We start from the raw sequence: 122563 nt of genomic DNA, 5'->3' as shown, positions 1-122563 counted from the left end.
ATAGTACTTAACCATATAAAAAGATGAAATCTTGCCATTACAACAACATGGATGAACCTTGAGGGTATTATGCTAAGTGAAGTAAGTCAGATGGAGAAAGACAAGTGCACTATGATTTCACTCATGTGTGGAATAAATAAATAAATAAACAAAACATACACAAACACATAGATACAGAGAACAGATTGGTAGTTACCAGAGGGGAAAGGAGGTGGGGGACGGTGAAATGGGTAAAGGGGGGTCAATGGTGTGGTGACAGAAGGTAACTAGACTTTTGGTGGTGAGCACACTGTAGTATATACAGAAGTTGAATTAAAATGCTGTACACGTGAAACATATAGTGTTATAAACCAATGTTACATAAATTAAAAAAAAAGAAAATATTCCGTATGATGCCATAATGAAGGATATATGTCATTATACATTTGTTCAAACCCACAGAATATAAAACACCAAGAGTGAACTATCATGTAAACTATGGTCTTTGGGTCTATGGTGAGTCAATATAGATTCATCAGTTTTAACATATGTACCACTTGGGTGGCAGACAATAGTAGGTTGATATGGGGGAAGCTATTCATATACGGAGGCAAGGAGTATAAGGGAAATCTCTGTATTTCCCCCTCAATTTTGCTATGACCCTTAAACTGCTCTGAAAAAGTCTAAATTTAAAAATAATATAGTAGAATAAATAGGATAAATAGACATGAAGGTACACGTCCAAGAAAAAACTCTAAGCAGGATACACTTAAAGAGATCCACACTGGGACATTATAGTCAAACTGCTGAAAACAAAAACAAAGGGAATCTTGAAAACAGCGGAAGCAACTCATCATGTACAAGAGATCCTCAATAATTTTAATAGCTGATTTTTCATTAGAAATCATGAAGGCCAGAAGGAAGGATGATAACATATCTAAAGTGCTGAAGGAAAAAAACTGTCAACCCAAAACTCTGTGTCCAGCAAAGCTATTCTTCAAATGAAATAGAAATTATGACAATCTCAGAAAAAGAAAAAACCCAAGGGAATTCATCACCAGAAGACCCGCCCTACAAGAAATGCTAAAAGGAATCCTCCAGGTTGAAATGGAAGTTTGGTAGGTTACAGAGTGGTGTATGATCTTTCTTTTTAAATTGACGTATAGTTGATTTACAATATTGTGTTTGTTTCAGGTGTACAGCAAAGTGATTCAGTTATATGTATATATTTTTTTCAGATTATTTTCCATTATAGGTTATTACAAAATACTGAATATAGTTCCCTGTGCTATACAATAAATCCTTGTTGCTTAATATTTTATGTATAGTTTGTATCTGTTGATCCCATTCTCCTAATTTATCCCTCCCCCTTCCCTTTCCCCTTTGGTAACCATAAGTTTGTTTTCTATGTCAGTGAGTCTATTTCTGTTTTGTATATAGATTCATTTGTATTCCTTTTCATTTATTTATTTTTTTGGCCACGCCTCGTGGCTTGCGGGATCTTAGTTTCCCGACCAGGGACTGAACCCAGGCACTGGCAGTGAAAGCGCTGAGTCCTAACCACTGGACAGCCAGGGAATTCCCTTATATTACTTTTTAGATTCCACATATAAGTGATATCATATGATATTTGTCTTTCTCTGTCTGATTTACTTCACTTAGTATGATATTCTCTAGGGCCATCCATGGTGCTGCAAATGAAGAGATCAGTGCAAAGTTAACCAACCCAGCAACACTCATTCATTCATTCAACACATATTTTTGAGCACTTTATAGATGCTAGCTAGGCACAGTTCCAGGCACCAAGGATACACTGAGAAACCAAATAAGTTCCGTCCTCATGGATCTTCCATTTATGTGAAGATAATAGACACACTATCATTTACGAGTGGCCCAAGTTCTGTCTCTCTCACTGAGAATCCTCTCTTCACTGTGAACCCACTGTAAATAAAGCCCTTGAAAAGACTAAGGGGTAAATATGTAAAAGAAATTTCATTTGTTTCATTTTATTCTTTTTATCTCCTGTCTTGACAGCTTTTGGGTTTTTTTTTTTTTTTTTTTTTTCCCAAAGAAAATCATGCAGCTGAGAGTGGAACCCTAAGTAATTACTGCCTGGAGGAAATCTGACAGGTGCTCTTTGTGGAGGTCTGAGGATACACTTCCAGTGACTTCCAAGGGGTTGGGGTTTGCTGGTGAAGATTCCACAAAGAAAGGATGGGAGTTATCCCTCTCCGCATCGGCTTTTGCGTACTTCCTTGGGGTGCTGCCTCTGCTCTTTGAGTCATTGCCCACCAATTATCTCACAATTAGAAATTCTGTTTCCATCTTCTTGCAACTTCTAAGAAGCCTGAAGGGATTTTTCTCCAAGGCCATGGAACATGCACAGAAAGATAATTTATGGAAACACTAAATTGCACATGAAGTCTTCCTATATTTTCTTCCTGCTCTACCTCATTTCAAGAAGCGGAGCTCTGTGAGGCAGATGCTGCCCAAAGGGCATGGCTCTCAGGGCCTGTTGGCTAAGCCTCAGCTCACTGAGTAATGATCACAGCCAGTGAACTGGAGGCTGAGGGGAAGGTGGGGCAGGGGGAGAGGAGAGCCATAGACATGGGGAGGGGCTGGCCCCACTTCTGGCCAGTGCCCTGGAGTAGGACTCAGCACCTTGGAGGGAAATGGCAGCACCTAGTGGGGCAAACCCCACCTTGGGGCTCCCAACCCTGCCAGAGTGCTCATGCTCAAGCTGGGAATGGAAGCCCCACAGCAGTGCTTCTAGAAACACCACACAGGCTGGGACTATGGCTGTGCTGAGGCTCTTCTCCAAAGCTCTGCCCCTTATTAGAGCCAGGGAATCATCACACAACTCTGGGAGGACGTATCCTAAGAAATATTAAGGTTAACTTTTAAATTAATTTTAATTAATTTTTAAATTTTTTATTAAAGAAATATCATAAATAAGATGGTTTTATGAACATGTGCTTATGCACAAATTCACACTGACATACACAGTACATATCATTCCTTCATCCATTCAGTCAGCATAGATTGACTGGATAGTGGCTACATATCAGACCCTCTGACAGATGCTCTTGATTCAGAAATGACTGGGAAAAGGTTCCTCACTGTCTGGCAAGAGAAACAGCCAAGTTGACAGGTGTATCAGTTGTCTACTGCTGGGTAACAAGTGACCCCAAAATGTAGTGGCTTAAAACAACAACCGTTTAATTAGTTCATGATTCTGCAGGTTGGCAACTGGGGTTCTCATGGTCTGGGCTGGCTCAGCTACCCTCAGCTGGACTTGCTCATGTGTCTGCAATCAGCTGCCAGATCAGCGGCGGGCCAGCTGCTCTAAAAGCAACACAGCAGCACCAGCAGGATCCACCTCTACAAGGTGGCTCATCATCCAGCAGGCTGGCCTGGGCTCCTTCCCATGGGTTCTCAAGATGTGAAGGGGGTCAAGAGGACATGCTCAATGTGGAAGGCCATGTCAGGTCTCTGTTTGCAACAGGTTTGCTACGGTCCCAGTGACCAGCCCTTATGCAAGGAATGGAGAAAGAATCCTGCTCTTGAAAGTACAAAGTCAGTCATCAAAGAGGGAAGTGGATACAGAGAGAGGAAGACTGTGTGGGCATTTTCACAATCAATTACAAGAAAGGCAATCAGGTGTGTTCTAAGCTAGAGCAAAGCCCTCCTTGAATACAATGGGGTACCCAACAGGGGTGCGAAATTATACCTGGGGTTGGTCAGGGAAGGATGCAACCAGGAAGTGATACTTGAACCAAATTTGGAAATACGAGGGGGTGAGGAAGTGGGAGATGTCCTGGTACATTCAGGAACATCCCTGCTTCAACCGCTGCCATGCTTTCTTGTTGCCATGCTGAGGGTCCAACGGGGCGCTCGGAACTGAGCTATGTCAGCGATGGCATCACACAGGGCTTACTGGAAGCCTGTGAGCCCACTCAGATCCCAACTGCTCCCAGAGAGGTTGGGGCTCCCAGATCTCCCTGTGGGACAGCGCCTGTAGCTGCCGAGTCACAGAAACCCAGGATTCAATCACACTCCCCAGTCTGAGAGAGGGTGAGACGCCACCTAAGAGCGGGACGAGGGAGAGAAGTCCTTCTGGAGACCACGTTTTAGGTCACCTTCGCCCCGACAGGATGAACGAGCGGCAATGGGAGGAAGAGGCTTTCTCTAAGAGTCCAGGTAAGCAGGGGGGAAGATGGTCTGATGGATGATGGAGCTTGGCAGCCAGGGGTCTGCTTTCCCTGGACAGGGGGCCAGGAGAGTGAAGGTGAAGGATTTGGTGTGAGGGGTGAGGCTCACTGAGGTTTTCACTGAGAAAGAACCATCCTTTAGGAGACAATTCACTCAGTGTGTAACGTGAATGAAATCATGTGAAAGCAAGAGCTCTGCTGGCTCTGACTTTTGTACATCCTTGAGTGTGCCTTCATTCAATGGTTCAAATCTTTGAACCCAACTTTAAAGATAGATTTATCCCTCATTTTTTTAATGTGAAATTTAAAACTATATATCTGTGATGTTTTTAACTTAGAAAAGTCTTACCTCCTTATTATATCACATATACCTACATTTTATAAAAATAGAGTATAAATAGATGTCCTCTTACATGTAAATTTCACCTCCTCCCTGAAGGTGTTTAGTATGGAAAAACACACATATATATCTTTGCTCAGACACTGCCATTTTCTTAATATTTGTCTCCCTAAAATTCGCTTGTAGAGTAATAACACCCAATATGATGATATTAGAAGGTGAGCCTTTCAGAAGTGATTCGGTCCTGAGGGTGCTGCCCTCATAAATGGGATTAGTGGTCTTATAAAGAGATCCCACCAAGTTCCCTAGCTCCTCCACCATATGAGAATACAAGTATGACCCAGTTAGGGCTCTCACTGTCCAGCTGGTACCCTTATCTTGGACTTCCAGCCTCCAGAATTGTGAGAAATAAATTTCTATTGTTTGTAAGCCACCTAGGTTGTGGTATTTTGTTGTAGCAGCCCCAACTGGACTAAGAGAGACACATATATACAGGGACACTGGCAGATCAGTTTCCTTGCCTTTTTAGAAACTGGATCACATTCTACTCACATTGTTCTCCATTTTTCGCTTGACAATCTCTGATGGGTTCCTGTTAGTCAGTAGATACAGCTAACACAAGCTTTTTGATTCTTTTCTTGACTTATATTTACACACAAATGAATTTAAATAATTGCTTAGTGTACATTAGATACATTTACATATACAAGTCTACAGAATGGAAATATGTTACATTCATGTTATTTTCTTTAAACACTGTCCTTCCCACATGTTCTAACTCTCCACCCCATGTTGTCCCACCATTGAGTTAAGAAAATTCTAACAACCTAACAAGTAGCCTATCTTATCCTTGCTTAAGGAAACAATCTGCTCAATAATGCACATATATATATATATATATATATATATATATATAAGTATTTGAATATATTTAGATATTTGCCACTGTTTTACCAAAATGGGTTCATGTCATGCATATTAATTAACCTCTTTTCTCCCTCCCTGTGTGGAAAATACAATCTATGCCTCCATCAGCAAAGGGCCTCAAGGACAAAGTTTAACAAAAAAGCAAAGCAGAAGCAACTTACATGTCCATCAACAGAGGAATGGATTAAGAAGAGGTGGTACATATGCACAATGGAATATTACTCAGCCATAAAAAGGAATGAAACTGTGCCATTTGCAGAGACGTGGATGGACCTAGAGAGTGTCGTACAGAGTGAAGAAAGTCAGAAAGAGAAAAACAAATATCGTATATTAACGCATATATGTGGAATCTAGAAAAATGGTACAGATTAACTTATTTGCAAAACAGAAATAGAGGCACAGATGTAGAGAACAAACATATGGACACCAAGGGGGGGAAGGGGGTGGTGGGATGAACTGGGAGACTGGGACTGACATATATACACTACTATGTATAAAATAGATAACTAATGAGAACCTGCTGTATAGCACAGGGAACTCTACTCAGTGCTCTGTGGTGACCTAAATGGGAGGGAAATCCCAAAAAAAGGGGATATGTGTATACTTATACCAGATTCACTTTGCTGTACAGCAGAAACTAACACAACATTGTAAAGCAACTATACTCCAATAAAAAAAAATTTTTTTTAATTTAAAAAATTTTTTTAAAAAAAGCAAAGCATTTCCTACCAGCTCCTTACCTGAGAGGGTCTTTGTGAGGATCTCATCACACATGTGTAAAAGGACACAGTAACTGCTGTCTTCCTTACCTCTTCCCTCCTCAGGAAGCAGGAGTGGATGCTAACAGGTCAGGGCTCATGTCTCCATACTCCTTTCCTGGTTCCATTTCTCACTTGTGTAATAAAACAGGGAATCAAGCTATCAGCTGTGAGAAGATGAACCCAGGAAGTATTTCTAGGCCGGGGCACCTTTGAGGTCCAATAATCCAAGTTGAGGTCAGCTGATGAGCTTGAGACTAAAATAACGGGTTCTTTACCAGCAGGAAGAACAGGTGGTGTTAGGCAAGGCCTCCTTGAACCATCAGGCACACCAAGAGGCGCTGGAGGTTTATATCATAAGTCAAAGGCACTTCCAATCCAGTTGAAAAGGTTCAGGGCAAAAGACTTTCTCCTTTGAAAGCAGAAAAGGGCCCAGGACCCACAAGTTTAGCGTGCTTCATCTGGGGCCAGCTTTGCGAGTTTGGGTCTCTGTCCCTGGCTGCCTTCAGAATCAGGCCTTTCTAACTGTTCACCTCTCTCCTTCCCAGTGTTTCTGTGGCCTCTGCCAGTCTTAAAGTTGTAGTTTACACAGCTGTTTGCCCAACCTCAGAGGTGGCATATTTTCCGGGTGCTAGGCACAAACAGAAGTGCCCTTAGGTCCTTTAACAGAAAAGCTGCTAAAAGGGACACAAGGACCAGAATAATCCTGAGACCCCTGATGAGAAGAAATCAGGGAGGAGGGCTGTCTTTGACTATGGGAGGTTCTCAGGGCACAGGGGCTCAAGGTCACTGGGGTCATGCCCATTGCTGGGAATTCTTAATAGCTCTGCAGCTTGGTGTGTTGAGTGTCAAGTACAGAGGCCCAGGGAGCCCAGGAGGACCTCGGACAAATGCCTGACCCAGCAGTGGGGGAGATCTTCGCTAGGTGACAGTAATATTCCTGGGATCTTTATTCCAAGCATTTTAGTTTGTACACTCTTGAGCGTTAGGAGATAAGAAAGCTGGGACCAGGGAGGTTGCCTAAAGGAAGAGGCTCATTTCTCGCCCATTGGGATTTTATTCAGGGCCCTTTTTCTTTTTGTTTTGTTTGCTTTAGCAAATAAAACTTTAAGCAGGATTTGTTGCTACTGTTGAATTTTCTGAGTTCTTTTCTTACCCAGAAGTGAGATCTGGAGAGTCTGTTTTAAGCTTATTCAGACAGTTCTTTGGTCTAGGAATAGGACAGTCTGTTCACAGCCAGTGATAACCGTGGGGAAAACTGAAAGACCAGGCAGGCTTTGCTGCAGATTCCTTGTTGTTTAGTGCCATCTCCTTCCCAAGTCTTCCATCTAAACCATGCAGGACAGTGGAGCTCGTGGGAAATCAGAGGCCAGTCTCACAAGGGACCCTATAAAATGCAAAGCTCCCACTTTATCAGCATCGGAATTACCTGAAGATATTGCAAGAAATGCAGACCCTCAGGCCTCCCACCCCAAGGTCCTGGGCAGCTGTTAGCACATGCACCACTTTCTAGCATCTTCCATGGGATTCCTACAGGCTGGGCATCCAGCGCCTCAGAATCACGTGAAGGTGGGGACAAAGGAGAACTGATGGATTCTCCCAAGGGAATTAAGTGGGGAGGGGTTGGGAAGTGGGGCAGGGGGGAAGAATAAAGAAATAGAGCTGAAACAAGATCTAGGAAAGTACATCATTGGAAAGGATCCATAAATTCTAACCATGGATCATGTGCTGGGCACAGCTGCAGCAGACAGGCCCAGGGCCAAGCGGCAGGGCGGTGTTCAGTCATAGACCTGCTCTCCCTGCAGTGTCTGCTCCCAGAAGCCAAAACCCACCGAAAAAGAGCCTCAAAAACACCAGGATGTCCACAGGGGACAACATACAGCCAGACCTGCTGCAAGGGAGGTGGCCAGACCCAGCCCTACGACCCCTGGCCCTGGGCACGCAGCAATTCTGGGAGGCTCCAGAAGAGCACAGTGTGGTCTCAGGCCCCCCAACTAGGGATGAGTGCCCTGGGAGGACCCTCCAGGGGCAGAGCCTCCAACCTGGAAGAGTGTGACTGTCCTGACTGTCCTCCTCCTGGTTTTCGACCCCAGGCCCCTCGCCTGGGCGGAGGCAGGCACATGTGTGACCGTCACAGTCCAGAAGCATGATGGCTGACAACCCTCCGCCACCCACTTGTGGCACAAGCACTGCCAGGGGCGGCTGCTACCTGGATCTCCCGGGGTCTGGGTTCCCGGCCTCGCCCTCCTCAGCCGCCAGCTTCCCCTCCTGTGGTTCGTCCTGGCAAAGCCCAGCGGCCCAGGGATATTGGGCAGGCTGGGCTGGGCTGGGCTGGTCGCTGGCGGCACGAGATGCTGGCTCCCAACCTGCCTTCCGCAGGGTTTGCAACGGAGTGGGTGGTGACCCCGAGCTGCCGCCAGGTGCCCTTGGCTCATGCCCCCTACCCCAGCCCCCAAGGCCCTCCCCAGTGTTCATTCCAGTAATGCGTACCCTTCTGATGGGCAGAGCAAGGTGGGTAGAGTATGACCCAATTTCCACTAAAAAAAGAAAATACTAAACTCAAAAAAAAATCAGCGTGTGTGCCTGTGACTGTATACAGATATATCCAAGCAAGGAAAATGCAAGGAAGGATACACAAGTATTTTTGAAAATTGGACACCTTAAGACAGGAAGTATAATTTACATATGAGGAGGTGGTTACAACTATAACTACTTCTTTTTTAAAAATCTGTATTTAAACGTGCTATAGAAACGTTAAGACCTTTATAAGTTGAAAAACAATATATTTTTTTAAAGTTCAACAGACATACGCTTTGAATGTGTCATTTTAAAAGAGAATGACGTTCAGTTAACATCTTAAAGATATAAATAAACTTATTTTGTCTTAAAGAAAAAAAAACTTAGTTGAATCTATTTAAATACGTTAAAAAGTCTTGTAGTTGGATTCAAAGATTTCAATCAAAGGATGAAAGCACACATAGACTATACAAAAGTCAGACCCAGCAGAATTCTATCTTGGTATTCAGAGACAATGACCTCTTTCTGTTCTTTATACCTCAAAATGACCAGAGTATTCTGTGAGGATTAAAACATCATTCTTCAACATCTACCGAGTGTACATGTCTAGTGGTGAAGAAGAAGGCTGGACACCACAGGCAATTCAAAATAACGTGTGAGGGACTTCCCTGGCAGTCCAGTGGTTAAGACTCTGCGCTTCCAATGCAAGGGGTGCAGGTTCAATCCCCGGTCGGGGAACTAAGATCCCACATACAGCATGGCACGGCCAAGAAAATATAAAAATAAAAAAATTTTTTTAATTAAAAAAATAATAACATGTGAACCACCAAAGATTCTTTACTCTGATAGGCACCAATCCCAACTTCCTGCCCCAAAAGGCCCTACTAGAAAACCTATCATGGTGCATTCTAGGCCTTTTTTGGACTGTACATAGAGGAAGTTAACTAGGAGTATGCAGTTTGGGGGGAAAAATTTTTTTTCAGCCAAAAGGTTTTTTGGACAGTGGGAAAATTCCAGCCAGCCTCTGCTCATCCTGGAAATGCCAGACCATTCCCAATTGGTACCTCTGAGAATCACAAGCTTTCCTTTTTCATCATCAGAACCATGCAGAATGGATCCTGCCTCAAAGCCCCGGCTTCCCTCCACTACAGACCCTGTCACTCTCAGAATCCCTCTCCATCCCTCTGAGAAGTACAAACAGGACAGCCTACGGATGGATGTGCCAGGCCTGGAGCCCCTGCCCACACATCCTGGGCCCTAAAGGTTCCCTATGTCACTCCTCTCCTCTCCCAGGGACATGGACACACCTCTGGCACCGCCAGGGCTTCCCAAGCCCTAGGAATTGATGCTGTGGCTGTGACTTTGGTATTTCTGCCCAAGATGGAAGCTGGGCCTGAACATGCCCCTTCCCATCCTCACCTGGATCATCTGGGCCATCGCTATAATTCCAGGGTTGAGGGGCCTCACCCTCTCTTTTGCTGCTTGATTCTCAGCCAGGTGTTTCTTCCAATTTTCTGGTCTCAAGATAGGTCCTACCTTGATACCACAGGACAAAGAAAGAATAAGTGCCATGGATGTGTTCATCAGCAGAGGGTAAAACCTGCTCTAAAGGGATGAACTAGTTTCTAAGCTGCTTCCATTGCACCTGAGAGGCTCCCTTGTAGAACTGTCCAGAACTGGATCTACTGTTCTGAGAAGAACACAGCATCAAGCCCAGCTGCCACCTCTACTCCCCCCAGAAAGGAAACAGACATCCCTCCAACCCCAATTCTCCCAGGGAGGCCAGAGGACTTGGATGGTGAGCTGACCTTCTCTTAGAGGCCCTGCCCTCCTCCTGCAGGGCCTCCTTCCTGCCTCTCCCTGGAAGTGACTGGGAAGGGATCCTGCTGTCTTGGCTGAGGGCTTGTTCCCATGGCTCTAGGGCAGGCTGGTTCCTTCACATCCTGGAGTCCTTCTGCGCTCTCCCCCAAGGAATCAGCTACACCCCCTTCATAGCCTCTCCTCTTTAGAGCTGAGGTCCCCTCCCAGTCCCCAGAGTCCCCTGAAATCCCCTTTTCTTTCCCAACTTACGCTGTGGCCATCTTCAGGGTCTCCATGGGACTCATCCTCTAGGTGAGGCCTCCAATCTGTCCTGGCGGGCTAGCCTCTGCCCTGACTTGGTATCCAGAGTCGGCTGTCCCAAAGCCCCGGGTCCCTCCAGGTATTCCTCCTAGGCACGTGGAGGGCGAGAGCGGACCCCGGAAGCAGCGGGTGCAGGGGCTCCCGGGGGGGATGAGGAGCCGGCCCCGAAGGCTGTCGGGACAGACCCAGACCTCCCAGCCCTGCTCGCCATCCGGTGTCTGAGCGCAGCCCTTCCAGCGCGCGCACCCGCCTCTGCCGGGCCTCCTCCGGCAGCGGCCTCAGGGCCCGGCTCCGCGCCCGCAGCCTGGCCTCCGGGCGCCGACAGCTTTCCTCCTGGGCCTGCACCTCCCGGGCCTCGGCCGCCCGCAGGCGCCGCTGGGCGCGCAGGTGGCAGCGTCGGGGCCGGCGTGGCAGCATCTGGGGCGGCTGGAGCTCCAGTAGCTCCTCGGAGAAGACGCGGCAGCCAGGAAGCCCTCCTAATCCCGCGCTCGGCGTGCGCCCCCGCGGGGCGGGGCCCCAGGAACACGCGACAGCAGGCCTTCCGGCGGAAGCCCGTCTCGCCAGCCACTCGGGGGTGGTCGGGTGCCTCTGGGACGGCGGGCTGCGGCCGGCGGGCTCCAGGCTCCGGAGCGCCGGGCAGGGACTCGGGGTCCGCGGGGCTGGGCAGGGAGCACAGGGTGCCTCCTGCGAAAACGCGGGGAGGCTGGTCCTCGGGGGCGCCGGCGTTCCGGGGTTGCCAGGCCACGGCCACCCCCTGCACCGTGCGCACTCGGGTGTCATGGGCACAGCGCACCCGCCGCCTCTCAAATCGCGCCCAGTAGCTGGACGAGTGGGAGGTCCGCTCCGTGGAAGCCGAGGACCGAGACCTTTCTGCTAGTCATGTGGTCTTCCTGGGCCCGGGCGCTCGGGCTTCTTGATTTGGACGTTGCAGGCTTCGTGGCCTTGTCCTCCGGGGTTGAGGCTTCTGAGAACAGAGTGTGAGTTACATGAGATCTGGGGCCTGGGGCCTGGTGTCTGTGCTCAGGCTCTGGTCTCAGGGGTCCCTGGGGCCTCTCCATCCCTACGCTCCTCCACCTCTGGAAATCTCATCACATCTTGCAAGGTGCTGGGAACACTGCTGGGGGAGATGGAGTCTCATGAGCACAGTGGTACCTTATACCAAAAGTCACTGGGGAGACACTGTAAGACAGGTTGGGAGCTGATGTTCGTAACTGGAGGATCTTCAACTTAATTTTTTTTCAATATCTGTTTAATGCCAATGAATTTTGTCCTTTGGCACGTGGAAATCAGCTGTTTCCCCGGAACCTTCATATCATTATGTTATTTCTGTGAGAGATGTTGTCTGTGAAGTGATTTTCTAGTACATTTAGGGTGTTAGCATACAACAGGTGAAATGCCTCTTTCCAACCTCTCTTAAAGAGAGCACTTACAGAAGGATTGTACTTCAAGACATAATAATGTGTATACTTTGTTAAGGTTATTGCATGTACACTTCTTCCCCGTGCCCTTTTTAAACCAAGAATCAGTAGCAGGTGAAAAACCTTCTCCAAACAAGCTCCTTGAAGGTGTCCCTGTGAGATGAACTCCATCAGTATGGAGGCCTCTGGGGGCACTGATCCCTGCCTCCATGGCCAGTAGGTAACAACCTCATGGAGTGCATCTGCGTGGGTCAGACGTGCCAGCTTCAGGGTCTGTGCGTGTTTCTGATAGGAGGGTAGTTTGGAAAGCTCAGGATGCTGAGAGAGGTGGAGTTGTGTGTATCTGCGGGTAGAGAGAAGTGAAAGGTCCAGGGAGAGACAGCAGAGGGCGAGGAGGAGCCTAGGAAGGTGTTGGAGTCCAGGCCAAGAAGGGAAGGGGACTCAGGACTGCGCCAGTGGGGGCAGGACAGGGAAAGGGGAGAGAAGATGGAGGACGTTGTCCAGATGGCAAACCGGCTGTGAAAGTGGGATCTGTGGCAGAAGCACCGGTTAAGTGGGAATTGACCTTGTGACTCTGATGTGACCCCATGTGTGCGCTGCTGAGGTCCTCGGAAGAAGTGGGTAGAGGCCATACAGGGAGGTCCGTGGAGCTGTGGGAGGGAGTCTGCCCAGACCTTTCTTTCCCTCCACTGGGGACAGCTGCAGGCCCACCGGGGCAGGGACCCTGCGGCAGCATGGGGTACCGTGCTTCCTCATGCCACCCACTCTCATAGCCTCCTGGTCAATTGTACTTCTTAAAGCCGCACATGATATCTTAACTCATTGTCAGTAGAAAACGTGATGACTTGAAGGACAAGACCCCAAACCACTTCCTCCCCAGCCCCACACCCACTGCCCCACTTGCCCACTTGCTTCCTTTCCAAGGACACAAAGCAGGAAGGTCTCAGGCTTGAAGAGCCAAGTTCCTAGTCTCAGCCCATCCAAGAAAGGCCCTCAGGCTCCCAAGAGGAAATTCTTAGGTTCAGTCACTCATTCCTTCATTTCTTCACTCACGTTACACACTGAGTGAATTGTCTCCTAAAGGATGGTTCTTTCTCAGTGAAAACCTCAGTAAACCTCACCCCTCACGCCAAATCCTTCACCTTCACTCTCCTGGCCCCCTGTCCAGGGAAAGCAGACCCCTGGCTGCCAGGCTCCATCATCCATCAGACCATCTTCCCCCCTGCTTACCTGGACTCTTAGAGAAAGCCTCTTCCTCCCATTGCCGCTCGTTCATCCTGTCGGGGCGAAGGTGACCTAAAACGTGGTCTCCAGAAGGACTTCTCTCCCTCCTCCCGCTCTTAGGTGGCGTCTCACCCTCTCTCAGACTGGGGAGTGTGATTGAGTCCTGGGTTTCCGTGACTCGGCAGCTACAGGCGCTGTCCCACAGGGAGATCTGGGAGCCCCAACCTCTCTGGGAGCAGTTGGGATCTGAGTGGGCTCGCAGGCTTCCAGTAAGCCCTGTGTGATGCCATCGCTGACGTAGCTCAGTTCCGAGGGCCCCGTTGGACCCTCAACATGGCAACGAGAAAGCGTGGCAGCGGTTGAAGCAGGGATGGGGTGGGCATTGAGAAACGATTGTATGATGATTACAGAATGAAAAGACTTGGAACTTTTCCCTGCCCTCAGGGAGGTTCCTCTCCATTTGGAGAGAGCATGGAGTTGCAGGGAATGGTACAGACTGCGATGGGCTAGTGCTTTCTCCCAGACTTCTCATCTGACTCTTTGAAGCCTGTCTCTCCAGCCTGGTCACACGATGTCCACTAGGAACCCCACTCATGTCTCCTATGCCTCTGAGCGTTCTCACAGGCTGTTCCCCTTGACTAGAAGACTGTCTCTCCCCTCCCTCCTGGACCCACCTTATTATGGTGGGACACAGGGGAACAGAAAGCTGACACTGGCCATGCTCCTGGGTTGGATCCCTTCTCCACCATCGATGGCACTGAGATCTTTTTTTTTAAGAGTTTTGTTTTTTTTTTTTTGATGTGTACCATTTTTAAAGTCTTTATTGAATTTGTTACAATATTGTTTCTGTTTTATGTTTTGGTTTTTTGGCCGTGAGGCATGTGGGATCTTAACTCCTCAACCAGGGATCGAACCCGCACCCCCTGCATTGGAAGGCGAAGTCTTAACCACTGGACCACCAGGGAAGTTCTTGGCCCAGTAAGTCCACCTCTCCCTGCCTCACTTCCTGATCTGTACAATGGAGAGGACTCTATCCACCTGAGAGCATCATTCAGAGGTTGAGAAGGTCAACCATGTGAGCATTTAGAGCAGTGATGGCTACAGAATAAGACCAGGCTAGTGGTCTGTACTGCTAATCTGCAGGGACAGCTTGCTGAGGGTACCCAGACTGGCTGACATCCCTGCTGTGTGGGTTCAGAGCTCACCATCATCCCCCATCACTACACTCCTCTAGGTTACAGGATAGGCTCATTTGCATATCTTTACATGGACTGTAAGGGATGTGGAGGCAGAGACAGGATCTGCCCTATGTCTATCGTCTCATAAAGTAGGACAGGGCCTGACACACAGCAGGTACCCAATGCACATTTGTTGAATGAATGAATGAATGAATGATAACTCCCACAAAAGACCTTTCATCATAGGCATCCCATGCAGACCAAGCCTGTTTGTGTTCGATCTGGAGGCACCATTGCTCACAGGTGGACATCTGGCCACTGTTCCTTGACATCCCCAGTCCCAAGCCTCAAGAAGTGTCCCTATGAAGCTCCTTAGCTTCCCCTTGGGGCCAGTGGGAAAGGCGTAGGATATAGCCTCCCAGAAAGGCACAGATACTCAGGACCTCTGATGGTCTGGTAGGTTTAGGAGAGCACTTGGGGAAAGCCCACTGTCCACTGCTTGGGTTGGATTCTGTTTTTGTTCTGGAGGCCACTGAGAACAGGAACCAGCAAATTGTGGAAACCTTTGAAAGAGAGTGTGAGAAAGTTGAAGTGGTGAGCAGAGAACAGCCTGACAACTCAGAGGAAATTGAAGGCTCTCTGATACAAAGAAAAGAGGCTTGTTTTGTGTGATTCCAGAAGGCAGGACAGGACAGGACAAGTTGTTGGAAACAAAACAGAAAAAAAAAAAAAATGTGTGCTTGTTCAGAAATATAGTAGAAATGTCCCATTGTTCTCATCTCTCTCTTCAGACTTTTCTCCCTCCATGCCACCCTCCCCTGCACTGGCCCACAGGAGACCACCTGGAGGTTCCTGAATGTACCAGGACATTCCCCACCTCCTCACCCCCTCATATTTCCAAAATTGATTCAAGTGTCACCTCCTGGTTGCATCCTTCCCTGACCAACCCCTAGTAGAATTTCCCACCCCTGTTGGGTACCCCATTGTATTCAAGGAGGGCTTTGCTCTAGCTTAGAACACACCTGATTGCCTTTCTTGTAATTGATTGTGAAAATGCCCACACAGTCTTCCTCTCTCCACTTCCCTCTTTGATGACTGACTTTGTACCTTCAAGAGCAGGATTCTTTCTCCATCCTTTGCATAAGGGCTGGTCACTGGGACCGTAGCAAACCTGTTGCAAACAGAGACCTGACATGGCCTTCCACATTGGGCATGTCCTCTTGACCCCCTTCACATCCTGAGAACCCGTGGGAAGGAGCCCAGGCCAGCCTGCTGGATGATGAGCCACCTTGTAGAGGTGGATCCTGCTGGTGCTGCTGTGTTGCTTTTAGAGCAGCTGGTCCCCCACTGATCTGGCAGCTGATTGCAGACACATGAGCAAGTCCAGCTGAGGGTAGCTGAGCCAGCCCAGACCACGAGAGCCCCAATTGCCAACCTGCAGAATCATGAACTAATTAAACGGTTGTTATTTTAAGCCACTACATTTTGGGGTCACTTGTTACCCAGCAGTAGACAACTGATACACCTGTCAACTTGGCTGTTTCTCTTGCCAGACAGTGAGGAACCTTTTCCCAGTCATTTCTGAATCAAGAGCATTTGTCAGAGGGTCTGATATGTAGCCACTATCCAGTCAATCTATGCTGACTGAATGGATGAAGGAATGATACATACTGTGTATGTCAGTGTGAATTTGTGCATAAGCACATGTTCATAAAACCATCTTATTTATGATAGCTTATTTATGTTTCTTAGGGTACGTCCTTCCAGAGTTGTGTGGTGATTCCCAGGGTCTAATGAAGGAGCAAAGCTTTGGAGAAGAGCCTCAGCATAGCCATAGTCCTAGCATAGCCATAGTCCCAGCCTGTGTGGTGTTTCTAGAAGCACTGCTGTGGGGCTTCCATTCCCAGCTTGAACATGAGCACCCTGGCAGGGTTGGGAGCCCCAAGGTGAGGTTTCCCCGCTAGGTGCTGCCATTTCCCTCCAAGGTGCTGAGTCCTACTCCAGGGCACTGGCCAGAAGCAGGGCCAGCCCCTCCCCATGTCTACGGCTCTCCTCTCCCCCTGCCCCACCTTCCCCTCAGCCTCCAGTTCACTGGCTGTAATCATTGCTCAGTGAGCTGAGGCTTAGCCAACAGGCCCTGAGAGCCATGCCCTTTGGGCAGCATCTGCCTCACAGAGCCCAGCTTCTTGAAATGAGGTAGAACAGGAAGAAAATATAAGACTTCATGTGCAATTTAATGTTTCCATAAATTATCTTTCTGTGCATGTTCCATGGCCCTGGAGAAAAATCCCTTCAGGCCTCATACAGGTTGCAAGAAGATGGAAACAGAATTTTGGTGTCAGTATCTGTAGGAAGAATGCTAAGTGTAGTGGTGGCTCCAGGTGAAATTTCTGGAATAGCCCCATCCATCTCTCCTAACATCTTCACCAGCACAGCCCCAATCCCTGGAAGTCATTCAAGTATTAGTCAGTCCTTCACACCTCTCCAAAGAGCATCTTCTTGATCCCTCCCAAGCAGTAATTGCTTTGTGTCCTCTGTCAGTTACATTATTGGGAGAAAGGAAGGAAGAAGGAGGGAAGGAAGGAAGAAGGAAGAAAGGGAGGGAGGGAGGGGAAAAGAAAGGAAGGAAGGAAGGAAGGAAGAAAGGAAGAAAGGAGGGTGGGTGGAAGGGAGAAATCAAGAAATCTGACAGGGCAGCAGGTTAAACCAATAAAATTAAACTTAAATCTCTTTTTCCTGTATTTGGGTTCACAGAGTCCTTTTTGGAATAGTTTACATTGCTCTAGTTCACAGTGAAGAGAGGATACCTCTAAAATAATAGAACTCCTTCTGCTGTTACGTTGTGTGTGTGTTGTGTTGCTTGGGTATCATCCACCTCCTCCACATCAATGAAAAGTTGGTGAGGAGGGGAACTTGAGTCGCTTTGTTACATTTTATCTACCATTTCCATGTAGCTGTAATAGGAGGGACTTCTCCATGTAAGTTCAGCCTGACATGTGACCAAATCCTGCTTTCCAAATTCTCTGTGAAGAATATATATTCATTTTAAAGTCAGCAAGAAGTTATTTACTTTACTTTACGAATAATCCCTTTCATAATCCTTAGGATGAAGGCTCAAGAACTATTTTTTTTTCATAAGAATTGGGGAAGGACTGTAGTCCACCTGCATTATGTGTAAGTAATATGTGTTAATTGCTGTGTGCCCAGCACATGGCAACTCACATGCATTTAAGTACTTATCTTCCCAACAGCCCCACAAGATATACACTGTTATGAAATGCATTTTACAGCTGAGGAAACTGAGGTGAAACAATTATTAGTGACAGAACCGGAGTTCAGATTAGGCTATCTGATTTCAGAGCCCACACTCTTGAGTGCAAACCCACCCCCACACACTAAAAGTGCAGTGCTGGTCTGAAAGAAGACTCTTCCAATTACAATAAGATCCTTTTGAGCCTCACTGAATTAAAAATAAAGAGGGATTGTGAGTACTTGACAGCATTCGTTCGTAAGATATTCTGTATGCACCCCCCAAAATCTACACTTATGAAATTCATTTCACAAGTGTAGGCAAGGATGTGGAAGAACTGAAACTCTCATATACAGCTGATGGAAATGTAAAATGGTCCGACCATCTTCAACAGATGAATGGATAAACACATTTTGATACATTCATGCTGACTGTTACTCAGCAATAAAAAGGAAAAAGCTATTGATACACTCGATAACATGGTTGCGTCTCAAAATAAATACACTGGCGAAAGAAGCCAGGCATTGACAGTACATATTGGGTAATTCCCCTAAAAAAAATTCTGGAAAATGCAAACCAATCTATAGCGTCAGAAAAGCAGCTCAGAGGTTGCCTAGGGATGGTGGGATGGAGGGGCTGAGGGTACTTGAGAAGGGATGAATCCAAGGGGTACAATGAAACTTTGGGAGTTCATGTAAAAATTCATTATCTTGATTGTGCTTATGGTTTCATGTATGTATATGTGTCAAAAATCATCTAATGGTACACTTTAAAATGTGCAATTGATTGTGTCAGTTATACTTCAACAAAGCTTTAAAATTTTTAATTCAATAAGAATAAATGCTGAGTGTCTGCATTTGACAGCATTAATTGGTCAGGTAGTCCATGAGTACCAAGAAACCACACATTTATGAAAATCACTAACATGCCTTCTTAGCTTCTGATTACTTTAATCTGAAATATATCTGTCACCCCTATGTTTATCTGATGTCTATACTACTAGCTTAATCATGCAAATGGTACACTCTTAAAATGATCTAAAATAGCATCATTGATTTTGATGAACAAAGGCTACTTCTGATAAAAATTTCTCACCATATGTTTCATGGATCTTTTCTTTTGCCTTCAAAGATAACATAAACCTTCCCAAATATGGGTATTTTCCTCACACAGAAGTAAATCCTCTTTTCTCTCCTGCTTGGTTCTCTAGGCAGCTTCCAAACAACATTCTATCCTGGTTGTTGTAACTGCAACAAGTAAACAAATAGAGACAAATATGCACGGCTTAATGAAATTATAAATACATAATGACGCCCTTCTGTTTTAGTTTTGTGCTTGCAATGAGCTTTTCGTTTCCAAGAAAATATCCATGTGAGTGTAATCTTTGATTTCATTGCAACTTGAGTAAGTTCCACATCTCTGTGCCTGTTGCTAAGCTGGGTTTTCATTGTGATGTAGTTTGCACACGGCTAAAGTCTTTCTTTTTGAAATGAAAGTATAAAAAGTCAGTGTATATAATCTAGTGGGAAGCAGCAGCATAGCACAGGGAGATCAGCTCGGTGCTTTGTGACCATCTAGAGGGGTGGGATAGGGAGGGAGGGAGGGAGACGCAAGAGGGAGGGGATATGGGGACATATGTATACATATAGCTGATTCATTTTGTTATACAGCAGAAACTAACACACCATTGTAAAGCAATTATACTCCAATAAAGATGTTAAAAAAAAAAGTCAGTGTATAAGCTTCAAAAGGTACATCAAGCAGCATCTGTATAATGAATGGAGAGATAAAGCCCACGTATGAGTTCCCTGTTCACTAAAGCCTAAGTAGCTTAATTAGATGATAAAGACACACTTGTAATGGATGAAATGCACTTTGTTGAGCACTGCTGCCTTTGAAAGGTGAGTTCTGGTTGGAAAAACAGTAAGGAGTTTGAAAACCAGAAGGAAACTTCTAGTCCAATGGTTCCCAAATTCAGCCTTTGGGTTGATGTTGATCCTTGAAGATACGTTTACTAACACATACAGAGAAAGAAGCAAAAACGACAATGCAGTAATTTTTCATAAAAATAGAGTCAAACTAAAATCTAGAGGTCAAAGCAAACAAATAAATAAACCAAAGAATCAAGCACGAACCACACAAAACTATTTTCCTTGAAAAATAGAAGCACACACACTAACGTATCTCTCCGTCACTGCGCAGACAGATTTCTAAAATGGTCCCTCACAGCCCCCACCTCCTGGTGTTCATACCCTATGTAATCCCCTACCCTCCATCCCCCAGTATGGGTTACAGAGAGTGACTTACTTTTAATGAATAGAGTGAGGCAAAAGTGATCGATGTCACCTCCCAGATTTGGGTATAAAAGTTCGCGACTTTCCCCTTGGCCGACACCATCTCTGGCCCTTCTTGCTTACTTGCTCTGGTGAAGCCAGCAGCCAGGTGGCGAGCTCCTCTATGGAGAGGCCCACAGGGCAAGGAACAGCCAAAAAGCTGAGCGCTGCCGACAGCCACACGCGCTGGGAGCAGACCTCCCCCAGTCTAGCCGGGAGACCACCAGAGCCCCAGCTCACGGGTAGATTGCAGCCTTGGGAGAGACCCGGAAGCAGAGCATCCAGCTAAGCCACACCCAGAATTCTGTCCCACAGAAGCTGCGACATAGTGACTGTTGTTGTTTTCAGCCAGAGTTTTGATGTAATTTGTTGTAAAGCAGTAATGAAGGGGTTCAGAACAAGCGTCCCCCAAATGCGCCACTTTTGCATATGGATTATTTGGAGCTATAGGCCAGTGAGACTCAGCAGGCTCAGAGAAACTTCTGCCCCTCCCTTAATGGTAGTTAGGGTATAGAAGGTATAGGAGTATTTAAATTGGGGGGGGGGTCTTCCCCAGAATGAGAATTATTACCAAAGATAAGTTTTGATTTGAGCGACGCATCTGTACATCAGGGTAGACACCTAAGTACCAAACATCTGTTCTTCTTCTTCTTCTTGTCCTGTGAATGACCCTCTTGTCCTTGGAGGTCCCAGGCCCCATTCCTTAGCTCAGGATGACATACGTACCTCATTTTACCTTTCTGTCGTTGAACATCTGTATGTACAAAATTAAATCTGGTTTCTCTCCTATTAATGTCTCATGTCGATTTGATTATTAGACCAGCTGAAAGAACCTCTGAAGGGTAGAGGGAAATTCTTCCTACCCAATACGTAGTAGGTAGCTAGAACAGTTACTGTTGTTCCCAGTACAGTACACACATAATCATGGGGAGACTTTTGCAAACAAGACAATAAGTTAAAAGAGAAAAGATAAATGTATTTGCTTGAAAAATAATGCTGTTTTAATTTTACATGGCAGAAGATATCAAATTCAAAGTAACTAACTTCTATTTCACTGAGGAAACTGAATATCATGAATTCAAAAGATACATGTTAGGCTGGGAAAAAATATTCAACACAGATGGCGGATAAGGCATTGTTATCTATAATGCACAAATTAACTTTTTAAAGGAAAAAGAATAGGAGATTCACAGGAAAGCATAGCCAACTGGCCAATAAGCCTACGAAAAGATACTCAAAACCCTTTGAAGTCTGAAAAATCACAGAATAAATAATGCGTTATCATCTTAAGCCCATCAGGCTGACAAAACTAAAATGAATTGTAAACTCTCCCTCTGGTAAGCTTTCAGGGAAAAGAAGATTCTGACACACCACTGATAGAAATGGGAATTTGTTTTAGACCACTAGAAAAGAGTCTGGCAGTAAGTTTTAAAATTAAAAACATACTCTGAAACTATATTCTCTCTCCTGGGATTCTACCCATAAGAAAAAGAAGCACCAAAACATAAAACTTCATATATCAGTACAAGGATGTTTACTGCAGCATATTTGTAATGGCCAAACCCAGAGACAATGCGAACCAGCATCAGTAAAGGAGACGTTGATATAAGGGAGCTGCATAACATCCTGGTGTCCCGAGCAGTTAAAATGAGGCTGTGTGTCACTCCTTCTTGAACAACAAGCATGCGTGATGCAATCTCACTCCTGCAAAACAATGATCCCCCAAGCTTATTTTACTCACACATGAGAGAGAGAGAGGCAGATAGGTAGATAGACAAACAGACACAGACATAGTCAGGAAGGAGACAGGGAAATAGGAAAATACCCATTAGGTTCTTAACATGTGTTGGAATTGGGGTAGAGACAGAGCCAGGGGAGAGACAGAAAGGAAGAAGGGCCGGGCAGGCAAAACAAAATGAGAATTTAAATTTAAAATGATGTCCTGAGTAAATACAGCACAACCTCATTTGTGTAAATGTTGTGTGTGTGTGCCTGTGTGTAAGGATATGTACAAAAGGATAATGACAGAAAGGTAATGATGACTCTCTCAGGAGGTCTGATTTCAGGGGCTTTCATTTTTTCCTTTATACTGTTTTGTACTGTTTTCCTCCCCAACAAACATGTGTTATTTATATAATCAGGGTGAAAAAAACCCTCAAAAATCTATTTTCACCGTGGAAATGAAGGAACCCATTTATCATTTTTATCAGTTTATATATTGTACTAGTTCTACAGAAGGTTTTATTTGAAAAAAGAGTTCTGCAAAACACTGCTCTGGGCAATAGAGCCTTTCTCCCTGGCCCCCAAGCCCACTGGAATTCCAGAAGAATAGATTGATATCTCTGTTTGCCAGCAAAAAAAAGTGAGCTTTAACGGATGACAACTAGACTTGTGGTGGTGACCGCTCTCTGGTGTAATCAGAGGTTGAATTATAATGCTGTACACCTGCAACTTTTATAATAAAAAATTTTTAACCTAGAAAAAAATTAAATTTGCAAAAATGAAAAATAAGCAAATCACTGTTGAATTAAAACACATTGCAAATTATAGTTTACAAGACAGGTTTAAAGTGGCAGCCACAGGCTGCATCCAGCTCAGGGATGATTTTATGAGGCTCACGGTGTGTTTTTAAAAAATGAATTAAATAATGGGACTTCCCTGGCGGTCCATAGGTTGACTCCATGCTTCCACTGTAGGGGGAGTGGGTTCGATCCCTGATCAGGGAACCAAGATCTCACATGTCCCCTTTAGTTGGGACTCACTCCCTCTACCTCCCATACTTCCCCCTGAGCCCTTCCTCATGTCACCTGCCTGACATCTGCCATCATTCTAGGTGTCGACCCTGATTTACCGCGATACAAGGGACAGCACGGGCCAGAAAGTGACTCTGGGGCTCACTTTGATTGCTCAGGCAATGAGCTCCCTAGGACCAGGATAGGAAGCTTCAACTTCCCACAGGACCTAAGATTTCCAGGTTGTTGCAGCCACATTCTCAGACAATGGCTCCAGCAGCTGCACCCAGATTCACACTGCTGGTCTCTGTGGTTTGCGTGTCCTTCGCCAGTAAGGCTTCTGTCTGCCAGCACGGTCCTGTGGAACACACATCCACAGCAGGGCCAGGGAGCAGGGCAAACCCCCAACCTCATCTCTCCATGAACCTACCTTTGTAAGTTCCTCCTTCCCTAAATAAAGCCTGTGCATGAACCTATACCAGGTGATGTGGAATTCACTCAAGGCCCTGCTGCCAGACGATCGCAGTATTGGTCTCCCAATCCCTCCTCCTTTGGGAATTCATCTCCTCTCAGTCAGGGAAAGTCAGGCAACAGCTACGTTCTGGTTGCACCCTGGCCCTGACTTAGTTCATCACCCTTCTCCTGTATTCTTCTTCTTGCACCTGCTTCCCTGATGTGTGTTGGCAACATCAGAACTGACAATCTGGTTCCAGAACATTCTCAGTGTTTAGGTCGACACATGCCCCAGGCATGATCCCAAGAGCAGAAGCTCTCAGCCTTCACTGTGAGGTTCCCCAACTGAATTGCTCTTGATCTTAGCTCTCCATGACTCAGCACAAAGGGGCCACGCTTTGTTCTTAGCAGCACTGTGTCTGCTGCTGTGGCCCGGGTGGGGATGGGGTTCTCCTCTCTGATTTATAGAAGGAAAAAGAGTGTATTCGGGGCTGAGTTCTTTCTGGAAGAATCCATGTGATTACTCAGACAGCCTTTCTCTTCTGGTTGTTTCTTATTCTTCCCTTAAAAATATGCCCCGAGTTTGCATGGGGGCATCTTGCCAAGCTGTAAGCATTTGAGCCACCATCTAAAGGCTACTCTAAGGCCATCAGGCATCTCAGGGGTTATGGTTGGTAATATCTGCACGGCGGGGAAAGGGAAAACAAGAATGCCTCTCTGTTAAGTTGCTGTGGCAATCTATGTATGTCTAGAACGGTTGTTTGGGAAAAGAGCTGGAAAGAGAGGTGTGGACCTTGGAGAGAGAGACTTCCCCTACTGGGGTGTTCACAGAGTTCTCAGGAAAAGGTCTTCTGGGGCCTGGGCTGGTGGATTTATTTGCAGAGGTCTGAAATGGGTATCAGACCAAGAGGTAGAAACCCAACTGAAGACTAGGGAGAGATTTGTCTAGAGCCTGGGAATAAGGACAAATCCTGAGGGCTGAGCACCTAGAAACACCACAAGAAAAGATGGGGTTCAGAGATGGCATCAAGGAACAGGTGGGCAGAGGGTCTGCTTTCCAGGACCAGAGATCCACTGAGCACCTGTGTAATGGATTTTTATAACATGGGACATACTGACGATTCTGTTGTTTAGCCCATAACTTTTCAACCAACTCAGAGAATGGCCAGCAAAATAATTAATGATCTTCTTGGACTTGGTAGACTGTAATATCCTTCTTGTCATTTGAGCCTTACAGAAGCTATTTGTTTTGAAGTAAAGATATTAAATTCATGCTTGAGAGGATTAAGGAAGGAAGACAAATGGCCTCAAATGAAATAAACTGCTTCTAATGGAAAATGTCTCTTGAATTGCTCTAGCATTGTTGCCCTCCAAATCCCTTTTTTTCTCTTTTGCCTGGGCCTTGGGGAGTTGGACACTGTCTACTTTGGGTCAGTCACTTCTCATGCCCAGGCCTGATCCTTCGTCTGTGAAATGAAAGGGATGAAACAACATCTCAATCCCTGACCTTTAGGGATCCTGTGATTTTCCATTCAGACAGTTTCTAAGCCTTAGGTTTGTATATGTATGATTGCTCACAGAATTAGAAATTGAAGTATAAGCTTTAGGAGGTATGCGTTTTTATAGATACAACTGGAGTGAGCCATACAGGTTCATTTAAAGAAGGGGATGCATTTGCTCAAGAGAATGCATCCAAGTTCTTCCTTTTACTTGAGTAAAAGATAAATGTCATGGCCTGAGTTCTTTTAAATTAGGTTTATTAAGCTTCAGACCACGCTCTGAGTGCACATTAATGTGCTGTCGAGCTTTCAGCTTTATTTAATATCACTAGGAATAAATGTGATGAAATCACACTTTATATTTCCTTTGATGGCACAGGAACTGAGATTAGGCAACCTTTCTGGAAATTAAAAACTAAATAGCTGTCCATGAATCACTCTTACGCAGGCACAAATCATTTCTTTTCCATTTTCCATTTTCTAGCTCAATCACTTTTCAGATATTACTCTCTGATTTTGAAATGACTGATCTCAAAGACTGGATGGCTATAAAGCCCAAATCATCTCACTACCTTGACCCATCATCACCTGTATGTCTATTGAGTCTGCCTTTCTTGGTCACGGAAATAGTCTCCAAAGAATGGCTTGGAGCAGTGCACCCTCTGGGGACACAGCCAGGTGTGTCCCTGTCTGGAAACCCCTGTGCCTCTCTCTGGAAGGGCCCAGGTCCCACTGCCCTGGTGAATGTATGAGGTTCACAGTGTGACAATGCTAAATAGCTTCTACGTCTGGCCTGATTTTGTACTCCACTCATACATGGATTCATTGGCAATACCAGGGCCCTGCCCTCTGCTGGCCTCTCTGTGCTGGCCACCAAGAGCTCCAAAGAGGAGCAATAGTCCCTGCCCTGGAGGGCTCCTTCCTGCAGGGAAGTCTTCCCTTCCCTTCCCATCTGTCCCCGCCTAGGTTCTTTGTTCTCATGGCTGCAGGAGAGCTTAGAGAGCCTTTACTTTCCCTTCCCCATTCCCCTCAGATGGGTGAAGCAGCTCACCTGCTTTCGCGCATACATTCTCAATAGCCAGGCTAGAGTCTGACAAATAGTAAATCCTTCAGATTGAATGAATTTACCATACTTTCCCAAGGTTCCTCCCCAATAGTGCTGTGCACATATAAGAGCCTCAATAAATATTTGCTCATTCTTTATGAGATAGAAGACCCCAGTTAGTAGATACCACGGTCATTATATTGATAGCAAGGGCACTGTATGGAGTCAGATAATACAGAGTGTGCTGAAAAAAGAGAGTCACTGAACTGCAGGCATAATGGTTGACTTATAAAGACAGAAAGAAAAATTCTCCATTGAAGCAGCAAGAGCAAATACATATTACATACAGTGTTTATAGGGGCCAGCTCCAGTAATACGAAGCAGAGTAATGAAGGATGTACTGGGAGTTGAGAGGAAACCAGCTGATAACTGGTACCTGGGGCGGGGCAGGGGAGAAGTCATTTAAACTGAGAGGTACAATCAACAAGAAAAAATGGAACAGCCATGAACCATACACAAAATGGAACATAAAAATATATAAAGCAAACTTATTCAATATACAAAGAGGAGCTAAAATCTTGCACATTGCCTAAAGCATAGTGGGTGCTCCATAACTATTTCTTGAATGGTTTTTAAATGATTTGCCAGGATCACAGTTGCAATCGGCTTCAAAGTATCCATTTCGAATGGATTTGGCAGTAGACTCTGATAGAAGAAGGTCCTGAGGGACTTACCTTAAAGCTGTATGTGCACAGCAAGGCAGAATTGGGTTTTGTTTGTTTGTTTTTTAGATTGTATGTTTCTTTGGAATGATTTTAGAAGTTGCTGGCTGATAGAGAACATGCATAAATAAAAGCCCTGACAAAGTCATTTGGCATTACCTTTGGTACTGGGTGATTTTAGCACAACACTATCAATGCATTACAGATAAAACAGACCAAACTTGAAATTTGAGAGACTGAATACTTACTGAATCAATGGCACTGTATGTATGTATGTATATATATATATATACACATATATACACAGTGTATATATGTATGTGTATATATATATATATATATATATATATATATATATATATACACTGTGTATATATGTATATATGTGCCCTGTGTATATATATGTATATATGTGTGTACATACAAATATACATATCAAACTTTGACCTGTAAATGATAACATACCATATTTTCAAGTTACAATTAATCATTTACAAAAATTGATCTTAAATTTTAAGATCCAAAAAGTAGGAATTGCAGGAGCCAAATTTAACACTCAAGAAGCAATAAAACTACAAAACATAAAACAAAAAATCCAACTGGATATTAAGAAACACTCCGCCAAATTCTACCAGATAAAGGAGGGGGAAGTGACACTGTGTTAATATAATTGAGTATCATCAGTCATTACAAATTACATTTCAAATGTTTTTGACATCTGTCAAAATGTTCAAGATACAACCGTGAGTGAAATAATTGTAAACATTCTTTACAGACAGCATGATCTCAAACAGAACCAGATATGAGCAATCTGGGTATGGATAGGCACAAATAAAGATACAATAGACCCTTGGTTTGGTTGATGGATAGGTTCTGGTATCTTCAACACCTTCTATCTTTGCTGATAACATTTAATAACTGCATAAAAATACAATAAAACATTACAACATCTTTTCCTCACTTATATCATCAATGTAGCAGTTGGCTTGCGGCATGGTGTAATCGGGGGGGGGGGGACTGCAATTCCCAAGAAGTGATGTATTTGTTACTTCAGAGCAATTAACAGCCTAGACAAAATGAGTAAAGAGCCGCGATGCCAATAAGTTACAGATGCTGGACCAGTGCCAGGCTCTCTTACCAGTTAAAACATTTGGTTCCACACAAAAGACTCACAGTACATGTACTAGTCAGGGCTCTTGAGGTTGCAAGTGACAGAAACTTAACTAAAACTGAATTAAGAGGGGAAAGTGGGAAGTAGAATATATTGACTCTTGGGACTACCCTGGTGGTCCAGCAGTTAAGACTCCGTGCTCCCAATGCAGGGGGCCCGGGTTCGATCTCTCATCAGGGAAATAGATCCCACAAGCTGCAACTAAGACCCAGTGCAGCCAAATAAATAAATAAATATTTTTTTAAAAATGAAGAATATATTGACTCTTATAACTGAAAAGTCCAGGGATTTCCAGCTTTAGGCATGGCTGTATCCAGGTGCACAAACAAGGTGATCTGTCCCCATCCATCTCTTGCACTGCTTCCCTCTCAGATGCCTTAATTGTATGTGTAGTTAGCTATAGTCACTAGCAGAGGCAGAATTCTATTCTATGGGCCACCCCAATGGAAAGGGCACATCTCTTTTCCAGCCACTGTAGAAGTCCAGGAGCTGACTGCAATTGCACCGGCTTGGGTGGCATGCTCACTGGTGATTGGAGGATGGGATCTGCCAGTTGGCCAGGCCTGGATGACTGTGCATCTCTGAGCCCACTTGGACTCAGCGCTACCAGAGTCACGTGGGCTAAGACGGTGGTGAGCCGTTTGACATTTTTTCTTTAAGTTGCTTCCTCTAGCACATGTGACTGGATACATACCTAAACGAGGACGTGGACGACCCATCCATGTCATGAGCCTTCAAGATCACTCAGATATATTCAGACCATGAGGGCCTAGCGTACAGAAAATACATAGCAGTGTCCAGCAGAAATATAATGAGCCACACACATAATTTAAAATTTTCTAGCAGCCAAATTCAAAAAGTAAAAAGAAACAACTCAAGTTAATGTAATAATATAATTTAACCCAATATATCAAAATTAACATTATTTCGACATGTAATCCATATAAATAATTATTAATGGACTATTTACATTTTACCTTTTTTTTTTCATGCTAAGTCTTCAAACTCTAGTGTATTTAAATGCTTACAGCCCATCTCAATTTGGACCAGCATACTTTCGAGTGCTTAATAGCCATGTGTGGGTTACTCTCTCAGACAGCACAGATACACATTATAACGAAACATTAACATTATACAACGTTAACAGTGTTGTTTCTGGAGAGGTGTCATTTTCTACTGCATATTTTCCTGTATCTTGTAAATTCTCTATAAGGAGCATATATTTCTTTCTAAATAATCGTAAAGTAATAAGAAGTGTGTCAAGGCCGTTCCTGTAACGTGTTCATTAATGGGATAAGGCCAGCTGAAGGGAAATATCTCGTAATCTTCCCCAAGGGTCTGGACCTGGCATCATTCCCCCATTTTTTTAGTGAGCGGAATAAGAACAGATGCTTCTGACTATTCGATTTGCCATTAATGTGATGCTGAAAGCCTTAGAGGCTTCTGCAAGTGCCAGAAGCAAAAGGCAAAATAATCTCAACAAGCTGGAATGATGGCATGAATCTAATGAAACAAAATGTACACATGAAACAATGCATCCTTGATTGGGTTCAAAAAGCTAAGTGTCCATGTACAGAAATATGGATGTTATGGCTAAGGGAGGTCATTTACCAAAGGAATTAAGAGGTTAGGTTGACACTCTAAACTCAACATCAGTCAGTCGTTGAGGAGGCTACTAATAACGGGTGCGGAGGCTGTATTAATAGAAGCAGAGTGTCCTGAACAAGGGAGCAGACGGTCTTGGTCTCTACTCAGCCATCAACCACTGAAAGTATCTCATTGTTTTGGGTGCCAGGATTTGAGAGGGATGAATTCAATCAGATTTTCCCAGAAGAAAACAAGGAGAGGGAACAAGAAAAAGAACTGAAGAGCTAGCGCCCCAAGTTTAGAAAACTGGAGGAAATATAAGGCGCGCTAAAAGATAGGAAAAAATGCCCACCCTCACCCATGATAAGAGGAATACAAAATAAGGCAACACTGAGGTGCCTTTATCCAGTGTTCAGCTTGGCAGACATCGACAGTGTAATGACATTATCCACTGATAAGATTACTGGGGTCCCCCTTCTACATTGCTGGAGGAGGAGTAGATAACAGGCGTATTTTGACACCCAGAGCAGATCATATTTTAATACCTCTTCCTTTGTATTTATTAACTATTTTCAGTAAAAAGGAGGTCAAACAAAAAGTTATTGTTATGGCCAGAAGAGAGGTGCAGTTATTTTGTTTTCTTTCTTGAACTTCACATCTCTAATGAATCATACCATTAAAAAAGATAAAAAGGTACAAAAATAATCATTACAGTACCAAAAATATATGGCTCAATGCTTTTTAATTTTGTTAACAAAAATTTTTAAATGTGTACATATTTGTCTCTCATAGTAATAAGTAATAACATTGCAGTTTCTAAGACTAATTTTTGTAAATTTTTAAAGTTTTCAATGCAAGTAGAAGCTTTAAGTGATCGCACAGAAGGATAGAATTGAAGTAACCTGAATTCTGTTTCTTCATCTTTATGGTCACTGCATAATCCTAGTTTATCTTTAATCTACTGGTTAAGCCCAGGCACGTGGAGGACTATGGGGGCTTGAGACAGGATTGCACCAGAAGCAGGTCCCCATGGACATGCACACCCCGATTCTGGAAACATTTGCCTCTCATCCTGCACCAATCGCTGACTCTGAATGGGGCCAACAGTATAACAATGAGTCCTCCAGATTAACTTTCATGTAGATAGAATGCAGTGATTGCATGTAGATTATTAAAACCCAATAGCGACGGCAGCAATTATTTAGAATTTAGATCAATCAAAGATCCGGGGAGGGAAGAAGTCTTTTATCACAGACTGTTGAATTTCCAGTTCATGGGGTCAAAAAGAAAGCACACCAGTTTTCAGTTGGTTTTATTATTGGCTTTTAAGTTTCCTACAGACAATGCATCCCTTGTTGCCTCTACCAGGGGCCGAATTTCCCCACTTCCCTGCCATCCGTACACTACTGGGAGGCAGCAGAAATTGGTACAACACTGCCTATGGAGGAGAATGTGGCACTATGAATCCAAGTTATAAGTGCTTTCACTGTTTCACCCAGCAATTCCACCTCTGGGAATTATACCACAGACACTCTAGCACTGGTACAAAATAACATATTTTTTATTCACTGTAGTTTTAAGTTTAAAAGACTGGAAATGACCCAAATGTCCATCAAAAAAAACTGGTTAAAAAAAAAATTGAAAATAGTGTATTGTATCCATAGGATGGAATAGCCTGCCACTGGATGGGGGACGGTGGGGTAGGAATAAATCTCTCTTCTGCTGAATCAGAGAGTCAAAAACAACAAAGCGCAGAACAGTATGAATAATATGCTATCTTTTGTATACAGGAGGGAGAATGTGAATTTAAATTTACGTTTGGGTCTACACTCTGGAGAGATATATCAGTAATTAATGACAGTCGAGGTGTGGGTGAGGAGATAAAGAAATGAATGGATGGGTGGATGGATGGATGGATAGATGGATGGATGTATGGGGAGAGAGAGAGATTCAAAAAGAAAGAAGTCTCAGTGGAGACATACTAGGTCTCTTCATATCTGTGCTTGGCCATCCACTTCATGCTTGTTACATGTGTCTCCAAAGGGCAAAAGTAGGACCCCTAGGCTGAGGTTACAACCAGTGCTCTGTTTAGCTCAATGTCTGAAACAGATGAGCAGGGGAAGGAGGGTAGGAGGGGGGGAGAGAGAGAATGAGAATGAATTCAACTCAGCATTTGGTCTATTGTTTTGATGCTCTAGGGATTTGACTCAAACTTGGAGCTTTCTAGAAGCAGTTCACTAGTCTTTCCCTTGAGACATTAGCACACAGGTCTTCCTGACATAAGTCACTTAGACAGCTTACACTCCAGGCGTTCTCTTTGCAAAACATTACAAATTCTACCAAATCAAAGCAGTGGCCTGTATGTGAGTGATTTAACAACTTTCAGCACAGGTTTATGTTGCCACACTGACTATATGGCACAGACAAATGTAGCCGAGGATTTTTATCTGTTGAGTGTATATTTTTAATGAAGAACCCATTCAGCTTGTCTTTCTGATGAATGAATTTAACGTCCTTTTCATAAACTTGGAAATGTCTCCAGTGACTTCCCATAAATCAGTTCTAATGAGCTCGGCACAAAAGTTGAAAGTACAGGGGAAACTTTAGGAAAACTCACGTTCACTCCCTACCTCATTTGACATCAGAAATTGCTTCTCACGGTATGGTAGAATCAGTAGCCTCTCCAGATGAGTGTGAGTGTGACATGTAATCATCAATTATTAATTCATTGCATTCTACAGAAAATGTTTCATTGTTGTCCCTCAGCTACCCCAGCAGGCAGAGGCTCATGACGTCTTACCCGCACATCTGTATAAGCAGGATGGGCGTTGACACAGACTTCAGATGTTGCCAAAAAGAGAAGTAAGGCTAATGAGGGCAGAAAACAGTGGAGAGGCTCAGATCATGTAAATTCAGGTGCCTGGCTATGTTCACACGTGACTGAGAGTAACTCTAACATTGGTCACAGTTGCATCTCTGCTTGAAGGACAGAGACAGTCCTTTGGAGAGGAAGATTCTGAAGATTGCAAATGTATTATTAGAATCTTGGAAAGTAGCCACCATTAGGACATGCACTGAAAGCAGAGGAAATTGGTCTCCTGGATGAAAATAAGCAACAATTTCAGAGAGGAGCCATGATTTGTTTTGTTGTAACAGCCCAGTTATCAGGGAAATAAACATTTCATTGGAATGAAAAGCCCTGTAGCTCTTACTTCTGTATTTTCTTCAAATAGTATTTAATATGTGGGGACACAAACATCCAGACCATAGCATAAGGCAACTGTAGTCCTGACTTGCCAGTAAATAAATGTGCAATTTGTTTCTGTCTCTGTGAAGATTTCAATACTTTAGCTTCTTTCAAAAGTGTAGTTTGCATATTGGTCTGTTTATTTGAATTTGTCTCTCTGTTAAAGTAGAGGCATGTTTGACTACAACATAATGATTTTTTAAGAGAAATAGTAGAGGAATAATAGAAGAAAGGATCTCATAACAGATGAAGTAGACTAGGAAACACAAATCAAATAGGCATTATAAGAACAAATAAACAACGTTCTTATTTATTTTAGCATATAAGTATTTTATCCACCTGGAATTAATTTTGGTATATATATCTGAGGTTCTAGCTTTCTTTTTTTCTTTTGTTAAAAAATCTCCTCATTTGTTTTAGACCTTTCCAAAGTATCTCGCATTAATACTTCCAAGTTTAATATATGTTTGTGTTTTTTGCATTAAGGGGGAAAAGTTTGGGCCAGGCATGAGTCCTAAGATTGAAAATGGAAACAAACCAATTTAAATCAGTATTTCACTGAGCAGCATTTAAGGCCCAAATCCATTTTCATTCCTTCCTTACTTTAGCATGTATTTACTGAGCATCTACTTTGTGCTGGGTATTTCTTGTGCACCTATTTGGCACAAAAGAGTTGTCAGAGGCCAGGACATAACTTTAAGGGGCTGAAGCCAGAGCCCAAGGCCTGTCCAGAGTGGTCACAACCAAGAGGGTGCCATTTGGCAGCCATACTGGGATCCCCTTGCCGAGGTCCCTGTGGCCCCTGACTTGCTTCCTTTGCATATAACTCCCCTTTGGTGGTTTCCCCAGTTCCAGAGTCTTGGTTGCAACTCTTTATTTTTTATTTTTCCTTTTTACCCTCTGACCCCCTTCACCCATTTCTCCCTGCCCCCCAAGCCCCTGCCTCTGGCAACCACCAATCTGTTCTCTGATTCTATGAGCTTGGCTTTTTATTTTGTGTTGTGTTTTAGATTCCACATATAAGAGAGATCATGCAGTATTTGTCTTTCTCCGTTTGATTTATTTCACTTAGCATAACGCCCTCAAGCTTCATCCATGTGGTCGAAATGGCAAGATTTCATTCTCTTATGGCTGAATAATATTCCATTGTATATATGTACCACATCTTCCTTATCCATTCATCCATTGGTGGACACTTAGGTTGTTTCCATATCTTGGCTATTGTAAATAACGCTGCAATGACCATGGGAGTGCATATATCTTTTTGAGTTAGTGATTTCATTTTCTTTGGATAAATACGCAGAAGTGGAATTGCTGGATCGTATGGTAGTTCTATTTTTAATCTTTGGAGGAACCGCCATACTGTTTTCCGTAGTGGCTGCACCAATTTACATTCCCACCAACAGTGAGATCTTTCAATTTTAAAAAATTAATATTATTTTGACCACTGCTATGAAATGTCATCTTTATCATGTACTAATTTCCTTAAAATATTTAGTTTCTTGCTGTTTATCTGCCTATTTCTGAACTATAACCAAACTGGTTTAATTATCACGGCTTTCAGCCAATGCTCATAGCAAAAGCACTGACATCATTGTTTTTAATTCCTCAAAAATTTCTTGGCTCTTCGTGAGCATCTATTCCTTCTGATGAACTTAAATCTATTTGACAAGTTCAAAAATGATCTTCCTGTTTTTTCATTAGAATCACATTTGATTTATAAATTGGTTTTGAGAGAATTAATATCTTGGAATAACTATTCCATTGCCTAGGCATCTCTCTTCAATTATTCAAGTTTGTTTTTATGTCCCTCAGTAAAAAACAAAACATTGCTAAAAATAAAGACCCCGCCAACTTCATAGTAAGTTTACTCTTTTAACATTTTATAAATTATGTTGCTGCTTGCTCATGGAGTCTGTGATATTTCCTATTTAATTATTGCTAGAACAATTATGGATTTTTTGAATACTTATTTTGCAGCCAGCCACTTTATATTACTTCTTCCAGTTTTTCGATTTCTTCTCTCAGTTTTCTAAGTAGGCAATTGTGTTACCTGTAAACAAGTTATGGTAATTTTTCCTTCTCCTTCCTCACGATCAAGCTTCTTTCCCTTTCTTGGTTGAATGACAGAGAACTTTCAAGAACAGGGGTATACTGAGAGTGGTGTGTAACATCATTTTCATTTTGTTCCTGGTTTTGAGGGGAAAGCCATCACACACTGGCCATTGTCTTGGGAGTTGCTCCCCGTCATGGCAGAATCAGGTTAACCCAGGTGTGTCCACCCCTGGCCCTGCTCGCAGAGCTTTCCTGCGAAGGAGGCTCTGAAGACAACGTGCCCAGGCCAGGCTCCACCCACTGTGCTTCCTGCATCTCCTTCCAAGCATCTGTGGTCACTGGGTTTGGCTGATCTCGGAGGGATGTGACTGGACAGCACTGCTTCTCACTGGAGGTCTGCAGGTCAACGAGGAGGCTCTGCTCCATGTCCCTCGTCCCCTCCCTGGGACCAGCACCAGCAGATGAGCAAGGGCCTCTCTTCCCCTGGTGGTGGTCGAGGGGCAAGAGGGGAAGCAGAAAAGGGGAAGGACTTTTGAAGTCCAAACTCCGAACTGATATTTTTGCATTTCAGCCATGACAAGCCACGTGGCCAAGGCCAAACTCAAGAGAAGACGTGCACTCCATCCTAGATGAGCCACAGCACAGGTGTGAACTCAGGGAGCGCCATGCTGCAGTGCACTACAAACTCCGCTCCCTCAAAAAGGAACAGAAAGACTGCAGGAACAGCAGAGGCAAGTGATACAAGACATGACATGTTAAACCTACAAAATGTGTAGTTAAGTTTAAAGAACTCTCATTAGCATGAACATTAACTTAATGCAAATATTATATACATCCTCAAAAAAGTTGTAGAAAAAAAAAGAGGCTGTTAATAATAACCTGGATCTAAAACACTAGATTATTCCATCAAAATATTGTGTTAAATGCGGGGGGGGGGATAATGAGAGATTTAAAAGCTTATTAAATTTCTTATTTTTCTTAGAGTCATTTTTCACTGGAGTAAAGAAAGACAGGTTCAAGTATGTTTTTCCTTAAAGGTAATAACTAGTATAGTAAAATGAGATATATAGCTTCTAATCCACATGAGGAAAAAAAGCAGCATGAAAAAATATTAGCACCATAACAAAGAATAATTGGAAAAAATAGGAAAGCAGAAAAGCAGAAGGACAAAATAAGAGAGTCATAGCAAACATATACTGTGGGCCAGGTCCGGCTCTACGGGCTCCACGTGCGTTAACTGGTCAACTTCTATCACAATCCCGTGAGGTGGGTCCTGTTATGACCCGCACTCTGTGGAGGAGGAAACTAAGGTGTTGAAGTAATTTGTATGCAATTAATTAATTAATTATGCAGCTAATAAGAGGCAGAGGTGGGATTTGAACCTGAGGAGTCAGAGCCTAGAAGTCCAAGCTCTTAAAATTGCTCTCTTCTCATTGCAGGCTTGCTGATCATCAATCACATTAACTTACCCTCTACTGCATCAGCTCACCTGTTATCACATCAAGTCTGAACTGCTTCTCCACCCCTATTCAAAGACAGACTCCCAGAGCAGGTCATAAGCAACCACAAACAACAACAAATCCAACTCTGGTCTTAACAAAAGACATAGCTAAAACAGAATGACCCTCCCAAATTCAACATAAAGCAAGGACCAAAACAAACTGTGGAAATAGACATGAAAATATACCATGTAAATGGAAAGGAGGCAAAAGGAGGGGTTGAACATAAACAGTGGTAGAAGGGATGACCAGGAAGAAGCAGGCCCGAGACAAAGGCAGTGAGGGAAGGAGGCCAGACCGCACATCGTGAGGCCAAGGCTGAGAAAAGGGAAGACTTAGCAATGACGCTGGGTAAGTAGCATCATGGCCAAGTTAACCAACCCAAGAAGAAAAGCAGTTCTAAGGAAGAGATGCCAGCTCCATCCACTCAGTTATTCACTGAAGAACCATCACACCATTCCCAGGCAGTGGAGGGGCATGGTGAGTAAACTCATCCACAGACCCTGCTCTGTAATCAAACAACTGCTTAAATAAATGTAAAATTGAAATGTTGGTATGTTTTAATAAGTTAGGGGACTGGGGACTATGCTACGAGAGCTTATCACTGGGGGAGGGTGTTGACCTGATCAGGGGAGCCAACAAAAGCTTCCTGGAAGAGGTACTATTTGAGCTGAGACCTGATGGATGACGCAGCACCTGGAGACGAGCATCCCTAACGACTCAACATAAACAGTTAAATCCCCAGCCCCTCATTCTTTTCCCCCTTCCCCTTGCCAAGTTTATTTTTATATCACGTGTCACTTCCTGAATATGTGTTATTATGGATTTGCCCATTGCCAGCCCTCCATCCCCCAATCAACTCTAAGTTCCAAGAAAGTAGGACTATGATTGTTTTTGTTCACCGTTGTATCCCCCAGACCCTAAAATGGAGCTTGGCACACACCAGGCACCAGATACACATTTGCTGGCTCCGTGGATGAATGTACGTGGGGCTGGACTCGGGGAGGGGAAGAACTTTTCTGACTGCGGATTCAGCCGCCACACGCCACACGTAAACATCTGCTCCCTGGGCCGTCGAACCTTCTCAGTCGTTATCTGTGAAACTCATGCTGTCCCTCCAAGCACACTCACATGCTGTCACCCTCGGGGTAACAGCATCACAGCTTGATGCCAGCAGTAGCCGTGCGGTGGAGAGAGCAAATGCGTATGCAGGAGAGGAAGACTTGCTGCTGGCACAAAGTCCGAGAGGTGGGTGAGCTCTGGGGCAGAAGTGGAGGGGTTGGACGTAGAACCAAGGACAGTCAACCCTTTGTATAGGACAGGAAACTAGAGTGTATGGGTACAAATGCAGGCGAGCCGCCAGGTTGGTGGTTGAAAGGGCATGATCACACACAGGGATGGTAAGTGTGACCTTTAGAATAATATTTTGGACTCAACATGGGCAAATGACCCAAGGACTAGGGTCCCACCGGTTAGAGGAGTAAAGTCGGGGGTAACTCATGCATTTTTTAAAAATTTTTATTGGAGTATAATTAATTTACAATGTTGTGTTAGTTTCAGGTGTACAGCAAAGTGAACACATATACATACATACATATATATATCCACTCTTTTTTAGATATACATATACATATATAACATATATATGCATATATATGTTATATATGTGATACATATATAACATATATATACATATATATGTTATATATGTGATACATATATAACATATGTGTGATACATATACATATATTACATATATACATATATATGTATAGATAAGTTATACATATACATATATTCACATTTTTAGATTCTTTTCCCATATAGGCCATTATAGAGTATTGAGCAGAGTTCCCTGTGCTATACAGAGGTCTTTGTTAGTTACCTATTTTATAATAATAGTGTGTATGTGTCAATCCCAACCTTCCAATTTATCCCTCCCCCCCTTCCCCCCGCTCCCCGGTAAACATAAGTTGATTTTCTACATCTGTAACTCTATTTCTGTTTTGTAGTTAAGTTCATTTGCAGCCTTTTTTTAGATTCCACATATAAGTGGTATCATATGATATTTGTCTTTCTGACTTACTTCATTCAGTATGTGAATACATTCTTACTGAACAAGTTCATAAGGACTTGAGCTAATCTGCAGGAATCTGTAAAATGTTGGTGGGAAAGTGTGTAGGAGGAGTTAGGACCCCTGCGTGTGACTCCCCTTGTTGCCCCTGATCCAGCATCACGTGACCCTTGGACAAGCCCCTCCAATGATGAGTTAAAACAAGATCATGTCTTTTACCAAATTCCCTTCTCTCACTTCCCAAGAAGAGAGATTGCCTGGTCCCTGTTTGCACGTCAAGGGTGAGTGTGCACGGACCAAGGGCTCCCACCCAGCCTGGGCTGCTACCTGCACGTGGAAACTCGGAAACTTCCTTGGCCTTTAAACAACTCCTGGGCTGCTGCAACCACAGGAAGTGAAACAGCACGACTGGCCAATGACAAGTGGTATCATTTGGCTGAAACTTAAAACAACAGGGCCCATATGGGGAGGAAATTATTTTTAAATGACTGAAATGTCTAATTTGCATAACTTATAGTTCTTGTTCATATTTGCACCCAGTGGGTGTTATATGAATATTTGAATACTTGATGCCTGATTAATATCATTTGGTAGGACCTCTCGTTGTTGAGAAGGGTTTAGACCAATTGCTTTTTTTAAAGGCTGCCAGTATCTGGAAAAAGTGAAAAAGCGTCAGAATGGATTTAGGAAAATTATAGTATGCCTTAAATGTTTACATTGAATGAAACAACACTTTAAACATACACACAAAAACACAAGGCATCTGTATACAAACCTCATTTGGCAAGAAGGTGCAAAGTCAAATTTGAGAACCTTGGTGGCCCTGATCCCATACGCACCCCTACACATGCTCCACCCCCATCCCCACCCCATATTAGGTCCTGTAATTGACATCATACACTGTTCATTTGGTGGGCTCACCCTTCAATTGCTAAACATCCTCCAGATAAACAACCTACTGGACTGGCAATCAGAAGACCAAGAATCACCCCGGCCCCTCTCTCCCAGTCACTTTGGGCAGCACCTTCCCAAGACATGGAAAAAGAAAGGACAGCCAGGTAGCCTGCAGGGCCCTTTGAAGCCCTGACAACATGACTAGGTTCACTTTGGATTCCTGATGGTTTTTTGCAACAAGACTTTTAATTCATGGCACTCCACAGAGCTGGTGCTATTAAGATCAAACTAAACTTTCAGGCCGATGGTCGCTCCCTCTCACCCACATAAATGGCCTTACTGGACCTCGTTCTCTCTCTGCGTCCATGGCAAGTCCATCGTGGGTGACAGCAGCTCTCTACAGACATTGATTTCTGGCGGAGAAGGGGACACCCTTCCTGAGTGACAGAGGGGCGTCCAGGCCTCCTGGGCCAGAGGCTGGTGGGGAGGCCAGACGCAGTGCCGTCATAATCACGATCAAGAAATGCCAAGTCCTTGGACTTCCTTGGTGGCGCAGTGGTTAAGAATCAGGCTGTAACACAGGTTCGAGCCCTGTTCCTGGAAGATCCCACATGCCGTGGAGCACCTAAGCCCGTGCACCACAACGTAGCCAAAAAACAAATAAATAAATTAAAAAAAAAAAAAAAGAAATGCCAAGTCCTGCTGGATTGATCATGATGGGCCCAGGATGCTGGCTTTCAGGAGACCTAGCCTCAGGGGATTTGAAAAAAGAAATCACAAAGATGAACAATTCCAGAACACCATGGGCACTGGCTTGCCAGGCTGGCCTTGACAGCGTCCTTCCCCTTCTCTGGGTTAAGAGGACCACCCTCATGCCTGCCTGCTCAAAACACCCCAACTCTTTTTTTTTTTTTTTGGCCGCACTGTGGGGCATGCAGGATCTTAGTTCCCCGACCAGGGATTGAACCTGGGCCCTCGGCAGTGAGCGCTCCAAGTCTTAACCACTGGACCTCCAGGGAAGTCCCCACCCCACCTATTATATGACCATATTTTCTTTTGTTCTTCCTTCCTTGCCTTCCTCCTCTCCCTCTCTCTCTCTCCCCACCATAAAGCCTCAAATTTGTCTATTTGCATGTCTCCTAAACAGGAGGAAAAAATAATTCCAGAGGTGCCCACAGCAAATGTGTACCTCACAGTAGGTAAAAATCACTGAAAACCCACAAAAGATAAGATGAACTCAAAAATGACAATATAAGTGTACATGTTTGAATATGCATTGGGGTCACTCAGATGTGCAAAGAAAAGGCAGCTTGTTTATGCTGTTTCTGATGTAATCTTCCTCATGAACCCCGCCCAGCTGGGTGATGTCAACGGTTGACACAATGCCCCTTTGCCTTGAGAAAAAGGCCCTGGGGGCTGAATTCTCCACCTTCCAAGCTGTCTCTTTGCCCTTCTCCTGCCCAGCAGGGGAGGTGCGGGTCTTTCAGCCTCACAGAGTGAGCTGCGGATTGGGTCAGAATAAGAGTCATGTTTTGTCCCCCTTTTCCCCATCCCCAGCCTGGTCACAGGCTGATGCCGAGTGAGGCAGGAATCCCTCACCCTGGGGTCCGGGCCACCCGGACCTGTGCTCACGTTCTGGGTGCTGCTGGGGCTTCTGCAGAAGGATGCTGAAGCAGAGTTTGGTGTGTACAATATTCATCAGGGATCCCACCTGAGAAAGCAAGGGGGAAGCAGGACCAGGCAGGGGGAAAGCCAACCTGGGCTGCAGGCCCAGCAAAGTCCCAGCCACCCGAGCTGTTCTCTCTGGGGCAAGAAGGGGCCCGCAGAGAGGGCTGGGCCTTTACACCCCTGCCGGGCGCAGACCCCGGGACACCCAGGACCTTGGTGAGGCAGGTCTCAGAGGCTGAGGCGGTGCCCACGGGGGCAGCAGGCCCTTCCCTGAGGGGGGTCTGAGGTGACGGAGAGCGGGAGGTACCTGGGGCAGGCCTGGCTGCGCTTTACTTCAGGCTCCTGCCAGACCTCGGCCTGGAAGACAGGCAGTAGCCGCCCAGCCTCCAGCGCCTCCTCCCCTCGACCTCCAGGATTTGGGCCTGGACAGAGCAAGCCGCGGCCCACACTCCAGCCACATGTCTCCCTGCTCCGTCCACAGCACCCCCTACCCAATACCGCAGCTTCCTCCCTCGCCAGGAACAAAGGGAGAGCTCCCCAGAGCTCGAAGAATCTTCCAAAAACATGTGCCTTGTCTCACACACCTTCACTGAGAGCAAAGCTGACTCCTTGATGGCCAAGCTTGTCCCTCAGGCCACATGGGGCTCAGCTGCCCTGACAATTCGATGAAGAGGCGTCCGGAGGATGGTGCCTCAGAAACCCCTCCAGCCCATGCAGCCCAAAAAAGGATATTCTGAAGGAGACTGGGTGGCTCAGGACATCTGTGGGATAGCTGACTCTCACCCTCACCTCCACCCCTGCCCGCCAGGCTTCAGGAAGGGCAGAACCAGGGCAGTGTCAGAGACCTCGGCGCCAGAGGTCCGAGATCCCTCTCAAGGCCACTGCCGCCTGTGTCTCTCTGTGTCTGAGACCCAGACAGAGACTCAGATGCCCCAGCTGGGGTCAGTAGTGACCACAGACCAATCAGCCTGTAGCCAGGAGCTGGGTCCTGTGGACCAACACACCACTGGGATCCTTTCAAGGAAGAAGGGCCATGACCAGCCCACCACCCAGGTGGTGTTGACAGCAAAGGCAGCTGGGGAGTAATCCGCCTTCTGTGGGACCCTGAGCACTGAGAGGGGTGAGTCATTTTTCAGTGCCTGGGAAGCCTTTTCAGCTTGGCACACGACAGATGGTGCTAAGGTCAAGACCAGGAAGTTATTCAGTTCACTGAACACAGATGCCATGTGAAACTCAGCCCAGCTTCTTGCAAATAGATATCCTTGATCACTAAAAAGACGGCCCCCACCTCCTCCCATTCCAAGCCCACTCCACACATCCTGGCCAAGTGCATCCTGGCACAACCCTACCCATGCCACCCACATACTCAGGATGGTCCAAGGTCTCCCCGCAGACACCCCCCAACTCCTCTGTGACTTGGTGGCCCCCCACCCAACACTGCCAGCCACACTGTCCCACTCACTGTTTCTTTTCTTTCTTTTGTTTTTGTTTTGCCGCGCCACATGACATGCGGGATCTTAGTTCCCCAACCAGGAATCAAACTTGTGTCTCCTGCAGTGGAAGCACGGAGTCTTACCCACTGGACCGCCAGAGCCAGAGAAGTCTCTCACTGTTTCTTCTTATACATATAACTTTGAGGTGTAATCCACATACCACAACAATCACCCTTTTTAAAGTATATAATTCAGTGGGTTTTAGTATGTTCAAAGTTGTGCAACCATCACTACTATTTAATTTCAGTATATTTTCATTATCCCCTAAAGAAACCCCATACCCATTAGCAGTCACTCCTGATTTCCCCATTCCCCCAACTCCTGGAAACTACTAATCTAGTTTCTGTCTGTACAGATTTGCCTGTTTTGGACATTTCAGAAAAATGGAATCATACACTATGAGGCCATCTGCCACTGGCTTCTTTAACACAGCATAATGTTTTCAATGTTCATCCATGTTGTGGCATGTATCAGTAATTTATTCCTTTTCGTGGCTGAATAATATTCCATTGCGTGGATATACCACAGTTTGTCTATCCATTCATCAGTTGATGGACATTTGGGTTGATTACATTTTTCTGATTAGTACTAATGACACTGCTTTGAATATCTTTTTACAGATCGTCCTCAACTTAGCAAACCTGAGGTTACATCCTGATAAACCCATTGTAAATTAAAAATATCGTAACTTCAAAATACATTTAATACACCTAACTTATAGAACACCATAGCTTAGCCTAGCCTGCCGTAAACATGCTCAGAGCACTAACATTAACCTACAGTTGGGCAAAATCATCAAACACAAAGCCTATTTTATAATAAAGTTTGAATATCTCATGTAATTTGTTGAGTACTGTACTGAAAGTAAAAAACAGAATGGTTGTCTGGGTCCAGAATGGTTGTAAGTATATCAGTTGTTTACCCTCGTGGTTTTGGGGCTGGCTGGGAGCTCTGGCTTGTTGCCCGTACCCAGCATCACGAGAGTATCTACTGAATATTGCTAGCCTAGGAAAAAATCAAAATTCTTTTCTTAAAAAAATATTTATTTATTTATTTACTTGGCTGTGCTGGGTCTTAGTTGTGGCATGCGGAATTTTAGTTCACTGACCAGGGATCGAATCCCGGTCCCCTGCACCGGGATTACAGAGCCTTAACCACTGAGCCACCAGGGCAGTCCCCAAATTCTAAGTACAGTGTCTACTGAATACATATCACTTTCTCACCATCGTCAAGTCAGAAAATCCTAAATCAAACCTCTTAACTCAGGGACCGTCTGTACAAGTTTTTGCATGGACATGTTTTCAATTCTCTCTGGTATATACCTGGGAGTGGAATTTCTCAGCACTTGTTAACACTTATGTTTAACATTTTGAGGAACTGCCAAATTGTTTATCAAAGTGAATGTACCATTTTGTATTCCCAAAAACAGTACATGAGAGTTCCTATTTCTCCACATCTTTGCCAAAACTCTTTATTGCTTATCTTGTTTATTTTAGCCATCCTAGTGGGTGTGTAATCGTATCTCATTGTGGTTTTAGTTTGGATTTCCCTAATGACTAATGATGCTAAGCATCTTTTCATGTGCTTCTTGTCCCTCTTGAACAGATACATGATGATGATGATGAAGATAGATAGATAGATAGTTAGATAGATATTCTATCTTGTATACATCTTTGCAGGAAAGTCTATTCAGATCATTGCCCATTTTTAATTGGGTTCTTTGTCCTTTTATTGTGGAGTTGCAGGAGTTTTTTAATATGTTCTGGATACAAGTTCCTCATCTGGCATAAGATTTGTATCAAATTTCGTTATTGAACTTTATGGCAAGATATGTGTATACCTTCTTGGAAAAGATATATTTCACATATTACAGCAAATAGAACAGGCAATGTTTACAAAATCTTTTTGTGTAGAAATCATGCTGGCTTTCTGTTTACTGTCAACCCTGGAACAAAACCCTTCCCACTGAACCACCTCATATGAAGTATGGGAGGTATCATTAAACCTCACCTTGGATAAGCAATCATTTTGGCCTCAGGGGAGATAATAAAGGAGTTAAATCAACTCCTAGCTTTGGGGCAATTTCAGGCAAAACCTTCCAAGAGTGACCATCCCCCCTCAAAAAGAAAGAAGTGTCCAGAAATGCTCAAGATATAAACAAAACTCCCTTCACCCTCAGAAGGTAGAAACCAAGATGGGTAACATCTGAATGGTGTTTGGTCTTGCTTTGGGTGGAGGGTGAAGGGGTGGCAGAAAAACACCTTTCTCTAGTCTCGTGTCTTCCCACCTTGAAATTCCCTCCTTATTTCTACACTATAAATAAGTTGAAATCTCCTCTGGGACAAAGAAAGAACTCATTTTGGATTTCAGTAAGGTCCTAAAATACCTCTATGATAATAGATTTTGCTTTACTCCAATGGCAATTGGAGCCACTTAAAGGTTTCAAGCAAGAGAGTGACATGATTTGATTTGAGTTATTAAAGATCGTTTCAACTACATGATGAAGAATGGGAAGGGCCAACCTGAAAATAAGAAAAGTTCGAAGGTTGCTGCAATAATCTGGAAGAGAGATGATGGTGGGTGAGGACAACAGGGATGGAGAGAAGTGGACAAATACAGGGGCTTGGTTGTTAAGAGTGTGGAGTACGGTGAGGTCGATCTCACGAATGACTCCTGCGTCTCGGATTTGAGAAGTTGGGTGGGCATGGTGCCACTGACAAAGATAAAACACATGAGAAGAGGGGCAGGGGTAGGGAAGAAAAAGATCGGTTGGGTCTTAGACACGTGGAGATAGAGCAGCCTTAAGTGCAGCTGATGGTGATTGGAGGTGTGGGCTTAAAGGTCAGGAGAGACAGGGCGGCTTGGTTGGAGGTCTGGGAGCTGTCAGCACAGAGATGGTCATTGGAGCCTTGAGAGTGAGCAGCATGTCTAAGTAATGGTGCACGGACTGAGGCAAGAAGAGGGCCCAGGACAGAGCCTTGGGGAGGTTCGAGCCCTAAGAAGGACATGCCAACTGGGCAGCCTAAGACAGATATCAGAGAGGACAGAGGAAAGCCACAGGAGTTGGACAACATGGAATGAAGGGAAGAAGGAGGATGCTATGAACTGAACGTTTGTGTTCCCCCAAATTCATATGTGGAAGCCCTAACCCCCTACGTGATGGTATTTGGAAGTGAGGCCTTTGGAAGATAATTAGGTTTAGATGAGGTCATGAGAGTACAGGCCCCAAGAAGGGATTAGTACCCTTATAAGAAGATGAAGAGACACCAGAGCTTCCTCTCTCCACCAAGGAAGGACACAGGAAGAAGATGGTGTCTGCCAGCCCGGAAGAAGTCTGTCACCAGAAATAGAACTTGCCAGCACCTTGACCTTGGACTTTCCAGTCCCCAGAACTGTGAGAAAGAAATGCATGTTGTTTAAGCCACCCAGTCTATGGCATTTTGTTATAGCAACCCAAGCAGACTAAGACCGAGGGCATGGAAACTGAGCTAAATGTTGACAGAAGTAAAGAAAGAAAAGGAAGGAAGACGGGAAGGAAAAAAAGTAGGGCTGTTGGATTTAGTCATTTAAAGTCATTGACACCCTTGGTGACATAAGCCAGATCTTAGTAAACTGAGCAGTGAGGGGAAGGTGTAGACAGTAAGTGCAGAGAACACACTCGAGAACAGCAGCAGAGTGATGAGGAGGTGCCTGGAAGACCCAGCTAGAGGGTTGGTAATATAATGGCTTGTGCTCTGCCTTCTTGGTCATCCAGAATTTAATGCTTTGCAGTTGAACTTTACTTGATGATGTGTCTGCATCTCCAACTGGTCCGTAAACACCTTAATTCCAGAGGCAGTCTTATTCCTGTCTATGGCCCCAGTGGTGCCTAATATATAAGAGCTGCTCAATAAAAGCAGCTCTTATATATTATTTTTAATTTATATTTTTCTGTGTGACAGGTGATGTCTGGGTTAGAGGACCCTGGGCCCACTCTCCAGGGCAGAATACACGTTGTGTCACTTGTTTCCACAGCATTTGGAAGGAGGCAACTGTGTTCCTCCACTTGAAGGAAAAGCATATTGAGCTGGCTCAGCCACATAGGGAATTCATTGTTCTTTCCACCATATGGCCTGGTGCTGACAACAACCGGGGGTAGTCACTGCCAGCTCCCACGAGCCCCAGGATGTGCAAGAAGTGAGGCAAAGCGAGGGTAATAACACAGCAAGAGCTGGAAGGGGCCTAACATCTTGCTAAGTCCAGGCCCTAAAGATCTAATCATGCTGCTATGGCAACAATTGTTTGTACAACATTCTCTCAAGAATGCATTTGCCTCCGCGATAGTCAGGGTGATGGGACCAGAGGTCCTGCTCCACTGACCCAGAAGCTCTGCAGAAATGGCACTCAGGTCCCCTTGCAACCATTATCTTCCACCTTCACCACTTGGAGGGCAGCTGGAGACTGGGACACACCCCCATGTTATTGTCTTGGGAGGTCTGGTCGAGAGAGAGAGAGAGAGAGAGAGAGAGAGGGAGAGAGAGAGAAAGAGAGAGAGAGAGAGAGGAAAATGCATGGTCTGGGAGTGAGACAGACCTGAGTCGACTCCCCACTCTGAGTTCAAATCACACCCAACAGAATTGTCAATGGAAGATTGGTTCTCAATGGATTCTTTAACTGAGGTTCGTGGAGGGATGCAGGATCCATGGCGTCTGTATTAGTACCTCACTACCCTTCCTCATTCCCTGTTACAGCCCTGTTGGACTAGAGGCCCAGACACACCCCTTTGTGAAATGCACGCTCGCCGGCACTAGGCAATGCTGTCAGGACACTAGAAAGAGGAGTGACCTCTTCTAACTTTTGAATCTTGTACCATGTGACTATTTACCTATTAAAAATACGACTCAGGGACTTCCCTGGTGGTCCAGTGGTTAAGACTTCGCCTTCCAATGCAGGGGGTGGGGGTTCAATCCCTGGTCAGGGAGCTAAGATCCCACATGCCTCCCGGCCAAAAAAGCAAAACGTAAAACAGAAGCAATATTGTAACAAATTCAATAAAGACTTTAAAAATGATCCACATCAAAAAAAAAAATATGAATCAGAAGAAAAGCAAATAAGTTGTGAGGGAAAGAATTCCAGTATACTTCTTGAATTTTTTTTTAAAAAGAAAAATTAAGACAATTAATATACATTCAGAGTGGCTGGCACCCGGTATCTGTTATAATAAGCTCTGTACTTGCCTATGATTTTTTTAAATATTCTTTTTCTTTTCTTTTTTAGCCACGCAGCATGCGGAATCTTAGTTCCCTGACCAGGGATTGAACCTGCACCCCCTGCAGTGGAAGCACAGAGTCTTAACCACTGGACCACCAAAGAAGTCCCTAAAAATATTCTGACATAGTGGAGAAAGAAGCAGATGCAGAATTGGCAGTGGATGGAGAGAAGGAAGCGGTGATATTAAGAGGCATAAGCCAACGACCCTCGGTGACTGATTGCAAGCAGGAGGTCAGGCAGGCATGACTGCGGCTGACTTTGCAGTGTAGACCTTAGAAACCTGGGTTGGGCGGTCATACGCAGGATTGAGATGAGGAACTCAGGAGAAGTGATCTGAAAGGAGAAGGTGATGTGTGTAGTTTAAGCATGCCGAGTTTTGGTGCCTGAGGGCCATGGACAGGAGTCCGTTCTTTCTTTTTTGATTGAATTATAATTGACTTACAATATTATATTAGTTTCAGGTGTACAACATAGTGATTCAATGTTTTTATATGTTACAAAATGATCACCATGATAAGTCTAGTTACCATCTGTCACCATATAGAGTTATTACAATACTATTGACTATATTCCCCATGCTGTACATTACATCCCCGTGACTTATTTATTTTACGGCCGGATGTTTGTACCTCTTAGTCCCCCCCAGCTAGTTTGCCTGTCCCCCTCACTCTCCCCGCCTCTGGCAACCACCAGTTTGTTCTCTGTATCTCTGAGTCTGTGTCTGTTTTGTTTTGTGTATTCATTTGTTTTGTTTCTTAGATTCCACATATATGTGAAACCATATGGTATTTGTCTTTGTCTGACTTATTTCACTGAGCATAATACCTTCTAGGTCCATAAAACTCCTAGAAGAAAACACAGGCAGTTAGCTCTTTGACATTAGTCTTAGCAATATTTTTTGGATATGTCTCCTCAGGCAAGGGCGACAAAAGCAAAAATAAACAAATGGAACGGCATCAAATTACAAAGCTTTTGCACAGCTTTGTAACAAAGCTGAAATGAAATCAAATTTATATTTTAAGGCAGGACAAGAAAATTTAAACATAAAATTCTCTCTCTGTGTCCCTTTGGGTCTCCTCCCTCCCTAATGTGCAGGTGCACCTGCATTACACATTAACCAGACCTCCTCAAAGATGGGAACGCCTGCTCAACCTTGAAGATCAATTTTTTTCCTTCCTCCTGATGCTAACAATATAACTTCTTAAAAGAACAACATTCTTTCCCAGCTCTGCAGGGGGTCATGGTGACTTGCTACTTGCTTTGTACATGCCTACCTGGACCATTTGTCTTCGGTGAACTTTATGTAAATATCAATATATCATCCTCATGAATGATCCTTTATCTCGAAAATGTGTATAACTGTGCTTTTGACTTTTTTTTTTCTTTTATCTTTGGCTGCATTGGATCTTCGTTGCTGCACGCGGGCTTTCTCTAGTTGTGGCGAGCGGGGGCTACTCTTCGTTGCGTTGCGCGGGCTTCTCATTGTGGTGGCTTCTCTTGTTGCAGAACACGGGCTTTAGGCGGGCGGGCTTCAGTAGTTGTGGCTCACAAGCTTCAGTAGTTGTGGCTCGCAGACTCTAGAGCGCAGGCTCAGTAGTTGGGGCGCACGGGCTTAGTTGCTCTGCGGCATGTGGGATCTTCCCAGACCAGGGCTCGAATCTGTGTTCCCTGCATTGGCAGGCGGATTCTTAACCACCGCGCCTCCAGGGAAGTCTGACTATGTCTTCTTTATTCACTGAATCTACAGTGGGAACCCAGTAGATACTTGTTAAATGAATGAGTGTGTGTGTGTGTGAGAGAGAGAGATAGAGAGACAGAGAGGAAGGGGGAGAGGAGAGGCATGTATGTGTGTGGATAGGGAGGGAGAGAGAGAATGAGAGAAATACTTGTCATCCTTTTGTAGGCTTGTGGGGAATATGAGATTAGCAGGCACAGGATAAGAGCATAGCAGACACACACACTCGGGGTCCCCTCCTCCTTCCGTAGCTAGAAATGACAGGTTACTGTCCTGTAATCTGAGCAGCCAGGCTCTCCTGAGGCAGGTCATCCGAGGGTCATCAGTGGTGGCCATGGCCATGGCAATTACTGTAAAGGGTACCCGGGACTCTCACCTCGCTACTGCCTGGCTGACCCTTTTCAATGACAAATGCATCAACCTCAGGGAAGAAGACAAGAACTGATCACAGACAGAGACTGAGTGGCCTGAGATTTCATTTCACACTCTCTCCTTTCCTACCCTAAGCTCAGAGCTTTTTAAAAGTCTTCTTCTCTCTCAGCTTTTCCTCTCTTCCATCAGCTCTTCCCTTCATGGGGGCACAGCTTACTTGAATTAGAAGTGCATCCCATCTGCTAGAGAATGCTGAGGTTTGGAGTCTGGAGTTAGATAGAGGATTTGGGGAGATGCCAGCAGTGCCTGGAGCTGTACCTCATACGCAGCCCTGAAGGGGAAGAGGAGGCACAGGGAGTGAAGAGGCAAATGGTCTTTTTGGAGTGGGGCTTCCTTATGGCTCCTCAGGGGACTGTGGGCTTTTGAGCAGGCAGTGCTTCCTGGGAAGCGTCCATCCAGACCCTCTCACTTGTAGGAGAGTCAGGAACCACAGACCTAGGATCAGGACGGTGATGAGAACTCTGTGAGTCCCGGAAACTCTGCACTCCGCCCGCCCCCGGCCATTTGCTACTGCCTTCTGCTTGCCCAGAGAAGAAGCCCCTTAAAGCAACAGTGCGTGCCTGTCTCTGGAAGTAAAGCAGGAGGGAAGCTGGGGCTCAGCCCCACTCCAAGAGAAAGCCCAGAGACAAGGGTCGGATGAGGAGGCCAAGTTCTCAGAGGACAAGTAACTCTAGACTCCAGCAAGGATGGAAAAGAGGGTCCACAGTAAACAGGGACTCTGCAGCACCAGGGCTCCCATGGGGCATCACCAACTCGAACCTAATCTTCCTGGGAGCAGGTACAAATCTGCACACCACCTCTCAACACACACACACACATACATATACACACACATACATACACACACGTACATACACACATACACAAACATACACACACACATACACACACATATACATATACATACACACACACACATGGTCACCCGTTCTGGGCTGAAGGAGGAGACGAGGGGCCCAAAGATCTCTGTACTGAATGATGCAGATCCCAGAGAGGTCAGACTCTTCCGGGCTGATCTTTCAAACTCGATGGTTCTCGAATCACCAGGGATCATGCTTGAACAAAGATGGCTAGGCGCTTCCGCCCAGAGACTCTGATTCAGATCTGGGATAGGGCCCACGAGTTTGCACAGCTAACAAAAATGAGAATTCCCAGGTGATGCTGATGCTGGGGTCCTGGGGCCACCCTTTGGGTTCTCAGGGGCTGCTATGGTCAGGCTGCAGGCAGATCCGTTTAGGAGTGTTGACAGATTGGAATGGCCTTGGGAAAGCCTGGAAAAGAGGAGGAGTCATGGAAATTGGTGCATGACATCCTGGCAGGTGCCAGGACAAAGGTTGTGACAGCAGAAATAAATGGGAAAGGGTCAGATGGAGAGCAATTTCTTTTGCCTGGAAAATTCTACAGCCCTAAAGTCTCCACCAGTCACAGGATTTTTTATGCTCCCTGTGAACCTGCTGGCATTCCTCAAAAAGTTAAACACAGAAAATTACTATATGACTCAGCAATTCCCCTCCTGGGAATATACCCAAGAGACCTGAAAACACCTGCCCGCACAGAAACTTGTATAGGAATGTTCATAGTGGCATAACAGTCAAACAGTGGGAAACAACCCCAAAGTCCATCAACCGGTGACTAGATAAACAAAATGGAATATTATTCAGCCATAAAAAGGAATGGAGTATTGATCCATGCTACAACACGGATGAACCTGAAAACATGCTAAGTGAAAGAAGCCAGTCACAATGGGCTCATATTTTGTCATCCTAGTCCTATAAAATGTCTACAATAAGCAACTCTATGGAAACAGAATGCAGATTAGTGGTTACCAGGGTCTAGGGGGTGAGGAGAAGAGGAACTGTTTTATGGGTGTGGGGTTTCTTTTTGGAGTGATGAAAATGTTCTGGAATTAGACAGTGGGATGGTTGCACAACATTATAAATATACTAAAAACCACTGACTAGTTTTAATAGTTTTAAAACACTTCAGATTGATATGTACACATTGCTATATTTAAAATGGACCTACTGTATAGCACAGGGAGCTCTGCTCAATATTAGGTAACAACCCAAATGGGAAAAGAATTTGAAAAAGAATAGATACATGTATATATATAACTGAATCACTTTGCTGTCCACCTGAAACTATCACAACATTGTTAATTAACTATACTCCAATATAAAATAAAAAGTTAAAACAAAAACAAAAAAATTAAAAAATAAAATACTCCAAATGGTGGGTTTTATGTTATGTGCATTTTACTTCAATGAAAAAAAAATTTTTTAATAACCTGCTTACATTTTTCTTTCTCTCTAGATCCCCTTCAGGAGGGCAAGACTTGAATCCAGGACTTAGAAAAGAGTGTTCACATAGGGAAGAGCAGACTTTGAGGGAAACAGCTCAGAGTGAGTGCCCTGCCTTCATTTACCACGGCTCGGTAACGCCTGTAACTATGTGGCATGGAGAACAATTGCTTCCATCCCATACACACAGCTCCTGTTACACAGCAGGAGAATGCCAACCTTCTCTCGGGCATCTTACATTAGAAGCCAACATGCCTTACCAACAACAGCCTTGCTCCTGGTGGCAAAAATCAGTCCAGGGGACCAGTGCTGCCTGGCTTTATTATGGAGTCAGCGGGAGGGGTGGGCAGCTGGCCGCAGGCATCAGTGGGGCTGCAACCCAGCACAGACTTGATACAGACAACGCAGCCTTCCCCCACCAAGGCACTGAGTCACTGGGCTTAACACAGGGGCCCTGAAAAGGACCATGCCCTTCCCTCATTCACTCGTTTGTTCATTCAGCATTGACTGAGCAACTGCTACCTGTCAGCTGCTGTACTGGGTGCTGGCCCAGCGATAAACGAGTCAGGTGTAACCGAGCTGCTTCTCCTCTGCCTCTGTGGACACAGGGAGACTCAGGTGAGGCACCTGCCTGCCTGCTTCCATCTCAAGAAAGCACTTCTGCACACACTGCTGTAGCAAGCAGAGGTATGGATAAGGTATGGGCTGGTTTATGCTGTGCAAAATTTAACCAACAGATCTAGTGGCTGAATGCTATGAAATCTATTTCTTGCTCAAGTTGTCCATGACCAGCAGGGGTCAGTAGGGAGCTCTGCTCTACGCAGTCCTTCAAGGACCCTGACTGATGGAAATTCTACCATATTGTGGCTGTACTGTTTGGAATCCATGGCTTTCTCCATCACCTGGCAGGAGAAGCAGGTGCTGAGAAGCCTTTGCATTGGCTGTTAGAGGCTTCATCCTGGAGGGGACACACTCATGTCCGCTCACAATCCATTAACCAGAAAGAGTCAAATATAACCCTCCCATGTGCCCAGAAGGAGAGAATCACTGTGGATTAGCACTAGAAGCCTCCATGATAGTCACCTCCAGGGGAGAGCACTCATTTCTTCCTATGGACTTGGTGGACACAGATATCATAACACTATAAGTAGTAAAAAATGCAAAGGAAGATATTCAGAATCCCATCACCCTAACAAATCAACCATTTTGGGTTTTCATTTTTTTTCTCTTCCTTTCACTATTCATCTGAATAAATAATTGTACATTGTTTCGTGTTTTTCATCATGTTTTGCTCATTATCATATGGCAAACATTTTCCCACAATCTTCATTAGCATTACTCTAATAACTGGCAACCACTTCAATTGATGTGTCCATCTTTAATGATTCTTAACTATTCTCTCGCCCTTGGCGTACTCATTATACACCAGGCTCCGCACTCACGTTTCACCTGTGTAACCTGGCTCAGTCCTCACAACACCCCTAAAATGCAGACACCCGTTTATCCTCCTGTCCAGGGAAGGAACCCGGGACATGAAGATGGTGAGTAAAAAGCCCAAACCCTCTCAGTGAACAAGTAGCAAAGCCAGAATTTGAACCCACATTTGTCTGGCTCCAAAAGTTCACCCGTGGTCACAGCCAGCTGGTCTCTATTGTGGATCTTGCTTCCAGAAACCCTTCGAGTGTCTCATGGCACCAGAGCTTTTGCTGTTGCCCTGCACCCCACAGAACACCCCCCCTTCCCTGGCACATTAAGACCTTCCCCAAAGTGGGTTCCCAAAGAATTCCAGGTAATGGGATCTTTACTAAGGATTTTCTCCAGGAGACAAGAGAAGGTTACATTGTAAACCATTCAGCAAGACTTTCTGAAAGTTTGTTCTAAACGTGTCTTTCTCAGAATGTGTATATATATATATATATATATAATGTATAACTGAATCACTTTGCCGTATAGTAGAAATTAACACAACATTGTAAACAATTATACTTCAATAAAATAAAATTTTTTAAAAAACATGTCTTTCTCTCTTCGCAAAATATCAGCCCCTCTGGCAGCTGTTTAATAATCCCTCCTCCACCCCCTTCCTGCCTCTGCCCTGCTGCCTGTCTCCAGAATCCTCCCCCTTATTCCGCTCGAGCTGCAGCTCCAGAACCTCCCGAAAACTTGTCCTCTGCTTCGCAATCCTCTCCCAGATAGTTTCCTCTCGCTGCATCTCTTTCTGGGCCGGGATCTCGCACCCTCTCCCAGCTCTCCAGTTCTCTCCACCTCCCAGTCCCTCCCCTTCAGCAAGAGGCGATCGTGGATGCCCATCCAAGATGCAGGCCAGCTACGAGTCCTTCCCCCTTTAAGAGGTGGCAGGAGGGTGTTATGCATGACTAAGGTAGTCAGGGGTCTTCCATGCCTTCCCCTTCCCCTCATACTTCAGTGTATTTCCTGAGGGCGCGTGGGTACCGCTTGGAAACAGGCTACAGAAGACCAGCACCTCTATACCTCCTCCTATGGTACGAGGGACCATAGGCTGGGCTGACACCTCCCTCCTGCACCTCCTCCAACGGGGCTTCGCTCCCTTGTCTGCATCTCCAGCCCCGAGGAACACTGAGCATCGACACCCGTGAGTCTAAATGCCCTGAGCCCTGGGCTTGGCAGAACCTAGGGAGGCAATAGACCAGGAGATCTGGTGTCACTTGGCCACACAGTAACAATTTCAACTTCAAGAGTGAAAACGTGACGATGGCAGGTGAGGCGGTTGGACATGGCAGAAACTGCTTCAGCCAGAGACTCAGGAGACGGGTTCTAGTTCTGGGATTTTGGACTGAAGTCTCAGGACTTTGGACCAGCTACTTAATCTCTCTGTACTCTCCGTTTCCTCATCTGCAAAACAGATATCGTTCCCTGCCCCCTCCGCCCTGCCTGTACAGATGATGTATGAGAAAGGGCCCTGCACACTCTGAGCTGGTCCAGCTGGCAGGCGCCACCTTGTTCCCTGGGGCCTCTTCATTTAGGATTGGGTCATCCATCAGTCCTTTGCAAAACGCAAAGAGGAGGGACGGGCCATCACCAAAACCTGCTGCCCGCCGCCCTTCTAGTTCACTGAGAGCATGAGCCAGCCTGAAGGTTCTGGCCCCGAAATGCAGGGTGATGGGAGACGGAGGGGGAGCTGACCCCACAGCTCTGCCTTGTCGTCAGCAGCGGCAGGGAGCCCAGAGCAGAGGCAGAAATGGTACTACAATGCAAACAACAGCCAACAGCTGCGGATTTTCCAAAGCTTTCCCTCAAAAGCCACTTCTTCCACCCATCCTGGGATGGTATGCCAGAGCTGATGGGAAGCTCAGGGTGCTCCAGTCCAGTGGAGAAAAGGTGACCAGAGAGAGCAAAGTGTTGGTCCAAAGTCACGTGCAGAATCCTGCCCACTGTGCCCTTTCCAAGCTGCCTCCTGAGGTGGCCCCTGAGGTCTTTCCTGAGGGTCTTTGGGTCTCCTCTTCCCAGGTCTCGGAGGCAAGCAGCCCTCCTCTGGGCTAGGATATGGCCAGACAGGGAGAAGCCCACAGCTGAGCTTTCACAGGCAGACCCTGCCCCAGTGCCTGACACCCAGCACGGGAGGCAGGAGCTCTCCCATCCCCACCAGGCAGCAGCCTCGCCTCCCGCACCAGGTACCCCACCTGGGCATCCATGTCCTCAACTCGGGCCCATCGCTAAAGACACAGAACCTAAGAAAACAGTGACCCGCCCTCGTGAACATGCACTCCAATGAAGAGAGACAGACCACACCCAACTATACAAGTAAATACAGTGGGGATAAATGCTACAAATAAACAAAGCAAGGTAAGTGAGACACAGTGGAAGGGTCAGAGTTTCTATTGTGTATAGAATGATCATGGAAGTTATCTGACATTTCAGCACAGGAGAAAGGGAGGGTGCTGTCCTTGTTGATCTCTGAGGGAAGAACGGTCCTGGTAGAAGGAGCAGGAAGTGCAAAGGCCCAGGGGCAGGATGAACTGGGGATGCAGAAGAGCCTGTTGACTCTCACGCTGAAGAAGCATGAGTGCGGGTGGAAGGGGCAGGAGAGGAGGGTGGAGAAAGACCAGGGTGATCTCCTAGGGACTGTAAGTCATTGAAAGACTTTGGATTTCACTTTGAAATGGAAAACCAGTGGAGATTTCTGCAAAGCAGTGGTAGGTGTTTTTTTTTTTTTTCACTATTATTAGTGAAACATTGCTTTACAATGTTGTGTTAGTTTCTGCTGTGCAGCAAAGTGAGTCAGCTATATGTATACATATATCCCCTCTTTTTTGGATTTCCTTCCCATTTAGGTCACCACAGAGCACTGAGTAGAGTTCCCTGTGCTATACGGCAGCTTCTCATTAGTTATCTATTTTGTACATAGTAGTGTATATATGTCAGTCCCAATCTCCCAGTTCATCCCACCCCCCCCTTCCCGCCTTGGTAACCATAAGTTTTTTCTCTACATCTGTGACTCTATTTCTCCTTTGCAAATAAGTTCATCTGTACCATTCTTCTAGATTCCACATGTAAGTGATATTATACGATATTTGTTTTTCTCTTTCTGACTTACTTCACTCTGTATGACAGTCTCTAGGTCCTCCACATCTAAAGCAGTGGTAGGTTTTAAAGAGGGTAGCTGTGGCCACTGTTTGGAGGAGTGGTCAAATTCTGAATGTATTCTGTAGATAGGACCAACTTAATTAACTAGTAAGTGGAGAGTAAGAAAATGCATCAAAAGTGACAGGAGGAGTTGAGGCTGAGTGGAATCTGCTGCCTGCGTCTCCTTACCTACGGCAGAGCCAGTTTCCCAGGCTGTGCCCCCACTGTGGGCTTCAAGAGAAGACCACAGTTGTCTGGAACCACGAAGCTGCCAGCCACAGACAGCAAGCTGCGTCGCCCAGGCCCAGAGCAATCGGAACCTTGGGCTGGGAAGGAGCCTTGGAGACAGGCCAGTATGACTCTCCCCCGCCCCAGCCCGTGTCAGAGCTCAAATCCCTCGGCAGCCCTCCAGGCAGTGGCCACCCACCGGTGCTGTGCTGAGAATGTTACAGGTGATTTCAAGCCACCAATGGCTTACAAACTGGCTTGAAATTTTCCAAAAATTTAAAACTGGCTCTTGCCAGCTAGTACAGGCTTATACTAGCACCTAGGGCACCACTTCCCTCCACTCTCTTGTTGAGCATCTCCTCAGACGGAAAACCTACTGCGTTCGTAATTCATCCCATGCTGGGTTACAGCCAGAAGCTTTGGAAATATTTTCCCCCCAACTGCCTCCTTGTGAATCCGGCCATTGAAGTAAAAGAACCCCTGGGCCACCAGCAGGAATTGGGAACCAGGAAGCTATATGCCTGCTTCACGAGGAGGTCATAGATGCATGTCACCTGCTGCAGAGAAGGCATTGGTACCTATAAATGTGCTAGGGACCCACGGGCACAGATTCTGGGGCCTTCGATGGCATCACTGGGGTACAAGCTGATGCCAATGATGATCGCCAAGCAGGGAAGAGCAAGCAGACTCCACAGGGTAAGGTTGGTGCCACCCTACCTGTAGTCTCTCCCACAAAGAGGGCAGCCTTCCACAGAAGCTGACTCCAGTGCTCAAATATCCACCAAAATCAGGTGCAAATGAGTGACACTTTAATCCTGTTGAAAGCGACCTCTGAGTTAAAAACTCAGTAGACACAGGACATCCCTTTATGAAGGATGCCACTGATTTGTTCCCGGTGGATGCCGAGTAGGAGCAGGTGGGCAAATTTCTCTTTTTAAAGGTCAACAATAGGGCTGAGCCAACCCAGCGACACTCTGCTAAGTGGTTTACATTTGATGTTGCATTTGATCTCTGCAACAATCCTGCAGAATTGTTATCTCCATTTAATGATCGAGAAGATGCCCTGACTTGGCCATGGTTATATGTCTAATGAGTTGCAGAGCTGTCTGACTTCAAGTCCAGCATTCTTTCCAGTGCACCCCAACTTCCCCCAGGGACCATTGAGCCCATTTCCAGCATCACAGTCTCAAGTTAATGACCACTGTGGTCAAGAGTGATATAATTGTCTGCTTAATGTTCCCACCCCCTTTTCTCTGGATGGAGACATGTCAGAACACGGCATCACTGTTCCATCCAATGATTGTGGTGATTAATGTCGTATTCTATTATGGCCCCATCCCCTTGGCCACAGTTTACTGGCTATGGGAGGCTGTATTGTTGCTCTGGGTGACCCTGGCTTCACTGACGTTAGGCTTGGCCAAGTGATTTGCTGTGGCAGCAGCTTTAAGACCTGTGTCCACTCTTTCCCTCTGCCATCAGGCCAAAAATATTCCATATAGAAACTTGTTCTTCAGCCTGGGTTCCCAAGTGGGGTTCCCAATATGGTACCAAGCCACAGCCCACCCACAATGGACACGCAGCATGATTGAGGGGTAAACTCTACTGTAGTGAGATGCTGAGATTTAGGGTTGGTTTGTGACTATGACATAACCTCGTCTATCTTAACCGATGCCCCAGCTAGCGGGAATTTGTCCCAAGCTGGGTTAATGAAGCCATGACTTGGAAATTTAAAAACTAAGAACCAAGAAAATTCATCAGTTTGGGTGACTAAAGCTGTTACATAAAACTCAGGAGGCTGCCGTGTTTTCATGGGTTGAGGAGGAATGGAACCAAGGGTCAGATTAAAGAGAAGAAGCAGACATGGTGAGGAGAGAGAGAAGCCTTGAAATCTGTGCTTCTCCAGCAGCCCTTTAAGCTAATTGGCATCTCGGTCCTTACTCTGCCTTGATTGTCTTACTCTCCTTGGATTCTCTAATCCTTCCAGGAAGTATGCCTTATTTTTAAGCTAGTTTAAGTTGATTTCTGTCCCTTGCAACCAGAACCCTACCTGATCCATCTCATTTCACAGATGAGACCCTGAGGATCAGAAAATGGATAGGACTGACCCAAGTTCTCAGGGTCCTCTGTGGCAGTACCAAGACTTCACCCAATTTGGTCCAGTGCACTGTCCTCATTCAGCTAGAGGGCAGGTGGAAGGTGCGCAGGGGACGCTTGGGATTAATCTGGGGCTAAGAATTCTCAGCCAAGGAACTGAGTTCTCAGAATTTGAAGAGAGAGACGAGATTGGGAAAACCCTAGAATATCAGGATGCTGAAGGACTGAAACATAGAGTGGGAACTTTCCCCCAAGATTTTTTTTCTGAATGTTTAAATAATATATGTTCATAATTTTTAAAACCTATGTCATTTAGAAAAGTATAAAAAAGAAAGTAAAAAAGTCATCTGAAATTCCATCATTCAGAAAGAAAACCTATTGAACTATTAGTTGATTACTCATCCGATATCTCTCTAAGCCTATATATATAATATATATATAGCCATATATAAATAGATTCAATTTTACATAAATGGGATTACATTATGTATGTGTGTCTCAGTTCGTTCAGGCTGATATAACAAAATACCATGAACTGGGTGTCTTACATGCAGCAGAAATTACTTCTCACAGTTCTGGAGGCCGGAAGTCCAAGATCAAGGCGCCAGCTGACTTAGTGTCTGGTGAGAGCCAGCTTCCTGGTTCACAGACATGTTTCCTTCCTGCTGTGTCTTCTCATGGTGGACGCAAGTAGGGAACTCTCTGGGGTCTCTGTTACTAGGGCATAATCCCACTAAGGAGGGCTCCACACTTATGACCTGGTCACTTCCCAAAGCCCCTGCTTCCTATACCCTCACAGGGATTAGGTTGCAAAATATGAATTGTTCAGGGACATATTTAGTCTATAGCAATGTGGTTTTGCAAACTTCCTTTTACAGTTAACATTATGTCGTGAACATTTTTTCTGCCAATAAGTACAGAGTCACATTGTTATCATTAATGGCTACAAAATTCTCCATCCTATGGAGGAAATCATCCTGGCATGTCCTCTGTGAGATTCCATTAAGTACACAACATAGCACAAGAGCTGAGAGCTGGTGTCCGGAGTTAAACTGCCTCAGTTTAAATCCCAGTCCCCCATTTTCCAGCTGTGGGAACTTGGGGAAGTTGCTTCACTTCTCTGTCCTGTCTCCCCTTCTGTAAAATGGAGATGCTAACACTATCTTTCTATTCAGCTGGAGTTAGTAGGGGGGTGTGGAGAGATTTGTTTTGTTTTGCTTTGTTTTTGAGAATTAAGCAAGTTTATACACAGGAAGCACCTAGAACAGTGCCTGCATCACAGTAAAGTCTCAATATATGTCATTATTACTTAATTAACCCGTCCCCTAGCTATAGACATTTAGGTTGTTTCCAATTTTTCACTCTTATAAATTCTTTATGCAAAGCAGTAAACATCCACTGTATGCATTTGATTCACTTGTCAAATTATCTCTTTAGATAAATTCTTGAAAATGGATTTGCTTGGTTTATGGCTATGTGCATAAAGTATTCAATTTTGTTCTTAAACTGCTTTCTGGAAATAATACTAATTTACATTCTCAGCAACAGTGAGAAGAGAATGCCTGTTTTTCCAAGCCCCACGCCAACATTGAGTTTTGTCAATATTTTAAAATTTGCCAATCAAGAAAGTAAAAAGCACAACCTCCCAAACTTCTTATTTGTATTTATTTCATTGCAAGAGAGGATGGCTATTTTGTCCTATTTACCGGATACTGTGAATTGCCTGCTGGTCTCTTTAATTCTCTGTTCTATTAGGGTGATCATCTTTTTTGGTAATGACTGTAAAAGTTCTTCATAAATTACGTACATTAAAATGTTGCTGTAATATTAGGTCTACCAGATAAAAGACAGGACATCCAGTTAAATTTGACTATCAGATAAACAATTAATGGCACATACTCATACTAAAAAATTATATGTTGTCTACCTGAAATTCAAATTTAACTGAGTGTTTGTATTTCTATTAGTCAAATGTAGCAATCTCATATCATATATATACATATATATAGTAAGTATCTTTCCATTTTGTCATTTACTTTTTTTTTTTTAAACATCTTTATTGAAGTATAATTGCTTCACAATGGTGTGTTAGTTTCTGCTTTATAACAAAGTGAATCAGCTACACATATACACACGTTCCCATATCTCCTCCCTCCCGCATCTCCCTCCCTCCCACCCTCCCCATCCCACCCCCCCCAGGCGGTCACAAAGCACTGAGCTGATCTCCCTGTGCTATGTGGCTGCTTCCCACTAGCTATCTATTTTACATTTGGTAGTGTATATATGTCCATGTCATTTACTTTTTAACTTATTTTATGGTGTCTTTTTTTATTTTAAATTTATTTATTTATTTATTTATTTATTTTTGTCTGCATTGGGTCTTCGTTGCCGCACGCGGACTTTCTCTAGTTGCGGCGAGTGGTGGCTTCTCTTGTTGCAGAGCATGGGCTCTAGGCGCATGGGCTTCAGTAGGTGTGGCACACGGGCTCAGTAGTTGTGGCTTGTGGGCTCCAGAGCGCAAGCTCAGTAGTTGTGGCGTACGGGCTTAGCTGCTCGGCGGCACGTGGGATCTTCCCAGACCAGGGATCAAACCCATGTCCCCTGCTTTGGCAGGCAGATTCTTAACCACTGTGCCACCAGGGAAGTCCCTTATGGTGTCTTTTTTAACAAAGAAATTTATTTGGATTTTTAATAAATCATACCTATCAGTCTTTTCCTTTATGGTTTCATGATATACTTAGAATTTCACAATCCCAGGTTTACAACAAATATTCACCTATATATTCATCTAATTATTTTTTGGCTTCACTTTTTTACCTTCAGTATTGGATGGATTTGGAATTTATTTTTGGCCTAGGAAACTATGTAGAAAATCAGCTTCCACTAGTCCAGTATCATTTTTTGAAAAATTCCTCTATTCTATCAACTTGAAGTGCCACATTTTAACACCACAATTTCTCATGTACTTCTAAATTTGAGCTCTTCGTCCTGCTCCATTAAACAGTCATCTCTGGGGCAGTAACATGCTGTTTTAATTACTGTGGCTTTGTGATAAAGGCGGTGTAGCGTGAGGGAGGTTTAAGCACAGGTGCAGAGGTTATGGAGGCAGAATGCCTGCATCACATCCCTAATCCCCTACTCCTAGCTGTGTGATTTGGTGTGTGATATTTATTCTACAGGGCCTGCATTTTCTTATCTGAAAGTGACAGCAATATTAGTATCTGCATCACAGGTTTGTTGTGAGGATCAAAATGCATTAATACACGTAAAGCACTTCCTTAAATAGTGAGCCCTGGGTCAATGTTGCATTTTATTTACTCCTTCATGCATGTATGCATTCTTTCATTTTAATATCCAACAGGCCTAGTTTCTCTTATACAGAACCAGGCCTAGTTTCTCTTCTTTATCAACATTGTGTTGACTGTTCTCTCTTTATGCTTCCACATGAGACCTACAATCATTATGTCAAGTGAAAAAAAAAAGATTCTACTTGGAATTTGATGAAGACTCTATTGAATTTACAGGTAAAGAGGATGTCACAAGGTTACAGTGTTGGCGTATTTTTGTCCCAGAATAAGGATTGTGTCTTAATAGATTCCAGTCTTCTTTGGTGCCTCAGTAGACAGTAGAAGTTTTTAACAAAGTAGAATATATTCCCTGGTAAATTTATATTCCTAGCTTTTTATGGTTTTGCTAGTAGTAAGAATGATATTTTTTTCCACTGGCATTTCTAACTGGTTAGTAAATGCACAGGAACGCTGTTAATTTGGGATGTTTATTTTGTAACCTGCCAGTTCCTTGGAAAAGCCTACTATTTCACTCAATCTTCAGTTTGGATTTTCCATCTAAACAATCACATCTGCTGCATATAGTCATTGTTTTTCTTCTACTTCCCAATTTTTAAAAACCGCCCCCCCAATTTTTTGTTTGTTTTACAAAGGCACAACTTCAGCGTTTTTACACCTTTTTCCTTTTCTTGTCTAATTGCATCAACCAGACTTTCCAAACCAGCCTCTTGGTCTTGCTCCTAACTTTGATGGAAACGTTTGTCTCGCTATGAAGCATAATGCAGACAGATGCTCTGAGAGAGGTATCTGCTTTCCCATGAAGGAGATATCTGGTGGCAACGCTTGTGAACAGCATATCAGAGAAGCCCAGACTGGTCTGTGCACCTGCAAGGGGCTCTTGGGCCCCCTCCGCGCTATCCACGCCCTGGTCTGGGGGCTGAAGTTTCTCCCTGCGTTTCCGCTTGAACAGCATCCAGCTGCCTCGCCTTTAAAATACCAGGGCGGCCGCGGCTCCGCTCAGAGCCCCCCTCTCGGCGGCTGGCCCGCGCTCGCCGGCGCCGCCGGGGCTCTGACTCAGCCGCAGCCCGGCCGCTGCCCGCCGAGCCGGGCCTGGGCAGCTCCCTCCGCGCCCCGCGCCCCTGGCCGGCACGCGCCGCAGCGAGCGCTCGGGACGGCCTCGCCAGGTAAGCATTGCAGGAACATCCCGGGACCCGCCGCCGCGGCGCCTGCGGGGCTGGGGCGCAGCGCGGTCGGCGGTGCCGGGGCGTCGCGCGGGTGGGTCCCCGGCCGCGGAGCCAGCCCGCCGGCCACAGGCGGAGGATCTGCTCGCTGGGGTCCCGCCGGGCCCCGCCGCCCCCTCCGCGAGGGGACCCGCCTGGCCAGCCGGGACCGGGACGCCCCTCCTGGTGGCACGGCGCCCGGGGCGCGCCGCGGTGGGCACGGGAGGGCTGGCAGGTGGCGGCAGCCTTGGGCCGCCCGGGTGGGAGCCGAGCCGGGCTCCGCGTTGCAGCAGCCCCAGTTCTGCTTCGGGGCTCGGGGCTCTAAAGCCTGGAAGAGTGGCGTGCTGTGTTCAAGGCGTCGTCACTCTCCTGAGCCGTCCCCTCTCCCTTTGGGGGTCCTCGACCCCTCTCCACTGGGGGGTTTAAGGAGTCTGAGTTGAAACTGAATCAAAGTTAGAAATTTCTTCTCGTTAAGTTCAGTGCCTAAAATTCAGTCCCTTCTTGTGGCTGACAGTGTACCTGGAACAGATTTTTCTCAGTGGAGCTGATGAAGGTCACATTTGAGGTAACTTCTGGGGAAAGTTCTGTTGGTGGCAGCCTTTCTAAAACGTCAGGCCCCGTTGGATTTTGTCCGGATCTGCAGCGAAAAGCCTCATACAACCTTTCAAATATTTTTTCCCTTGTCAGTGTAGAAGCAGAGAATGACTGGGTGATTTTGGGGGAATGCATTATGGAACTGACTTTTATAATAGTCTCCATTGCCCATAAGGAAAGTTCTGAAAGGGAAAACCTGTCAGGAAAGACCAAGGTGATACACCTTCTCACTAGATGCTCAGTAAGGTCACAGTGTGGCTTTGGACCCAGAAATAAAGTCCCAGGCAGGAAGGAAGTCCCTTCCCTGGGAGAGATTCCGTTCTAGTCCACTTCTGCATCAGCTTGAAGGATCTTCTTAATCACTGTGTGGGTTTAGCTGAACCTCCCCAGATTCCAACCAGAAAATCAGAGTATCTATGATGCAATCTTACTCCTTTACATAAAATATGTACCCAGTAAATTAGGGGGTTGATGCCTAGGTTCCAGGTAACTTGGGTCTCCTGTACTTTCCCTCCGTCTCTTTAAGCCACCACTTGAGATGAACTGTAATAACCTGACTTGTGGTCTTTGCAAACCTACGAAGTGGGTTTAGGACATCAGAAAGCCAAACATCCAAGGCCTTAGATGTGATTTACGAATTGGATTTGGATTAAGCCTGTATTTTCAGGGATGGCTCAGCCTAAGACATGTAGCAGCTTTGAGGAGAAGGAAAATTGTCAAGCAAAAACTTACCCTGGAAAACTGTTCTGGAACCAATGACTTCACATTTATCCAAAAGAGATATTGTGGGTAAGCTGTTAGTTGATTCTATATGATCTTTAATATAGTCTTATTCCAAATGATTAATTTCCCAGTCACTTCTTTTTTCAGTTGTGTTTAATATCTCTGAACAACGTTCAAGTAATGAATGCCTGAAGTATAATGTGTCTCTGAACTCAAATATGTTTGGAAATTTACAGCAAATTTCTGGCCATTAGATAGTTAAGATGTAAATTTAAAATAGACAAGGTTATGGTAAAATAAAGGGCTTTTAAAATAGTAGGAACCTGAATTAGCCTGAACAGAAATAGTTCTATTAACCGCTTGTAAGTTGTGATTCAGAGGACTGCATTTCTCTCCAGTTTATTTACTTACAGGGTTAATGAAAAAGGTAGCCACTCTGAATATACTGCCCTGCTAGTTAATTTTTCTCCAACAAATACTTACACTGCCAGGCCACCCGATCACAGCACAGACTCAAAATCTGCAGTCCTAGGGTGGTTTGTGTGCAGTATCATTCAAATTCGACAACATTTCCAAGATTTAAATGGACAATGAAATGGTATCAAGGAAAATGTCCTTAAATTATCCTGTCCGGCCACAATAGAAAGAACAGTGTTTCTAAAATTGACAAAGTTCCAAGACTCTGAGGCTATTGCTCTAGTAAGTCCTGACGTGTAGGAAGACCATAATGGCTCTGAATTTTGGCATCGAAGGCTCTGGAACTGGTCCATGTCAGTGAATTTTTTAGATAACTGAAGTTCACATTAAAACATTAAAAGTGGCAACATTTTCAAATATTTGATTTGTTTGGGAAGGAAATATTCCTCAAGTGCACTCCGTGCTTCCCTACAATCAGACAGCTGGCTAATGGGAATGTTTGCATTTCCTGATGCCTGGGGACCAGCCCTGTGAAAATCAGTTATCTTGTGTCCATAGGGGAGAAGGAGCCCTGACGTTTGCATCCAACAGATCAGCATTTAGTCCTGGCTCTGCCTGTGGTCAGATGACCTTGACTTAATCGAGATGCCTTTCTGAGCTTCTGTTCCCTCATTTGTAAAACCCTAGGAGAACCGATACCTAAAAGTCAGTTCCATTTGTTAAGTACTTACTGTATGCTAAGCATTTTATACATGCTGTCATTTAATTCCCAGAGAAACAATTATCATTCCCATTTTCCTGATGAGGAAACTTATGATCAGAGAAGCAACTTGAATTACCCAAGGTTAATTCAGGGTAGGAAAGCTGCTCTTCCAGACTGGGATCATCTGATTTTGAAACCTATATTCTTCTGACCTATCATATGAAGTTGCTAAAAGGAAAACATTCCTGATGTAGAGTCAGCACTCAAAAAAAAAAAAAAGGTAGCTGCCCTTAACTATGATGACCAGTTCCACTTTGTGAGGGTGAAGTTAAATGAGGTCATTCACGTTTGAGCCTGGGGAGTGGTCCCTCTGTAACTGGTCTCTATACAATCAGTTATTACATGGAAGCTCCTAACTCCTTCTGAGACTCGGTTTCCCTGTTTTAAACTTAGGAAACCATTGCCTTCTTTGCTGGGTGGTTGTGGAAATCATAGTTGGTGATGTATATGAAAGAGCCTAGCACATAGTAACGAAGTCCTTGTGGACCTCCCCTTCCGGTGTCTGCCCCTGTCTTTACCATGGACGTCGGTGCTCCGTAGATTTCCTCTGTGTGTTCTTGAACACAGGACCCTATGCTGGCCATTCCTGAAGACGGTCCCCCCAGGGACAATGATGCTTCAAGCCCTTCAGATGGAGCCCCCTTGGAAAACTTATTTCAAGGGAAATATAGAAGGCCAACATCCTTGATGGGAAGAGGTGAGGTTGGGATCCCTCATGCCAGAATCTCATAAGAGACCCCTGTAGCACAGCATCCTTCAGCGTGCCTGTCCCCTTTAGTCATGTCTTGTCCTCTTGCTGACCCAATGACAAAAGAGTGAACGTGCCCCTGGGTCTCAGTAAATGACTGGCCTCAAGGCACACAGTTCACGTTCAGTATATAGTTTACACTCTGTTCTTATGGGAATTTTTAAAAATGTTTAATTCTTTTGATATTTTTTAATGTTTACATTATTTTTAAGTATTTTATTCTACTCCAGAATACAACTTCGTGTTAATATAAAGCAAGGCAGCCCACTACCAACACCACTCTGGGAAGGAGTGCCCTTCTATCCTGGGCCACACTCCTGCACCCTCCATGGTGTGCATACCCCAGGTGGGGAGGCCAGGCCCTAGAAGGGTTTGGATCCTTCCTCTAAAAGATCTGACTCCTAATGCCTTGGCACATAGAACCCCACAGACTCCACAATGGCATTTCATCCTTGCCCTTGGGATGGCGTGACAGAAAGGAACCCTGAGTTTCCCCTACAGATTGAGCAGGGTTAGAGAAGCAGCCACTCCTGCAACCCACGCCCGTGGCAGACATTGGGGTTGAAGTATGATGTTGTCTGAGACCTCTCTCCTTGGCTTGCAGACAGCCGCCTTCTCCCTGTGTCTTCACATCGGCTTCCCTCTGTGTGTCTGTGTCCTAATCTCTTCTTCTAAGGACCCCACTCATATTGAATTAGGACTCACCCGTATGACTTCCTTTTACCTTCATTACCTCTTTAAAGGCCCCCATCTCCAAATACAGTCACATTCTGAGGTTCTGGGAGTTAGATCTTGAACATATGACTTGAGGGGAGCCGGGGACACAATTAAGTCCATAACAACATCTGAGGGAATGATGCTTGAACTTGGCCTGTTTGAGAGGGTGCGGTCCAGGCTGGCACAGTAACGAGACCCCATACAGAGGAACAGCCACAAGTACCAGGTCTCTGGAGGGCGCGGATGGACCTGCATCCAAACCTCCATCATTAGGGCAGTTGTTCAGCTTCCAAGATGGCCCTCCTCTTGGAAATAGTCTGCTCTCCTCTCTTATTAACTGATGTTTGGGAAGGGTGCTCTTGTCCAGTGGGCCAATGGACTGGCCAAACGGATGTTCTGGATTTGACTCCCAGGAGGTGACCTGGGCTCCATCAGTATCGACCGTCAGGCGGAATTGTCCAGTATGATCAGAGCATATGTCCCCCTTCCCTGTGCCCCAGTTAAAACACTAAGATAGTCGTTCTCAGTGTCTACAGAGGAAGGGAGAAACGTTGCCACCATTAGCAAACCACGCTTTGAAACTCCTGCGCCTCCCCAGTGGCCGCATCTCCAAGCGAGCAAGGACAATATTGTTCATCAATATACATGCCCAGTCGACTGTAACGCTCCTAAAAATCTCTCTTCTTGTTCAGCCATTTCTCTGATTTCTGAGAATGCTCCTTAGAAAGATAATGAGCATCTATGTGAGTGTGGGGAGGTTGGGTTTGCAGTATTTCTATCAAGAATTGATTTCCGGGACTTCCCTGGTAGCCCAGTGGTTAAGAGTCCATGTTTCCGGGGTTTCCCTGGTGGCGCAGTGGTTGAGAATCTGCCTGCCAATGCAGGGGACACGGGTTCGAGCCCTGGTCTGGGAGGATCCCACATGCCGCGGAGCAACTGGGTCCGTGAGCCACGATTACTGAGCCTGCGCCTCTGGAGCCTGTGCTCCTCAACAAGAGAGGCCGCGATAGTGAGAGGCCCGCGCACCGCAATGAAGAGTGGCCCCCGCTCGCCGCAGAGAAAGCCCTCGCACAGAAACGAAGACCCAACACAGCCATAAATAAATAAATAAAATAAAATTTTAAAAATCTGTTAAAAGAGTCCATGTTTCCAACACAGAGGGTTCCCGTTCGATCCCTGGTCAGGGAACTAAGATCCCACATGCCACGTGGCATGGCTAAAAAATAAATTTAAAAAAATAATAAATAAAAATAAACATAAACATAAAAATAAAGATATCCAAAAAAAGAATTGATTTCCCCTCTTACCACTCCGCTCCCCGTCCCCTCAGTGCCTCCACTCCCCCATTCAGAGGAGGGGTTCCCCACCTGTGATTCCAAGCAAGGAACCCTTCAGCTGCTCACAAGACAAAAGCTACCATCTTAGAGGCATCTTAGAAGCAGAGGTGGTGGGGGTTATGGGATAATTGAAGGAAAGGGCTTCCTACATGGGAATGTGGCCAGGGTGATGGAGGATGGGGAAGAGAGAGATCCAGTAATCAATTCCTTGGCTGGTGAGACTCAAAAATTATGGGACCTTGGAGATGTTCTCCCAGGGGGGACACGAGGGACTCTGGGTTGTCAAGTTCCCCGGACCTGGCTCCAAATCTTAACTCCACTGCTTACAGCTATGTGACCACGGACAAATCACCCCACCACTCTGAGCCATAGTTTTCTCACGCATAAAATGGAGATATGAACGCTGAATTCCGAAGTTCCAGGAGGAGCATACAGAAGAGAACATGTGAAATCAAATAACACCATGCTTACGATGCAGCAGGCCTGCAGAAGTGCGTGTGGAACCTGACTCTGATTGTACCTGACGTTGCAAGAATGAAACAGAGAAATTCTCGAAGAATCAGCTGGGAGACTCGTTGTAAGATTCAGATTCAGAGGCTCAACTCTGAACCCCTGAATCAGAACTACCCGGCACAGAGCTGGCAATGCACATTTCAACAAGCTCTGAGAGAGATGATTAGCACGCTGAACTTTGGAGTCTAAAGTTTGAGAATCACACCCCCTGCTTGGGGAAATTAGCACTGTTTGCACCCTTGCTTGATTTAGACTATGGACCCCTCCAGGTCCACAGCTCCTTCTGTCTGGACAGAAACACGAATGCTCTCTCTCCTTCTCGACCTAGAGAGGCACATTCGTTCCCACAACGGGCTTCACTCAAGGGCATTTTGTAATTTCCTGTTTTCCACAAAAGTCATGACAAGCCGGCTGCAGCACGCCCTGTAGCCAAAGCTTTGCTGTCCAGGCTGACGTGGCCTCAATCTCCGCTGCACCAGCCCTGGAAAATCACAGAAGGACAAACAGCGGAGGCTGTATCTGGAAGGAAACCTGTGCTTCTAGGTCTAAGGCAGTTGTGTCTTTGACCATGACTTTTTTACCACAAAAGTCCAATTTCAATCTATTGCTCCAATTTCAATCTATATGTTCATCTTTGATCTGTCTTGTGGTATTCTTTTCACCTTTATACAGAGTAAACTTTGAAATTATCTCAGTTTGCTTCTTTGGAGGAGAAAGATTTTAATAGCTTAATAGCTGAGTCCTTTGAATTCAGAGCAAGGAAGGTTTACCATTTATTTTTAAAAGTATTTGCTCTGAAAAAAATATTTTTCTGATTATTCAAGTTTTAGATATACTTTGTAGAAGTTTGGGGAAATACCGAAAAATAAAAAAGAAGGAGGGTTTCCCTGGTGGCACAGTGGTTGAGAATCTGCCTGCTAATGCAGGGGACACGGGTTCGAGCCCTGATCTGGGAAGATCCCACATGCCGCGGAGCAACTGGGCCCGTGAGCCACAACTACTGAGCCTGCGTGTCTGGGGCCCCTGCTCCGCAACAAGAGAGGCCGCGATAGCGAGAGGCCCGCGCACCGCGATGAAGAGTGGCCCTCGCTTGCCGCAACTAGAGAAAGCCCTCGCACAGAAACGAAGACCCAACACAGCCAAAAATAAATAAATAAATAAAGAAGGAAATAACAACTACCTACGATCCCCAACACATAACTATCATTTTGGTAGTTCCTCCTGTATATACCTTTTCCCCCTGTATACACACCTTTTTGGTGTTATTGCTCATTTGCTTGTTTACATAACTGGAATTTGTGAGCATAAAACCAATGACTTGTGGTCAAGAGCAGAGGATGCTGTGGGGTTCAGGGGTGGCCTGGGGCAGGGCTCACTCTTGGAGAGTGAGTTTGATGAGGACTTTGGACGATGGGCAGGATTTGAGCAGCACAGGTAGGCAGGGTGGCATTTCAGGCAGCGAGGGTGGTGGCAGAAAGAAATAGGGACAGCGGGGACAGAGCCTCAGGGTGGTTTTGAAACATGTCCACAAGTTCTTTGACACTCATTCCACCAAGAGGTGGAGCCTGTGCCGCCCCCCCCGCCCCCCCCTCCCCCCGCCTTGAGCCCAGGTGGGCCTTCGTGGCTGCCTCAGTGAATAAAACTGTTAACACAAGTTTGTGTGCCCAACGCACAGTGATGATGCACAGTGAGGCCAAACAAACGGAAACATCGGAGTTTGGAGCAGAGAAAGGTTTATTGCAAGGCAACGGGTGGCTCATGCCCTAAAAAGCCTCGAGCTCCCCGAAGGGTTTTGGCAAAGCCTTTTTAAAAGCGAGGTGAGGGAGGGGGATCGCAGGGTAGGTAATCAGATCGTGCACAATTCACTGATGGGCTGATGATGAGGGAACAGGGCGGGGTCACAAGGGTTAACTTTGTCAGTCCTTAGGCTCTGGGAGGCCTGGGGCAACTTGCTCATGGTCATCAAGTAGATAACATCTTCCAGTTGATGGGGGGTTGTCACATCTGCAAAACAACTCCGGAAATTTGCATCAAATACTGTTATCTAGGTACTTCGGAGAGGAGCTAAAGCAGAGGCTATGGGGGGAAGGAAGGCCCCATAGGGTCCTGCTCGGTTACAAAATGAGGTGCAAGGGATGCTTTGTGGCTTCTGCACTGGGTTAGAAAAGGCCATTGACTAATGCTGGCCTCTCTTGGGACCCTTGCTCTGTGACCCTTGAGCTGCCTGAGGTCGCCACGTGGAGAGACCACGTCGCTGAGGGCAATGCCCGAGGAGCCTGGCTGCTGCAGCCCCCGCTGTGAGTCTTCCCAGCCTGGACGTGAGGCGCGTGAGTGCCGGAGCCTTCCAGAGGACCCCAGCCCCACTCAGCACCCGGCCTTAACTGAACGTCAGACCAGAGGACCCCAGCCCCACCCAGCACCCGGCCTTAACTGAACGTCAGAACTCCGAGCAAGAACTACCAGGCTGAGCCCCGTCAGCCTCCAGCTTCATCAGCAAACAAATGACTGTTATTTGTTTATGAATAAATAACCAGAATAAGTCTCTTCAGGGACCATGTTTATTTCAGTCTTGAGGCAAACACACGATTGCCAAGGGCAACACGAGGATGGCTGGGGTCAGAGCCTAGAGGCCCTTGATGCCTGAGGCCTGATTTCCCCAAACTGCTCAGCTACAAGTCATCACCTGCAGAGGGATAGAATAACAGCAGCTGGTGTTTGCACCATCATCTCTACACGTGGGCACTAAGCTTAGTGCTTTCTGTGACGTCACTCCTCGAATCCTTATCTTGACTCTATAAGGTTGCTGCTGTAACCATCACCCTGTTTTACCCGTGAGGAGACTGAGGCACCAAGAGATTAAATAATTGACCCAAGGTGCATTGCCAGTAAATGGGTTCGGGGCTGAGATTCAAAACCCAGGGACTGGCTCCGGTGCCTAGTCTCAACCTTTATACTCTCTCCCTCTCCAGGGAGTGCTGGAATACAGACGAGATTGTATATCTGAAGGGGTAGGTACTTAACGTATCAGGGGCTGAACTGACCTTCTCTGCGGGAAAGATCTAGTCCGAAGGGCTCCGGGAGGAATGGCAGGAGCAACGGCATCACCAGGACACTCATCAGAAACGTAAGTCCTAGTCACTGTGTCGCCTTTGCTTTGATTGCAGAGGCCAGTGTCTGGGTCTGATTAACCTTCCTCACAACCAGAACTGTGCAGACTATCCAATCCTTGCTCACCCGTCCACCCGCATCGCCCTTTGCTGTGAGCCCTTCTGCACAGACTCAGAGGAGAGTCTACCCAGTCTTCAACAATGACAGTCCTTTACTTTCCCGAAAAAGAGACCCCTTAATATTCTGCATGTCCTCCTGGGAGAGGGAGGCCTGGCTTTGCCCCCCAACCCCGTGTCTTACCTGGGGAGCAGGCAGCTACAGGCCCAGCCTGCCATGGTCAACCGTGTGTCAGGCTGCCCCTCCCCACGGTTCGGTTTATCAAGAATAATAAAAGGATGCTTGTAGGGCTTGCTGATTTCAACACATCCTTTACCAGCGTATCCCCCATCGTCCTGAGCTGGGGGCTTTGCACATAAGCTCTCAGGCCTCATCTGTTCACTTGAATCTGGCTTGCTGGACTCAGAGGAAAGAAAGCATTAGCAGACTGTGAGAGGATTGCTCTACGTTCTGCAGAAAACAAGCCGACATTTTCAAGGACTCTAAACAGAGAAGGGTGATGAGTCGTAACAGGCTGGACTCATCTTCCCATTTCCCACACCCTTGGTGACTGGGATGTGAAATTCGGCCAGGTGCTGCGTGACGGTCTCTGTGCGGACGGGGAGATCCAGAAGACGGACGCTGCGCTGCGCCGCGCTCCAGCGGAGCCGGACTCCTCTCGCTCTGCAGATGGCCCAGAGCGTCAGACCCCTCCAACACCCGCTGCTTTCCCCCAGGAGCCGCCAACACCATTCTTTCCACTTGTGCAAAATGCTCTCCCATGTTTGTTTTTGTTTTTTTGTTTTTTTATAAATTTATTTATTTTATTTTTTATTTTCTGGCTGCATTGGGTCTTTGTTGCTGCGTCCGGGCTTTCTCTCTGGTTGTGGCAGGCGGGGGCTGCCCACCCCACTCCTCATTCACCCACGCAGTGGCCACCCTTCAAGTTCTCCTGGGGCCTGGTTCAGAGAACAAGCCAAGGTGACAGTGGACAAAGGGAATTCCCTGGATGGTAAAGTGTCTAGTAACCATTGCAGTGGCCACTGACCAATGTGTAACTTTTCCAGCATACCTTGGAGAGACCTAACTTTGCATTTACCAAGCTGGGGGAGCTTAAAACAGGCCCCAACAACCAGGCCACCTAGGAGACCCTGGAGGCTCCTGAAACCAGGCCTTGCTGGTTGTGCTGACCCACATCTGTTCTGGGGGGCAGGTCAAGGGAAATGCACAGCCTCCTTCCTGAGTGAAGAGGACGTGGTTGAAAGGAATCAGAGGATTGGCAGATGGAAGCCACAGCTCAGCGTGGTCACAGACGAAATCTTTGACAAGTCCAAGGCTCTGGACCTCCCTGGGTAACAAAGATTGCATGTTCTAACTCATGACCTGCTTCTTGAAGCAACACATGCCTGGGATAGCAAAATCAAATACCTCCAGAAGCCCGGCAGGTGACATAATGACTGAAGCAGGCTGGGTCTAAGACAATAGGGAGTGGTGGAGACTGTGGAAAATGAGACCCAGGAACAGTCTAAAGGGGACACTGGCAACTTAGCTCCGACTACACGTTGCTGAGCAGATATATAGGCCCAGGATCGCCAGACCCGACAATCTTCCAAAAGCAGAAATTCTGAATCTTATCTAAAAATCTCCCAATGGCCAATTCTTTAAAATTAAAATAAAATTAAACTCATAGCCATTCTGCAGCCCAAGCATAACATATCTTTGCCCAAATCTACCAGAGGACACTTTTGTGACCTTGGACGTCCACACTACGCTGGCATTGTCTGGTGGAGTGAAATAGGAGACCCAATTTAGAAAACAGACAATTCAGAGCTGTTCTGGTGAGGAGCAGCCAGATGGGACCATATCTTGGCCGCCCTTTGCTGCCCCAGGGGGTGTTGGCCCTGAGACCATCAAAACTGAGGATTCTTCCCCAGGCTCACAGTCGCCCTCTGGTGGGCCAGGAGAGTTTCTGCAGGTTTCAAACTAGCCACAAAGTCCCTGAAAGCAGAGGGTGAAGGGCGTCTGGGGTGAAGAAGCTCGTTTCAGGACCCGTCCATCTCGCCTGCCTCTCAACAGGGTCAGTCACTTGGAGTGACCGTGATGCAGTCAAAATGCAGCCCCTCTGTCTCTTTAGGGTGCCCCCAAATCTTCTCAACCTATGTCACGTATAATAAGCTCAGAGATATCTGCCTGGATAAGGAGGTCTCTCCAAACCTCAGTTTCCCATCTATAAAATAGGAATACTAGTGTCCACTCTGCCCACCTCCCAAGGGCGTTATAGGAATGCAAACGGGATATGGATGTGAAAGTATTAGATGTGAATCAAGGCAGAAGATAGGGCTTATTGCCATTTTGCATGTCTGGGTTCTTGGCTAGCAAGAGCAGACGAACTTGACTTTGGTCCTTCTCTCCTCCTTCCCCAGCTGCACTAGGCAGGCCTCCAGGAGGTAGGCCCAGCATTATGGATTTCTGAATGTCCTGATCATCAGGACGCTGTGGCTTTGCCAGTGGCAGTGTGTTTCTGTCATGCTATGGGTAGAAGGGGTGGCCCACAAGCAGCTCTGCCTGCTCCTGGGTGGGCTACTGCAGGGGGCCCACACTGGTCTGGAGGGGTACCTGCCTCCTCGACAGCCAGAGAGCGCGTCCAGTCCTCTAGACACTGGGTGATGGCAGAAGGTAGAGCAGGGGCTGCCATCCTCACTGTGCCCAGCCACTGAGCATGGGGCTGCCCTTATGGGGGTCCCTGCCCTCAAACGGGGAGAAGGAAAGGAAGATAGGCACATGGCTGCTGAAGCCTTTCTATGTTGGACCAGAGCACACACTTGAAGCCAAGTCATAAGAAACCCGAAAGGAGATCTTCAATTCAGATCAGAAGGGGTGGATTTGAACTTGGCCCGAAATATTTCTCTGGGGAGTGGGCTTTAGAGGCAGAAGGGTCTGTGTGAACAAAGGCATGGAAGTGGGGAAAGATAATTTATTTTTGGAACCAAGATTTTCAGTTTAAGAGGTAAGAGATATATTCATTTGTTCATTTTAATTGGCATTATTATACATGTATGATTTTTTAAGATATTTTTCCTGATTTGATCCAATGAAAAGACCAAGAAGCAATAACACCCTAGTAGCACTGAGTATCCCTAGGACTCAGATTTTGGTATCTAAATACAAGTTCCCATTAAAGGGAACCAGTACTCCTTAGGGAAATGACTGATTCTAGGGAATGTTACCAACTGATGCCAAAGAAGACTTCAGGGACTGAGATGATGTCAAAAGGTTATAAAAACCAGATTAATAGGGCTCCCTCCGGGCAAAACTGGGACAATTTTTGCCTGATTCTACTTGATTTAAATGTATTGACTATGTGAAAATCTACTGAATTGATCAAAATATTGTGTTTGTGAAACACAGTGATTGGAGTATAATATATGAGAAAAGGAGAAGCAGGAGGCAGGAAAGGAAGCGGAGGGGAGGGAGGGAAAGAGAGGAGGAGAGGAGGGGAGAGAGGGAATGGGGGAAGAAGAAAAAGAAGTGAGGGGGGGGAGCAAAGGCCACTCTCCCGCCTAGACACCCACTGCCTTAGGAAATCTGGACTGTTAAAAATAGGAAGGCACATAGCACAGGGAGATCAGCTCGGTGCTTTGTGACCACCTAGAGTGGTGGGATAGGGAGTGTGGGAGGGAAACGCAAGAGGGAGGAGATATGGGGATGTATGTATAGGTATAGCTGATTCACTTTGGTATACAGCAGAAACTAACACACCATTGTAAAGCAATTATACTCCAATACAGATGTTAAAAAAAAAAAAATAGGAAGGCCTTTCCTGCGAGCTCCCTGCCCATCCAAACCCTACTTGTTCTGGAGGGGGGGCAGGCGGGACTCTTGGTGGGAAGGCTTCCCAGGAGACATCCCTGCAGGGCTCCTCCTGCCCTGGACACCTGGGCCCTGGCCCTGGGGAGTGGTCTGGGTGAGCGGTCACACCCAGGGGCTCTGCTGCCCATAGATAAGCCTTTGACCGCCAGCCCACTTCTTCGTTACTATTGGCTGGGCCATTGCTAGGTTTCTTTTTTTTTTTTTCCATATGGATAGAAATTTATTATTTGTAGAGCACAGTTCCAATAAAATTGGGAGAATTTTCAATATCTCTCCCTTAATAAAGAAAAATTTTGGTAAACAAGATGACAAAGTATCCATATTATTTGGAGAAAAATTTTAACATACCTTGTAAAACAATTCTGAAATTGAAGAAGGTAAATTAAAATGATTATTATGGACTAATATGAATGATTTAATGTTTTATAGGTGAATTTCTTGAAAGTCACTGAAGTTTATAGCAGAGTTGTATTTTATATGTGTTAATACCTGTGTGATACCCAGGGAATCTGTTTATTTATAAAGCAGAGGTACCGTGACTCTCCCCACCCCCAAGGCCTTGGCCACGGGGCAGTGAATGAGCACTAAGGCTTTCAGGCACAGCAGCTGGTATTGGCTGGATTCCAGCACTTTCTCCCTGTAGCGCTAGTCTCCCAGCGGCTTCCCCTCAGGGCCTGGCACAAAGCAGGACCCAAAGGTGAAGGAAGCCAGGTTTCTCCTAGGGACTTCTCTATGTCCCAGGATGTCTGGATGGCTTCAGAATAACGATGCTGGCTGCTGAAAAGAAAATAATGTCCCTCGTCAAGGGCTGCTTGAGCGTTTATTCACTGGTTTTATTTTCACTTACATGTGACATGTGCTACTGGTTTTTATATCTTGTAAAAAGTGCCTCCAATAAACAGATGCATTTTTATTTTACTTTTTTCCTGGCTGCACCATGCGGCATGTGGGATCTTAGTTCCCAGACCAGGGATCGAACCTGTGCCCCCTGCAGTGGAAGGGCAGAGTCAACCACTGGACTGCCAGGGAAGTCCCAAACAGATGTATTTTTAAAGAGCTCTTATCAATGAATCAGTGAGACAAATCAGCTTCTAAAATCCTTTTCCCCTTAACAGATGTCTGGAAAGTTCTCAGGACTTCCAGAAGGGAGTCTCCATGGAGAGACTTCTCACTTTACACGGTGATTAGGAACTGATTCCGCTGCGAAGAGCTTATCATTTGGTGGGAGGTGGGGTGCTGGGGGGAAGTTGAGCCTGCAGTTCAATGTAACAGATCCGCAGGCCGGCGGATCAGTTTAGCGTGGGCTCTGAGCCATGTCCCCGTCGGGGTCGCCTGGCGGAACAGGCAAAACAAGACAGCCATATAGAGAGGGAGAGCTTGGTCCTCCCTGGGGATGAGGGACACGGGCAGATGCAGATTTTATGAGCCCTAAAATTTATACAATTCGGGGAGCCCTCCTTCATAAAGCAACACAAAATTATGAAAAAGAAAATTAAGCACAGAAGAGAATCTTTATTTTGAATGAGGAAATAAATCACAGCAAATTACAAATAATAAAAACATTTCAAAAATTTTTTTGTCTTAAAAAATGGTAGGGCTTCCCTGGTGGCGCAGTGGTTGAGAATCTGCCTGCCAATGCAGGGGACATGGGTTCGAGCCCTGGTCTGGGAGGATCCCACATGCCGCGGAGCGAGTAGGCCCGTGAGCCACAATTACTGAGCCTGCGCGTCTGGAACCTGTGCTCCGCAACAAGAGAGGCCGCGACAGTGAGAGGCCCGCGCACCGCGATGAAGAGCGGCCCCCGCTCGCCGCAACTAGAGAAAGCCCTCGCACAGAAACGAAGACCCAACACAGCCAAAAATAAATAAATAAATAAATTTTTTTTTAAAAAAGATAAAAACCCTACAGACATCACAAAATCCATAAAAATTAACATAATTTTAAAAATTCACTGCTTGCCCCACCTGGGTGACATTCTTATTCCTACATTTTTGGCTGAATTTTGATCTCCCCTTCCTATCTCAACTACTTTGATAAAATCATTTCTACAGAAAACAGAAATAGTGTCAATCTTCTTTCATAGTTGGCCAAACTTTGATTTTTTGGGGGGCGGGTGCTCAATTTCAAATGTTTCTTTTAGCTTCGCACCTCATTACTGATAATGTCTTAAATTATCATATGTGAGGAAACCTCTATCACGGCTTTTTCACTTATCAGGGGTAAGATTGCAAGGCTTTCCCAGCCTTCTCAGGCATGGACTGATCTTAACTATTCTGCATGATGACACTCAGCCAGCTGTCTTCCACGTCCACACTACAGTGGGGTGTTCAGAGCTTCCTCAAATCCTCATGGGTGTCAGTATGTCATGCCAATCCAGTAAGAAATCAATAAGAGCCACACAGATGGCTGAGCTAGGCCGTTTCAGGCCAGGAAGAGCGTGCCCAAGGCAAAGGTGTGGAGTCTACTTTGGGGAAGTCCGGGCAGCTCGGGGGGTCCATGAGGCAGGAAAGCACATGGGAACAGACGGAGAGTGGGAAACAGTGTCAGAGGCTGGCAAGGCTCTGAAAATAGACTAACCTGCCTTTGCTTAAGGAATGCAAGGCCTGTCCATGACCATCGATGCATGGGAAAGCCAATACAGTGGATTCTAAAGATCAAGTCAGACAAGCCTCAGTTTCGATCTTCCCTGCCACTTTGTAGCCAGGGGAAACCTAGCTACACGTGACATTTTTATACACAAGTCATTGTGGACCAGGTAAATATGTTCCAGTGATCCAAACTGAATGTATTTCCAACTGAACTTCCTCTTGGCCTGATCCCCAAAATGCCGCTGATTCTCGAAGGCCTCAGACTGGAGGGGAAGTGAGCCCAGTGGTGGGCAGCTGGAGTAGGAAGACGTAGTGTTCTTAATCATTTGAAGTTAATATATCTTGCTTTTGCAAATTTTGCTAAAATACATGACCACGAGAACATACTGTTAGAGCACATGCCTCCCAAGGTCTTAGAAGGAGCCCATGCAAGTGAGGGGCCCTGAAACTTAAGCACCATTAGCCTTATGGGAAAGGCACCTCTGAAGAGGGACACAGAAGGTCTGGGAGGGCTTCCTGGAGGAAAGGGCCATTGAGCCAGGCCTAGGAGACTTTTTTTTATTTCCTGTATAACTGTCAATTTTATTTATTTTTTGTTTTTTAATTTAAAAAAATTGCAGAAAAATATACATATCATACAATGTTACCATTTTAACCATTTTTAAGTGTATAGTTTAGTGGCATTGAGTACATTCACGTTTTTGTATAACCATCACCACCATTCATCTCTGGAATTTTTCCATCTTCCTAAACTGAAACTCTTTGCCCATTAAACAATAACTTCCCTCACTCAGGCCTAGGGGACTTTGGCTGGTCAATGAGAGTGAACATTTAAAGTGCAGGGACTAGAATGAACCAAGGTCCCCGGTGTGTCAGGAGCAATGGAGAGGGGGCAGGGAGGCTTGGGCAGAGCCAGGCCACAGCGGGCCTTGAAGTCTTGGCCAAAGGGCTGACTTGACCCTAGGGATGATGGAGCTGTAGCACGTTGGTGATTAATGCGGCCGTTTGACATGGCTAGTCTGGCAGTGGGCGTCGGACAGAGAGATGGGCCGCAGGGGACCAGGAGGAGGGACCCGGGTCAGAGTTCTAGGGCTTATGAAAGAGCGGGAAGGGAAGGGAATGTCTGGACAGGGAGGGCTTCAGAAAGCCGAGCCTCCAGAGCTAGGATGTGGAAGACAGAAGCAAAAGGTCCAGGAGAACCCAGGCAGCACTGCTGTCACCCATCGCTCAGAATGTTAACAGGTGTCACTTGAAAGAAAAAGGAAGTTGTGGCCAAATAAATCTAGGAAACACTAATTATGAAACAGCTACACTGAGGAATGGATAAAGAAGCTGTGGTACATATATACAATGGAATATTTCTCAGCCATAAAATGGAACGAAATTGGGTCACTTGTGGAGATGTGGATGGACCTAGAGACTGTCATACAGAGTGAAGTAAGTCAGAAAGAGAAAAACAAATACCGTATCTTAACGCATATATGTGGAATCTAGAAAATGGTAGCGATGATCTTATTTTGCAAAGCAGAAATAGAGACACAGAGGTAGAGAACAAATGTATGGATACCAAGGGGGAAGGGGGGGTGGGATGAATAGGGAGATTGGGATTGACATATATACACTATTGATACTCTGTATAAAATAGGTAACTAATGAGGACCTGCTGTATAGCACAGGGAACTCTACTCAGTGCTCTGTGGTGACCTAAATGGGAAGGAAATCCAAAAAGGAGGGGATATATGTATACGTATAGCTGATTCACTTTGCTGTACAGCAGAAACTAACACAACATTATGAAGCAACTATACTCCACTAGAAATTAATTTAAAAAGAAAACAGCTACTCTGGATCTCTTGGGACCTCTAACACAGAAATCAGCACACTTTTTTCAGTAATGGGTTGGATAGTAAATATTTTAGGCTTTGAGGGCTATGTGGTCTGAGGCCACTGCCGTGCAGAAGTAGCCATAGATGTGTAAACACAGGTGTGGCCATGTTCTAGGAAAATTGCACTTATGGACACTGAGATCAGAACTACATATCCTTTTCGTGTGTCGTGATTTCAGTTTTTTTGTTTTTTCAACTATTTAAAAATGCAGAAACCATTCTGATCTCATGGGCTATGCAAAAACAGGAGGGGACCAGATTTGGCCCATGGGCTATAATTAGCCGATGCCACTGTTCCATGTCAGGGTGCAGTGGGAACATCCCAGAGGGACCAAGAGATGGGGTGCTTCCCAAATGGACTGAGCAGCGCTCAAGGGGTCCCTTCCCTGTTCCAACATGTTCCAGGAAATGTTGGGCTAAGAATTTGAACCTGCAGGATTTAGTATGGTTCTCAGCTGCTACAGTTTGAATGTTTGTGTCCCCGCCAAATTCATGTATCGAAATCCCAACTCCCAAAGTGATGCTATTAGGAGATGGGACCTTTGGAAGGTGACTGGTCATGAGGGTGGAGCCCTCGTGAATGGGACTGGTACCCTTACCATAGAGAGAGTTCCCTGGCCCCTTCCACCGTGTGAGGACACAGTGAGATGTCTGCATCCTGGCAAAGGGCCCTCACCTGTCTGTGCTGATACCCCAGCTCTGGCTTCCAGCCTCCAGAAGTGTGAGAAATAAACTTCTGTTGTTTACAAGCCACCCAGCCTGTAGTATTTTGTTATAGCAGCCCGAACAGACCAAGGCACCAGCAAAAGACAAGTCCAGATAGACAGCTGGTTGAGGAATATTTTGCAGTGCTTGCTGGGAACCAGACTCTCTTCTTAGTGCCTTATGTATATTAATTCTTCTTAGTCCTCATCACCACCCCATGAAGTTGTTACTGCCACTCTCCCCATTTTGCAGATGAGCTAACTGAGGCTAGGAAGGGTTCAGCAGTTTGCTCCAGGCCATCATCATGAGGGGACAGAGCCAAACTCAAGCCCTTTGAGAGGAGGAAGGGGTTGGCAGGGTGGTGGGGCGAGGAGAGGGCTGCCTTAACTGCAGAACTACACAGTGGCGACTCCACGCAGCCAGGAGCAACATACTGGGACATCCCGGTGAAGATGGCCAGCTGGCAAGATTGGCCCTCAGGAGAGAGGTCAGGCTGGAGATAGAAACTGGGACTTGATTTCCCCGGCAGCCTTCCAGAGTGATGTTATGCACCTCACTCCCAGCTGCTCCCCGCCAGACAAGCCCACAAGTAGGTTACGCAAAGGAACACGATACAGGGGGAGCTCACTCTGAGATGCTGAGCTGCGGAGGTCAGCCAGCCTGGTCAGCTTGCCCCCGGGAGACACATGTGCACCATGGCCCTTGGATCAGGAGGGCACCTGTCCTGAATCCCTTCTATGGCTCACACTGGGATGTGCTTCAGGGACCCAGACGGAGAATCCCATTCTCTAGGCTTCTGCTGCTCCGGTGTCTGACTAGGTCCCTGTCAGCACTGGGGTAACCCCACAGGATACCATAAATGGAGGAACACAGGAGGCCCATACACTGCTTCTCCTTCTGCTTAGCTAGAGGGAGGGGCTGGCTTGCAGCCCCTCCCCCTGCCTCATCATCTCCCTGTGACTCCACAAGGAAGAACAGCTGAGGGGCAGGGGAAGAACTCTGGTTGCAAAGCACAGAGAGGCCACGCAACCTGACCAAGGTCACACAGCCACCAAGAGGCAGAGCCATTACTCAGACTCTGGGGGTGGGGGTCGCCTCTCAGCCTGCTGCTGTCTGCAGCTCACCGTCCCTGCCTCACTGAAGAGGGCCACGACCAAGAAGCAGGCTTGTGTCCAGAACTGACCTAGGGCGTCTGGAACACTGCGGGGTGTTGGGAGGGTGGACCACCGGCGCAGCAGTTGTGAAGAGGGGGGCATTTTGACAGAGGTGATTTGACACAGCCAAGGTGTGGCGTCCCAGTTTTTACTTCTAGATGTTGTGCATAATAAGCAGCCCATCTCACCCTGTCCCTGACCCAACCTCTGCCCAGACTCCATCCATCCCTGACCTCCATCACCCTACTAATTTAGCACAGTGCCTGGTTTTTAAAAAATATTTAGTGATTTGTTTTCCAAGTTTCATCCAAATGCCCCTGGTCTCAGAGGATCAGCCTCCAAACTGTCAAGTTTCCATAACCAATCCCTGTCCTCAAACCCTCCCCACCCCCAAGAAGTCTGCAAATGCATTGAAGGAAGAAGGCTGGTGTTCCTTGGTTTCTGGCTTCTGCACAGTGCCCTACACGCAAGGACGGAATCCGCCAAAACCTGCCCGTCTTCCTGGTGAGGACACCAGGCTCGGTGACTTGCTCAAGGTCATTCAGCTTTTCCACAGCAGATTTGCTCCCATTCTGAGGGACACTCTTCTTCTCTGTTTATGGGGATGGAGGAGGTAGGCAAGGAACCCTGTGATGGTGACCCCATTCCTGACCAGTGTTGGATCTCGTGGGGAGCCCTGTGGATCCCCGAGGGCCGTGGACACCCACAGGGGTGTCATCTATCCTCACAAACATCTTTGCATATGCAGATGAGTCTTGAAGCTTGGAGGTGCACAGCCACTGTGGCTGCCTGCCTTGGAGGGACCATTAATTTCAGGGAGATTAATTACTCCCGGGGACAGCCAAGTCAGTCTCCTGCAACTTGCCTCTGTTGGTCTGAGTCATTGTGGGGAAACAGGCTTGTGTCGCTCTCCTGAGCCCCTCGTACCAGCAAGTACAGCCAGCGGAGTGCAGCCCTCAGCCGTCTGGTCCAGCTTTGGGTGGAAGGAATGCTCCTTGGATAATTCAGTCACTGTGGTTGTCCCCTTGTCAGAGGACACCAGGTGATTTGCTTTGTGGTTGGCGGTGTTCTGGGGAAGCCAGCACAGAGAGCCAGGCAGGTGTGCAGGCTGAAGGCTGGGAGCATCTTTACTCCTGCCATCATCGTGGGGGACTCACGCCTATGGAGGGGCCATCAAAACAAAAATCAAAGCAACAGCAAATATTTTCATCACGTGTTTACTCTCTGTTGGGACACTCTGCTTAGCACTTTCGACATACATCTTCCTTTATTCTTTTCAGAGATCCAGTGAGACTCATTGGGATATTATTATCCCCATTTTAAAGATAAGGAGACTGAGACTTGAAGAAGTTACATCACTTGTCCAGTGTCACGTGGCTGGTGCGCCAGGTGGCCAGAATCTGAGCCTGGACATCTTGTCCCAGGACCTGAACTTGTAACCACTTCCCTCCCCCTAGGAAGGGGACTGCTTTCTGTTTTCACATGAGAAAGGGCTTTGAGACGCTAACTATGGTGGTGAGAAATAACGGCAAAAGTGGGCTCAATGTACCTGAGTCAGCCTGACTGTTTATGAAAAGACACTCCCTGCTGAGGCTCTCCGGGAGGTGGAGGGTTTTCTTTGGGAGGATGAGGGGCACGAAGAACCGTGCGTTTTCGGGGAGTCCTGTGCCTAAGGTTGTGGTTGAGGCCTGGAAGGGCGGCCTGAGCAGAGCTGTTGAATCATATGTACTGCTCATCCGTGTCGTGCAAATCAATTTCATTATGAGGAGAAAAAAGGTTGATTCTCTCCATTTAAAAGAAAAATCTGTTAAAGACTCTTTACCAGTGTTGAAAAGGTAAATAATTACATAAGGGCACAAATGAAATTGCTGTCAAATTAGAAATGTAGGTTCAATTTCCTAAACATCTCTTTGGCCGCTGGTCTGATATAAGACATTTGGATCACTCCAGATGAATGAGACTTTGTAAATGAGTCCTCCGTGCTTCAGAAAAAGAAGGGAGGTTCACAAAAGCCAAGGGTTTTCCCTTTTTCGCTGGCTGCCTTGCCCACACTAGGCTGGTCCTCACTGCCACTACCCTCGTTCACAACCCTCATCATCTCTCTGCTTGTTGATTGCAGGTCTCCAGGTGTTCAGTGTCCCAGGCAGACCCCACCCCATTCCTAGGGCGTGGCTCTCCCCATGCCCACCCCAAGTACTTCCCTCCAAACATAGGAACTTACTACTCAGAGTCATTGTGGATCCCCACGCCCCAATGGCCCCAGAAGCACCACACTATCCGGGTGCCCAGACTGGAACATAGTCTCATGACCCTGCTTAGCTTGGTAACCAAAGCAATCCCATGGTTATTGCTTTAATATCACCATTAATGGAAACGCGTTTCCAAAATATAAACTGTGCACAGGTATCAGCCATTGCTGTTCTCAACGTCCACAGACCTTTCCTTGGTCGCAAGATGGGAAATGTTTTTACAAAGTTAATGGGCTTTTCTCTTTCACCTTCACCCGGTTCATCCTGGGCAACGATCTGCTGGAGAAGAGATTAGAATGCTACAGGCGGCATGCAGAAAGAAAGGCCACACTCATATTCAGTTCCTGACACAATCAAAAATACAATTATGCAGCAGAATAATAACCTTGCAAGCCAGGCTATTTTCCTGAGAAGAAATTTTCCAAACTCCCTTATTTCCTTCTTTATTTAGCAAATCACAAACCAACTTAGAGTAGTTGGCTCATAAATTTCTCCCACGTTTTAGAGCCTTGTCTATGTTCTTAATGAGATATTAGCTGCATTCAAGAAGGAGAATTAGACTCAGGGGAAGTAAAATTTAGAAGAAAAAAAAAGAGGAAGGCAGGACAAAAGATGGCAGGGGGGATGGTGAAAGAGAGATTGAAGGTGGTGAGATGTGTCCCCCAACTTCTCCACACTTGGACTTGGCAGGGCAAGGTGCATTAGAGAAGTTGAAGGATCACTGAGGACTGAGGGTCCTTCCCCTTGGGGACGGTGGGACAGACACAGAGAAGCGGTGGTCAGATGCCAGAGCAGAATTAAACTCGATATCAATAACAGGAAGGCAACCAGAAAATCTCTAAATGTTTGGAAATTAAGCAACACACTTTTTAAAAACTTATAGGTCCAAGAAGAAATTGCAATGTAAATTAGAAAATATTTTGAGCTTGTGGGTTACAGCTAAAGCACTACTTTTACGGGAAAATGGATAGCTCTAAATGCATAGGTTGGAAAAAGAAGAAAGGTCCAACTTTAATGATGTATGTTTCCAACTGAAGAAGGTGGAAAATGAACGGCAAAATCAAAGGCCATAAAGTAAGTGTAGAAATCAATTAGATAGATAGCAAACATACAACAAAGCCAAGGGTTAGCTTTTTTAAAAGATTAATAAAATTGGGACTTCCCTGGTGGCGCACTGGTTAAGAATCCACTTGCCAATGCAGGGGACACAGGTTCGAGCCCTGGTCCAGGAAGATCCCACATGCCGTGGAGCAACTAAGCCTGTGCGTCACAACTACTGAAGCCCGTGCACCTAGAGCCCATGCTCCACAACAAGAGAAGCCACCGCAATGAGAAGCCCGCGCACTGCAGCAAAGAGTAGCCCCTGCTCGCCACAACTAGAGAAAGCCCACACGCAGCAACAAAGACCCAACACAGCCCCAAAAAATAATTAAATAAATGTTTTTTAAAAAATTAATAAAATTGATAAACTGGTAAAGAAAAAGAAAGAAAATGCTAATTACTGATATCAGGAATTAAAGGGCAGCATTACAATAGATTCTACATATACTAGAAAATAGTGAGATGGGACTTCCTTGGTGGTCCGGTGGTTAGGACTCTGCACTTCCACTGCAGGGGCCGTGGGTTCGATACCTGGTTGGGTAACTAAGATTCCCACTTGCTGCTCAGCACAGCCAAACATAATAATTAATAAATAAATAAATAAAAATTAAAAAGAGCAAAGAAGGGGCTTCCCTGGTGGCGCAGTGGTTGAGAGTCTGCCTGCCAATGCAGGGGACACGGGTTCGAGCCCTGGTCTGGGAGGATCCCACATGCCGCGGAGCGACTAGGCCCGTGAGCCACAATTGCTGATCCTGCGCGTCTGGAGCCTGTGCTCCGCAACAAGAGAGGCCGCGACAGTGAGAGGCCCGTGCACCGCGATGAAGAGTGGCCCCCACTTGCCGCAACTAGAGAGAGCCCTCGTGCAGAGACAAAGACCCAACACAGCCATAAATAAATAAATAAATTAATTAATTAAAAATAAATGCTAATACTTAATAAAGGTCTCATACAGATAAGTTCTCTTTAAAAAAAAAAAAAGAGCAAAGAAAATAGTAAGAGAGTGGTATAAACAAACAACTTGCAGTCAATTTGACAATCTGGATGAAATGGATACATTTCTTTAAAAACACAGCTGAGCAAATGTAGTGGTCCGAGGGAGGTGGCCTTGAAGTTTGGCTTTCTCGAGCTCCCTTGCTTTCTGTGTGGCCTCTGAGACAACACCGAGGCTCAGCACCTCATCCCAGAGACTGAAGTGAGCTGCACGGCCATCAGGCCAGATGGAGAAAAGAAGAGGGCTCAGAGACTCTACAGCCAGGGAGATCTGGTGAGAAGCCACGTCAGCCAAAGAACCAAAACACCACTGCCAAGTTACAGCAGCCGACAGCATGAGCAAAGAAGAGCCGTGGGGACACAGAAGCCAGGCAGAACAGGGACCTAGCCCCAGTGACCAGGGGACCAGCGCAGCCACCACACCTAGTGCCGCAGGACACATGATCCACACACCCCACCTCCCTGGAGTCCAGACACCATCTTAGAGAAGGATGAACTAGAAGACTCTTGGAAGGACCTACCTTTTTTTCCCTAGAATGCCTGACTGTTGCCTTAAGGTGCTGCGTACAATCATCAGATCAGACAAAATTTAAACTGTGTTTGACACTTGGAAAAAGATTACTTCAATAACAGGCAAAAAAGAAAGACGTTACATTTTCTCTGTGTATCAGAGTTGTGATGGGAATGATTTTCAATTTTCATACATTGTCTCGTTTCCAAGAGGACAATAGAAGTGTCAATGTATAATTTTCAAAAAGTTAAAATCGGACTTCCCTGGTGGCTCAGTGGTTAGGAATCCGCCTACCAATGCGGGGGACATGAGTTCGATCCCTGGTCCGGGAAGATCCCACCTGCCGCGGAGCAACTAAGCCCGTGAGCCACAACTACTGAGCCTGCACTCTACAGCCCACGAGCCACAACTACTGAGCCCACGTGCCTAGAGCCGGTGCTCTGTAACAAGAGAAGCCACCGCAATGAGAAGCCTGCACACCGCAACAAAGAGTAGCCCCCGCTCACCCCAACTAGAGAAAGCCTGTGCGCAGCAACAAAGACCCAAAGCAGCCAAAAAATAGTTAAAATTACGACTCTCATGCAAATATATAAAGTGAGCAATGATTTATTCAATTCTTTAATGAAGGGACCATCAGGATGGTAAGGCTAGCTCCAAGAGAATTGGAAAAAGTAAATTATTCCAAGTCCCTGAAAGAAAGCTGCTTGAATACAGTTGCTGATTTACATACAAAATTTTTAATGTCTTACAGAGCAATAAACTGTAAGCTCTGGAGTGATCTTTTCTACCAGGCGAAATTCTTTGCCTTGCTATCGGGCAAGAATCATCTGCACTGCTATCAGTTTTCTACAAGTTACATCTACTCTTCAGATTTGTAAAATAGTCTAATCAATAAATAGTAAGGAGCAGATCAAACAGAGGCCCACAGCCAGAGAGAATCAATACAGCCTGGGCAGGCCTACTAGACACAAACACACCCAGCAAACACAGAAGGGTCATTCAGCAATCCTATGGCCCCATTTCCAAATCTTGCACACTTTTTCTTAACAGAAATGGGCGAGTATATGTTGACATTTGTGCCATTTGGGAGGCTGTGAATATTCAAGTGACAGGAGCTGAAAGTCCTCATTCTTTTCAGTGGTGACATCATCCCCCACCCCTGACCCCCAGGGGCATTTAGAGACTCAGCGTGACACTGGCCACCCAGCAGAATGCAATTTACGATTACACTGCTGCAGATCTGCAAACAGAACTGATTCTCTACCTTATGCAATTCTATCAGCTCAAGAATTCCAGAAAGTAGCTCTAGAAACTAATCAATTGATTTGAGGAAGGTCTATAAAAGTATCTTGTTATTTTCTAATAACTAGCCAAGTCTTAAAGAAAATTAGGTCCAGGCCCTTCAAATAATTCAGAACAGCACCAGGAATCATACTTTGCACCATGCCCACCATTGCTGTTTTTCCCAACCAGGACACGTACCCGCCTCACCCTAATCAGCTCCTCCTGCCTCACTTCAGTATAAGGCCTTCCAGCCTCAATGTGAAAGAATTTAGTATCTTGGGGAACATCGTCCAGCCCAGATGGAACTCTCTTTGTTTGAGATAAATATAAAAAGGAATTTTTTTTAACGATATGTATGTATCTTTTATATTTTTTGCACCTAATGTTCTCCCCTAATCAGCCCAAAGCACACCATCACAAGGATTATTCATACTTTGCTGTACAGCAGAAATTAACACAACATTGAAAATCAACGATACTTCAATTAAAAAAAAAAAAAGCTAAAAGAATGGGTTATTCAGCTTTTGACTACCATACACCACAGTAGAATTTTTTGGTCAAGTCAATATTGCTTTGAAAGCTAGAATACCAAGGGAATAGGAGGTTATCATCCTTTCATTTCCATGAGACTATCAAGGTCATGGAGTTCTTCCATCCTATAGAGAGGATGCTCCAACACAGCCCCCCTCCCCCTCCCATCTAGCCAGGCCAGGTGGCTTGTGGTCCCAGGGTGGAAGGAGAATATGGTGGAGAGCAGTGCTTCTCAAACCCTCCAGCAAAGAACCTGTTGTTGCTGGGTTTCCCCTAAACTCCCAGTCTGTGGTTTTACTGCGCATGATCAGTACTCAGCTAGTACCGCGTGACTCATATCTAGCTGGTCAGTGCGGTGTCCCGGGAGAGAGTCCGCTATCACACACTTGCATGTCACTGCAATGTCAAATTGCTGTAAAAGTTTCCTAACACTCACTCTCAAGTCTGTACTGACCTGATGTGAACCAGGAAGTTCAAGGACAGACATGAAGCCTGCTGTAAAGGAGACAGAAAGCCTGAAGCCTGTCCCTTCCAGGGCGAGAGATCATGGGAGGGAAAAGGGGGACAAGGAAGGTGAGCATGTAGAGTGGCAGGAGCTTGTTTCCCAGCCTCACGTGTCTTGGGGGTCACACCGTAGGGGCTTTCAGAACACCCAGCTACATGTGAGGAGCTCACAAACATGGGGTCAGGAGCTCACTTTCTGGGCATGCGGTGAGGGAAGTTGCAGGACCTAAGATAAGCCCACTGATGGTGGCCATGTGTAGGAGAAGTGGCACACAGGTGGTGAGATCACAAGCCCGAGGTCGTGCTCCTGGGTCCCCACTGCCTGTGCACAGTGTGTAGGGCACCCAGACGTCACTGCGCATCCTGGGGTGTGACGTGTGACAGGGTCAAAAGCCCAGGGTTAGGAGGAAAGTAGGACCATGGATGAGGACCTGGAAACAGGGGCAAAGCCCATCATTCCAATAGTCCGGAAGGGACCAGGCACACTACAGCAGTCACTGTTCTAGGGAACGGAAGCCAGCAAGGATCCAGAGGAGGACACTTGGATCTGAAGGTCCTTATTGCCCACTGCAAGGATGTTGTAACCACTCGTAGACACAGATGTCAACTGGAGGAGGAGGAGGAGGGAAGAGAGGTAGAACTCAGAAAGCCTGCATGTTTACCTAAAGATATGGACCATTGAAGTCAGCCTCAGTGGGAAGTGGAAAGTTGAATGACAAATAATGAATGAATGAATGAAACTGAAAAGCTGAAGAAAGTAGAAGACTGGGATATTGTTAATGAGTCAGTGTCCCCTACTGCTCACCAAGGTGGGTGCCTGTGAAGGACATTCAGTCTGCTGTAGGAAACACAGGTACTTTTTCTTTGCACGCCAAGGTTACTGGGTTTGTTTTGTTTTTCTTTGTAACATTAAGGAAGGAGCTGGAATTCAAGAGTCAGGGGAAGCATGTAGGAAACTGTGTATTTCACAAAACACAAGTAATTTTTAAATAGAATCTGCTAGGCGCACTCAATAAAACTCAGTAAACCATGATCCCAACAAATAAGATATGAAGACTAGAGCAGTTAATAGACAAAAGAGCAAAGATATGGGGCGGGGGCGGTGAATGTTGCTCGTTTCAAAATGAAGAATTGCTTCCTTGTTTCCTTCTCTTCATTCTTTATATCCCACTGAAATTACCAAAGAAATAAAATGGAGACACAAACGCCTGTAGCAGTGCAGGAAAAGGAGTCAGGGTGTCCTCAGTGGAGCAGAAGAGTGTAACAATTTCTGGAAGATATGAATCAGATGGGAGCAGGTGACAATCACTGGTTGAATGCTCAACACTTATGTCAAAGGTTGACCCCTGGAGGGACGTGGGACTATCTCCAGCAGCAGCAGAAAGCCCAGGGCCAGAGTATCAGGCTCTGGCAGCCGGGGTGCTGGTGTGCTCAGCCCTGGGGCTCAGGAGAAACTGAAAAACTCCAATCTGAGAGCCGTGCCAGGGCCTCCTGCATGAAAGACTTGCCATTTGCCCCAGGGTCTCGTGCATGGACTGCTTCCTAAATGAAGTAGAGAATTTGCTCTTGGAGACTGCTAACCCAAGCAGGAGGGCCAGGGGAGGGGTGTGGGGAGGGGGCCACCCCACCAATACTGAGGGGGAGGAGAACTCTTAGGAAAGAACAAGACCTCGAAGCAGCATCCGCAGGAGAAGGCAGGTTGAGCGATGGACATTAGAGAAAAACAAAGGGGTTTATAAAGCTCTGCCCTGAACCTAGCAGGGAGGATCCAGACCAGGAAGGTGCCCTATTCCTTCTTAATTGGCTGCAATCGGGGATTTGCTTCTAGAGTGGATTTTGAGCTGCCCACCTTCCCCTGAGAGGAGGGAAGGGCTAATCTCTTCCTTCTGTTTCTGGCCCAAGTTCCCTGAAATAAAACTCGCCTCCTGCTGCCCACTTCAGTCACTGTGCCCAGGGTGGACCCTACCTGTGGAGCCCTGCAGCTCTTAGAGCAGATGGCTGGGTGTGTGGAACCAAGGTAATTGCTGAAGGAGCCACAGCGGCTTCCAGTATAAATGGATCTACACCTCCTTTCATAGAAGCGAGCAGACAAAAATATGAGGACATTCAACATCCCAACAAGCTGAGCAAGACTCAGGATAAAGCTAGAATAAGAAAATGAGGTTTTGGTAAAAAGAAAGACAATGGAACAGGATAGAGAAGTCCAGAAATAGATGGTTCTGGTTATCGATTGCTGTGTAATTTACCACCCAAATCTTGACTTGAAACAGTAGTAGCCATTCATTTTGATCACAGATCTGGGAGTTGAAGTCGGCTCTGCTAGGCAGCTATGGTTCAGAAGCTTTCAGGTGGTGGTGGTCAGACGGTGGTTACGGCTGGGGTCTTCTCCAAGTTCTTTCACTCCCGTGTCCGGCACGTGGGTTGGGAAGACTCACACAGCTGGCGCTGGAACAGCCTGGCTCTTCTGGCAGTCTCTGCACATGGCAGCCCCGGGCAGTTCCTGGCATCATGGCGCAAGGCTCCCAGAGCCAGTGCCCAAGAGAGAAGAGCAAAAGTTGTGTGACCTTTTCTAACCCAGCCCCAGAAGTGACACAACATCCCTTCCACCTCATTTTATTCATTGAGGCAGCCGCAGAGGCTCATCCAGGTCCAAGGGGAGGGGCCATGGACTGCCCCTTTTGAAAGGATTTGTGGACATATTTTTAAATCTGTACCTCAACCCAGTTATATGGGTCACTTAACTTGCAGTGAAGGTGCCACAGTTATACAGTACAAGAAAACATGGTGTTTTCAATCATTGGTGCAAAAGAGATTGGATATCTGTTTGGGGAAAAAAGATGAACCTTACTTAACAGCAAACACAGACATTTATTTTAGTGCATGGCAAAATATATAATTTCTGGGAGCAAACATAGGAGATCTTCATGACATTAGGGTAGGAAAAAAATTCTTAAAAAGGATATAGAAAGCACTAACCATAAAAGGAAAAATTAATAATCTGTATTTTATTAAAATTAAGAACTTCTGTTCACTAAAGACATCAGTAAGGGAATGGAAAGGAAACACAAAGACTGAGAGAAGATATCTGCAATATACATATCCAAAAGAAGATTCTTATCTAGTATATATGTCATGCCTACAAATCAAAAAGAAAAAGACAAATAGCCCAATAAGTAAATGCTCAAAAGACTTAAATAGGCATTTCACAGAGGAGGATAGCCAAATAGCTAAAAAGAAAAGAAAAAAAAACTCATTTCACATTAGGGAAATGCAAATAAAACCCACACTATACCCAACAGAACGGCTGAAATTTAAAAGTCTAAAAATACCAAATGCTGATGAGGATGTGAAGGGACTGGAATTGCTGGAAGGAATGTAAATGTGTACGTCTACCTTAGAAAACACTTTGGCCATATCTGCAGAAGTTGAACATACAACTACTATATGGTCCAGCAACCTGACTTCAAGGAATACAACCAATAGAAATGGGTACATGTATTCACCAAAAGATAAACAAAGAAGTCCAAATATTTCTTAGCAGCACAATTCATAATAGGCACAAGCTGGAAATAACCCAAATGGCCAACATCTGTAGAGTGAAAAAATAAATTGTGCCATGGTCACACAGTGGAATACTTCACAGCAATAAAAAAGATCTATTGATAGATGCAGAAATATGGTTTAAAAATCATAGACCATAACTGGAGTGAAAGAAGCCAGACACAAAAGAGTACACACTTCATTTCATTTATAGGAAGTTTATAAACAGATAAAACTAATCTATGGTGATATCAGAATGTGATTTCTTCTGGGGAGCAGGATACGTGTGTGTGTATGTGTGTGTGTGTAACAAATATGCCTAAGAAATTATATTAAGTAGTCATAACCACAATACCTCTATCATAACCAACAAAAATTAACCCTAACTCTTTAATATCATACAATATTTAATCCATGTTCAATTTTCCCCAATTATTTCAAAGAAAAATATAAACATATATATTAGGTACTCAGAAATAAGCAGAAAATGTGCATTTTCTCATGGAGAAAATGATAAAACATGATTAATGAACATGAATGAAAGCCTGAATACTTTTGTCATGAGTCGAAGACTCCATATCATAGAGATGGCAATTCATTACTAATTAATTTATGAATTCAGCACAATTCCAGTCAACATCCCAACAAAATGATTCTAACATATTTGAGGAGCCAAGTTACTCTTGAATAAAATTAGAAAGTGGAGGACTTGGACTAGCATATATCAAGCTGTACTATAAAGTCATTGTAACATAGTTTCAGACAGCATCGTATTGGCACAGGGAGAGACAGTAAACAAATTTAAAATAGATAGCGAGCCCAGAAGTGGACTCCTGTGTAGATGGAAACTTGAGGTTGCATTACAAATCACTGGGGAAAGGACAGACTAGACAATAGATGGGGATGAGATGATTGTCTATCCATATGGGGAGACACAACTGTGCACCTCCATGTCAGATAACATGAAAATCAATTTCAGATGGATGGTAAACCTAAGTAAGAAAAACAGAATGTCAAAATTCTAGAAAATATATATAGGAGAATACATCAAAGACATCAGGATAGGAAAGGATTTAAGAAGTCACAGAAAGAATAAATTATAAAGGAAAAGATGAATGAGGCTGACTATATTAAACTTTAAAACAATTTGAACAAGTAAAAATAGATTCTATGAACAAAGTTAAAAGACAAGCCACAGACTGAGGGGAAATTTTGCAAAGCACAGGACCAATGAAGAAATATCTAAAATGAAGAAACAGGGACTTCCCTGGCTGTCCAGTGGTTAAAACTCTGTGCTTCTAATGCAGGGGGCATAGGTTCGATCCCTGGTTGGGGAACTAGGATCCTTCATGCCGTGCGGCATGGCCATAAATGAATGAATGAATGAATGAATGAATAAATAAATAATAATAAAATAAAATGAAGAAACAAACAAGAAAAAGAAAAGTATACCTAGGAATAAACCTACCTAAGGAGACAAAAGACCTGTATGCAGAAAACTATGATACTGATGAAAGAAATTAAAGATGATACAAACAGATGGAGAGATATAGCATGTTCTTGGGTTGGAAGAATCAACATTGTGAAAATGACTATACTACCCAAAGCAATCTACAGATTCAATGCAATCCCTATCAAACTACCAATGGCATTTTTCACAGAACTAGAACAAAAAATTTCACAATGTGTATGGAAACACAAAAGACCCCGAATAGCCAAAGTAATCTTGAGAAAGAAAAACGGAGCTGGAGGAATCAGGCTCCCTGACTTCAGACTACTACAAAGCTACAGTAATCAAGACAGTATGGTACTGGCACAAAAACAGAAACATAGATCAATGGAACAGGATAGAAAGCCCAGAGATAAACCCACGCACATAGGGTCACCTTATCTTTGATAAAGGAGGCAAGAATATACAAGGGAGAAAAGACAGCCTCTTCAATAAGTGGTGCTGGGAAAACTGGACAGCTACATGTAAAAGAATGAAATTAGAACACTCCCTAACACCATACACAAAAATAAACTCCAAATGGATTAAAGACCTAAATGTAAGGCCAGACACTATCAAACTCTTAGAGGAAAACATAGGCAGAACACTCTATGACATAAATCACAGCAAGATCCTTTTTGACCCACCTCCTAGAGAAATGGAAATAAAAACAAAAATAAACAAATGTGACCGAATGAAACTTAAAAGCTTTTGCACAGCAAAGGAAACCATAAACTAGACAAAAAGACAACCCTCAGAATGGGAGAAAATATTTGCAAACGAAGCAACTGACAAAGGATTAATCTCCAAAATATACAAGCAGTTCATGCAGCTCAATATCAAAAAAACAAACAACCCAATCCAAAAATGGGCAGAAGACCTAAATAGACATTTCTCCAAAGAAGATATACAGAGAGCTAACAAACACATGAAAGAATGTTCAACATCACTAATCATTAGAGAAATGCAAATCAAAACTACAATGAGGTATCACCTCACACCGGTCAGAATGGCCATCAACAAAAAATCTACAAACAATAAATGCTGGAGAGGGTGTGGAGAAAAGGGAACCCTCTTGCATTGTTGGTGGGAATATAAATTGATACAGCCACTATGGAGAACAGTATGGAGGTTCCTTAAAAAACTAAAAATAGAACTACCATACGACCCAGCAATCCCACTACTGGGCATATACCCTGAGAAAACCATAATTCAAAAAGAGTCATGTACCGTAATGTTCATTGCAGCACTATTTACAATAGCCATGTCATGGAAGCAAACTAAGTGTCTATCAACATATGAATGGATAAAGAAGATGTGGCACATATATACAATGGAATATTACTCAGCCATAAAAAGAAACAAAACTGAGTTATTTGTAGTGAGGTGGATGGAATAGGGCCTGTCATACAGAGTGAAGTAAGTCAGAAAGAGAAAAACAAATACCGTATGCTAACACATATATATGGAATCTAAAAAAAAAAAAAAAAAGTTTATGAAGAACCTTGGTGCATGACAGGAATAAAGACGCAGATGTAGAGAATGGACTTGAGGACACGGGGAGGGGGAAGGGTAAACTGGGATGAAGTGAGAGAGTGGCATGAACTTATATACACTACCAAATGTAAAATAGATAGCTAGTGGGAAGCCGCCGCATAGCACAGGGAGATCAGCTCGGTGCTTTGTGACCACCTAGAGGGGTGGGATGGGGGTGTGGGAGGGAGCCGCAAGAGGGAGGAGATATGGGGATATATGCATATGTATAGCTAATTCACTTGGTTATAAAGCAGAAACTAACACACCATTGTAAAGCAATTATACTCCAATAAAGATGTTAAAAAAAAAAGAGAGAAAGAAAAGTAACCCATCAATTCAAAAAGAGAAAAACGAATTGCCCAATAAAGTTATGAAAATATACTCAACATCATTAGAAATCAGGGGAAAGCAAATTCAATCCACAGTGAGATACCATTCACACCACCGGAATGGCGGTAGTTCAAGTCTAACAATACCAAGTCTTGCCAAGGATGTGAAGCAGGAGCTTCTAAGGACTGCTGGAGAAAGTGTGGATTGGAACAACCACTTTGGAGGAAAACTTGGCAATATGCAAGAAAGTCAGAGAAAGGCTTATTATAGGACTCAGGAATTGCAGTCCAGTTAACACACCATAGAAAAAACCCGGCCCAAGTGTATATGCATAAGAACGTTCACTGAAACATTGTTTTCATTATTAAAACTTTGAAATCATATAAATGTTCATTATTTGGAGAAGAAATGAACAAATCTTGGTCCAACCACAGAATTCTATGCAGCAGAGAAAATGTATGAACTAGCATGTATTTTTAGCATGGGAAAAATTCTCAAAAGTCATCATGTTGAAAGAAAAAGGAAGCAGCAGGGTGATGCACACTTCATACCAGCCTGCATTTAAAGTTTTAAAAACAGAGGAAATAGTACTCAATGTTGTGTATGAATACATACTTATATAGTAAAAATATAAAAATATGCATAGGAATGATTCACAACAACTTCAGGATAGTATTCACATCTATGAAGGAAAATGGCATGTGGGCTCTAGTTAGAATACATAGTTGGTTTCCACTACATCTCTGGTGTTTTGTTTATTTTGAAAAAGGAGACAAGCCAAAACATAAATATTGGTTAAAACTGGATAGTAAATATATAGATATTCTCCATATTCTCTCTAACTTTCTGCATGTTTAGCTCTTTCAAATAAAATACTGGCAGAAAAAAATGGTAATAGATACTATTGAGAAAAAAGGTAATGAGAAAACAATTCATTGGAAAGCAAGAGAAGAGCGTAGAATTGATCTATAACATCAATAATTTTTTTAACATCTTTATTGGAGTATAATTGCTTTGCAATGGTGTGTTATTTTCTGTTGTATAACAAAGCTATACATATACATACATCCCCATATCTCCTCCCTCTTGCGTCTCCCTCCCACCCTCCCTATCCCACCCCTCTAGGTGGTCACAAAGCACCGAGCTGATCTCCCTGTGCTATGCGGCTGCTTCCCACTAGCTATCTATTTTACATTTGGTAGTGTATATATATGTCCATGCCACTCTCTCACTTCATCCCAGCTTACCCTTCCCCTTCCCCGTGTCCTCAAGTCCATTCTCTATGTCTGCATCTTTATTCCTGTCCTGCCCCTAGGTTCTTCAGAACCTTTTTTTTTTAGATTCCATATATATGTGTTAGCATACGGTATTTGTTTTTCTCTCTGACTTACTTCATTCTGTATGACAGTCTCTAGGTCCATCAACCTCAATATATATGAACTCAATTTCGTTTCTTTTTATGGCTGAGTAATATTCCATTGTATATATGTGCCACATCTTCTTTATCCATTCATCTGTTGATGGACACTTAGGTTGCTTCCATGTCCTGGCTATTGTAAATAGTGCTGCAATGAACATTGTGGTACATGTCTCTTTTTGAATTATGGTTTTCTCAGGGTATATGCAGTAGTGGGATTGCTGGGTTGTATGGTAGTTCTATTTTTAGCTTTTTGAGGACCCTCCATACTGTTCTCCATAGTGGCTGTATCAATTTACATTCCCACCAACAGTGCAAGAGGGTTCCCTTTTCTCCACACCCTCTCCTGCATTTATTGTTTGTAGATTTTTTGATGATGGCCATTCTGACCGGTGTGAGGTGATACCTCATTGTAGTTTTGATTTGCATTTCTCTAATGATTAGTGAACATCAATAATTTTAAAATCCCATCAAAATGGAGAAACTTTGGAAAGTCTGACCAAGAGTAAGCACAACTGAATAATATATGCAGAGAGAAATAAGCAAATAACTACGGCCAAGAATGAACAAAAAAAGTAATACAAGAATACCATATACGATTTTATGTCACTAAAGTTAAATATTTACAAAATATAGACAATTTCCTCCTCCAAAAAATTATGTTTCCCAAATTGCTATAAGAAGAGGTAGAGGGCTTCCCTGGTGGCGCAGTGGTTGAGAACCTGCCTGCCAATGCAGGGGACACGGGTTCGAGCCCTGGTCCGGGAAGATCCCATATGCCGCGGAGCAACTGGGCCCGTGAGCCACAACTACTTAGCCTGCGCGTCTGGAGCCTGTGCTCCGCAACAAGAAAGGCCGCGATAGTGAGAGGCCTGCACACCGCAATGAAGAGCGGCCCCCACTTGCCGCAACTAGAGAAAGCCCTCGCACAGAAACGAAGACCCAACACAGCCAAAAATAAATAAAAAAATAAATTTATAAAAAAAAAAAGAAGAGGTAGAAAATCTAAATACACGGGCATCCATTAAAAAATCAAAGTGCTGTTCATCATCCATTTCCAAAAAAGACCCCAGGCACAGGCTGAGTTTTAAAAACTACTAAGGAACAGATAATTCCTCTTCCTAAACTATTAGATATGCAGAATTATACAGAAATCTTCCTCTTGTGCTTAGAAATTAGCACAACCTTGATACAAAAATCTGACAGAATAGCACACCAAAAAATCAATAGATCCATTTCACTTAGTAATGGTTGTAATAACCCTAGATAAAACATTAACGTTTGAATCCAGCAGTGTTTTAAAAATAGTGTACAGAGTAGAATTTATTCCAGGATATAAATTTGGTTCAACATTAAGATATTTTTTCATAGACAGTGAAAAAAATCCATGTTCATCTCAAAAGATCCTGAAAATCATTAGAATACTAGAATCAATAAGAACAGCTAGCATTTATTAAGCATTTACTATGTGCTGAGAATTTCCCATGTTTTATTTAATCCTCATAACAATCCTATGAGGTCGGTGTCATTATCATCCCCTTTTCTCTATATAAGGGAACTAAAACTTAGAGAATTTAAGTACTTTGTCCAAGCTAGGAATAAAACATCCTTAACTCGGTGGAAGTTATTGACCAGAAACTAATAGCCAACACCATAATCATTGAAATAGGATTCCAACCCCTTGCTTGGATCTCCACCAGCCCTCATCTTTGGCAGTCTTGTCTCAGTTTCCTAGATGTTTCTTTTTAGAGCTATGTTACTATGCAGTCCACAGGAGGACAGAGGCCCTGCTTATAAGTGGCGCAGACGAAAAACACAAGATGAATTTTTCCTCTCATGTCCTTGCACTAGAGCCTACCTTCTGCCATTGGAAGGAATTCAAGGAAACCAGAGATTTTTGTTGGAGATCATGGATAGTGTCAAGTCACTGCCCTCCCCAGCAATCAGCATTCAAGAGTGCTTGTCCCATAAAGGGATCCTTGATCACATCATTTGCCCTCTCTGAGCTACAGTCTCAAAATAATGGCACTGGATTGGATGCTGTCCAAGGTCATCACTTCTGATTCTATATTGAAAGACTGATTATCCAAAACAAGGCTCAAATTACTTTTGAAAATTGCAGCAAAGGAAACGTCAGCTTCTTGGCCCACCTGCTGCTAGATAACACTTGTAAAATTTGTAAGAAGGAAATGTGAACATCTCAATTCATGGCTGGAAATGAATTATGTTCCTTAGAAAAGAAACATCTCTTCCCAGTTTGCAAAACTTTGGGCTCTTGTCAGTTTACCCTTCAAACCCAGGAAAGCAATTTGTGGAGCTCTGCAGAGGGGATTTGCATTAACTTGGGGGAAATACTATCAACAGAAAGTGTTCCCTTTTACCATATGTTTAACACAAGTAGAGACAGAAAACATATGCTCCGTGCACTTTCACGGAGCCCCAGCCCTAGCAAACAGGAAGACAGTGTTCAAAGTTTTCTAACGCAAGATGAGGTAAGGACAGACATTTTAAAATGTCATGTTGGTTCTGTGTAGCAGGATATTCAAAGAGATGGAAATTTAACATTTCTTTCTGGGAAATAAACTGCTGATGAGCAGACCTAGAGAGATGCCGGGGAAGGCGGGCATATTTGCATGAGGAGCCTGGGAGCCTCGTGAGTGGAAACTGATTGAGACTCTACCCCTTTGCCCCCGAGATTCAAGTTCCAGAAATCTGCTTCAGTAGCTCACGATTTGCCTAAACAATATCCAGAGGGAGGAAAGAGCAACGAAGCCTCTGAAATAAAATCATCGTGAGGATAAAAGCATTAGGCTTGGAGTTGGTGTCTCTTGAGAGAGGAATGGTTTGAATCCCTGAGGCTGTGGATCCTGGGATCGGTCACAATCCAGCCGTCCTGGAGGCTGACTAGAGTCCCAGGAATGTGGCTCATACATGGGAGCGAATCTAAGGAGCTGTGACGTGGGGTCTCCTGACAGAGCACTTTGGAAGACTGGAACAGCCCACACCTGGAAGAACCACCTACGCTATAAAGTAAGCTTCCTAGTTGTCCACCAGCTTCCCGAGGTGATGTGGCATCCTTTGGCCTCAAGGGGGCGCTCCACCTGGAAGGCATGAGCAAACTGGCCCTTTGGTCATAAATAAGCATGTTGGGGACTTCTTAGTCCCAGGAAACATATTCAAAGTTGGTGACTTTGGAGCTTGAGCTGTTCAGTAGAACTATTAACAAGAAATGTGTTCCTGTTGTTTTGTAATCCCAAAGTGGCAAAGAGGAGCACAGATGTATAAGAGGAGAGGAAGCCTAGTGGTGGCCACCAGGCTGTCCCCAGTTCTCAGAACAAGGAAGGGTGCCTCCCCAGTCCAGGGAAGCTCCAGGGAGGCCATGATGCACTGGAGGACTTTAGGCAGCTTCATGGACTTGGCCTTGGTCTGGTTGCTGGACCCCAGCCCAACTTGGGCTAAGCAGCGTCTCTTGACAAACCTCTCACGGAGATTGTTTAATTTTGTTTTCCAATACTGCATATTTTTAGTTCATTTTGACCATTTACATTCTAGAAAACATCCAAATCATTGAATTTTTCAAATGTATTGGTGGAGTTTTACACAGCACTGCCTCTTTATATTTTTAATCTCCTTAATGTCTATGGTTATAGCCTCTTTCTCATTCCTAAAGGTGTATATTTGCCTTTTCTCTTTTTTTCTAGATTAGCCTTGCCAGAGGTTTGCCCAGGTTCAAACTATACAAAGACCTTTCTCTGTGGTTTATTTTTAATTCTATTGGTGCTCTGTTTTGTGAATTGTTAATTTCTGCTTTTAATTTTACTAATTTCATCTTCCAGATTTCTTTGATGCTGTTTTTTTAACTGTCTCAGTTGATTTCTTCTTTCCCTTTGTTTAATTCTTTTTGTTTAATCATGAAAGCTATGATTTTGGCCCTGAGTGTAGTAAACAGCTGTCACTCACCTCACCCCCTAACTTCTAATATGTAGTATTCTCATTAGAGTGATTTTCTAAATATTCTGTAATTGCAGCTTAATTTTCTCATTAACTCAATAATTATTTTTTAACGTTATTTAAATCAAATATTTTGTTGGTTTGTTAGTTTGTTTAATCCTTTGTGGTCGGAAAATACAGCCTGTAAAATTTCTACTTTTTAAAATGTGTGGGTGTTTTCGTTGTAAATCGACACTAAATCAATTTTTGTAAATGTTCCATGAACATTTGAAAATAATGTATATTCCCTACAGGCAATAAAAATGTCTCTTCAGTTTACCAATTATATTATTCAATTATTTTTTGTCATTCTCCTAGTTTTATCTTTAAATATTCAAACACATGTCTTAACCTACACTACTCTATCAACATTAAAATAGAACTGGCATTAAATTATTGAATTAATTAAAGTTATTAAAATATTTACATTACCCAAATAATATTAAAAATTTATTATATTCTGATTTCCTTCCCCCTTCCCTCCCTTAATTTTTATTGAAATAATGTGGAATTTTAGATACAGATTATTTTTATAAAGTCTTTATGTTATGTAACTTTTATTTTTAAAATACTTTTTTTAACATTTACATTGTTTTATACCTATATTTATTATAATTATTTACACTATAGATTCTTTTATTGGTTTTATTATTCTCTGCATGTCTTCCTCTCCCTTGAATCTTTCACTTTGATTTATTTATTGGTATGAATAAATTTATTCATTTATATCAATATTCATTAATTGAAAGGGGTACCTCTTCAAGCAAGTTTTTTTTGGCTGGAAGGATGGAGGACTTGTATGCATGAGATGGGTACTTCAAATCCATTAATATCTGAAGATGTCTTTCTGTTGCTCTCACAGCTGAATAGCATTATTTTATACAGAATTCTTTGTTTTTACTCTTCCCCTTCAAAATCCTAAAGATATTGTTCCCTGTTCTCAAGTAGTTAGTGCTATAGAGGAGAATCTGATGCCAGTCTATTGACATTATTTTCTTACGCTCTGTGAATAGCCTACTTTTCTCTCTCTCTTTATAACCTCATAGCTTTTTTTCTTCCCCACTATCTTTGAAAGTCAGAGGTCACCAAGAAAAATGTAGGTGTAAGTCTCTATTCTTTTCTCTCCTCCTGAAATTCCTATTCCAAGTGTAATTTAACTCCTAGGTATGCCATGATACTTATTGTTTGAGCAATCATATTCATTTCTGTTTTCCCTTACTTCTGAGATATTTCCTGTTTCCTGGAAGTTTGAAAAAGTCTGAGGCAAATGACAGGAGCAGGTCATGGACAGGATATGACATGCTCTTCCCAGAGGCCTGAGAAGTCACAGGCCAGGTGTGGAGGGTAGCTGTGTAGTCATCATCTGCTTTTCAGTGGAAAGCACAAGCAGGAGTCAGCACAGGGAGGGTACCAGAAGGATGTTCTGAACTGTGGGGAAGAGCAGAGAGACCTGCAGGCCAGACTGAGACCAAGAGGGTCTGGGTGACTCAACTCCACATCCCCGTATGCACACTGAACCCATGAACCAAGCAGGTGACTTGGGAACACGGTCTGCGGACAAACAGAGGGGAGTCTGAAAGTAAGCTTATCAAAGGAGGTAAAAAAAATCAGAGAGCAGGCTCTCAGCAGACCAAGAGTAGTGTCAAGCTTTCCAAGTGTGTTTTGTCCCTGCGCTCATGGGAGAAGGGGAAAGATCTGGGCCAGAAAAGGACCATTCTTGCATTTGATCCACATGCCAACCCCATGAGATAGGCATAGTTAGCCCTATTTTATAGGCAAGGAGGTTGAGTCTTAATGGGGGTAACTTTTTCAAGATCCTCCACTAGTAAACAGTGAAGTCAGAATTCGAACCCACATCCATGTGTCCAGAGTCTCAGTTTTCCCGTGGTGTCACACCACCTTATAGAGCATTATATATATACACTATATATATATATATATATATACACCATAACAATGTAGCATTATCTTTTTTTTTAACACGCTCCTCGTAACCAGTAGAAAGCTAGTGCCCTTCCTGGCATTATTCAGCGCACTGCCTTCCAGAAATGAAGATGATTTTTTTCAGGTGTTTTCTATTTGAGAGTGATTCTATAAGGAAGAGAAGTTCACTAAGTTTAGCACAAATAATGGATCTTTTAGTGTAAGGACGAGAACAGCCTTGCCCCTGTTCTCCGCTCATTGCCTCTCAGGGTCTCTACTGATGCGCTTGCTCTGGCTTCTCTTGTTGCTGTGACTGCCATGCCTGAAGGATCAGCAGGGTGGGAAGGGCAAGATCCACAGCTCCCACTGCACCACGCTCCCTGCCTCAGTTCTTGATGTTACAGCCTCAGCAAGACCCCTGATGAAACTCTCCGTATCTTTTTTTTTTTTTTTTTACTTTTATTTATTTTTGGCTGCATTGGGTCTTCATTGCTGTGCGCGGGCTTTCTCTAGTTGCAGCGAGCGGGGGCTACTCTTCATTGCGGTGTGCAGGCTTCTCATTGCGGTGGCTTCTCTTGTTGCGGAGCACGGGCTCTAGGCACACGGGCTTCAGTAGCTGTGGTTCGTGGGCTCTAGAGCGCAGGCTTAGTAGTTGTGGCGCACAGGCTTAGTGGCTCCGTGGCATGTGGGATCTTCCCGGACCAGGGCTCGAACCCTTGTCCCCTGCATTGGCAGGCAGATTCTCAACCACTGCACCACCAGGGAAGTCCTCTCCATATCTTTGTGCAATTTCTTTCCCCTCTCTTTCCCCAACTATATGGCTGCCTTTGTCTGACTTGCATCAGTGCCCAAAGCTGGTGTGCTCTTGTTCCACCTTCATTTTGGTTTTCAGTTCCCTTTTAAGGTGTGTTTTTCTGACAGCCTGCCAGTGAGTCACTCCTCCTCTAGTAAGTAGACATCATGTTCTTGTGTACCTTTGATTGATTTGTTTCCATTTCTCCAAACCTGGGGAAATAGAGCATGTCTTTTATAGATCGAATGTAAGAATCAAAAGGACTGTGTACAGAAATGCCTTTATCTTAAACCTCTACAGTGACTTCCTGTTGCCTATGTAACAAATGACCACAAGCTTAGCGGCTTAAAACAACAGAAATATATTCTGTTACAGTTCTGGAGGTCAGAAATCCAAAATGAGTCTTAAGGGGCTAAAATCAAGGTGTCAGCTGGGCTGGTTCCTATGGAAGGCTCCAGGGGAGAATTCATTCCCTGCCTCTTTCACTTAGAGAGGCTTCCAGAATTCCTTGGCTTCTGGCATCATCATTCCAGTCTCTGCTTCTGTGGTCACACTTCCTCCTCCACTGTAGCCAAAAATCTCCCTCTATAATTACTCTTCTAGGACACTTGTGATTACATTTAGGACTCAGCCAGAGAACCCAAGATAATCTCGCCATGTTAAGATCTTTAACTTAATGACATCTGCAAAGTTCTTTTTGCCATATAAGATAACATTCACAGATTCCAAAGGTTCAGTTGTGGACTTCTTGAGGAGGTATTATTCAATCTACTGAAATCCACTCTCTGGCTTCCAAAGATTCATATCTATCCTATATACATTCACCCCATTCTGACATCCCCAAAATTCTCAACCCATTATAGCATCAACTCAAAGTCCAAAATTATCAACTCCAAATCTAAATTATCTAAATTAAGTATGGGTAAAACTCTGCATATGATCCAGCCTGGGGCAAAATTCCATCTGTGGAACTAGAAGTCAAGTTATCTGCTCCAAAAATACAGTGGTGAGACAGGCATAGGATAACAGTTACACACATTCCCATTTTAAAGGAGGAAAAAAAATGGAAGGAAGAAAGGAGTCACCAGTCCCAAGCAATTTCAAAATCCAACCGGGAAATCTTCATTAGTTTTCAAGGTCTGGGAATAATCTGTGACTCAAGGATCCACACAGCTCTGCACTCTGAGACAAAGCTCTTCTTCTCAGAGTCATTATTCTATTGTCTTGAAGAGTAGAACACTTTGTAGCTGACTAGTTTTATCATCCTGTTCCTGCCTGTAGAAATTTTAGAGTCCAACAGCCTTCCTTCGTTTTATCTTGTCTCTGTCCCTTTCGGTTCCAGCCAGCAGCATTTCTAATGTAACATTCTCAAACCCTTTGTATATTACCCATGCATGTCCCAGGGATTCACTCCATTAGATAAGAGAGTCCTCCAAAGACCTTTTCTGGATAATCTCATTTCTATTCCTGGTTTCTGCTGAGATGGCTGAGTGGCACATCTAATCTCTTCGGCATTAGCAAAAGGTTGTCCAGTCCCACCCTTGGCCTTCTGTTCAGAACACGCTTTCCTGATAGTGAATCTCCTAATTTTAGCATCTTGTGCAATCTGGGTAGGGTAAGAGTCCTTGATGTAAACTTCTAGGCATTTCGAGTTATCTGCACGCATGGGTGAAGCAGCTGCAGTAGTCCAAGGGCAGTCTTCTAAAAAACAGTAGGTGTGAGCTGCTAGGATCAAAACATACAGAGGCTGGGGGGTGTGCACACCGAATAGTTAAGGGAGTACGAGATCTAAGTGAGGCCAACAGCATCAGCATCGTATTATAAAAGTGATACAGCAGAACTGGTATGACGGCTTATGGAAGTATGATACAATGATGATGCATTCTCTTGGCAGAAATAGTCTCTTTTCTTTTATCTGAAACGGTGCTGCTTCATACAGCCTCCTTGCTCTGCAATGTTTCTTAGAAGTTAGGGATATTTAAATATTGGAAGATAACAAGTTCTCACCACAATATTCCATGAATCCCATCCCCTCCATACATCCTTCCCGCCCTGGTAGCAGTTATGGTCTTAATCATCTCTTAGCATATACTCATCATTTCCCTCTGGCAAGCCTGTTAATTGCTCTGATGGAGGCGTGGAGCCACCAAGCGCAGTCCCACAGGACAACGTAATTGGTGTCGGGTTATGACACTGGACATCTTCTGTGTCCTGAGCAAATGTCATCCACTTAACCCATCTGTCATGTGGGGAAGTGATTCTGACAGGTCACATTTCATAATGGCTCCGCTACTATTTATAGAACCAGTGGATGATTGCACGTGATCAGCTCCAATCTTTGTTACCTGATTGAATCCACAATGTCGATACAGCCCGTTGTTTCTCCCCACAGTAATAAGTGACATGCTTTTTCAGTCCCCTTGCTTCCTCCCATTGGTGTCCAGAGGGCAGCGGCGAAGTGCAGGTTTGCATCACCTCTGACCTTTCCTGTGAACCCACAAGGGGTGGGCCTGGCCTGGTTCCAGGCTGGCAGTGCCCCTCGGCCAGACTTGGACCCTGCCCTTGAGGAACTGACACACTGCTATGGACTGAATTTTGTACCCCCTGCCCCAAAATTCATATGTTGAAGCCCTGACTCCCAATGTGTTGGAGATAAGGCATTTAGGAGGTAATTAAGGTCAAACGAGGGAATAAAGGTGGGGTCTTCGCCTGATAGGACTGGTGGTCTTATAAGAAGAGGAAGAGAGGGCAATGTCTCTCTCCCTCCTTTCGTGCTCATATTGGGCTGGCCAAAAAGTTTGTTCGGATTTTCGGTACGATGTTACAGAAAAACCCGAACGAAACTTATGGCTAACCCAATACGTTGAAGAAAGGCCATGTGAGGACACAGCGAGAAGGAGGCTTGTCTGCAAGCCAGGGAGAAAAACTCTCACGAAAAACCAACCCCGCCAGATCTTGATCTGGGACTTAGCGCCTCCAGAATTGTGAGAAACTTAATTTCTGTTGTTTAAGCCACACCGTCGGTGGCATTTTGTTATGGTAGCCCTAGCAGGTAAGGCACACATATGTACAGAAACAAAGAAATATGTCAGCCCAGGGAGTAAGGTCTCGAGCACCCCACTTCCAGCCCCGGGGTAGCACACACATTTGTATGTAAATCCTCTATTTGTGTTCCCTTTGAACTGTGGCTGCCCTATTGCTTGTTTGTTTCCCAAAACCCTGACTGAGATACTTGTTTCCAGGGCCTCTATTTGGACTGGTCACTTTGTCCTGTGACTCTCCCATGGCATCTGGCAGGACTCTTTTCCACGTGGACCTTCTACACCCCAACCCTAAAACCGCTCACTTCCACAAGTGTGCTGGCTCAGCCCAGCAGCCATTCCCCTTCAGGGTCATTCCCTCGCCCAGACCAGAAGCCCGGACTCAAGCAAGTTCACCTCCAGCCGCCCCAAGACCGTGGCAGATGGAGCATCTGGCTTGCGCAGGCGCCATGCTGAAGGACGGTTCAGTTCTGTTGGGGGCCACTGAGCTGGCCCCTGGGAAGGCCGGCTCCTCAGCTCCCAGGGGACGGCAGCCGAGTTCAGTGTTGCATCGCTCCCGGGTGTCAGGTCCTCACTGGGAAACGGGGCTGGAAGGGACGTGTGCCGGCCCAGTAACTAAGATTAATGCGCACGCTCCGTCTGGAGGGAGGAAAGATGAATTTGTTCTTTGCATCCAAGTCCTTGGCGCTCATTCCAGCCGGAAGCATCCAGAAAATGCTGATAATCTTCCTCTGGGGCATGTTACCAGGTTATAGGGACCAATTCTCGCCCCATACAAGACACGAGAGGGTAACGAGACAATTTCTCTGAGGTCTGACTTTTACAATTGGTGCAGGGTATCTGATATTAACTTAAGGCAGACCGTTGGCCAGGGATTTCAGAGTCTGTGCTTGAGAGGTCACACTGGGTGCAGCTGTGAAACACAAGAGCATGAAACTCCAGCATGTCCCTCCGTCCCTGAGAGCCACCAAGGACCATGTGGCTTCAGTGCGTGTGGCCCAAAGCACAGGCCTGGCTGGGGTCAGAAATGTGAGTGTGCTCCAAGGTCAGCTATGCTATCACTCTGAGATGCTGAGAAAACCCCTCCACCTCCCTAAATTCCAGTCTCTTCATTTCTGAAATGGAGAGAGGTGGACTAGATCTGTATTTTCAAAGTATGGTCCAAGGAACCCTAAGAGTTCCGTGGGTGCCCTGAGTGGAAAATGTACACCACACTCAAGATGGCGTCACCACTGGATAGGGTGAGAGGAAGTGGTCCTGCATGCCCTAGTAGTTACAACAGAAGGATATATTTCTGGAAAAAGAAAAGACAAAGCAAACATGATTAGGCAATACAACTGTCCCTCAGTAGCTGTGGGGAGTCGGTTCCAGGATTCCACTGGATACCAAAATCCACAGATGCTCAAGCCCGTTATATAAGATGGCATAGTATTTGCATGTAATCCATGCACGTCCTTCTGGATACTTTAAATCGTCTGTAGATTCCTTATGATACCCAATGTAAACACCATGTAAATAGTTGCAAATACAATGTCTATGCATTGAATACCTCCAGATGAGAGGGATGTCTGAGGACCTCATAACAGTAGTTGTCTGTCTGGAAATGAACTGGATTGCTTGGAGAGAGAAGTCGTTAAAAACTGCTCTTCGTAGTTTTCTTCTTGTACTTTTTGAATTTTGAACTGTGTAAAAGTATTGTTTTATACAACGATGTTAAATTTAATCCTCAAAAAATTAAAAATAGAATTACCGTTGATCCAACAATTCCACTTGTGCAAAAGAATTGCAACAGGAGAAAGCTCTAGACGCTGTGAAGCAGGAGGCACTTGGGATCGTCCGCAGGGTTGGGACGCTACAGAGGCCGCCACGGAGCCCGCCGGAGCCACTGTTCCTACTGCTGCTGCCGCCGCTGCCCGAATCGGAACCGGTGGGCCACAGCTGCCGGCAATGCCGCAAAGAAAGAGGAACGTAGGCAGTAGTTCAGATAGAACCGAAGATTCCGATTTTTCTACAGATCTCGAGCACACAGACAATTCAGAGAGTGATGGCACATCCCGGCCATCTGCCCAAGTCACCCGCTCCTCAGCCCAGCTAAGCCAGAGTTCCCAAGATGCCAGTCCTGTTGGAAATGCGCAGTCCTTCGGCACCGAGGGGCCTGCTTATTCTACCAGGACAGTGACGCGTCGTCAGCAGCAGCCCACCCCAGTGCCTCTGAAAAAATACCCGCTTCGGCAGACTCGTTCATCTGCCTCAGAAAGTGAGCCAGTGGTTGACTTTTCAGATAGAGAAACTAAAAATACAGCTGATCATGATGAGTCTCCACCTCGAACGCCAGCTGGAAATACCCCTTCTTCTGAGTCTGATATAGACATCTCCAGCCCCAACGTGTCTCACGATGAGAGCACTGCCAAGGACATGTCCCTGAAGGACGCGGGCAGTGATCTCTCTCATCGCCCCAAGCGCTGCCACTTCCATGAAAGCTACAATTTCAGTAGGAACGGTCCTACACCAGGCTGTAACTCCCTAGGACACCTTACAGGAAAACACGAGGGACATTTCTTTACATCAGGATGCCCTCTCTATCATAACCTCTCAGCTGATAAATGCAAGGTGAGAGCACAGAGCCAGGATAAGCAGAGAGAAGAAAGATGCTGTCCCACAGGCAAGATGGCAGCAACAGGCATGCAACCAGGCGCCAGGCACCAACAGAGAGGCAGTTGCGATGTAAGGAAAAGGTTGCTGAACTCAGGAAGAAAAGAAATTCTGGGCTGAGCAAAGAACAGAAAGAGAAATATATGGGACACAGGCAGACCTATGGGAACATACGGGAACCTCTCTTGGAAAACCTGACTAGCGAGTATGACTTGGATCTTTTCGGAAGAGCACAAGCCCGGGCTTCAGAGAGTCTGGAGAAGTTAAGGCTGCAAGACCGAATCACAGAGGGGAGCAACATGATTAAAGCTATTGCTTTTTTGTCGCTATGAGCTTGATACTTGGTACCATTCTCCCTATCCTAAGGAATATGCACGACTGAGATGTCTTTACATGTGAGAATTCTGTTTAAAATACATGAAGAGCCAGACAATACTCTGCTGACACATGGCTAAGTGTGTGTGGAAACACTCACCGGGAGATGAGATATAATGCAAAGGTTCAATCTCTGTGTTTGAAGCGAATGGCAAGAAAAACAAAATCTACTGCCAAAAACTGTGCCTGTTGGCCAAGGTTTTTCTGGACCACAAGACATTATATTATGATGTGGAACCCTTCCTGTTCTATGTTATGACAGAAGCAGACAACACTGATTGTCACCTGACTGGATAGTTTTCCGAGGAAAAGAAGTCATTCCTCCACCACAATGTATCCTGTATCCTTACCATGCCTCAGTACATGAGACAGGGCTATGGCAAGATGCTCATTGGTTTCAGTTATTTGCTTTCCAAAGTGGAAGAAAAAGTTGGCTCCCCATTACGTCCGCTCTCAGGTCTGGGGCTCATAAGCTGCCGCAGTTACTGGAAGAAGTGCTTCTTCGTTACCTGCATAACTTCCAAGGCAAAGAGATTTCTCTCAAAGAAATTAGCCAGGAGACAGCTGTGAATCCTGTGGACATTGTCAGCATTCTGCAAGCCCTTCAGATGCTCAGATATTGGAAAGGAAAACACCTAGTTTTGAAGAGACAGGACCTGATTGATGAGTGGATAGCCAAAGAGGCCAAAAGATCCAACTCCAATAAAACCATGGATCCAAGCTGTTTAAAAGGGACCCCTCCGAAGGGCACTTAAAGTGACCGGTTACTCCGAGCCAGCAAACCCCAGCAGTAGGAATCTGTACTCTAGGGATCTGTCTGTCATTTCTGTTGCTCTTGTGATTGGCAAGTACAGTATCCTTCAGGAAGGCCATCCCCCTCAGGACTGTCCTGGCTCCGACCTTCGTGTACACTGCAGACGCTGGTTCTGAGGAACTGTTTTGTTTTTTTTTTTTAATTTTTATTTATTTATTTATTTATTTATGGCTGCTTTGGGTCTTCGTTTCTGTGCGAGGGCCTTCTCTAGTTGCGGCGAGCGGGGGCCACTCTTCATCGCGGTGCGCGGGCGTCTCACCATCGCGGCCTCTCTTGTTGCGGAGCACAGGCTCCAGACGCGCAGGCTCAGCAATTGTGGCTCACGGGCCTAGTTGCTCCACGGCATGTGGGATCTTCCCAGACCAGGGCTCAAACCCGTGTCCCCTGCATTGGCAGGCGGATTCTCAACCACTGTGACACCAGGGAAGCCCCTGAGGAACTGTTGTTCGGCCTCAGTGAGGTTGCCTGGATGGGATCTGTATTAACTTGAGTGCAGATCCCTCGTAGCACTGACCCAGGGTGTTCTGTTTTGGTACTGTACCTGTCCAGTCACTGGTTCTCTCTTCTGGCCCCATGAGGTCGTGTCGTGTCCTCTAAACTTTGTAATAGTGCTTCTTGCCGCCCGGTCACCAGGCCACCAACTCTGGTTACCGCCACCAGGACCTTCCCAGTTATTCCTTACATGTGTTTTTGGAGGGGCAGGGAAGAGGTAACACTTCTGAGTGTGTGTGTGTGCTGGGAGGGGTCCCTTCCCTTTGGATTTCATCTCACTTTAAGTTTTTTCCTCCATTTTTACTGAAAGACCTGTTTTTGATCAGTATCAGGCTGACCAGAGCCAAATACTTTTGAAGACTCTCGCAGGGATTAGTCTCGGTTATGGCACATTATCTGAATGAGGTGGAGAAAAGAATTGAGAGGTGGTGATTCTGTATTTGGATTTGAGCTCACCTGTGGGCAGTGGGCAACGTCTTGGTGGAAGGGAATGGAATACTACTTTTTGCCTCACCAGAAAGTGCCCAGTAGTAAATGTTTTCTTCTCTTTACTCCCTGCCCGTCTTTACGTTTGCAGGTGCCCAAATAATTTCCAGTTCTCCCTTTCATGCTGCATGTTAACTGGTTAATTATACTGCAGAGACCTTTTCACCAGTACCAGTCTGATATAGCACACCTATACTTCCACATAAGTTACCTTGCTTTTGTCTGAACACCCTTGGAGAAGTGACTGAAAATGACTTCTGTGTCTCAGCCCATGGCTCAGCAAGGCAGAATGGTCACCACTGCCAGGGTTTGCTTCCCTTTTCAACAGTGTCTCACCCTCCCTCTAGGACTAAAGTGCTTATGCCCTTCCAAGAACTCCTCCTCCATTTCCTTTTTTGGGATTTACCACCATCCCCCCATTCTCTGGTCTCCTATTTTTGGTGTTGGTTAAGTGAAGGAAGAGATACTCCCTCTAATTTCTCTCTAGCCCCTTATAACCTGCTACCTTGGGGCAGCTTTTGATGTATGACATGTCACCCTTTCCAACTTGGTCTCCTACAACACCACTGTCTTCATGTGGAACCCTCACCACAATCCCAGCTCTGGTCATTTGTGCCTTTCTCTTGTCATCTTTGTACACTACTTATATTCACTGTGGGTTGGGGGGAGCTAATTTTAAGCATGTTCAGGGGCAGCTCCCTGCCAGTTTCAGTGTCACTGTTAAAATTTATCCAAAAGCAACTTCACTGGGGGTTTTCTTAAGGGGTAAAGGCCTTTTACAGAAGCTAACCCTTCCCCACATGTGGTAGAATGTGCTGTTCTATATCTTCTCCTCAATAAAGCATGTTCTCTGTTCAAAAGAAAAAAAAAAAAAAAGAATTGCAACAGGGCCTCAAAGAGATATCTGTACACCCATGTTCACAGCAGCATTATTCACAATAGCCAAGAGATGGAAACAACCCAAGTGTCCATCAATGGATGAATGGATAAACAAGACGTGGTATATTCATACAATAGAATATTTATTCAGCCTCTAAAAAAGAGAGAAGATTCTGACATTCATTGAATGACTCTTGAGGACATTACACTAAGTGAAATAAGCCAGTCACAAAAAGAAAAATGCTGTATCGTTCCACTTATATGAGGTACCTAGAGCATAGAATTGTGGATGCCAGGGACTGAGGGGAAGGGGGAAATGGGGACCCGTTGTTTCCTGGGCACAGAGTTCAGTTTTGCAAGATGAAAAGAGTTCTGGAGATGGATGGTGTTGATGGCTATACAACGATTTGAACGTCCGAAAGCCACTGAACTGTGCACTTAACAACAGTCACTATGGTAAATTTTATGTCATGTATATTTGACCACAATTTTTAAAAATGTTATATTTTTTATTTTTTAAATTAATTTTTATTGGAGTATAGTTGCTTTAAAATGTTGTGTTGGTTTCTACTGTACAGCAAAATGAATCAGCTATACATATACATATATCCCCTCTTTTTTGGATTTCCTTCCCACCTAGGTCACCACAGAGCAATGAGTAGAGTTCCCTGTGCTATACACTAGGTTCTCATTAGTTATCTATTTTATACATAGTAATGTATGTATGTCAATCCCAACCTCCCAATTCAGCCCAGTTGTTTCATGGGCACAGAGTTTCAGTTTTGCAAGATGAAAAGATTTCTGGAAATGGATGGTGGTGATGGCTGTACAACGATTTAATGTCCTAAAGCCACTGAACTGTGCACTTAACCACGGTCACTATGGTAAATTTTATGTCATGTATATTTCACCACAATTTTTTTTAATGTTATATTTTTTAAAAGAGAGAAGGAAAGAAAAAACAGCATCAGAATAAATTGTGGCCGCTCCCACCACCATGCCCAGGGAGAAGCTGCCCAGGCCAGACCTTCCTGCCAGCCCAGCTCACAACTGGGTGTGGGCATCTTGGGAGGTAATCAGCCTTCTTCTGTCCTGTTCTGTTCCAGCTGCTGCCAGTGTGGGCACCTGCTCTCTAAGGGAAAGGCCACTGCTCTCACTGGCTCCCAGCTGTGATGTCTGGTCACTCCCCCTCCCTCCTGGAGCAGCCCCACCCAGGGTGCGAGCCCACCCAGTGGCCCTTGTGAAGTGGTGATCACTCCGACCAGCAGGTCAGTGCCCTCTGGGAAGGGGTGAGGATGGAGACGAGGTCTGAAAGAGGGGAAAGCGGGACTTCCCTGGCGGTCCAGCACCTCTAACACAGGGGGCATGGGTTCGATCCCTGGTCAGGGAACTAAGATCCCGCATGCCATGTGGCGCGGCCAAAAAAACTTAAAAAAAAAAAAAAAAAAAGTGGAGGGGAAAGCATAGTCACCTGTGGTTACAGATATGCCAGGACCAGCCAGCCCAGGGCTGCATAGGTGCCCTTCTGAAGTTGCAAAGTGGGTGGGGGAGATGGGTCCCCACTTTACTTTCCATCAGAGAAGAGAGAGGCATGCAGAGGCTTAGGGTTTGGGATGTGGGACCTTGGGTAAGTCATTTCCCCCCTTTCTGTGACTCAGTTTCCATGTTTATAAAATGGGCATATTGATACACAACTAACATGCCTCCTGGGCTGTCGTGAGGATCAAATAATAAACTGGATGTGAAAGCACAATGTAGAGCTCAAGGGCTCTGAATATTCAGCGGGGTTGGGGGGGAGGGGGCTGATGATAACGAGCATCAGTGCCCCTCGTCCTAAGCTCTCCCTGACCGCTGGGCTGCAAGGACGTGACCTGCCATCTCGGCCTGCTCTGGGGCACCCACAGGGCCGGGGACCACGCTAGATGCACTGAATCCTCACACCCTTGCAATGCAGCCTCGCGCCCTGTGTTATCACAGCAGGGAGGCGTAGGCCTGATACAAGGATAACCTTACACTGCCCAGGACTACACTGCAAGGCAGCTGGGCTCGGGGTCCACCTGACTGCCAAAACTGTTCTTCCCGTCACACCCGCAGTGTTCCAGCTGTGACTCTGGGGCTCAGCAAAAGTCCCTCAGGAGTCCCAGAAGGCCCCCACGGAGGGGGAAGCGATGCAGACCCTCCACGCTGCCTGCCCACCCAGCTCTGGGACAGCAGCCCCTCTTCAATCTATTCATGTATTGGTGTTCAACGTTCATTTTCATTTGAAACCTAAGTTCTACTGCTTTAAAAAATATATATTAATTACCTAACTTTTTAGAATGCTTTCTGGGGACTTCCCTGGCGGTCCAGTGGTTAGGACTCTGCGCTCCCACTGCAGAGGGCACGGGTTCGATCCCTGGTGGGGGAACTAAGATCCCGCAAGCCGATGCAGCACAGCCAAAAAAAAAACAATGATAATAAAATAAAATAAAATGCTCTCTGATCTCCCTCAGTCAGTGGCTTGGCAGAGTTGAAAGCATTATTATAACTCGTCCTAAAGGGTTTCAGAGAGTGGAGGCAACTGCAGGGGCTCCATCCTCAGGAGCTGCTTCTGCTACAGCCCAGCTCTACCCCTGCTGGGCCTCCTCTGTCACCTCCCCCACCCCCTAGGACGCACTGGCTGGGCCCTGACACCTGGGTTGCCTATCAGGTTCAGGGCTGAGACCACGTAGGCGCCTGAAAAGAAGGCCCGTGACCCTTCCTCTCCTCGCCCTCATGTGGGGGAGGGAAGGGGAGCAGCAGACTCCCGCACCAGGGGGACATATAAGAAGGGGGAGGCCTGTGCCCTGCCCGCACCCCAGGCAAGGTGGCACGACCCCCCGGTCCCCACTGCTGTGGCTCTCTGCAGGGGTGGAAGATGGTACCAGTCAACCGTGAGCCGGAGGAGGAGCCCGAAGCCGCTGCCGAGGGATGGAGGACCCCACGCCTGAGCCCGTCTACGTCGACGTGGACAAAGGACTGACCTTGGCCTGCTTCGTCTTCCTCTGCCTCTTCCTCGTCGTGATGATCATTCGCTGCGCCAAGGTCATCATGGACCCTTACAGCGCCATCCCCACATCCACCTGGGAGGAGCAGCACCTGGATGACTGAGGCGCCCGCGGGCGGGGGCCGCGGCGGGGGACCGAGACCCCAGCGCTCTCTGGACAGGGCTGCCCCAGGATGTGCCTCTGTCCCCTGGCCACCGGCTTTCCAGCCCATGGAGGCGAGAAAGGATTTGGCCACCCGGGGATGGAGAAGGTTCACCTTAGCCTTGCCTGCTCTCACAGGAGCAGCAGGGTGAGATGATCGGGAGGCTGTGGGTGTTGCAGTGGTGGGCCAGTCTGGGGATGAGAGCACTGGGCCGGGAGTCAGGAGGCCCGGGTGCCAGTCTGGGGAGTCACTGTGAGCCTAGGGGGCGGTCACCTTCCCTGGCTCGCGCACACCTTTTGGCATCGGATACGGGACAGTCACCCACCATCATAACAACAGTGGTCTCGTTCTGAGGAGACTCTTGCCCTTAACATGCAAAGTAGCACACACACTAGCCCTGGAGGCTCCCAGCACAGACGTTCACCTGAGCCCCAGCCCCTTCCCAATGGGCCAGCAATGGAGCGCGTGGTGACGTGGGAAAGGAGTTGGAAGGTGCATCACCCCAAATTCACAAAAGGCACAGGGGCTGCTTCCCAACAGTATTTTTTGAAACTAAAATATAGAGGGGTATATTTTTCCTGTTATAAATGAAATGTGTATTTTGGAAGTTTGGGAAAATACAGAAAAAATAGAAGGATGGGGGAAAATAACACTTATAATCCCACTTCCCCAAAGCCACCATTTTGATATATTTTCTCCCAGCATTTTTTACATGTATTTTTAAATAGTCAAAATCATACTGTGTGCATGATGTTGTATCACTGCATATTAGAGCATGAACACTTTCTCATTTCATCAAGCACTCTTTATAGCCATCATTTTTACTGGCTGCAGAGTATTCCATCAGGTGGATAGGTCATAGTTGCATAATTATCTCCTTTAGTCTTACATTTTTTTTTTCACTAACTTTTCCTCATGCAAAATTATTTCACCCAGTGACCTCTTGAGAGCACACAGTTATGAGATTAATATCGGACAGGAAGACCTGGCTTCTAGTCCTGTCAGTCACTCTAAGGCTGTGTGACCTTGAGCAAGTCACTTCACCTCTCGGTGCCTCCATTCCCTGATTTTAAAAAGGGAAGGAAAAGCCTTGCCCTTTTTGTTTTGTGTAAACCTCATGTGAATGAAAGGACAGGAGTGGGAGTGCTTTGAATGTAAACGTGCTGTGGGGGGAGACAAGGGATAAGTTGTTGATAATGACTCTTCTCCCTCTTTTCCCACCCTTCTGACCCCCTCCCACCCCATCACCTACATCTAAGGCCTTGCAGCAAGAATACTGGACCAGAGCCCACAAACCTGGTCCCAAGTCCCAAATCCTCTACTTCCTTGCTGTATGACCCCAAATAATTCAGCCTCTCTGAGCCCCAGTTTCCTCATCTGTAAAATGAGGGAATAACATCTACCTCACAAGGTTGTTGTGAGGATGAAATGAGAGAAGATGGGCAAACATTGGTGTATTTTCTTGATTTTACCACCCCAGGAGAAGCCAGGGGTCTGAGCTGGGAGGAAGAGAGGTCTGGCTTCCCCCCTCTTTGCAGAGCCTGGAACCCTGGGCTTTCCTCAGTTCCCAGGGCCACTTCTGAAAGGCCAAATCTCCGAGCCAGGACCACTGGTCAGAGGAATACTCACAGCAACCTCTCCCAGCACCTGACCTCAAGGGATATGGTGTCTATTAATTTACGTAATTATCATTGTCATTGGTATTCCCACAAACATAATATGAAGTTAAACTAGACCACCAGAACTCCCCCTCCTTCTGAATGCATTTATTCCATCTCTCTAAGGCACACCTGCCATCCCCATCAGAAGTGCCCTGCAGCTGTGAAGAAGCTCAATGCTCCCTTCCCATCACCTGCATCCCAGCCATGGGTCCCACTCCATCCCAGGTCACCTGGGAAGTGGGTTTCCAAAGCACCATCACCACTAGGTGACCCCTGAAAGTGAACAAGGCCACAGCTGCTCAGACAGCATTCCAGGGCATATCTAGCTGTTCCTTCCTCCACACCCCCACTGTGTGGGATGCACAAAGGGACAGCTGGCAAAGGCAGTGGACCAAGGTGCATTGGAAGCTCTGTGTGAGGGGAGGATCTAGAGCAAGGGCCTTGTACATTGCCTCAGGCCTAGCAGCAGCCTTCACTCTGCAGCCTACCTCAGAGATACCAAGCACTTCTGTGAAAAGCTCATCAGCATGGATTTACAATGCAAATCAGAACCAACGCCCAATCAGTTAATAACAGATCCCAAGGAACAAGAAGAGGGCTTGAAGACCTCACTTGGAGATACTTTAGAGCTCTCAGGAGTGAAAAGCAGGTGCCTGAGGGCTGTGCTACTCAAACCATGATGAAGGACAAATAGCATCTGCAACACTGAGGGGCTTGTTAGAAATCCAAAATCATGGATCCCCTACTCCAGACCTACAGAATCATAATCTCTGGAGATGGGGCCCAAGAATCTCTTAGCAAGATCTACCGAGCAATTTGTGTGCATGTTCAAGTTTGAGAAGCACTGCCCTGGGGATCCTTTGGTCTCAATTATTTCTTTTCCACACCTAGATTTGCTAATATTTCCCACTCTATCTCTTGACTCTTTTTTTGGTGGCAAAGGGAAATAATATTTCAGAAAAAGATGGAAAATTTCAGAATCACTCCTAATCCAAGCCTCCACAAAATAGTGATTTCTATCGTGTGTCCATGTGTTCCCTTCTAATCCTTGCCCACGTGCAAGATGTTTTTTTTTCATAAAAGCCTTCGGTTACATCATTCAAATCAACATCTCCTAACATTTCATCATAAGCATGTTTCTGCTACAGTCTTCCTATTTATCATTTTACTGGCTATAAACCATGCCATCTAGTGCATGTACATAGTTATCCAGAGTCCTATTAATAAGTACTTGGATTGCCTTCATTTTCCCTATTATACATGTTGCAAAATAAAAAAAAAAAAAAAAAAAAGAAAGCTACAGACAGATATGACGAACCCTGGGCTTGCTCAGGATGGTGGAGAATAAATATTTAAATAACACCTCCTCCGCCTTAGAGACACATGGGGGACGAAGAGCCATCTAAACATTTGATCATATTAAGGGGAAAAACCAATTGAAATTTCAAGCTTCTGCTGTTGCTTTAGCTGCTAAAGGATGGAGGAGATGGTCCATTGTCATCAGAGCATCTTAGCCAGTTTCTAGCTAGCTGAGATGAAGTTTGGGGTTTGGTATGGAGAGGTAAACTCTCCAGCAAAAGAAATGAAGAGAATTTTTGAAGACTGGAAGCTGGCAGAGAGCAAATGAAAAGCATTTGTGGCATTGGCCCTAATCCAGGACTTAAGGCAAAATATGATCAGAGAGAAACTCCCCGCTGCAGGGAAAGGGTGATGGATTTTCCAGACAGTGGTGTCTCGTGGCTTATTTTACGTTGTTGCCTGTTCTGTGCTCTGCTACAGTCCCTCCATGTTACTCCAAACCCTCAGTAAAGTCTGATACACAATCCACTTTGTGGTTGTGGTATTTGGGGGCAATAAAGACATCTGGAAGGTGGTCAATGTGAAGAAATGTAATCTGGAAAGGGATAGTCATCCCAGGGACAAGTGAGGTAGCAGAAATAAGCAGAAGCAGGAAATCAGAAAGCAACTATACTCCAATAAAAATTAATTTTAAAAAAATCAGAATGACGGTTGCTAGCATAAATGTGACCCCTGAGAATGCTCAGATAGGCTGATATGAATAATAGCACACTAGTTTTACCAGCCTGGTATATCAATTCCCATCATCTCTATTTCATTTTTTCCAATTAGTTGCTCAAATATCTACATGCTCTTATTGAATTGAAAGACCCGTGACTCCCTCTCCTATAAAATTGCCCCAGAATTTCGAGGCTAACTCAATCCAAAAGGAGGTGGTCCTGCTTCCAATTATCAGGTAGAGAGAATTTCAAAGCCTGGTGTGTCCACTAGTGTGGTTTCACACCCCGCAGTCTAGCTGTTGAAGATGGGTCCTACGTGTGTGATAGATGACAACCTGCAGTGCCCTCTTTGGTTTATAGCCCAGTCTGCTGAGAGGTGCTCGAGCTAAGCTCACTGTTCCACATTCACATGCCCAGTCGTTCTGTCCAAACAGTACAGCCAGGTAGGCTGTGTTCAGAGGGACAGGACAGCCTCGGCCATACCAACCGGCCCCCTGAATCCTCATGTCCTTGATCATCATCAGCTAAGACTCTCCCTCCTTCCTGGGGAGTTTGTCTTTGGGACTCGTATCACTCAGAACCCTAGCAGGAAAGAGATGCACACCCAAAGCATTAAATGAAGAGGGTTTAATGAAAGAATATTTAGAGAGGTTGGGCAGGGTTAAGGGAAACGAAAGGGGTTGGCAAAATACCCATGGACGGGCAACAGGGTGAGCCCATTACCACCTGGGCCTGAAGCAACAAGGGGAAGGGGTGTTCCCAGAATCCAGTGGAAGCTGTAGCAGTGGGAGAGGAGTCCCCCAACAAAAGCCATGGCCACAGGTAGACAATCAAAGTGCAACCAAGTGAGAAGAGAATATATACCTTGATTTCTCACCTTCTGCCCTCTAATCTCCTATGCCATCAGCCAAGAACAGAAGCTAAAGGACAGGAAACTCTGTGTGATATCCTTCATATATATTAGCAAACTAGAGCAAACGAAAACTAACCAGTACAGTGCACCCCTATTACCACTCAGCATCCATCGTGGATGGGGAAAATGTATATGTCCCCAACATAGGAGAAATATAAATTCCCATCAACAACCACATTGTCTGAGGTTGCTATCAGTTTAGTTCCACACCCCCTGGAACTTACATTGTAACGTATCCCCCTCTAGGTGAGTGAATGAAACAATTCATATAAAGCATCGCTGCTAGAGTCCCCTCTTCTATGGCTGGTCAGGAGGCCTAGGTTGATAACCACAGTGTCATTCTTCTGCCACCCATTCCGTATCCCCTCTACCTTCTGGCAGTCCCTCCACTGCTGGAGTCTTTTATCCAGTGGAATGACCCAAATCTTTCTTCACAAAGGATCCAAATTCTTGGTGCCCTGTCTTTTTTGGTTGCCAGTTTCCGCAGATCCCCACCCCCTCAAAGAACTTGACAAGGCCTTGAAGGCCTCACCTGGAAGCATTTTTGAATACTCAGGAGGGAACAGGTGCCCTAGGACAGCGCTAGTCATGCTACGGTCGTAGGACAGATAGCATCAGCATCACCGGGGAGTTTGCTAGGAATCTAAATGCATGCCCCCACCCCAGACCTACAGAGTAGGATATGGGATGAGGAATAACGAGAGATTCCCCAGTGAATCCCTGGGTTCCAGAGCTAGTCCTCCTTGCCCTCATTGTGGAGCAATACCGTTTCTTCTGAGATATTGGAATAAATCACCCTGACAGCACAGTGATCCCCTTCTCCACCTCCTAGTCCAAGATGAGGAGACCCAAATGGCTACAGGATGATCTCAGTTTCCAACTTAACAGACCCATAACTATGTTCCCTGGTGGAAATATTTCTTCTTTGTTACTAGGAATTTCCAAACCCACCAAGTCCAAGGTCACAGGATGGAAAACAAAAATTCTATAACTGGGTTATTAGGTATCATAGTGAGAGGAATCACTCTCGCTTCCATCCCTTGGTTCCCAGACTAGCATCATCCAGCTCAAGGGAAGATGCCAACGTATATTGGTCTCTGGTTTAAGGTGAATA

The 122563-nt window shown here is 45.3% G+C and overlaps 1 protein-coding gene and 1 pseudogene across 3 annotated transcripts; both read left to right on the top strand.

Moving 5' to 3' along the window:
- The first annotated feature begins 62498 nt into the window (after positions 1–62498).
- On the top strand, positions 62499–120345 carry CTXND1 (cortexin domain containing 1). 3 transcript variants are annotated; one of them, XM_059912319.1, is made up of 5 exons: positions 63027–63507; positions 64805–64926; positions 66608–66737; positions 114796–114957; positions 116577–120345. In XM_059912319.1, the coding sequence occupies exon 5, from the start codon at positions 116639–116641 to the stop codon at positions 116816–116818; it is 180 nt and encodes a 59-aa protein (XP_059768302.1). In that variant the 5' UTR covers positions 63027–63507; positions 64805–64926; positions 66608–66737; positions 114796–114957; positions 116577–116638; the 3' UTR covers positions 116819–120345. The 3 variants fall into 3 exon arrangements, 2 of the variants coding, with proteins under 2 accessions (XP_059768300.1, XP_059768302.1); XR_009500720.1 differs by lacking the exons at positions 114796–114957; positions 116577–120345 and adding an exon at positions 68390–68642 and having other exon boundaries at positions 63029–63507; XM_059912317.1 differs by lacking the exons at positions 64805–64926; positions 66608–66737; positions 116577–120345 and adding an exon at positions 62499–62560 and having other exon boundaries at positions 63034–63507.
- Positions 109933–111912, top strand: LOC132360300 (histone acetyltransferase KAT7-like; annotated as a pseudogene).
- Positions 120346–122563: the final 2218 nt, after the last annotated feature.

Source organism: Balaenoptera ricei, chromosome 2, assembly GCF_028023285.1.
Source record: "Balaenoptera ricei isolate mBalRic1 chromosome 2, mBalRic1.hap2, whole genome shotgun sequence".
NCBI classification, from domain to species: domain Eukaryota; kingdom Metazoa; phylum Chordata; class Mammalia; order Artiodactyla; family Balaenopteridae; genus Balaenoptera; species Balaenoptera ricei.
This window is presented reverse-complemented; position numbering and strand designations above follow the sequence as displayed.

Bases quoted from the DNA above. Each gene is read 5' to 3' on its own strand.
- CTXND1 (XM_059912317.1), top strand. From the start codon at position 63,093: ATGAAGCATAATGCAGACAGATGCTCTGAGAGAGGTATCTGCTTTCCC. The intron at 63,508-114,795 runs GTAAGCATTGCA...GTTCTGTTCCAG, and splicing joins GCTCGGGACGGCCTCGCCAG to CTGCTGCCAGTGTGGGCACC.